The sequence below is a fragment of the Pseudopodoces humilis genome, chromosome 6 (genome assembly GCF_049639895.1).
Source record: "Pseudopodoces humilis isolate 2021_Gansu_Grassland_sample_001 chromosome 6, ASM4963989v1, whole genome shotgun sequence".
In the NCBI taxonomy this organism is placed as follows: Eukaryota; Metazoa; Chordata; class Aves; order Passeriformes; family Paridae; genus Pseudopodoces; species Pseudopodoces humilis.
In genome coordinates this window covers 47,507,546-47,625,211 of record NC_142205.1, presented here as the reverse complement: position 1 = coordinate 47,625,211, position 117,666 = coordinate 47,507,546, and the positions used below count along the sequence as shown (strand labels likewise).

The following is a 117,666-nucleotide window of genomic DNA, read 5'->3' as shown; positions in this document are numbered from 1 at the left end:
GGAGGATGCCAGGAGGATGGAGCAAGGCTCTTCTCGGTGATGCTAAGGACTAGGACTTGAGGGAGTGGGCAGAAACCGACACACGGGAAGTTCCACCTGAACATGAGGAAGAACTTGACTGAGCAGGTGGCCGAACACTGGAACAGATTGCCCAGAGAGGTGTGGAGTCTCTGTAAAAGGAGATACTCGAGAGCCATCTGGACACAATCGTGTGCCGTGTGCTCTAGGCTGAACCTGCTTGAGCAGGGTGGTTGAACCAGATGAGCTGCTGCATACCCTTCCAACCTGACCCATTCTGTGATTCTGTGAAAAGTGTGGATGCAAAATTAGGGGTGATGGTACCAAGGGTTGCCATCCTTCCCTGAGGCCCATGGCAGAATGAAGATCCTACCCTGCTACTCCCTAGGGAGGGAAATGTTAGTTTCTTGGTGCACATTTTTATGTCACCCAAGCCACTCTGTGTCTGCTCTGCTTATAGCTGGGCTATTTGCCTGGGTTCCCAATCAGAGATAAATTTATTATATTGAACCCTGCTGATATTTCAGGCAGATTCTGTATTCATCTTGTGTTGGTTTTAAAGCTTATTAGCTCTATGTATGATCTGATTCCTTTGAATTCTCTTTTCATTGATCCTCGCAGATGATTTCAAATTAATTTCCTCTGTCGATAAGGATGGAAGTTCTTGAAGCAGTGCTTCTCATTTGTGGATCTTTCAAAAATTCCTGAAAAGGGGCAAATACTGCTATTTGCATTTTATTGATGGAGAAACTGAGGCAGAATAACTTTGGTTGCATCATCGCTCTTAAATCCCAAGCCAATGACCTTGGGTATTCATCTTGAAAGGTGGTCAATATTAGCTTTAACTGTTAACTCTGATTTGAATTACCCTGAAAGATTTCTACAGGATAACTCCATGTTACCCTCATAATTTTATACATTATTTGGAATGTTATTGTGAATTATTTATTTGCAGCAGAAAGGTTAAGTCAGTATCTTCTTTCAGATTTTAACAGCTTATAACTACTTCTCGTTATTTGTCCCCTCTACTACTTTGGTAGATCAAGCTTCAAAAGAGTCAGGATTGTCTGCTCAGTGTGTGCAGCAAGGACACAGAATTACTTCACACTAGAGCAGGGGATTTTCATGATGACCACAACTGTTCCCCCATGTACTCCTCTGAAATGTGTCAGTTGGTGCTCTGGATCTTTGAAGGAGCTGCATTCTAGTGTGTGGATTCTCCATTACAAGAAGACTCGGGGGGAAAAAAACAAGCTATGGTCTCCTCTGATTTGTGTCACTGCTTGCTGTATTTGTGACAATAGACAGATCCAGGAAAACAGAGAGGCAATTTTGCAGGGCCATTGCCCACTTTTGCAGAAGCTACAAAATAATACTTCATAGTACAAAATAGTTCTTCGTATTTCATCAGAGGAGCTGGCATCTGAGTTCAACAAATGCAAGGTTTTTAGGATTAATCCCCTGAATTGAACATGTAGGGGTGAAATTCTTCATAGAATCATAAACCTGCAGGGAAGAGTCCTTAAAGATCTTGTAGTTACCCCCTGCCATGGACAGGAACACCTTTTACCAGACCAGGTTGCTCAGAACTCCATCCAGCCTGGCAATGAGCACTTCCAAGGGATGGGGCATACACAGCTTCTCTGGGCAACCTGTTCCAGTGTCTCACCACTCTCACAGTAAAGAATTTCTTTGTCATATCTAATCCTAGACATACTCTCAAGTCTGAAGCCATTCCCCCTTGTCTCACCACTACATACTCTTGTAAGAAGTGCCTCTCCATCTTTCTTCTAGGCTCCCCTCAGATACCAGCAGGTCTCTAGTTCTAAATTTTTTGAGTTTGTCTAGAGGGCAAACAATCTGTTTTTCATGTGGAGTAATTAAAAAAAGAAAAACCTATATAACTTCTTTTTCTATTATTATAAAATTATTATATGCTTTCTTTGAGTTGGCCTGCTGCTGAAACAGGCAAGGTTAAAAGGAAACACGTGCCATAGGCCTAGCATTCCGCCTCTGCTTAGTTCTGAGGAATCTGGATTTCATTTATGGAAGGTCAGACCCTTTGAAAATCACTTACTGAGAATACACACAGGATTTTTACACTTGCAAAGCTGACAGATGGGTGTAAGGTTATTCTAGTAGGAGTCCAATTCATATTTATTTCCCTGTACAAGCTGGAATGTGAAATACCTACTACTGGTCAGGAGTCCCAGTAAGATGCACAAAGTCTGAGCACAGAGTTCTCCATTGCCTTGTGTTGTGAGCATGGCCTTACCTAAAACTCTCTCATCTGTAATGGGAAATCAGCTGTGAAGGACTTAGAATTGATGAAATATGAACAGTTTCTGTGCAGGCACTGTTTAGATGCATAATTAAATGCCATCATGTTACCTAGCAAGGGTAGATGATACAGCAGAAAACCACCCTGAAACCCTGCTAATGCTACCACAGCAGAGAACATGATGTTTTAGTACTCCAAGGTATCCAAAATTATCCTAGTACTGCAGAAATATTAATGCTTTAAATAATCTTGATTGTATTTTTCAGTATTGTGCATTATATTACACAGAATATGGTTGAAGTATGCCCAGTGCTCCTCAAGTCATATTCAGGTAAGACCAGCTCCCTGGTTAGAATAAATTCACCTACCATCCTTGAATCTTTGAAACAAAGGAATGTTTTGGTTCCAGTATTTACCTTGAGGAAATTCTCCAGAATTACCAAGTATTTTACTGTCAAGGGATTTTTTCACATTCATTCCCAAGCATTTTGCATCTAGCTCCTTGTGTGTCATTCTAATTGGGCCAGCAAAAGGCACTTACATGACTGATCCCATTCGTCGACCTTGTAATAGCTCCCACAGAAAAACAATGAAATTATTGCTATTTATTTCAATGGAATTAGAGCCAGCTCCTTAAGACTTAAGTAGAACTTACATGGTGCTTAGGTTTTATGCTTGCCCTCTGCACAGGGGTGAATCTCATTCCAGCAAAATGCCACTGGAGTATAGCAAAAACTCAGCAGTAATATAACCATCTAAGCCTGAAGGACGTCCTTATTTTAAAAGTTTGTACTCTGCAGTGCACATTTACATTGATTTTAGGTAATTTTATACATACACACATAAATATTTAAAAATTAATGTTTTTCCCATTAAAATACTGCACAAATTAAATGCAGAAAATATTTTCTATATTAAAATTTAAGGAAACCCATCCTCCTGAATGAAAATAATTCTCATCTTTTTATCTAATAAAGCTTTGAAGAATTTCATTAGTACAACTATGTGCTATTTCAGTGTGTTTGCTCTTGACTGGTGATCACATCATTATCATTAAATTTTGCTGTAATAGAAGTTCTATCTCCGTGGCTTATAAGACAGTTAATCTAAAGGAATCAGTTCCTGGCAGCCTTCTGTTTTGCTGCTACCTGTGTGCAAAAGTCACAGCCAGGCTTCCTCCCTGCCCAACCACCTCAGTGGAACAGGTCCCTCCCTGGGCCTGCTGGCCAGTGCTTCCTCATTCAGCCAACACCATTTCCGCCACCTGACAATGGATCAGCTGAAACCAGCGCTCCCTAGGGCAGATCAAGCCAGGCAAGTTTAGCTGAGGCAGTTTAGAGACTTTGGGCTGAGTTATTCAGGCTGCTTTTCAGCTAAAGCAAGCTAATGAACAACTCCTGCAGATTTTTGCACTGAAAGTCCTCAGCAGGAGAAGGATGACGAATCATTGGAGTCAGTGACCTCTTTCATTGGCACAGCTGGATTTGGCAGAGGATGTCTAGAGAGGATGTCTACAAGCAGCCAACTCACATATGGATTTGTATATTGGTCGCTGATGGATTCCTGATGGCAACGAAAGACTACATCCTCTAACTGAAAGGAATCATTGTGTATTTCAGTAACTAGATTTAGGTTTATCAGGTTACATTACTATCCATCTCAGTGTGAATAAGAACAGAGGCTCCTATCCCAAGGTCACTAAGTACCTTGAATCAGACTGTGAACCCTTGTTTTGTAGCAGTGAACTCACTTCAGTAACCCAATTGCTTTGAGGAGACTGATCCTCTGTATTTATGCAAAATTTGGATTTAGTCATAATACTCATTACCATTAGGAAGATTTCAAGTTTACACCTTGTTTTTTCCTGAATAAATTTTTTATCTGAGCTGTTTTGTCTAAACTGTTTGTTTCTTTTTTAACCATGCTTTTTGTTAGGCTCCCCTTTAAAGTATGTTAGGATTTGCTTGCCAGACTTAACTTCTCTGGACCTCTGCCTAGAAAGTGATTTGCCTATCAAGAGGTCAGGACACCATGACTGAGTCTAGTTTTGTCAGTTACGTCCATTTCTTCCCTCCTAGGCATCTGTACTGAGTAAATTTTAAGCTCTGTGAACCAAGGATTTTCAGCCTACCCTAACTCCCATTAAACTTGTTTGGAGCTGAAGCTTAATTTTTTTTTAAGACTCTTATCTTTGTTACTCCAAGGCAACTTCTCTATCACAAAACAAAAATCACCAAATAGCATTCTCTCTGATTCATTCTTTCACTCATTTTTTCACAAATGTGCACAAACAGGAACATAGAGAAAAAGAAAAATTGCTTCAGTTCAGTTATAAAAATACTGACTGGAAATACGACATTTTAGTGTGAAGCTTCAAATCCATAATGATTCAAAATAGAGACCTATTTTGGTCTCTATTGGAAGGAAAATCTTTCCAGTTGCTTGTGACAGTCCATTTTTAGGTTCCATTCCTCTCTTGATTTATGAATTGCCAGACATCAGGTTCTCAAAGAAAATATTTCATCTTGGTAATTTCTATGCCCTCTTACTTTACATTGAAACACACCAATAATGAAGAATCATCTTCTTGTTCTTTTAGCTATGCCTCACTCTCTTGCTTATGTTTCCTCATTAGCTTTGATATCACAGTGCCATCTACTTGATCAGCAGAGTCAGGTTATTTTCCTTAGAAAATTACATGGCTGTAACACTGAAGAAATCAAAAGGCTGTTCGGTTTCCTGGCAAGTTCTCTTTCCTTCTCACCTCTCAGCCCTTTCAAAGCAGCACTGCCCTTAGATGTTCCCCTTTGGGAGCTGGCCCAGCTCCAAGCCTATCAGACCTACACAAAGCCCTGGCTGGATAGTGACAGATCTACAGCACTGCAAGGACAATTCAAGCCCTGCCGACCCTTTTCTCAGCATCCCTTCTCCTCTCTGGCAGGTGTTTCAATTTGAGAGATGGGTCCCCCTCTGTAGGCAGAAAACACATCAGCCTTTTGTGTGTGTAAACTGGAGCAGAGGCTTTGTTTGGAGTAAGAAAGCATCACAGCAGTCAGAGGAGATGGATTGCATGGCTTGAAAGGTTGAGCTATCCCTTCGTAGAAATATCCACAGCCTAGCCTGAGACCCAGCAGGCACGTACTTTATGAATTTTTCCTACAAATATTTAGACAAGAAACACTGTAGATAAGGCTAAAAGAAATTATTGCTGTGCACTTACTTCTAAAGACCTGTTTCTCTACAGGAATCACCAGTCTGGCAAGATCAACAGTAGGAATGAAGGTGAGACTGCCACACTAAATAACTTTTCACCTACAAGACAGGCTTTTTTCTCTTTTTGTACTATTGAAAGGTGTTTGAAGTTTTTTTCCTATGTATATTTCAAAGTAATTTTGATTCATTCATTGTGAAAAATCAGCGTGTAGACTCTCAATTTACCTGTCCCTAAGCTGTATCTTTTTATTGCTTTTTTCCTCACCTGTCACGCTGTTCTTATCTTACCAGTACTGTTGCAAACAGGTAGAGTGTACGTACCAGCAACTTTCCTGTGCTCAAAGTCCTCGATGGGCCTTACACAAGATTGTTCTTGTCAAAGCCTCCACGTTTTGTCCCTCAGAAGACATCTTTGCTATGACTCATGCATACAGGCTGAGTGACAAGGTATGGGCTTGCTTTTATATGCACTGAGGCTTCTCTGTATGGAGATGGGGAGCTACAGAGGCATCTGCGCTCGCTGGTGTCATGCTCCACCTGTGGGAAAGGTAGGACTGCTTTCAGCAGCAGTACCATGGTACCTACCTTTCTGCTTTTCCACTGCCTGTCAAACATGATCTCTTTACATAGGTGAAGCTGGTAAAGTCACTCTGCAGCTCCAGACTGAGACTTTCTTTTCCTTGGTGTCTGTGCTGGCCGTTGCAGTGAGCAAACTTGGAAATGCCAATCCCATGCCATTGCCTCAGGGCTCCAGAAGTGGTCTGTGCATCCACTCAAAGGGGGTAGTCAACCCACAGTGGTATTTTTCCTATAATTTCTGGAATCCTAAGTTAAAAAGAAATCTTCTGTAACAGCTGTGAGGTATGACAAGAAAACAAATAACTGTTTGCTTACTTAATGGCCATCAGTCTTTATGGTACTTCTGGTTCATTTATAGCTCAGGACTGAGATAAAGGTTGGCATTGACCATACAACAATCAGCTCTTGTATGTGGGCAGTAGAGTTGCTGGGGAACACAATGCCAATATTTTCTATGTTGACACCAGCACCTGTTCTGTTTCTTAAGCAGGGGTGGCTTCCGTGCAAATAACTCCTGTGAGTGTTTGCATCAGCTGGATTCCAGTTTGCTCTGTAAAACTGAGCATAACAGAGCAGTAAAAGAGATTTCCACATTCATTGTAAAAACATAATTTTGTCCACCTAGATACCAAATCTGACTTTGGTACTGCTTTCCCATCAGTTGCTAATGGGGCCAGAAGAGAGCAAGTTTCATCTTGGAGAAGATGAAACAGGGAAACCTTATGATCGTTTAGCAAAAGATTCTGAAAGTATGAAACCTATAGTCAAAATAGAAATGAAAACTAGCTTTGAGATATAGGATACTGAGTGTTAGTTACTATATAACCAAAGAACAATAGCCTAGCCAGCTGAAGGAGAATCCCTGTTGATTGAACAATTCCCTTCTGCTGACAGTGAATCCAAAGGTCAAAGCAGTAAGAGAAGAATTTGGAGAGTAGCTTTTAGAGTTTAAAATGTAACACTGTACGGTAATGTAGTAGTTCTTATAGGCTCTATGTAGATTCTGTAGAATGTGTGTCGTGTACTGGTTGGTTACTGGAAATAGAATACTCACCATAGAAAAAGATATAATGTACTGTAACAAGAACTTTGCTCTCTTTATTTCCCCCTTACCCCTCTCTCTCTACCCCCTAAACTGCCTACTGCTCTCATACTCTCAGCCCCCTCTTTCTACTCTCTCTCTCTCCCTCTGAGCACGTTTGCTCTGTGGCTGGCAGCGTAAATGGATCTCTTCCACCTTCTATTTAAAGAATAAACTGCTTATCCCAAGAGCAGCCTGGTTTAGAGAAGTCTCCACTGCAAGCCCATTTTACTCCTACAAGCAGGAATCATTTGAAATTGAGAGAGCATTGCTCCTACTATTGTGAGTGGCAGTGAGTATTTTACACACATTTTTGACCTGCACTTTCTGTGGCATTTTTTAATAGTAGGTGAAGACCAGCAAACAGTAATAAGAATTTATAGGGGTCTTGCTCAAATGCACATCTGATTGTTTTTATGTAATCCCCCTGCTGACTGCACAAGCATGGCCCAGTGTTGTAAATCCATGGTGGGATTTAATGTGATGATGGATAAACTTGGTTGTGTCTCAAATCTCCCTCCCTCCAAAGGGGATAGGGAAGCCACCAGTCCTGAACGTGTCCCACTCATTTGGAGTATCACAGAAGATTTCCTACATTGGGTGGCACAGAGGAGATATTTTAAGGTTGCAGTAAGTTCTCATCTACATTCTAAACTGTGATGCAGGCCTGCTTTGGGCTCCTGGCTGCCTCCAAAATAATGCTCCTGGCTGCCTCCAAAATAATGCTCCTGGTTAAAGCCAGGTAAACCATTCTAAGTACAGCAGCAGCAGCAACTAGAGCTGGTTTTTCCCATAACAATTTTGTTGCTGAATGAACACATACCTTTTTACCCCTGTGACTGAGTTAGAGGAAGAGGAAGACAATTTTTGCATGTGGGTAGATTGCTGTCGTAACAGACACCTGAGCAAACTTTACAATATCCTATCTTGGTTCTGCATGTGTCAGAACTTACAATGCCAAGAATTCTATTAAGTTTGTTCTTCTACCTTCACCCGGCCAAAATACATTCCCCAGTTCTCCTCCAAACCCTTGTAATTTAAATAAATATAATGAAATCTCATCTAAAATTATGGGATCTCTGTTTTCTGAGAAGCATAATACTAAAATCCTGGTGGGGATGAGATAGCTTCTGTGGGTAATTCTGACATAAGAACCCATCAGCCCTACCCACAACTGCTCATATGTGCCCTGCGTCATCCCCTGCTTCATGCTGCCACAACTGCTTCTGTAGCTGGTTGAGGAACAAATCACGAGCACAGATCCAGATGGAAAATAGCCTAGGGAGAAGGGCTGAGGGAAGGAGTTTTCTGCCAGATCAGTTCCTCCATCTCATCTCAAATTCGTGTGTTTGCACCCTGGAGCAATAATGGGAACAAATTCATCTGGGGAAGGGGGGCAGTCAGGGTGGTGACTGTTTAAACCAGTTTTACCACCCTTTTGAAGTAATACCAAGATATTACTTCAAAAAAAAACAACTCCTCCCGAAGTCCTCAGTGTAAGGAAATGGTTTGATTGATTTCCCCCAACTCCCACTTTAGTCTGTATACTACTTGTTGCTGGAGCTTTGATGCTTGTCACAAGTGTGTCATCAGTCTGTCCCTGCCTACGCCTCTCCCTGCTGTCACCACTGTTCTGCCTTTCAAGGAACTTTTGTGGTCTGACTTGCGGAATAAAGACTTTCTTGGGAAATATAAAGAGGAGGCAGGACGTAACACATGAATTGCCTATGTAATATGTGACTTCTCTGTGTGAGCACAAAGTCTTCCCAGTATTCCCCTCACCGCTTTATTCCTCTGCCAGACTGTGTTTGGGCTGGACACTTTGTGCAGCACTGGCATGGTGCTGCAATTTGACGTAGTTTATTGCTTAACAGTTTCATAACCTCTTCTTTTCACTACTGCGTAGAAATGAAGGGCTTTGATGAGGAGATTGCATTACAGGACCAGTTTTGTAAAGAAAAACAAAACTTGGAAATGAGGTTACACTACTATGTCTCATCCCAGCTTGTTTTTTACTATACAGTCCTTCAGGGACACAGCGTGGCAGTGCTCAAGCCAAACTCTCTGCCAGCGTCTGTCAGAGGGACATTAGCTGTGTCCCCTGGCAGATGCTGTGGCAATGATTGTGCGTGAGACTGACACCGATTAGGCTGCACCACGGGGCTCCCAACCAGGCATTTCCTACAGCAGCGAGGCCCAAAGGGTTGGGTATCACAGCAGTGGCAGTGATTGCTACTGATGGCTGTTGGGGCTCTTCCCAGGATAAGTCCAGTCCAAGCTTAGATGCCAGCAGCTCCTGCTGTTTTGACATGAGCTTGATTAGAGTGGCGCTGCAGAGGATCACTAGACAGTACATGTGTGCCAGAGGCCATTGCTAACAGACAGGATAATAAGACCTCTTCCAGGAGCTAATCCGGAGGTATTATGAGCAGGTGTTTTGGTGTCCGCTCCCCTGGCTATCCCAGCATGGTGGTTGGCTCTGGTATCCTCCACAGGTCCTTGGCAGGCTTTCACCTTGGCTTTAGCCTCTCTGTGCGTAGTGTAAAGCAAGACAGAGCCTGGCTTGAGACAAGCAGCTTCACACTGCTTCCTACCTCCTGGAAGGGCTTATACGTCCTTCTCAGCCCTTTTCTTTATTGTCCTGGTCACCTTTCAAACCTGTAGATCCGGAGTTTCCAGCCCAAAAGCTACACCTCCCAATGGGGTCAGAACGCTGGCGGATGCAACTTGATACGCAAGGAGCTGGGGTCCTGACCAGGCTGCGGGAGTGAGGGTCGAATGAGTGGCTGGCCTCCCCTTCCCATTTGCCTTGCCCTCTTGCTTCCAGCTGCCCGGCAGTGCAAAGAGGGAAGGGGTCTGCCATGCCACACTCGGGCATCTCCCTGCCGGAGCCGGGAGGAAGCAGCTCCCGCTCCTCTGTGCCGGCACCCGGCGCAGAGCTGGGAGCGTGCCCTGCAGCAGGAGAGGGCCCGGCCGTGGCTGCGGTTTGGGGCTGGCTCGGAAAGCGGCCCCGCCAGGCGCGCTTACACACAGGGCAGGTGAATGCAAACGCTGCCCGGGGCGGCAGCTTCCCGGGGGTGGAGCTGCTCCGGCACAGGTGGCAGGGCTGAGCCCAGGGCCCTGCGGAGAAACCCAAGACTAAAGCAACCAGCCTTCACCCGGCCAGGGAGGTCACCGCCCTGAAAATCAAGCTATTGCCCGCCGGCACCACCGCCACCACCAAGCAAGGCTATCCGTGGCGAGCATGGACTGTCCGGGGAAGGAAGGCACCGAGGGGAGGAAGAGGAATTTGACCCTGCTAAGGAACAAGCTGTACATGGGGCAGAGGAGGAGGACGGAGCCCGTGGTGGAGAGCACCAACACCGCCGGGGACCACGGCAACTTGAGGAGGAGTCAGTCCGACAGAACAGAGTACAGCCAGAAATTGCAAGGTACTGGGAAAGCTGGTTTGGTGCTCTGCTGCCAGGGATGCTCTGAGCTGGGGTGGTGTCTCCATGCCCTCCATGCTGCAGCCTTCAGATAAAGAAGGGAATGGCAGGCTCTGCCCGCCCCCCCCAGCTGGAATGAGCAATGGCCCTTCTGAGATGTTTCCCCTAATTTTTCTAAATAGTGTTTTGTAGATGGGATACAAAATACAACTGAAGGTTTTGTTGAGTTCCTGCGAAACTTGTATGCAACCAAAATCTTTCTCATTCACTGGACAAACAGAAATGTGAAAATAGGATGGCTCCATCCTGTCTGTCTTTGGCTGTCATATTAAGTGGGGTATGTGCCAAGTAATTAGAAGCATCAAGGACTTTTTTTCTTTTTCTCAGTTAAAAATATTGTGGTCTAGAAACTGTTGCATAGATTGTACCATCCTGAACTAAAGTATGTCCAAATACATGTTCAGATGGTTATGCTGATGCAAATTATACCATTCTGTGATTATGGAGAGAGTTACTTTTCAAATAATCAAATTGCATATGGACCACAAATTGTAGTAAAGTATGTTAGTGCTGGGCTTGTCAACCAAAAACTAAATGTGATGCCACAAATTGAGGAAAAGCATGAAGAATGTGAATGGCAGTTTCTGGGAGTGTTTTGGAACACCAACTGATGAATTTCTGTGTGCTTCCAGGGTCCTGAACAACAGGGTTTGAGTATTGTTATACTACAAGTGTATTAGTAATAGTGCTATAACTGCACTATTACTGCACAATAGTGACAGTCATTCGTGCAACCATAATCCTTTATGAGGAAATAAAATAGAAAAATACTTTGGATTGGTGTACTGTGGTTTTGATGCACTTAATTAGGAAGTAGCATTGCTTCAGAGAGACAATAAAAGTAGAAAATAAAATAGTAAGCCTGAAAATAATGGGTTTTCTATGGGGACGGCATATGCTGAGAACAGAGAGGTTCATTAATTGTGCTATACCCTCCTCATGATAGCAAATCAATGAGAAAGTGAAAAATACTCAGTTAAGTCAGGCCCCACGATTCAGGAACCTGGCAGGGGTGTTTCAGAGCACAAACATGGATCACTGTGGCAAGCTCCTGGCACATGTCCCATCAAAACAGCCGATTTTAACTCGTGAACGGGCTTGGCCAGGTGTGCTCAAGGTTATCAAAGAGGTGTCCAGCAAAAAGGTGTGAAATCTTTCTGTCCTGTGTCAGCTGTATTCCAACCATGAATGTCTCCTGTTTAAAATCTGAAGCAGAGGTGGTGGGGAAGCCCAGGAAGTCATGGCAGAGTGTGAGGTTATGTTTCTGGCAGCAGTCCAAGGAGACAGTAAATCCAGCTTTACAGCTCCTGCCACCTGCTGAGACTGCCGGGGGCCACGTATTGCAAAGCACGGCCTGGTATCAGCTCTCTCTGGTTGCTTGTGTTTGTTTGAGAACAACAGTGATGGGTTAGCAAGGTACCTGCAGGCTTTACATTGGATTAGAAGTTGCCTGTTTTCAGAGTGAAAATACAAAGGCGGTAGAAATTCCTATAAAGTATGTTTGCATTCGCCATGGAAATGCAGTTTTGTGCCAAGGCCTGACCTGGACCAAGTTTTCTAAGGTAGATGTGCCTAAATCTGATAACAATCACGGATCCCGGACCTAATGTTGGCTGCCTGCCAACACTGACGATGTGCTGTGGTTGCACACCTTTATGTTCTGCATTTTTCTCGTAGCACTTGGTTGCAAAGCAGACTTTTGCAAGGTGAGGGGAGTGGTCTCGTTGGCACAAAGCTTTTGAGCTTTCCATTCTTGTTAAGAAAACCCAGCAGCTCTGTTTGCGACAGCTAGTCTGTTGTTGTGTCCAGGTCAGGACTTTCTGATCGCCCTAGAGTGGTAAATGCTTTATAAAAAATTACAAATGGTAATTTGCACTTGCTTCCAATGGGAATTTTGTGAAAAGCTCTGTGTTTAGTTGAGTCTTTCTTCTATAGTGTCCTGTTAATATGTTCTCTAACATATAATCTGCAGACTTGGGGTAGGTATTAGCACAGACAAGGATGTATAAGATAGAGGCCACAGCAGCAAGCCCTGCAGGAGGAAATCTGTGTGTGGGGCAGGTTTCCACGAGTAAAAGTCAGGGCCTGCAGGACCCTGATATGTGCTAGTGGCGGGCAGCCTGGGCAGAGCACAGGGACCGAAGTGTCTTTACCCACCCCGGCGCCTACATCAGCATTGCAGTACATTTGTGCGAGGTGAAGCATGGGCGAGGCACCTCTCAATGGCCCTGCCAGCCCCCTGCACACAATGAGGGTTTCCCTGAGGAGGAACTGGGCTGTTGCCCTCCACAGCCATTTCCAGCAGCTCTGAAGTAAATGTTCAAAATGCGGCTCAGTGTGGTGGAAATAGAGGCCCCCAAATAAAAGCCTGTGAAGGAGAAAAAAAAAAAAAAAAAAGTCCAGGAGGCCAAGCAGTCAGTCATAAAAACTCCTAAGAATTCAATTTCTGCTCTTGGATTTCTTTTAAGTTTTGTTTTATACAGTAAGCCAATGTTTTCTATGAAGAGTGAGAAAGAGCCTTTCTCACTCTAGATCTCCAGGGTAATCGAGGTGGTTTGTTCTGACAGTCTACAAAACAGCAGTGCACAATAGCATTGCCAAAGGTGAAAATTACTGCAAGTGTTTTTCACTTTAAAATTAAGGATTCCTAAAGACACAAGAAAGCATTTTCATGGTTAATGACTATAGTAGATGCGTCTATTCAATAGCTTATCTGGTGTGAATGGCCATGCTACACTTCCTGACTTTACTCTTTTTAAAAAGGAAATAAGATGCAAAGTAACTATTATATTCTCAAGGAGCTTGGCAAGCATTCGTGCCTGTACTTCAACTCATCCTGTGAGATAACCAAATGCCTGCTGGCCTCATTTTAGATAGGGGAAAGTAAGGTGATTGCCATCAAATGCCAGGTTCATGATAAAACCCTGCAGTCATTTAGAACTCAGATTGTACTTGCATACTTGGAAGAGTCCCGGAATACCTTGATCTGGCCATATATATTTCTTCCATCAACTGGACATCACTTTTCTGAAGAGGGAAGAGTGGGGTTGAGGAAGATATATTCACTAGTGGTGGAGATGCAGAAATAATATGAAGGATCATTATAAGGCTTCTTGTAAGAGCTAAGGCAGAACTCCTGTGACATTTCTATGCATTGCTCTGCTCTACATTCACTAGAAAATTCTGCAAGTATGTTCTTTCAAGAGGAATGAAGAGGTTGCAAAACAAAAAGTGATATTTAGCATCTCTATTTTCAAACATATTATGTTTAGTTGGTAGGAGTTATCTTTTCTACAGTGAAAATCCATCAGTAGCGGCTTTAATAGTAACTATATTAATATTTATGTATTGTATGAAAGTTGTGATCAGTCTTTGAATTAACCCAAAGCTTCCATCTGTGAGCACCTGTGGATTTCAATATAAGGGGTTTGCTTGATGCAGTTATTGGCACATAAATGTTTGCAAGATCAGGGCAGATTAACATACAGCATGTCATGGGGATAGATGCTACTAACTAAAAAGGCATTTAAAGCATAGTTCACTGTCTGTTAGGTTTTGGGCAGGTTGCTGTTTTTTGTTAATAATTGTATGCCAGACTTGTGCTTGCTGTGAAAAATGAGCTATAGAAAGTGGTGGGTTTCCTGAAGGAATCAGAGATCACATTTGCACTGCTCAGCGAGACAATTCATGCCTCAAAAAAGCACTTTGTCTTAGAAATTATTACATATTAACTCCCTTACAACTTTGGCTGTGAATGGGTCAACTGCCCTGGTAAATGATTTGCACACACTTCAGTTTAAAATGCATCAGGGACGTACCTGTACTAGACAGTGATTCAAATCACACGGCTACCACAATACACTGCCTCAGAGCTCATGTCTGAACGCTGAATGCTGCGTGCTTTCTCTGTCTAATGTAGTTATGAGAAATAAGTAACACCAGAAATGATGCAGAAACCAGTAATATTATACAAATTCTTGGAAAACTACTATTCCGTGGTGTACAAAAGCCCAGTCAGAGGCAACTCATCCACCTTTGCTCCATCTCAAGCAGGGCACCTTTCTCCATCCCGTCCTCGTCCCTGCTTGCAGAGCACACCACTTCTTCCTGCATGGGCTGCCCATGCTCTCATGTTCTTGCACCTCCCATCTCTGTGCCACTCCCCAGTTCCTTATTTGCTTTGTGGTGTTCTGATTAACTTTCTATGGACTACAATGCAGATAGTATCTAATTTCACTGCAGAATGAATTGATCCGTGGAATGGCTGGTTTGCTAAAGTGCAGTAAGGAGTAAAATTTCAGATTATTTCCTTAAGTGCAGGAGATGGCTCAATGAAAATCCTCCCCCCTGTGCCCTGTGATGAGAAGCCAAGATCTAACAAATACTTCTATTTTCTCCCATGCAAATTTAGGCTCAAGGGATCTAATTCTCTTAACTTGCCCTGCAATAAGGCTGAAGTTATTCCTTGAACTTACTGTAGTGTCTGTCAGGCTGGGAAGCGAGCTCATCTTTTCAGGGTAGAATCCATTTTGTGCTGCAGTGTTTGCACAGCACTTAGCACAACCAAGCCCTGCTGTGGGGCTGAGGACTCTTAGGAGCTGCAGCACAGCAGAACTGGGACCTGCAGCCGAAGGGAAGACTGGGACACAAGAGGGTTATGGATCCTACTCTGAGCATATTAGCAAACATTTTATTAATTGAGATACTTTGGGTTGTGGGCCACACAGCCCACAGTTCATACAACTAATCTGTGCAAAATCTTGAGGTGCTTGTGTTCTGGAGGAAGTGGTTCAGGTACAGCCTTTCCTCAGTTCCTGCTTTATTAATTTATTGATATTAGCTGAGTGCCACAGGGGTGGTGTATTTATACTGGTATGTGACACCCTGGAAAGGTTTATTTGTAAGTATTGGTGCTAACAATAAGGGCATTCTTCTGTCACCTGATGATAAGCTTTCTTCTCTTCCACAGCGGTCACATGGGAGCTCTCTGTAGTCCTGTCAGCACACACATAATTAGAGCGGTCTGCTGTCAAGGAATTGAAGAAAGAACCTGCATGCTGAATGTAAATATTCTCTCTACCTTACAGAACAGAAAAATGATCAAAGATCAAATGACCTAATTGCACGGAAGTCTCTGATGCAGATTTTATGAGTAAACCTGTTGCCCAGGAATACGGGCACAAGGTCATTCTGGCCCTGCAGTGTTTTCCTCCCGGGTTCAGAAAAGGGGCTTTCCGCATGTGTTGCTCACAGCCTGTGCACGGCAAACCTGCTCCTGAACAATGCTGCTGTTATGAGCATCCCAGTAAAAAAAAAAAGGTTTTCCTGAAGCCCCTCCCAATACTTTTCTATGTCAATGCCCAACTTGGTCTTCAGCAGTCTTTTTCCCACCATGTTTGTACCATATTGTTGCACTGTAAAAACCCTGGTGGGGACTGTAAGGACACCCCATGTGGTCCCTCACAAAAGGAGGGGCACCTGGAGTAAAACTCTTGTGTGTTATCTAACGTGATGCACTTCACCAATGCATACAGTCACACTCCATCCTTCCCTACTGCTTGTCCTGTTTCAGGCTCCCTCACTTCCACCGATCCGGGCATCTCAGTGCCCTGCAGCCTTCCCAGCACCTGCAGTGGATGCAGGCGTGTAGAGAACAGAGCCGGAGTGACAGCGTGAGGAGGGAGAGGAAAGCTGCTACGGCAGCACTCTCTGGACTTGGCTGCCTGCATTTCATTCTCAAATCCAGCTGATAAAAGCTGGTGTACATTCCCGTGTGTAATAGCTAGGTTATCTGAGGGTACAGGCTATCTGAGGACTCGCTTTCACAGAGGAATAATTTATCCAGGGTGATACGAGACTCATGTTTCACACGTGAAAACACAGTAATTCTGTAATTTGTTTGTTATGCCTTGATAACTTATGTCTTCACCAGTCCCTTGTGCCAGGCAAAATCCTCGTATCTGCACAGTACAAGCACAGAACTCTTGTTCCTTTGGAATCTTGCAAAGGCTGTGCAGGTAACGAAAAGGTCTGTAACTCACTCCATGCACCAGCATCACTGTACTTGTTGCTGTATTCTGTGCCAGTACCTTTGGTTCCACATGGGAAGCACTGGATGGGGAGAGATCTGGGTCCCCACACAAGAGCAAATATAATATCCAATCAGAGCATCTTACCTGGGAGGAAGGATGGCTAGAACAGATCTTTTGGAGCTGCTCATTCTCTCGGCATGAAAACCAGGGAGATTTATGCACAGAGATGTTGCAGGCCTTCTATGGCTTCTCTGGTCACTTGCTGTGGGTCCCTGTAGTGAACGAGTAAAATGCAAGGAATGTTTCTCCATTTCCTCTTTGAACATTAAGGTTTGAAAATTAAAGTATTAAGTTATCTTTAACAAAAACTTTAGGAGATTTTTATTTTAGAAAATGAGGCATCCTGTTGAAAGTTGTTAATAGAGCTTGTAGTTGATACACTAAGCAAGCAGCCAACTTTGATACACCAGAGGACTGAGCCAAACTTTTGATACATTAAGTGAGCAAGCAGCAAACTTTTTGATACACCAGGGAGCCAGCCAATGAACTTTGTGAAGTGGGTATGACGATTGCTACCTTCAAACCCCTCTAAAGGCAAGTGTCTAAGCTATCACAGGGGGGCTGCGCTGCAAAAATCTACACAGTGCTGGAATCTTTGCTGTCTGTGCTGTCCTTTGCTGTCCTGGCTGCTCCAATGAGGCTGCCTGTGCTCCCTGTCCCGCTCTGGTCCTGCTGCTGTGGCCCTGCTCCCTCGCTGGGTCACTGGGCTGCTCTCAGAGATACTTCACCGGAGAAGGACCCATTGCACCCGCACGGATCTCCCCCATTGCACTCCATACACCAGCGCTGGAACCATGGTGGTGGTAACCCCTTTCCTGTGCTTCTTGTAATTATTCTGGCATTTTCCTACTTTTCTGATTTTCTCTCTTTCTTTCCTCTTCTATGAAAAATAAAGTTGCATTATCGCTTTGGATCCCAACATTTAACCTTGATTGTCTTTTAATCTCACTTTCAAGTGTGTTTAGAACCTGGTTCCTTTCTGCAGTTGCGGATCGAGGCAAACCTGCCTCTCCTCCCTTTAAGCAGATTGGAGCAGTTCCCCAGTACCTCCCCATAACCTAGAAGAGACCTGCTGTATTTGCAAATTGCAAGCTCTGTTCCTCCATGCTCTCACCACATGGTGGGATGTCTCCATCTGGGGGACATCTTTAGACTTCACACTTGCAAGAAACTTTTTGTAAGACATGTGGCTTCTTTGTCCTTGTCTTCACATAATGAACCTCTTGTTTCATGCAACTAGAGCCATGTATTTAAATACACAATTGAAAAACCCAAGTCATCTCCAAAGGAATTTCTTCCTGAAAGGCAACTCCTCCAGATAGCTGACGTGACAAAAGCATTAATTACAAACATTGCTTTCTGCTCTTTACTCTTACATCTAGTGGAAGTACCAGTTAGATTTTTGTAAACTGGACTTAAGATGCAATAGTTTAATAGACTACTTAACAGATTATTTTTTCATTTTTCTCTGCCTCATATCACTGAGGACGAATGAGTCATATTCCTACTGTAGCAGTTAATCCTCAGTGATGTCTTTTCCTGCTAATCCTCTCTTCAACTGTTCCAGGGCTGGTACACATTACCAGGTAGAAGTGAGTCTGATTATATTCCAGATATGCACTCACTGTTTGTGCATTCATTAAACTTGCACTTATTCCACAAGGATTTCAGCAAACTGCTAATATTCTCAAACTGGTCAAAAGCAGTCAGCTGAACATGAAATCATACATTTTGGCTGTAATCATCACTTAAAGATCTTGCTGTTGCATTCTATAGAGACAGATATGCCTGAAATGAAAAAGTGAACATATTGAGTGGAAATGGAAAATTATGTTACACTTAACAAAAGGAAACATTTATTAAAAAACATACTTTCTATGAGGAAACAGCATCTAACTGATATTTCTCTTGATTATTTCTTCCTGTCAAGAATAGTTTTTCTTTCCTGGCATTATTATCTATCATGCAATAATGATAATAGATGAACCCTGACATAAATCAAGAATCAAATTTGATCAGAGCTATCTAATGACACGAACTGAAAGAACAGCTTCTCAAGGGATTATGACTTCCAGCCTGAAGTGAAATGCAGTGGCTTTGTTTCACTTATTTTATTATTCATATTTTTATTCACTTATTTTTATTTTTCATATTATTTTTATTTTTTATTATTTTATTTATTTTATTATTTTCACAATATTTTTATTAACTTATTTTACTTATTTTATATATGGCTCATATAATGGCCTCCCCTGCCACCAGTATAAAAAATTAGAAAATTCTTTTGTACAGTATCTTGTGTTTACCTTAAAATTCCACCTGATATCATAACATCTGTGTCTGAGACAAAACTACACTTCTGAGATCTTCCTCTCTGTGCTTTCTCAGAAGCCGCCTTGAACCCTTCACACAGAGTTACATGCATGCAAACATTTTCACACCCAGTCTCAAGAAAAATCCTGATGTTTGTACAAAACTGGAATAGAAATGGATTGTTCATGTGGTTCCTTGTGAATTTATAAATGTGGTTACATACTGTAAGCTTTTAGAAGAAGAAGTACCTGCTGGTTTAGCATGTTAGCAGTGGGCAAGGTGGTCCCATTCTGCAACCCTAGCAGGAAATTTCTCTGAGGGAGCTGTGAAGTGATACTGGTACCAGTTTTGTTCTCCTCCTTGCTAAAGAGCAGAGTCTGTAATATCCAGGACGCAACACCTTTGGTGGATAATATCTGCAGCAGTGCAAGCTCTTGTGCGGTTCATGCACTCCAGCACAAACTTACCAGGGCAAGGTTAAGCCTAAAATTCTTTAGATAGCCACAGCCTTGCAGAGGGTTTTCACATCCTCTTTATGTTCCCCTTTTATTGTCTCTGTACAAACCTGAGGACAAAATGTTCATGCCTGTGTTATACACAGAGTTTAAGGCTAAAATGTATCCAACTTGAAGCTGAAAAGTGTATCTAAATACAAAAAAGTTTGAGAAAACAGCTCCCCTACTCCTCTGCCTTCCATCCCCTCACTCAGGTCTGTTTATGTTCTTTGTCCTCACTGTTTAAAACTAGTGGTGTAGGGACAGAGGTGCGGTCCCAAAAGCAGCTATTTAAAACTATCTGTGGCCACATCAGTCTCACTTGTAAACCTGGTTGGAGAATCATTAATAACAAACCTGTCCTTTCTGAATATCAGTGGTGAGCATAATTGTAGAAGAGGTGTGCGAAGATGAAACATTGGATTTATTGTATTTTACACTTGTTGAAAGATGGCTCAAAGCCCTCTCTCCTGAATGCTGCTTGGCTCCCACAAGTCCTGCTGTGGGTTATCCACTACAGCCTTGGCTGGTATTGTACGGGTGAGTTTTGCTGTTCGATGCTCACTGGAGTGCTTGTCACTTTACCCTTAACAATCTATTCAAATAACTGCAATGTAATTTGTGAGAAAAGCACCTGATACTGCCTGTTATTACCTCCTTCAGTACAGTCCCTACAAGAAGCTGCAGCAGTGACATGAAGGTGCAGCAGTCTGATCGTCAGCAGAGGTTCCCATCCTTTGCTGCTGAGCAATAAAAGCCGGTGCTGTCAAAGTTCAGCCTGAATGATGCAGACTTGAGCATGCTAATGATATGTCCATCTTTGTTGGTACTCTGCACCATCTTGTGGCTAGCAGAAAAATACCAGAATAGCCTCTGAAATCTTTGACTTGTTTTTTGGTTTTTTTGTTGGGTTGGTTTGTTTGTTTATTTTTTGGTTTTTGTTTTTAGGTTTTGTGTGTGTGTTTCTTAATGAAAAATACAAATTGTCAGTGTACACAGATAAAATTCAGTGTCCTTTCTACAGCTGACATGGATCTCTGCAGGCTGGCTTACAGATCATTTAAGTAAGTGGAAAGACCATCATTACAGATCAGTAGGTTATGTGCAGGTCCTGTGATGTACATGAATTACCCACCTGTAGAAGACTCACTTGCATTTTCATATATTTGAAACAAATCAGATATCCTAGGTGTTAAGTACTGAAAAACAGTGAAGAATATCCTAATCCAAATGATCTCTGTTCTTCCAAGAAACAGTTATTGATCATTAAAGGTTTTCCCATATTGCCCTTGAATTCCTTTGTCTCTTTCAAAAAAATTATTTTTAAACAGAGCTGGAGGATTCATCATCATTATTAGTAACATTGTCTTCACTTGGAAGTTTGTCATGCAGTACTTGCAGTCCTCTATTTCCCATGAATAACTCAACGTTCCATTGTACAGAACAAAGGTTATAATTGTGAAGCTTTTTTTATGGTAAACAGCCTTCTTCTTTCACAGGAGCATATTTTTTTCCATCCTCCAAATAATAATAGATGTCAGACCACGACTGTGTTTTCAAAGGAGTGGAAAGGCATCAGCTATCCTTGAATTTCAGTGTGTCAAGAATCAGACTCTCCTGTGCTCCATAGAAAATTTCTGCCTGATGCATAACATCTAAGCCAGGGGAGCCAGTGATGAGTTATCCCCTTAATGCCAAATGGATGAGTTGTTTTGGCATACCCATATTCACTTTTAGAAGAAGGAGATGGGATGACACTCAGTCTGATTCGGGTTTGCCATTTCTTATGCTTTTTTTCATTCTTGCCATGGCCATTTGTCCACCACCCACGGTAATGCAGGGCAAACTGGGTGAGTATGTGGTATTATGATGCTCCTCACCAATCTCTCTTTCTTTTAAACAGAAAAAATGGCTCCACAGGTGGTGTCCTTAACCCCTGCCACCCAGCTGCAGGAGGATGAAGAAGTCAGCAGACGCATGATGGCCAGGAGGGTGAAAATCATTGCAGAACTGTTGCAGACGGAGAAAGACTATATCAGCGACCTAGATCTCTGCATCAAGGAAGTGATTCAGCCCCTGAGAAACATGCAGGTGAGTGCCAGGGGCAGAGGATGTGATGGTGATGCCAAGGTCTCAGCTCAGCCACATTCTGCTTGTGGACAATCTCCATGCAAGCACAAATGTCAGCACAAGAATAACGTGGTGCTGGGAGCAGGTCTGGAGCCAGCGCTCTGGGGGGTGATGTGTCAGAACTCTGGTGAAGAGAGGGGAAGGTCAGATATGCTCTGACCACTTGTGCTGCATCAAGTACTTGTCCAGAGGTCAGCTTGGATATTACATCCCTGCCTCTGGGCTGCTGTAGAAGCTTCCAGTTCCCTTCTGCTCTGTAGTTATAACCCTTGTTAAGTGCCATGGCAGATATTTACCGGTACCTCCAAAATGAGGTTTTTTCCCACAGTAGAGACTGGAATGGCATGAACCTCTGCATCAAGGATAAATTCAATTGTTAACTTTATCCATCCTTCCAGACAGCTGTGGTGGATAAATACCATTCTTGACAGGCCAGTGAGGACTTGGGAAATTTGTATTCCACACAAAAGAGGTACATTTAAGAAAGAAGGCTCATAAACTACCTTTCATGGGAAAGATCTTGTTAGGCCAATGATACCTGTTTTCTTTTTCAGCTGAGACTTCAAAGAGCACCTTTTCCTCAACAGTATTTCATTTTGTAGAAAAATGGTGCTGGGAATAGAGGAGATTGTCCAGAGAAAGATTTGTGTTTCTGGGGCCTGAAACATAGCATTCACAGAGGCTGCACAAATGACATCTGCTGCAAAAAATAGAATAAAAGTAATCTTAAACAGACCTTAACCCACATATTCCTTATGTAGGGCTTTTTATCAAACTGGTGCCAAAACATAGGTGCAGAGGCCAAAGTGTCTTTAGGAGACATTGACAGTGCCTCTTAACTCCTGCTGTTAAAACTCCCGCAGAACCTTTTTGCTTTCCTAAAACTCTGTCAGAGTTAGTTAAAACCCATTTTCAGAAGAGCTGGCATCTGCTGATATAACTTTAAGGAGTTCTTGACTTCTTCTTCCTCCCTCATTTGCTCATCCACTTAGAAGTAGTCTCCACTTGACTTTCTCCCCAGCCTGGCCAGCACTGAGCAAGAGTATTCCCTGGTTGAACTCGCTGAGATTTTTTGACAAATGTGCCATATTCTGTCACTCTTTTTCACACAACTGAAAACTCTTTTTGATTCTATCCTTTGTCACTGTGTTAATGAGTGGAAGCGTCCATGCACAATGTAGTTCCAAATACAATGTAGAGATGCTGAGGAGGAGGTCAGAAGTCCTGTGCTAGATGTATTCAGGAAAAGTAATTTAGAGATGATAACCGTTTTAATTTAATAACCTCTGCATTTTTGAAAGGCTTGCAGGAATGTTATATGTTTTTAATGCTAGCTTTCCAATAAACTACCATATTGAAAGTTTGTAATGTGTTTAGAAAATTGGCCTAGCAATGAATCTGTTTCATATTTCCAAAGGGATAGAACATGTTTTAGCCCCTATAATGCTTATAAAGAAATTAACTGCATCAGTACTGAAAGCATATTTCTGATTTTGTTACAATAGCATGCAATATGATCCTCCTGGCATCTGGTAAGCTGCTATGTAAATCAGCAATTCTCTTCCAAATGGAGAGGTAGGTTCAGAGAGCATCAATATGGGGGACGAAATTGGTCTTATCTTTATTCTCAGTATGAGAACTGGTTATGTCCAGTGGTCCCCAAATAGTAACTACTGCCCTGCTGTGCAGTGAAAAGTATGTGTCCTGGAAATCTTTTACTTCCTCTAAAATGAGTAGGCACACAGAACCAAATTTTCTGTTGGCAGAGATTGATACAATTCACTGAAATCCATGTTGTGTGCCCAGGCTCTGTAAGTTCTTTAGGTTGTATAAATATCCAGAACTGTAAATGTGTTTGTTTTAGTGGAAGTTATATGATCTTGACTTTGGATTTATAGGACAACTAACTAAAAATGGCACCAGCTATCTAGAAGTCTTTGTACCTGGTAGCTGACACCACAGTGCTGAGCTCTCACTTTTTGTAGTGGCCTCTGATAGTGAGTGGTAATCAGGGAATCAAACTCACTGTCAACTATTGTTTTCTCCAATGAGAAGGTAAACAAACGTTTTAAAGCCAGCTAAGGATCTTTTCTTTCTTCAGATGATAATATTTATTTCCTTCCTAAGTAAACAGTTTCAGATTAGGGATAGTTCAAAATAAGGTTAAAAACACTTGATAACATACCCTTTGTTAACTGCATTTGCCATATTCTACTAATGTGAAAATGGTGTATGTGTCCTTGAAGTCACAAGGAGGATGTTTATATGAGGTTTTGCAGAAGTGGTGCTTCCTGGAGTGTTGAACACTCAGGGCACAGCAAGAGAAGCTGTGTAATACACAACGTCCTTCTTTATCTTTTGTCAGTAGCTGCTTAATATTTGTATTCCATTAGATTGCTCGCTTTGACGTGGATGGCTTGTTTAGCAACATTGAATTGGTCCATCAGCTATCAGCCAAACTGCTGTCATTGTTGGAAGAAGCCACAACAGATGTGGAACCACCCATGCAAATAATCGGTATGTTTACTGTCCTCTTGAGTTCTACAAAGCTACGTGAAAGAATAAACATAACACTCTCCTGTCCTCTACTCTCATCAGAATTAACTAGTACCCCTTTCAGGGGCTGGCATGCTAGAAGCTGTCCAAAATGACACAGGAAAAATGACATGTGAAACCTGTCCAGTTGCTGTACTGTACCTGTATGATTATGATACTTATTTTTCCTCATCCATCTGGATGCTGAGGGGGAAGAAGGAAGGAGAAAATGGGTTTAGAATGAGTAAAACCTGTTGCACTGAGTTATGCAACTTACTGCTAAAATCTGTTTCCTCTAGTTTGATATCGCCTACCTAAATCCACTTATGCTGACTCTAGCTCTTATTTTGCATACTCAGAGCTGTGCCATTCAGGAAAAGCATTAAAAATGTTTGGAATAACAAGCATGTCAAACCCCAACCCACCCCAAACACTCTAAACATATATCTACTGGTGATACAGTTCATGTAAGAGGTGGTTAAATGTGCTTGACAGGGACATGGACAGTAGAGAAAGATGTAATGAATCTGATGTTTATGGGAAAGTCTGTAGGGATCACAGGTATTCTCAGCAAACAGGTTGCCCCTGGGTATGTCACAACAGTCACAAGTTCTGCAGGTCAGGTCATGAACATTAAGGCTGACTTAATGTCATAGAGTCCCATGACATTCTGGCACAGCTGGAGAGATTTAAGAAGTTACCAGCACACATCAGCTCTCCCATGACTGCTTTGTCAGTGCAGAGGCACCTTAGGGTGAGCCACCTTAATGGATCAGGTGAGAATTCTGAATTTGCTTCAGTGCAAAGTCAGACAGTTTAGTTTAAAAAATTAAACAGTTCAGTTTAAAAAACTTCCAGCTGTGATTCAGAGGTCAAGAGATGTTCTTTCTTTCCTAGCCTGACCACATACCACAGACTTATAAAAAGTCCCCCTCTTCTCTCAAATAATTGGGTAAAAAATATCAGTTGCCACTTTACTAAGAAACAGGATATTAAAGCATAAGAGGCTTGGGAAAAGTATTAATCCTAGCACGTCTCAATCTGGTTTGCCAAGGCAACAGCTTAACGTAGTTTGATACGTCTGTGTTGTTTGGCGGTATTTCAGTAAAAGTGCATCATGATGAGTCATACTCTTAATAAGCAATGTTCTATTCTAGCAGGAAGTGCCTTTCTCACAGCCAAGAGAATAATTCTATTAGTTCCCTGCCACATTCAGAAGTAAAGACAAACAATTTCATCCACCTATTAGTGTGTATTTCCTCAGAATCAGACAAAGAACCATGAAAATGCATAGGATCATTGATCACAGAGTTGGCTAACTTAAGACAGGAAAAAGGTTGTCAATAATGTGTCAGACATTCTTCCAAAGGCTGAGACAAAAAAAGGGAGAATAATTGCATCACTATAAGCAGTAAGTTAGTAGGTTTATTGTCCTCTGAAAGTACATCAAAGTAAAAATTTTGTTTTCAGGATCTTCAGTGTAAAAGTTGTTGAAGCCAGTCAATACAAAAAGCATGCCCATCATATTCTGTCATGTTTAATATATTTAAAAATCTTGCATTGAAGTATCTTATTTTGGAAGGTAACCCAGTCATGGTGAGGTTCAAAAGAACTGAGAATTCACTGTTTTGAAACCAAAACAATGTGGTTGCTCGTATTCATGTCTTATTTTAGCCTATGTTCTCCACCCTCTGTGCTATGTCCACATTGACAAGTGGTAATGTCCAATAGGAGCAGACTTGCAGAGTGAGAGTTTCTGCTAAGGAAATGGTATCCACTGTACACACTTAAAGACATCTTAGTTCAGCTTAGTTGTAGCCTGTGCCTGTGGATTGAGATGTCCCTTATGTTTGGACCGCATAAGATGTGCTCTTGGAGTGTGTCTTCTGGTAATTATCATCCTCAACAGGATCCAGTTTGTGTCACTTTGAGTGCTCCACCACACAGCCAAGGCATGGGAGATGAGGACTAATGAGTGATTGGTTTCAAAACCTATTTCATAATTTGAACTAAAATAGTTTAAATAACTTTTGTAGTTGTTTCCTGATTGTTTTTCTCCTCTCTGTTCTGGATACATATTCTTCACATTCCTCTGTATATGGAGGAATATGAAGACTTAGCTTTAGCTATTAGACTCCTTCCTCCCTCTCCTACTGCTGTCCGCACTGGAAGCAGCACTGAGAGCAACAGGGAGAAACTGTTTTGCTACTCAAGCCTTCCTCCTAGGAATTTCTCTTTGAGACTGATGACCACCATATTCCATATGATTTGCATCTCGGAGTATTTTTAAAGCTGTGCCAAATACAATGTGGTTTTGGTCCATAGAGCAAACTCCCACGGTGATATGCCCTAAACTCATCTAATTTGGTCCATACAGCTCAGAACCAAGAAGGGCTTCAGGTTTTAGAAATCCATCTGCTGTTAAAAGGCCCTGTTCATGAAATCAGCACATAATTTTTCTCATCATTGAGCGTCAAGGGAAGTATCTGTCACTGTGGCACAATACTTCAGTGAACAGAACTTGCTCTACTCTTTCCTCCTGGAAAAGATAATTTTCAGCCTGTAGTAAACGCTGAAACAAGCTGTAAGGCTACATTGCATTTTTCCTACTGAAAATGTGATCTCACTTGAGGGCTTAGCATAATACAGATCATACTAAGCACTTGGAGCTGTGCTTAATGTTAGTGAAAATTGTGAGAGGTCATGATCTCTGGAATCGGGTGCCAAGCATGCAGGATCAAGGTTCAGGCTTGTTAAGGTTTCCCCTTACGTTGCTGGCTAATAAAGACTTGTATTGAGTTCATGGGAAAGCCAGGATGTAATGTGCATTGTTAGCAAGCAGCATCAGCAGTAAGCACAAGGCAGAGAAGACAGCTAAAGAGCATTTAACCATAGGATGTTGGTGCTTTTCTGACTGCACCCTTACAGTAACTAAAATGTACTGTGGTGGTCCTTGCTCCTCATTGTTTTTTCCCTTATTTGCACCCTGAAACCAACATGCATAAGACAGCCCAGTTAACCTTCACTGCTAGGGGAGAAAACCCAGGGCTGTGTTACTGTGGTAACTGAATCATTTTTCACTTTAAGATGGAGCAGTTCAATGCAATGTATTATGGAACAGCACACTCCGGTCAGGATGAAACATGCAGGATGCCTGACAGCTCAGCGCTTGCTCTGTGAATGAATAGAGAGCTCCCAATTAATGCAGTGTTCAGCTTTTAACTTTAATAATTATTGCTATAACTCAACAGGAATGTTTATAAACATCTCTTTGGACTGGTTGCCACATAGGTATAATTTTCAGTAAATGCCCGACAGGAGTTTTCAGCATTGCTGTTGTTTATTATATGCATTTCCAAAGATGCTGATCAGGGGGCTGCTGCATAAGGGTGTAAGAACTGAACTAATATCTCAGCAGAAGGGATGAAGTGTGCCTTCCCTGCTCAGATTTCTCACATGCACAGAAACAGACAAAAGAGTTTTAGGCTGAGAGAATTATGCTCCAGAAGTAAATGGGAAATGAGTGTAGGACTACTTTAGTGCCTCTAAAATTTCCAACTGTTCTTTATGGGAAAATGGTGGTGTGGAGGACTGGAAATGGAAGTGTTCTCCCTCTTCAGTTGTATATAAACCTAGATATTATATAGAAATGTCTGTAATCCATGGTGGTTTTATTTAATTAGGGGAGGGGTGGAGATTTTTCTTCTGTTGTGTGGAGAAAATTCTCTATTCTAGGTCATAACAATTGCCATTTCAGGGTTTTGCAAAACATAAAATTGAAATGGCTAATGGAAGATAGAGTCATTATTCTTGTTATTACCCATTTAAGTTCATATTCATGATAAAAAGTCAAAAGGAAAACTAACAGGCTTACATTCATCCCTCCTGCCAGCCCATGACACAAAAATGGTCTCCCTTTATTAGTAAAGCTCTCCTGTGTGTTTTCCAGTGAAGGGGCATTAAGCTGGGGCAGTGAATTAGAAGGTTGTGTTTGAAGGGGTGTGAGGTATAGAGATTTCATGCTTTTCCCCTGAGGGAATTTTTGTGCATTAACACTGATATAATGGTGCCTGGCTATGACAAAGATGAGCAGCTGAGAAATATATGTAATAAATAATGCACATAAACACGCAAGATCATTTCTAAGGGAAGTAAAGTGGAAGCCAGCCTTTTTAGCTCACGGCTAATGTGGTGGAATAATAAAACTCCTTCTGAGATGCTGTTGTCTGACTTGACACGCTTTGTTTTTCTCCTTAACAGGGGAAGTGTTCTTGCAGATTAAAGGCCCACTAGAAGACACATATAAAATCTATTGCTATCACCATGATGATGCACACACCATGCTGGAATACTATGAAAAGGATGAAGAACTGAAGAAGCATTTAAGAGACTGTGTACAGTCCTTAAAGTAAGATCTTTTCAAATGATGATTTCCATCCATAGTCAGTTGCCTGGCAGGGAACATTTTAAATGGATGTAGATGAAAGGTCCCCTGTAAATCCAGAGTTTTATACGGCTTGCTGGGAGCTCTGGCTTATGCTGCTTTCATGAAAAGATGACAAACCAGGGGCCATGATTAGATTTCTTTCTCTCTAAGATGGCCAAAAATAGCACAAGAAAAGTTGCTCTTTCCTTAGTTTCAGTGCCCCATACTGGCAAAAAAAAAAAAAAAAAAAAAGTGCTGCATCATATCATGGGCTATTGGGAACACCTTTTCCAGCTCCCAGGAAACTTGCTGCCCCCTGTCTTCAGCAAATCTGCTCCTTGAATTGGAGTAGTCTGCTATGGAACTACTTGAGTGCATGGGCAGTTCCGGGCTGCTGCAACAAGGCCCCAGGATCTGGAGCTGCTGTGTAGTTCCCAACTCCTCATGATGGGGGAATTTGAGAGGAAACAGTGGTAGAGCAAGCTGCCAGTTCCCACCAGAGGGAGGTGCTTTGTGCCATTGGTTCCAATGCCAGCCACTCAGGAAAATGTGTAAAGAACTGGGGATGTTGCCAAATAACTGATCCATCTGTCTTCCAACACAGTTTCCTCCTGCAGCTAGTGGCAGGGACCAGCTCATCCACTCCATGGAGAGTGCTTCTCTTCCCACCATAAATCCCCTTGCCTCTCATTTTCCCAAAAGCATCACACAGAGCTGTCAGGAGGGAATATGCCACAGATTCAGACCAGAGGTGTGACTCCAGCTCCAGGAAAGGCCCATGCTACACACTTGTAGGAGAGATGACAAATTATCCCAAATAAAGGAGTGTACATAAGCAACAGATATTTCAACCACACCCTAATTTGTGATTGATCTGCAGAGATCTGTTAAGACTGTTAAGGGAAGTATGTCCAAGTGAAATCTGGAAAGAGTGGTGGAGGAAAATATTAATAGCATTAAAAGAGAAATGTTTGCTTTGAAGACAGGTTATGTTGAAAATTAAGCTTATCTTGTGCAACATGTCTGGCTATGAAATACATAACAAAGTATATATGCAAGGTTCTCAGGTTTTAGCTACCCTGGAAGTTGAAAGAAATAAATTTTCATATAAACTCAGGCCTTCAGGCTAATGGATGGTCAGGTATTTCCTCTAAGTGGGTGTTTTAGTGCTGATGCCTACAATAATGTTTCCTGACTAATCAAGAGAAGCCACTACTGTCGTTCATTTATCCGTGCTGCTGAGGCAAGGGAACGTGGAAGGAAATAAAGATTAAAAATTAAGTCCATGTATATTCTAGGGTGGATGTTGCCACTTGAATTCCAGAGCCAGCAAGAGGTGCTCCTGTTCCAAAATTACAGCTGGGCTTTGTGAAGAGAAAGGATATTTTGTGCTGAGCCACTGTAGCCTTTGCTAGCAGGAAGTGACAAGGATTTCCTTACAATGAAGCCTTGTTTTGTCTTATTCTTTCCTGATTAGTCTTTAAACAGGAACCAATGATAAAAGCACTGGTGTGTATATATTATGTTGTGATTTTTCCCAGTGCCTAAAGATTGCAGTGAATTCAACTATTAAGACCTGAAAGTGCATGCTGAGATTCAGAACTGTGGTCACCTAAAATTGTTGCTGCCCATTGGAGAATATTTGCCTTAGGAAGAAAACTACGCAGGATTGTTATCAAATAAGTTATAGGCTGTTTTCCATTGTGAGACATAACAAATGTGGGGGCTGGTGCTTGACTTGAAAAATGTTTACTTGTTAAATGTTTTTCTTTTCCCTTGGAAAGAATATTGTTCCATTTTAAAAAATCTTAAATGAGCTGACATTAGTAGGGGCTTCTGTTCCTCCACTGAGTAATATCTGACATGTGAAAAACAAGTTCTATATCAGGAGCAATTTGAGAGTGGCACTCTGCACATCTGTACAGACAAATCAGATTTAATTAGCTATGTTGAGATTCCTATTCCTTTTGACTGAAGAGGAAAATATCCATCCCAAAATGTAGGTATCTGCATTGGAGACATGTGCAAATCCAATTTCTGTAGAGTCCCATGTTTCAGCAGTGATTATGCAAACTGGGGATGTTGTTTGCTAGCCTAGCCAAAGAAATGCAGCTGGTAAAAATGAAAGGATGCTGGCAACTACCTGCTCAGCTTTCAGCCTGAAGTAGCTTGGTCAACTATTACAGGGGCAGAGGGACGTCCTAAGCACACAAAATGCTGACAGTTCAGAAGCAATGAAAGCAGCAGCTTCCAGATGCTCAGCTAGGCACTGGTGGGCCAGGAGATAAGAGTGCAGGCAGTCAAAAAAGTGGGGCTGAGGATGTGATGCCAGGAAAGCCTGATGCAGAGATTGAAATGTTTGGTTCTCTTGCATTTGAATGAATTCATGCCATAAGGAAAGTATTTACTCCAGAGAGATTTCAGTTGTGTAATCTACAAAAAACTTAACAGCTTTATTGGCTCTACACTCTAAAAGGCTGAAATGTATTCTTTTTCTTTTAAAAATACATTTCTATTTAAAGAGAGTAGACAGAAATGTATGTAAAGTTTAAGAATGATGTTTGATTTTACTTTTTGTATTAGTTGCTTGACATTACTTAGAACTGTTATCAGAGTGATCCAAATTTCCTCCTCTAACAGTGTGAGGACAAGGCTGGGTCTCACAGCCAGAGACAGGTTTCTGACAATCCTTTCTCATTTGGGGCTGTCCATTCAACAAGTTATAGGGTGAGACTCACCAGTACCCTCGGGCTGTTTTGTGCAGTTCTGCTGACACATCGCAGCCATAAACCTAAATTAACTGGCCAGTTACGGCTACTCTGTGTCATTGGAGTGTTTCTGAGAATCTTCTGATCTGTATAAATCCTTTCAGGAGGAATCTAATGCATGTTTTGTTTTCTTCTCTTTTGCAGAAAGATATATGAAGAAGAGTAAGTACAATGCCTTTTTTTACATGTAAAGTGATCTTTAAAATATTTTTAATTTATCTTTAGTATGTTTAAAACTGTACAGGTAGAAATTTTAAGAACACAAGCCTTTTGTGTCAGGATAACCTGGAGGATTTTCTAGGTCATATGCAGAATGCTCTGAGGTTTGCAAGAGTGTTTGTCAACATCATAGTATCAGTCTTTGAAATCAAATTTCCTGCTACAATTAGGCAGGCTTTCAGGTAAAGCTATTTCTATTTTTATAAGCTCACAACCCTTTCAGTAGCCCTACATGAGAAGCCCACCTTAGGATCTTCCCCAGAGAGTGGCTGGAAGAACATCAGAAAAGAGCAAGCTCATTGCAACTTAGCCAGAAAACTCCCCCAGCCACTGATGAGTTGTGTTTAAGGGACTTCAGTGCCAAATGTGACATCTTTGAAAAGCTGTAAAGGAGAATTTACCACAGCTGCAGTTTCTGGACATCCAGCAGATTGGGTTCATTGAAATGTAGTACTGCCTGTAGTTACCTGCAGTGAGAGGTCAGAGGAGGGGTTGTCTGAACTCAAGAGAAAGATTACAACCTCAGACAAAATGTTAGAAGAAAGGAGGAGGAGGAAGTGTGGTCTATACTGGCAGGAGAGGAACAGACCTGTAAAGTCAGAGAATTTGTTAATCAGTCAGTCAATTACATGTTTTAACTATATACTTTGAAATACTTGCATGTTGAAACTCTACTTTTGGGGTTTCAAGCTTTTATCTTTGACAGGAAATAGTTTTTCTCCGTTTTATTTTGATAAGGGACATCCTTGTGTACTCCTGTCCCATAAGGAGTGGGACTCGAAGAGATACAAAATATCCAGAGGGTCACAGTATGATCATGTGAGACAACAGCACGTATAGGAATCACACAAGTCTGACTGTTCTGTCTTGTGTAACCCTAATAGATATGAATGTCTGGTTTTCTCCTTCAAAGAGTTTCCAGTGGAGTGTAGGAGACAACTCACTTTATGAGTTTAAAAGGACTCTTACAAAGCTGTGCAGAGTGCAATGAGCAGGTTAGCTGTGGGACCCTCCCTGAGCTTGGCTACCTCACTGGCAGGGCACACAAGAAGTCCTATCACTTGCAAATCAGAGGTTGCAGCAAATCAAAGGCAACAGCCCCTGGGCAGCACTTCACCCAAAAATCTGATTAGTGGCATAAATATATATACAGCATAACTCTCCCCAAATGGTCTGTGATGTTGCTGCTCCCAGACTGCTCTTCATTCAAGCACGATCAAGAAAACAATTACATAAACACCAGACAGTGTTGCCCTTTGCTAGCGCCTCAATAGGTTAAATTCTGCTTGGCTTAACAACTGTGCAGCCTCAGTGAATTCCCTGGGTTTGCTTGAGAGACTTATGGCACAGTGAATGAATTATTTTCCCTACAGGTCTTTTACTAAAATAAAGCCATGCATAGGAGACTATGAAGCCCGAGATTCTGAGTCCTGCACACCATTTCAGAACTGGCAGTTGAGTATCACACCAGCCTCAGCTTGGCTGTACCATACTGGCTGTCCTGTTTGCCACCGGACCAAGCTGCCTTGTAGCGGGAGCAAATGAAACTAAATCCTGCCTCACCTGCCTCTGTGTAGCTCACCACCATGGGCTTTTAAAACAAGTATGAATGTGTCTGTATCAGTGACTTTGTTTTGTCAGGAGGCTGCGCCGTGAAGCTCACTGCAGTTTGCCAGCTGTATTTACTGCAGCGCTACGGTAATAATTTGCTGTGAGATTAGTATAGTTACATGTGACTTGGAATACTTGCTAAATTCAAAATAGCATAAGGGGAAGACTGAAGCAGCATCAAAAATTAATTATCAGCTTAATTTTCTGCACAATAGATGTCACAAAGAGTTACTCTCTTGCTTGAGCCGTGTGGCAAGGCCATGTCCTGGCCAGCGGCTGGTGGGTCCTAACAGGGTGCATTGCAAACTGGACCCATCCAGGGAGAGTGGTTATCTCAGCTAATCTTGCTGGGGAGAATTAGATGAGTCAAACTTTGTGGCATTTAGTGCCCCAGGGAGTCATTATCTTATAACAAACCTGCTATCTCTCACACCATATTGCAAGACTGTGTCATGCAGATACTGAACAGAGGGCTGTTTATCACTTGGGCAGCTGTCCAAAGTGCAAGTATATAAAGAGAATACACTTGAAGATTTTTCCATTCATGAGACAGCTTTTATAGATTTGCATTCATAGGGCTTTTCAGAGAAAACAATAACAATTTAAGTTGTTTTTTTTTATTATTGCTGCCAGAAGCTGAAAGAAGGAAAAACAACTCTCTATTTAATGTAAGATACAGGGGAAATGAGAGGGATTGAAATGATGAGAAGGTTTCAGGACATGAAGAAGCCTTAAAAGGCATCTACTGTTAATTTTTTTTCATGCAGAACTTTTTTACAGATAATGCCTGTTTGAGAGAGATGGTTTAAATATGCAGATGTCTCTTCTCAAAGGCATTCAAATTGTTAGTTAATTAGTCAGCAAGTAAGGATTGGCTCTTGTACTTTTTACACATCTAAAAGTAGGAATGAAGGGGTTTTTTTCTTTTATGCTTTCTGTTGCACAAAACAATAGATGTCAGCCTGCAAAACCATGTGGCTGTTCCCTATTTTTTGTACTTTCCTTCTACATTGTGTTATTTCGTCTTTCCATATGCAGAAATCCTTCTTTGTCTACCCTTAACTCTTGCATAGTTAATGTGTAAAACCTTTCCTGCTCCAAAAGAGCCTTTTTGGGCATGCAAATGGAAAGCTTGCTCTGCTTTATTGCCTTCCCCACTCTTATCAGCAGCTCATGTTAAGTTTCAATGGGGAAGTGCCAGGTAGCTGTTGCTGGAGCTGTGCCTGGTTTGCTGAGGAATGTGCTGTCATGAGGGGAGGTTGTGGACATGTCTGTTCTGCTGCTGGAACGTCAGCAGTTGCTGGCCCTGGTCTTGGCCACCTGGTGTTACCTGTCCTGGGGAGACCTCATGTTTCTACCAGCCACATGGAAGGTAATGAAAGCACACATGTGGTTCACTCCTTTCCTGTTCCCTTCGAGGCTGTTGTGACAGCCCACAAACTGCACAGCCTCTCCCATTCCAACCTGGAGAGTGTAAGTGAAGGCTTTTGTCTGGAGCAGGGCTGGAGAGTGAGTTCAGCTGGCTGGGGCCCAAGAGCTCAGGGGGACCTTCATGGCCTCAGCCACTTGAATGCCTGGGATGATGCTCTGCTGCCCCTGCCCAGCCAGCAGGGATTGAGCCTAGAGCCACAGAGCATCCCTGTGCCCATGCTGGAAGCTGGGACTGTCCTTCTCTCATCCTTCTGCCATCCTGGCCAGTCACCTGCTTTCCCTTTATGTAAAGGAGTCTTCCAGCAGCTTGGATCAAGCCTGTGTGAATATCCTGTGTGTTCAGCATTTCCCCAGGACAGATTTGGTACCCTTTGGAAACTGAGGCATCATTAGAAATAACTGACTGGCAGCCAGCAGAGAAAAGCCACCGGTGAAAGGCTGTAAAGCCTAAGGGTCACTGTGCCAAGTCAGGGGTGTTGTGAGAAGGGATGCACTGTGAACAGGCATCCCAGTTACTCACAGCGTGGAGATGTTGCAATTTTAAGCCCGAGGGCCCAGAGCAGGATGTAACAGCCCTGCTCACATGCATTTCTCAAACTTCCTGTTATTTTTTCTTCCACCTACATGTCCCTTCCTGGGTTCTGTGATGTGTGAGTTATGCCACACGCACCTTTAGACTGAGTGGGACAGTTTCAGAGGTAATGTCTAAGCAATAGTCTGTGAAGTCTGAAGAACAGAAGAACAGAAAATTCAGAGACCTGGGGTGTATTTCTCATTGAGGGGGTGACAGGAGGGTTTCGTTTACAACACCCCTGTTCCCTCACAGATGTATCTTATTTTTTGACTGGAGTGGTAATTGCAATTCAAGGAATTTCTCATGTTGTGACAATTATTTTGGTCTAAATTACAGAGGAAAGCCAAATCTAATGGACCTGGGATCCCTATTGATCAAACCAGTGCAACGGCTGATGAAATATCCTTTGTTACTCCATGAGCTCTTGAATTCAACTCCTGCTTCTCACCCTGACCACGAGGGCCTACAAGAGGCCCTTTTAACTATGAAAAACATTAATGTGAACATCAATGAACTTAAAAGGAGGAAAGATTTAGGTAAGAAAAGAGCCCAGTAAGTTATTTCTTTGTAGGTTTGAGCTGGCCATTACAAGACATGTTTCAGCTCCAGATATTTCACTACATCAGTTTTGGCTGCTGCCACCCAAGTTGTGTAATACATTGAGTTTCAAGAGGGTAACAATGCCTTAATGTCCCTTGTCCTCAGCCAGCTATCTTACCTGACTGGTAACTCCAGTATGAAAAAAGGGAAAGAATTCATGTTAGAGTGTCTGTAATGCAGTTGCAAACACTGCTAATAATTAAGATATATTAATAGCATTTTTTTTTTTAGATTTGCCAGGTTGAAGCCCTAACTTCATTCTTCCCAAAGTTAGTGTTGATAATGGGGTTTTTATCCTCTTGAGCATTTTCACACAAGATTACTCCAAATGACATCAAAGTGTCTGCTCTCAAATTGTTTCATATTTGTGTGCCTGTCCCTGTGAAAAGTCCTGTGAATACAGACTACTAATGTAATGAAAGTCTCTGTCTGCAGTGCTGAAATATAGGAAGAATGATGATGATGAAACCCTTAAAGAAAAGTTTTCCCGACTGAATATTCACTCCATTAGCAAGAAATCCAAGAGGGTCACCAGCCATCTGAAAATACTGACGAGGGGAGAACCTCAGGTACTTACCCATCCAACTGCAGATTTGCACTGATACCTTCAGTTCTGCTTTTGCACATTTGCATTTTTCAAAATGTGATGGAAATGGAGTTTGTGGTGCTGCTTTTTTTCCTGCCTAATGTATAAAGTCATTTTCTGACTGTCACAGAAGACAGGAAAGAGCTTTGTGATTGAAAAAGAAAATAATGTAATGTGTTCTCCACCTTTTCCTTTTTTAAACAAGAGTTTCTCAAACTTCTTTAGCAGAGAGGAAGTCAGCAGTAGTTTTGTGAAACTCAGCCTGAGGTCAGCATTTTGCGGATACCCTGGCAACAATTATTGTCGGGGCCAAGAATGTGTTCAGTCCATCTTGGTCATGTTATAGCATAAAGGTTTGGAATCCACCAAGGAAGATGAGCAATACCTCTAATAAGGAAAGACCACAGGGTTTGCCTCTATTTGTGCAAAGACCTGGAACCATCAAAACTATGAAGACAAAGAACTCTGTGATGAGTCTGATGGGTGTTGGGCGGCCAAAAGTAAAATGCTCCTTCATAATTTCAAAGTTGTAATTCAAAACCTAGCAGGATAAACATTTTCAGGAAAGCTTAAATCGAAATCTCAAAGAAAATCAATTACAAATGACCTTGAAAGTGATATCGAGTGTACCTCACTGCATGAGATGGCTGATTATACAAGGTCACTTGCCTTTCTAGATGTGACTTTACAAGATACATGCCATTTTTTCCTGGTTTGTTTTTTATCAGTATTTCCCTTCTTTCTCTGATCCAAACCACCCACATATAATTTTTTTTTCTGTTCGTTTATTTATACAGTGGAAATTTTTGTATTCAGAATGTGACAGACAACAGAAAGGCTATAAAGTCAGAGAAAAAGAGAACTAAATTTGATTAGGAGGATATGTGATTTTTTTCTCTTTTTCTTTTTTTTTTTTTTTCATTTAAAAACTTCTGGTTTACGGTGGGTTTTTTTGTTTTGTTTTGTTTCTAATTAAGCTTAAGACATTTGAGGATCATTTTAGCATCAGAGTGCATCTGTTAGAGATTCAGCCGTCTCTCCTGCTTAATTAGACTGAGAAAGTTCCCAACTCACGTCTTGAAACGCCCTGAGACCCTCACGGCAAAACCATTAAGACGTGACTTGAGATTTCTGAAGGCCCTGCAGGAAAAGACGGGCAGAAATGACCGCGTTTTCAGGGTGTTCCCGCCGGGCATCAAGAAGTTTTCCCGAGGCCATTCCCGGCTGCCGGCGTTTCCAGAGGAAAGGCTCTGGGATAAGAGCTCCATCTACAGCCGGCCTGCGGGAGAGCGCCCCGGCACCGCGGGTGCGGCCACGACTCCGAAATAAATTTTTTTTACTTTTCTCTTTTCCTCCGAAATATTTTTTTTCTTTTTCTTTTCCTCCGAAATACTTTTTTTTTTTTTTTCTTCCTTTTTCTTTTCCTCCATCCTTTCCTCAGGCGGGGCAAAAGCACACAGGAAAAAGAAGCGTTTTGTCAGCACACAGCAGTGGGCTTGAAGTAAAGGAACTCCCTGTTTCCACAAGGATTAAAAATGAATTTCTCTGCCGTGTTGCCCAGTGGTTTTGACTTTTCTTGAATTACAGCTGGAGCCTGGGAGAATTAGGGGTTGATCTGTTTTCAAAGGGAGGAGTTCAGGGATTTTTCTAGCAGTGCTCTGGATGTTTCTTTCATTACCCAGGCTCTTTTGGGCTGCCAAAATAACAGTGCAAATGTCTATTTTAGGTGAAAGATGGAACTTTTAATAAGGAAGAAAAGTTGTTTCAAAGTCTAGAGAAGACTGTGAAATTGTGTGTGAAGAACATTTCGCTGTGTTCGCAACATCTCCAGGTGGGTATGGGCCTTTTTGCAATCTGTGGTCACAAACTCTGTCCATAACCAGTTTGACACACTTTTCTGCCACTGGATGGGCAACACCAAATTATTTATAAGCAGGGTTGTCTACATCAGAATATTAAATAAATAAGCTGTGCCCATGGCAAAGAAGTTTTGAAGCCCGCTCTTTTGCATTTTTCCCCTGACAGAAGCAGGTTCTGTGGAGACCCACAGGTGCAGTGCAGAGAAGAAGGTGCTGTCTGGTGGCTCAGTCAGGACTTTCAATCTCTGTGTGAAGCCATCACCCCATCTGCTGCAGTGGAGCACCAGCTGCTTCTCATTAAAGATTGAAGAACTGAGCTGCAGCCACATGAATTAAAATGTCCTGAACTACATATTCTGGATGGAAGGACTCCTTCCTTTTTCCCAAGTTTAGGTTGTGTTGAGGGCTAGCATTAGATGTACAGAGTGCTTGAGTTCTCTAAAATGTCTTTGCTTCAGCCCTGCTCTCCAAAGATGAGGGTTGGCTCATGATTCGTCAGCCTGCCCCCTCCCACAGACTACTCCCCAGCTTTGTAGTTGGCACGAGGCCTGTCACAGTGTAAGTGTGCCCTAGCCAGGCAGGAGGTTGTTTGAGAGACAGGCAAGATCAATAACCAGCTGGCAGGGGCTTATCACAAACGCACCTTGTTTGGTTCTGCAAACAGGAAAGGCCAGGGAGCTCAGCCAACCAGGGTTGGTGCCTGGAATGGCGCTGACAGCTCCTTATGCGAATCGATCCACACATCATCGAGATTTAAATTCTGAGTAATTGAAATACACCACTGTAGTCCTACTTAGTCCCCCAGAAGAGACTTTTGAGGATGCATGGTAAGCTGGCTTCTCACTGAGGAGTAGCTGACTTCCAGTGGGATATTCATTAGTTTAGGGTATAGTTCTTTCAGTTGAACATCAACAACTTGATTCTTAAGTAGTTTGCATTGAAAATAGACAAAGCACAGGAAAATATTATCACAGTAAACAACCTCACAATGACTGGAAACTGCACAGCAGCTGCACAGGTGCCAGAGATGGAAAATACTTCCAATTTCATCAGTATTATTGCAGTAGCTGCATGAATGAATGCAGCATATTAAAATGGATTGTAATAGTTTCATCTTCCTACCATCTTTTAATTTAGGATTCTATACATCTGGCTGCCCAGAATATAACTGAGCTTCAGGAAATCCTGCAAGATAAAGACGACAAAGTCAATAACTGTTCAGAAAACCAAACCAACACTGCAAATTTGTGTGAAGACTTTGTAAGTTAATGCAATGTCCAGTGTTACACGACTATCTGTATGTCTGGGGAAACAGCTGTATGTGAGGAAGACTAGGATGGAAAGGAGAAAAAAAAAACAACAGTTTAGGAATCTCCTGGGAAAGATAAGTGGGGGTTTTGGTTGAATTTCCGTAAGAACTAAGATAAAATACAATATAAATGCATTGTGTTTTCCTTAGAAGAACTAAAGAAAACTTGTCGAGCTAAATTCCTGAGCTTATACTAAAACCTTTGAATTTGTATGTGTTAAATTTGCATCACCTGAACAATCCTGTATTTGTTTCACCTGACCTTCAGAAAAGAGCAGGAGATTGTTGGCTTGCTACTTTTGTTACCAGCACTTGCAGTTTGAGTGACTTTTGTGATTGATATCGTGCTTGTGTACTGTTAGCTCCTGGCATCACAGATCTGTAAAATCTCAGATTTATTAACTGGAAAAAGGCCTCTCAGATCATCAAGTCCAGATATTAACAAAGTGCTGTCAAATCCTTCATATAGAGAAAGCATGAAAAATCCAAATATAGCCAATAGTAATTAATAAAGCAATTTAAAAAATAGTAATAGTCTTTCAAATAGTCTTCTGTTTTCAGAATTAAAATGAACACTAATGCCTGGCACTCATAAGATACTTAAATGTCTCTTCAAAATGGGACAGGCTGCTTCTTCAAACAGCTGCTCAAGCTGGAAAAATTCAGAAGTGGAAGTTTTCTTATACTTTCCTAGTTTAGTGCTGACTCAAATACAGCCATTCAGTCCTTTCCGAAACACTGAAAACAGAGTCTGCCAAGAAACAGAAGGCTCTTTGACAGACTACAACCTCCAGGAAAATGAAAGGGAAGTAGGGTGATGTATTTCCTTTCCTTTGAGATTCCCACACGTGAAAAGTATCTCAAAAATTAATCTCAGTAATCAGAACGATATTTTCGATGTCTTTACAGTGAATGATTGCTTAAAGTGTGAAATAACACCTCTCTATCATTGCTGTGGTGAGTGTGTCCAATATGGAAGCTGCCCCCATATTCAGAAACATAAAAGAAAAGTAGAAGTAATTGCACAATAGATGAAACAGAAAACTTCTTTTCAGAAAAGAAATTTTAACATCTATTGTTTCATGATCTAGCTACGCTAAAGGTCTATGTAATTAAAAAAAACTAAACAAAACCCTAACAACTTAATTTTATTTATTTTAACTGTGGACATTTTTATTAACAATTGCTAATTTATACTTAATATCTGTTTATTTCTGTGACTTGGATGCACAAGATGACAAGGATTCCCTTTCCTCTCCACATGGGTTTTTTAAAACACCCTTGGCTTGACATTACACAATGAGTAGCTGTTTTCACTGAACAACCCACAGTGTTCCTCAAATGTTTTCCTGAAAGGTTATTATAAAGGGAAATCTCAGCAATGGGCTCAGGTTAATTGTTTGGTATTTTTTACCTTTGTGCATTTGTCATTAATGTATACCTTCCTCTCTCATTAGATTTTTTGGAAAATTTTCAGGGCAGAAACTCCCAGTAGCCTCTTTTTCAGAGGTCAGGTCCAGCAGTTTGGAAGAATTGTTTTCTTTAATGCATCAAAAGTTGGTTCACTAAACACAGCCCAGTTTTTCAGGTGGAAATAAAATAGGAGCTATTTAGCCAGTGTAGATCATCTTGGCCTTGGACAGCAAGTCTGGGGCTAAAATGGATCTGTCCTCAACTCTGGTATGTTTTTGAGAATGCAGAGGCAGCTGCTTTTTTATTCTCACATCCAACCCAACAACTTAATTCACACAGAATGTCCAAGAGCTTTTAATATGATGATGAATTTCGCTCACTACAAGCCTGTGCTGTATTTGAACAAATGACTTACAAAAAATTAATTTTATTTCATGCAATATTAATCCCTTGAGACAATTAGAGACTAATGGAAAAGTCTGAGGAAGACTGTTTTTTTACCAGGTGTCTAATTTTGTTGATTACTAGATATAAAACCAACAAGCATAACCTAATTTAATCAAATCAAGTGATTGTTTGTGTTTGCTTAAACAGGAATTGAGTTACAGCTGTTTGCAGGAGAGAAAAAAAAAATAAAAAAAAAATAAAAAAAAAGAAAAGCAGTTCTGAGAGAATTCAAGGCTGCCACTTAATAAGACCTCATTAGCTTTAGGCTGTATATTGGTGTGGGCCTTCCTGCTAAGGGAATCCCAGTTTTATTTGAGCACTTGACCAATCCTTGCTGTTTTCCCCCAGTGTCAGCTCCCCAGGGGCAGTACCTGAGGCTGCATGCTCCAAGGGACCACTGCCATTAGCAGACACTGTAAGCTGAAAAACTTCTAAGAATCTAAGCCATGCTGGACCCTGCTTGAAACTGCCTCTGGCAGCAATGCTTTGAAGAATGATTAACAGATTGCTTGATGGGCTGCCATCAGGCTCAACCCCTTATGGCATCTGAAGGACTGTATGAATAAGGCAATGAGTAGGTCTGGTTTATATTTTCCAGATGGCTCAGCTGGACAAGCTTGTCTTGACTCCTCTCTCAGCACTGCAAGCCCTGTTTCCAGGCCCTCAGAAGCTCATCCAGAAGCGCTATGACAAGTTGTTGGACTACAACAGCTACCTTCAGAGGTCAGGTGGAGAAGAGCTGGACCTGGCAAAGAAAGACTATGAGGCTCTAAATGCACAGCTAGTGGAAGAACTTCAGGTATTCAACAGAACAGCCAACAAGATTGTGTTGAACTGTCTACATTGCTTCATCACCCTCCTCAGGAATATTATGTTTGCAGCTCTTCAATCAAACTCTGCTGTCATGGTGCCTGTTCCGGTAAGTACATTAGAAACAGGTGTAGCTTAATTTGTCTTTTTTTTCTTTCTGTATGCTTTGGCTAAACTTATGTAGGACACATATCCACAAAGCTACACTGATTTACTGATTTTGTGATTTTGCTTGAACTGCTGAGCACAGTCAGATTTGGGTTTTTTTTCCCTTTGCAAGCTCAGTAACGATTAAGTTCACAGAACTAAAACAGTTTGGTTGGAAGGGACCTTAAAGGCCATCTAGTTCCAGTTCCCCTGCCATTAACAGGGACACCTTCCATAGACCAGGTTGCTTAAAGCCCCATCCAACCCAACCTTTAAAGCTTCCAGGGGTAAGGAACTCACAGCTTCCTTGCAGAAGCCATTTCAGAACCTCACCAGGGTCACAGTAAAGTAATGTAAATCTGCCCTCTTTCAGTTTAAAGCCATTCCCCCTTGTCCTGTCACTACCTGCCCTTGTAAAATGTCCCTCTCCAGCTTTCCTGTAGGCACCCTTTATGTACTGAAGGCCACAGTAAGGTCACTCCAGAGTGAGTTTTGAGAAACTTAAGTTCTGAACTTTTCTCAGACCTGGGCTTTTCATCGAGAATGATCCTAATGGAGCTGTTCCCGCTGCTGCAGTGATGGTAATGGCAAGAATATTACAGGAAGGCAAAAAGAAGACAGCTGCTAGCATTTCTTAGCATGTACCCCGACTAGCCCAGAAAACACAGGAAATTATAAGAAAGTACATAAACACCTCCTTTGCTGCTAGACCTGCAGATTCACAGATGACTACGAAAGAGAAACAAGTTAGGAGATCTCATGAAATAATTTTTACAAAGATCGAGTTGCTTTAAAACCCAAATATGATGCAGAGACTCCTGTAGATATCTCTCGGCAGTAAGGAATAGCCTTGCTTGGAGGACTTGAACCCCCTGGGAAACACAGCTGCAGCAATGCCTTCCACACATACAAATCCACTCACCTGAACTGAAGCAAGGCTGCTTGGGAAACACACTCTAGTAAGGCAATTCTCGAGTATTCCTTTCCATCAAGGCTGGAACAGAGCACATCATAGTAAAGAGCAGCTGAAAAATTAAGCACACAAAGTCAGGATCAAAACATAGAGCTGTAGTATTTAATGGGAAAATGAAGGCTTTTTCTGTATGAAGAAATTTCATCCCTGTAATTTGATGTTTTCGTGTCTTGAAAGCTGTTGTATTGGGCATTGTTTTCTGTGAGGCTCTGGCTACAAAAATTACCTTATTTTTCTTTTTTTTTTCCTGTATACATCAGCAAATGCATTTGGTATTAGGCATAGATGAAAAGCACTTATCCAGTGCCACAGACAGAGACTCAGTTACCCAACAATTTTTAACCTGTTGGCAGCTCTCAGTTACACAAACACACAGCTGTGGGGTAAACTACTCCAAGCCTTGTAGCACATTGGCCACTCTGATAGCTGCTGAGATACCCATTTGCATCTGAAAGCAGGTGGCTCAGTAGCATAAATGCAAGGCTCTTCATTTTCATCACCATTTAGAATATTTTTAATGATTTAACTTCAATTGCTATGTCTTTTAAGTGTAATAGCATCTACTAGAAACTTTCTTTAAGCAAAGACCTTTCTTCTCTTTACATCTCATATGTAGAGAGTGTACTGCTTATGGGCTCTGCAGAAAATAGGCATAACTTGTCAGATTTCCTGACTCCTAGCATTCAGCCAATTAAATTAAATCTGCTCTCTCCAATCTCCCTACCATTTTGTACATGAGATCTAACCCACATTTGTGTTTGCAGCTGTCCTCCTCAAGCATCTGTGAAGTGCAGAATCAATTGATAGAGGAGGCTCACAAGCTGAATTTTGTAAAAGAAAACAGCAGTGCAACCTTTATTGAGAGAAAATTGAGCTTGGAAAGAAAGAAACCTGTTCCTTCTCCGGTGAGTACCATACATCCAAACTGTGTATGAAGCATCCTCTTTTGATCACTTTTGAAACAAATCCATTTTTATGCTGCCTAAATGTTTGGGCTTTGTCTCATCACTGTGATTCTGAATCAGGTTGTTGGAGTGAAGTTTTCATTGAACAGTAATTTCTGAAGATTTTTCACTTTTTTGCATGTTACTATCTTGAAAATCCACTTGAAATTACCTCTGATTGCCCATAGGCCTTTAAGCACATGGTAAGGCTAAGGTATATGTAAACTTGGGTAACTTCTTTTGTTAAATACTCTTATAGTGCATCTTAGTCTTCTAATTCAGAAGATTTTTTTTTCTTGTGCTCAGCTGTGGTTATGTGTACTGGTGTTTACACATACGTGCACAAACATACACACCCACAGCAGAAGATTCAGAAAATCCACCAGGAAATATGTGTTCCTAATCTTATCAGATGTTCCTGGAGGTTTTAGGAGTAGGAGTTTACAGTAAAACAAGGACTTGGGTGCAGGTTTACAGGAGAGGCTGGGGCAGTTGTGGAATTCCTTTCAGCATCAGTGAAGGCAAAGTGAAGCTCTTGCTTCTGTGGTATGTTAAGATCCCATTGACGTGCAGCACCCCCATCCCTGCCCTCTAACCAAACCCTGAAATGAATATGCTTCCAGCAGTTAATGGCATCTTGCCCTCATTTAGAGAGGTAATTTAACACAAAAAATAGATAGTTTGGGTACCACTGATTTTTTTTTTTTTTCCTAATGCCTTGTCATGCAACTTGTTATGTGGTCTTAGCACACCTCAGCCCATTTTTGGATTATGCTTTTTTTGTGATATTACATAGGAACACAAAGGTCATGGCTATGGAAAAGCAATTAAGCAGGAGACAGTTCACATACAGAACACCACCTCTCTGAGAGCAGAGGACAGACTAAGAGGTCTTTAATTAGTGAAATTCCTATGTTTCTTTAAAATCTGCCCTTTATTGCTCACCTGTTAATATAGCAGTGGGACAGGTTCTTCCTGCATTTGCAGAGGAGATTTGGTGCCCGTGTAAGTAACTCCTTGGTCTGTGTGTAAAAACGCTGGGTCAGTTGCCACATGCAGAATACACAGATTTTTATCTGGAAATGGCCCTGGCAGTACTGAGGATGAATTTTATTTATTTGTTTTCAGCTGGAGTCCCCACGCCAAACAGAGGACCACAGGTCCAAGCTGCTGTCCACATACAGCACCGAGTTGCTGTACCAGGCTAAGCGCAAGTGCAATGCCGCACAGGAATTTGATATTGACTTGCATGAAGGAGAGCTGGTGGCTGTTGTTGAGCAAAAGGACCCCTTTGGAAGCACAAGCAGATGGCTTGTTGACACAGGAAGTAAGTTCTCTGCACAAATATCCCAATAACAGCTTCCCTTTGGGATATTGATTTCTTTACATTCTGGCCCCATCTGTTTGCCTCTGTCATACTGGCAGCTGCATAAAACGGCTGGTTTTGAAATTATTTTAGCAGTGTTCTGCTGTTTATTTATTTTCTGTCTCTTTATTCTGGTTTCTAGTCCTCACAGGGTACGTGTATTCCTCCTTCCTGAGGCCTTACAATCCAGCCAAAGCGCAGAAGGATGTTGCAGAAAATGGCTTTGGTGGTGATGATTTTGATGACATCAGCCTCTTTGTCTCTTCACGGCCCCCTACTGACAGCAGCACAAGAAGTCCAGGATACAAGAAGAGTGACAGCAGCTCACCTTTTTACTTCTGTGAAAATCCCACAATTAATGGCACAGGGACTGGTGCTCTTCAGGGTGTGGATGATCAGCATGTAAGTATGATACACACTGTGCCTGTCTTCTTGTTGTTCCTATTTAAAATCTAAAATTATACTGTTACTAATTTAAATGGTTTCCTGTCACATCAGAAAAGAGTGAGACCAATCTGTCAGTGTGACATAGGAATTCATTATTCTCTGCTCTTAAATAGCTGTGAGGTAGGAAAGACAATCAGTTAACTGCGAATTTTAGTCCTGTGTCACAGAAGACACACTTGCATTATCCCATCCCACATATGCCTCAAGGTTCTCATATGGAGCAGGAACTTTGGGGGATTTTTCAACTTACTGTTGACAAAAAAGCTGATCAGCAAGGCACAGAAATGACCGATGTGCCACATTTGAGTACAGGAGCTTTAGGAAAGGTGATTCTCCATGAGGAAACCTTGCTGAAAAATTCTTCATCCAATCCATGGACACTTGGTGTGAGCTGAAAACCTTATCAGTGTAAGGTGATGAGGTCTTGGAGCTTGGTTTGTACGTCATGTGGAACTCCCCAGATGCTTCCATTTTACTTTTTATTTTGGCCCTGTCTATAAATTGCAGGCCATGTAGTTGAAGGCTGGTTGGTACATGTTACAACATGTTTTCTGTATACAGAACTTCTACTGATTCACAGCTGCACAGTAACATGTGGCTACACTTTTCAGTTCTGATTTTTGTTTATGTGGCTTTCCTTTTTCAGGTCTTCTATGCTGTTTATGCATTTCAAGCTAGAAGTGATGAAGAACTCAGCCTTCAGGAGTATCAGAGGGTGAGGATACTTCGCTTTTCCGACCTGAGTGGCAATAAGGAATGGTGGCTAGCTGAAGCAAAAGGTCAGAAGGGATATGTACCATCTAATTATCTTGGGAAGATGACATATGCTTAGGAGGGGAAGGGCCTGTTGAACCAGACTCTGAAGCAGACAGAATAATCATCTGTTAGGTTTGCTGAAAGCAAAGCAAGCTCAAAAGCGATTGACAGAAGCCACGGTATCCAGCACACAGATGATACTGAGAACCTTCATTCCCCAAAAGCCATCACCTTGTCAAGACCTGAGGGAGGAAACATTTAACAGGAAGACTGATTCTGATTAACATGGTGAAGAGCCTGCTTTTCTATTACCCCATAATTTTCTCTTTTGTCAAAGCGTCACACATCAAGACTCAGCCTACAAGTACAAATCACAGATGAAATTACATTTTTCTTCCATGATATTTAGCAAATAATATTCAAGATGAAGGGAATTAGCCTTGAAAAAGGACAAATTCAGTCATCAGGGATACTGTAGGCTGGGTTGTTCCTGAACTGTTATCTCAGTGAACACAGACACCTCTTAAAACTTGAGCTTTTTTGATTGTCTGTTTTTATCCACAGCCTCTTTTGTGAAAAACCTTTTTTCTCATTGGAGATTATTGGATTGGGAAAAGAAAAAGGGCTTAATTTTTAAGGAAACATTTCAACTTAAAACATACCACGTGTGGTGGTACCAGTGACTGGTCCCAGGGAAGAAGGTATGTTTAGATAAATATGGAAATGCAGGAAGGAAAAGAGGAGACACTAGAAACAGGTACTGTGACATAAAGAAGTTATAATTTTCAAATGAATTACACAAATGCTTCATATGGTAGAAACAGTTTGTAGCAATATGGAAGTGCCCCAGGTTTGAAATCCACATATGTCTCCTCACTAACTGCTTTAGTGCAGTGAAATGAAACCTGTGTTGTTAGCCTTGGGAAATTTACTGGTTTAAAAAAAAACAGAAAAAAAAAAAGAAGAAAAGTCAAGTGGTGCCTTTCAATGAATATTTAGTGCCTCTCTGATTCCTTAAGTCAGATGCAGGGATCATTCATAGTATCTAGTGAATAAGTTTCTTTAGGTTCATTGACTGCAGTGATTCCTAGGTCAGGCTGGTGCCCGACACTTAAGATAGACTGAATGGTGACAGCGAACAGAAAACATCTCCTTGTGACTCTCATTGATATCTGAGTGCTCCTCACAAGGTACTTCACTACAGCAATGCTGAGGTCCTCTAATAGACAGTAAAGACCTGGTGCAAAGCACTGCAAGAAGGAAACTAAAAGGCGATTATGCTTGCTGCAAACAGTGTCATTGACAGTAAACTCCTGTCAGGTATTTTCTGTATTGCGTAATTGCTTGCACTGATGACTAAAATGACAACACTGTTAAAATCAAGGGCTGCAGGCAGGCAGTGTTGGTGATCGAGGGTATACAGAAATTGTTCTAAAGCTTTTGTGTACTTCCCATAGTTTGAAGAATGGGGTTTGAAGATGAAATTATTCAAAATGCTTAGTGACATGTAATAGAAAATAACATGTCAGCAAAGAAAGGATGAGAAAAGTTTGGGCAGTTGCTACACACAGTAGTTTCTGCTATGTTAATGAACCCGTTTTCATTTTCTTTAATGTCCTCAATTTTCAGATTCTTTTCATAAAAGGGTAGAAAAAGTTGTATGTCTTACTCAGAGACTGAATGCAAGGGATCACAGAGATTAAACCTGAGATTTGTGCTGGATTAAATCATATGATAGAGAAACTTTTAGAGTTCTCAGAGATAGCTACCCAGAATCTGGTGTGGGAATCTCTGTGAACTCCTGCTATCCAGTGAGCATTATTTTGTCTTATTGTACATCACCTCAGGCACTTAAATCTTGCTGTCCCCATAGCAAGCAAAAAGGGTTCTCAATAATTTTATGAATGGATTTAGCAGCTTTTACGGAAAGCTTCACATTTAGTTAAATGAAGAAAATAAAGTGCAGAGGGGAGTATCAGCTTGGGAGAACAGACTGAAAGACTCACCCTTACCCTTTTACTGCTTTGGCTTTTATATTTTGAGATTATGAGGAAGATACACACAAGAAGGTTTTCAGTTCTGTTTTATAATTTAGAATATTTTATTTGGAGATTATCTATATTTTGCAATAGTTGAAACAATTTTAGAAATGACTGAATTGTACTTAATAGGCTTAATGCAGTCATGTAAGCACAATGATGAAGTTTTGTATTTCAGACAGTGAAATTAATCAAGGGAAAGAGGCAGGAAAAAAAGATTTCTTAAGTCTTAGCACTGAGAACTCAGCTCGAGTCAAGGGAGAGCTCTGATTTTGAGTGTTAGATACATTCCCCATGAAAAATCAGACTCTGTGAAGGTGTCTCAAAGCATACTCAAATGCTGCTCTCCAAAATATTCGCTAGGTATCCTGATCCTGATGTAACAAGGAATGAAGGATGAATATACTGGAGCTGCGACCTAAATTTCATTGAATTTCTGGGGGACCTGGGAACTCCTAGTAGGCCAAATGAAATCCTAGTGTAGGATTAGGACCCATAATAATTTTTATATTGTGGGGTAATTATATGGCTATTACAGCCTCATAACTTGGGATCCAGTAGAAGTACGTAATTAGGTACCCCAGTGGGTTGGCTTACTCCATTTCAGAAATTCAAATTGTTAGCCTTTATCATTTGATATTAGGAATGTATTGCCAACTTTAATTTTTGTTTAAAATAGATGAATGCAAACAGCAATTGCAGAAAATTAAGAGATGATCCTTGAATCTAAAGCCTTCCAAATTAAGGAGATTTACAACAATTCATATTAGACTTGCTTAGTCACATTTTTGTAAAGACGGTGCTTTAAATACTAGAAACTGAATTGTGTTAGGGCTCAAGAAATTTGTAAGAATATGCAATGGTTTTGCCACTGGATTTTTTTTAATGTAGGGAAGGTTACAGTATTCCAAGAGCTTTCTTACTCTCATTAATGACAAAACTAATTTATTTTGATTGAAGCAGGGACAGGCTGCAGTTTGCTGGATTGATCTTGCATTTGTTCAAATGTGCGTCATACTTGAGCTGTTGTGACAATAAATACGTACAAGTACTTCCAAGATTGGGTCCACTCAATCTGAAGTGCTTCTCCATTCAGGGAGTATTTTTATGTGTTGCCACTGATAACCTGGAACTCAGAAAATGTCCAAGCCAGTACACAGCAGAGTCCTCCTAGGCTCTGACCTCTGGCACCTCTGTGCTTCACCATCTTCCCTTTGGCTGGATGGTGCTTGTGATCTTTGAGCAGCGGTTCAGCTTTCCAGTGCAAACACAGATTGAAGAATTATTCCTCCTCGCTTTTCATCTTTGAAAGCTTCACTGAGTAATTACCTCCCTCAAACACTAGAGTATACTTTTCCTGTCATTTTAAGATAGCTTTTAAAAATGAAGATAGATGAAGTGGACCTACCACCTGTACTAGGAAACACAGCCATGATAATCCTCCTTCCCATAGATCTGTTACTGATAATTCCTATTACAATATTGTTTGATGAGAAATAGTAAAAAAAAAATTAAAAAATCTTCTTTTAAATTATTGTAATAATAAAAATCTATTTTTGTAAAGATGCTTGTTCTTATTTATTTTTCAAACATGTTTCCCAGAAGCAAAGGCCTTTATATGCTATCCAAGATCTGCCTGCAAAGTTAGCAGAATAGTTAGTTGCCTCAGATAAAATGTTGCATTTCTAGGATGCATCCCAGCTTATTGATCACTACATTAGAACTTTTCAAGCACTATCAAAAATAATGAGTTTAAAAATATGTCAAGGTTCCAGATGTCAGTACAGCTCTGTTCTTTTCCAGCTGCTCCTGAGATTGTGACCACTATGAACTGTAGTAGGATAAAAGTCTGTAAATCACAGAGCCTTGTGTTAGACCTTTCTTTTTAGATGCAGGTATCACCAGCATCCCGTAGCCCAGCCAGAAGGAGCACTCATGGAACCAGAGTGACCTATCATTTCACATTACTGAGGGTATCAGAAGTTTGGCATCTATGAAAAAAACATCAACTGCCAATAAGTGGAAGTAAAATACTACTACACCAATTTCTAAAACATTTAAGTCAGGTAGCTATTTTTATAGTAAATCACAGAGCAATTTGGTCTGGGGACAGAAAAATCACAGGACTCTTCTCCAGTTATTTTACTAAATAAGAGGCATGCTTCTCAAAATTCAGACGGGCATTCCTTCTTCCTGCCCTACACTATGTTCTTCAACCTGACACACGACTTCAGTCAAACAAGCCTGTAGAACAGACTTCTTTCCTGAAAATACAGTTGTTAATTTCATCCTAACTATAACATCAAAGCAGAAAGCAACTGTTCCCTTCAATCTTCTCTATTTTTCAGCAATGCCTATCTAACATACTCAAGCTAAACACTTAATTTAAAAGTCCTGGTCTGCGCTATAAATCCTTTCTGATATAATACTTCAGAGTCACAATCCTAACTGACATTTTTATACCAATGGAAGAAGACTTTGTATTTCATTTAGGAAGCTGGGAAAGTTACAGTGGAAGAAAGTCTTTTGCTGATGCAAACTGTACCTGTATTGCACATTTTGTTAATGCAGTGCTATCAACAAGTGCGGCCAGACTTGGCCTTATCAGAGGGAAAAGTGTGGCGCGCACAAAAAGCACACAGTATCACTTATTTCATTTTGAATGGAGGGACCCTACAGTGAATCCATGCCAGAGTTATAGATGCAAAGACACATCAGGGCACACTTGAATCAGGTCTCAGGAGTATTCTAAATGGCATCAGCTACCACAGTTTAAAAACAAGGATCATTCTTTTTCTGCCCGTGTTCACCCCATTGGTGGTACCTAAAGTAATCGGCACAGTTGAGATGTAAGCTCCTGCACTCTCACAAACAAAGCTTTATGGATGTTCAGAGGTAAGACAGAGGCAGCTAGCACCTTGAACACTCCTCTGGGAGCAGGTTTTACTACTGGAATGAACACTTCACATAGGAGCACTTGGCCATTTAGAGAGTCTATCTTCACACTATTTCTCCGTGTAGGCAACAGTCTTCTGAAAAACACTTAGGAAGAAATTATGCCTTCTGTTTGCTAATGGAAACTGCATCACTGTCTTTTCCTACTGTGCTACCATTAAAACCCTCTGTGCTGGAAAGGAAGAAGGATGGGCTGATCAAAAAGCAGTAAAAGTTCTGGATTCCTCCTCCTCATGCTGTTATTTTTACACAGCCCTGGAAGCTGCAGGCACTACAAAGATAAAACCTGTCTTTTTTTTCCCTCCACAGGAAATAATAGCTGAAAAAATATGCAAATTCTCCAGGCAGCTGAGGCAATCCTGAGTAAACGAAACAATTCCTTTGGCTGTTTAAGGAACTTTAGCCTAAATCTTAATTGTGGAGAAAGGAAATGAGGTATGGGAAATGGCTGCCATGTATCAAGCTTTACACACACTTAAAATGCAGGATGGCAAAGAAAAGCAGCAGCTTTCACCTACCTATGCCAGTCTGTGTGGTGGGTTGACCATGGACAGATGTCAGGTGCCCACCCCAGCTGCTCTGTCATGCACTCCCCTCCTCAGCTGGGTGGGGGGCACAGAAAATAAAAGATGGAAGAGTCAAAGGTCAAGATAAGTGGAGTGAGAAATCACTCACCAATTACCATCACGGGCAAGACTCAGCTTTGGGAAGATTAATGTGACTTATTACCCATCAAATCAGAGTATGATAAGAGAAAATAATACTGGCCATGCCAACCCAATAAAGTCCAAGATGTTTTCATGTTTAGAGATGCTCCTCTCATCACAGAAGGAATGGAGGGAAATTGCCACATTCTGGTCACAGAGAGAAAGACTCGAGGTCATTTTCCACTGCCCACCTCGAGCTAATTCTGGGGTGAAGAGAGGGAGCACAAATTGAGAAGAACAGCTCAGGGGTAAGAATGGAGAGCTGGAGAACCTGATGCTCCTCAAATACACGATGGTACTCTACATTTTAAGAAAACTTGAAGACAGTTTTGACTCTCTTCTGTTCTTTTTAGTTGAAGTTTCTCACTGTATTAAACCAAAATAGGCCAATTTAGCAAACTGCCAAACCAAAAATCTCAATTTAAATACACTGTTGTTGAACAGTGAAATTTTGAAATTAAAAGAAAATATTTTTTCCCCTAACAAGCTTTATAATTTAAGGTAATAAACTCTGCACAATATAGACAGCTTTGAACATCTAAAGCATTTTAAGTATTGGGATATGGGTCAAAAGAAAAGTGGCAGGGACTTCCCCGATTAATAATCTTTTTATTATTAACATTTAAGAACGATGGTTTCAGCAAGTTCAATTTATTAAGTATCTACACAAATGTGGGGGTTTTAATATTAAAAAATACCCAGTTTTTACAATTTCAAGTTTCAGTGCTTTGAGCTACAAAACCAGGAGCACGTAATAATGAATTCCTCTAATGTGTTCAATTCACAGACTTGCAAAGGCAGAAGGAATATTACAATTATTAAAGTCTGACCTTCTGTATAGCATAGTGTTTGGGCTTCCCTGATTTAACCTCTTTCACTCCAGCACCTGGGGGATTTTAAGAAAAACACTGACGGCACTGTCTCACAGAAACGCAGCCAACAAACATCAGCAAGCAGCCAGACTACTTCTTGAGCTTCTTCTGAGCAGCTTTCTTCTTGACCATTTGTAGCCTTTTCATGGCGTTGAGCTGGGACTCCTGCGAGGTCGGGCCCTTCAGGGATGCCGGCTGGTTGCCGGTGTCAGCCGCGGCTTTGCCGGTGCCACCCGCGCTGTTCCCCGCGGAGCCGCCGCTGCCGTTGCCGCCGCTGGCCTGGCTGCTGCTGCCGGGGGCGGCGCTGCCGGGGCTGGGCAGCCCGGCCTTGCTCACGTTGTCGCTGCTCACCGAGCGGCTCAGCGTCGTCTTCCCCAGGGTCAGCGGCGGGGGAGGCTTCAGCTGAACGGGGTTTGCGCTGTTGTTGGCAGAAGCTATTTTGGCCCCCAATCCTGTTTTTGAAGTTGCCAGCCCTGACAAACCCACGGGTTTCTGGTTATTTGAAGAAGCTGCAGGTTTCCCGCTGGCACTCTGTGCTGTCGATCCCAGTTTGGCAGTTGATGGGTTGGCAGAGGAGGTTTTGGCTGCAAAAGCTGCCCATCCTGTAAGGCCACTCGTTGCTGAAGAGGAAACGCTTGTACTGGCAGAGTTCCCCGAAACTGCCGCTGAGGTCTAAAATAAATAAGCATTCTTATTATAGCAGCATCTATTTGTGTAACACATCACAGCAGGAGCACACTGAGCCTCTGTTTCAGTTCTTTTCCCATGAACACCCAGTGGACAATATTTCATCACTGGTCACCAGTTGAAAAGTACTAAGAAGAACAGGAAACGATGCCAGGTGCAGCCAACTTCTAATCTCCCAGGCACACAGAACATAATAGCTTTTCTCCCCTTTCTTCTGTACACTTAGCAGACTACCACACAGCCCTGTGATCCCTCCATAAACAACAGAAGCGCAAATTTGTGAATTATATTTAAGGTGGTGGCTTGCCTTCTATTTTATTTGTTTACTGTTGTTACCAGGTGTCACTTTTTAACAAGCTGACAGATGCTCAGACAAAAATCAGACACTGAGCAATTAAGTATTACATTTATTACAGTTTTACTGTCAAAGTAGAAGTATCTAAACTGTTTAATTTCTTCCTGGTTCTTAGCAGCTTGTACCACAGATAGAATAATAAAAAAAAAAGAGTACTACCCCCATAGTCTCTTCCCATTAAGGCACTGTGAAAGACAAACTTTCTCCAAACATGGGCTGCTTTGCCTGTGAAGCACTGTGCTGCTATCCACACTGAGTTCCCACACCTTAAATCCTAAAATCCCCAGGCTTCAGATGAGGATGATATGTTGATTTAAATCAAGAGTTAGACCAAATGGCAGAGTCAAAACAAAAAGTATACCTCTCTATTCAAGTAATACTCCTTTTATAGAATACCCAGAAAACTTCTAAACAGTAAAGTTGATGGAAGAAATCAGGCCCTAGGTCTTACAACCTTTTTAGGCACATAAATAACTCTGCTGAGGTGAAGAAAGTAATTCACAAGCATAAGTGTTAGAGCAATACGCATCCTAGTGTTCATGATGGCTTGCATCCAGGCAGAGCAACGGCAAACGTAACTTTGAGCAAATGAATAATTCCTTTGATTTTGAGCTAAAGCTGTGTTTTCCTAAGAAAGGGTCATGCTTTTTTAGACTACTCTGTTATCTATCACACTGCTTCTGGTTTACCACCTTTGACCAATTTTTGACAATACTTTAACTTGGAAAAACAGAAACATGGGGCAACACAGAATCACAGAAGAGAATCACAGAAGGGTTTGGGCAGGAAGGGACCTTAAAGATCATCTTATTCCAACCCTCCTACCATGGGCAGGGATGCCACCCACTTGATCAGATTATATTTAAGAAGCTCCTAAATTAAATCTCAGAGTCAGCAACACTTTCCTTGCAATGGAATCACAGAACCATCTAGGCTAGAAAAGACCTTCAAGATCATCAAATCCAAGTGTAAACTCAGCACTGTCAAGGCCACTGTTGCCATGAGAAAAAACCTTTCAAATGCCAAATTACAGAGAAGTTACTTGACTAGAGAGAGCAAATAATGCATTTTATACAGCTCATAGACTCATAGAATGGTTCAAGTTGTGGAAAGGACTGTAAAGATCATCTAATTCCAACCCCCCTGGCACAGGCAGGGACACCTTCCATGAGACCAGGTTGCTCAGAGCCTCACCCAGCCTGGTCTTGAACACTTCCAGGGATGGAGCATCCACATGTGAAGTGAGATTTTTTTCCCCGTTCTTTCAGCGTTCATGCAAACCCACTATGCTGTGGTACTACTTAGTCCACATGGTGTAGGAAACTATTTTCAATTATAGTTCTTATGTGGAAAGACTGGTCTAATGGTAAAAAAACCCTATTATCTGTACAGTGAAACAAACTCTTCCTCTGGTAAATTTAAACTACATTACCTTGACTTCTGTTCTTTTGAATGCCAGAAAAGCTGGTGGGGTCTCAGGTTTTAACTTGATTTCTGGTTTCTTGACCAATGGATCCTTCAAAGCTGGTGCAACTGAAACCACTGCAGGAGCTGGTTTTTGAGGTGGTTTTTGTGTCTTCTGAGCCTGTGTAAGTGGTAGGAAAAAGCACCCTGAATTAGTTACAGACTACAAAAGATGGACTGTTTTGACTGTTAACAAAAAGGATGAACATTTTAAGACTGCAATCTAGCCTTTAAAATTTCAGCTTTAATGGTCCCTGAGAAATGAGGCAATAGGGCATGTGGAGATGTCCTGGGTATGGTACTGGGGACAGAGTCCAGCCAAAAAGCATCCTGAACAGAACTTGCTATTTCAGCATGGAAAGAGTGGCAGTGTTGACATTTGGAGAGCAGGAAAGCACTGGGCCTTTAGAGAAATAAGGCAAAGACAGGTGAACTTGCAAAAGACAAGGACATAGTCCAGCAGTACTAGGATGTAGGCTGCAAAAGCCTGCTAAGAAGTGGCAGGCAAAACGGCAGAATTCATGCCAAAACAAAAAAAAGGAAAGGTCATACTGAAGGCAACTGCTCAATGGCTAAATTGGCTACCCTGTGCACTGTGCAGGAACTGACCCCAAGCAAACACTCCTCTGAGTTCAAGGCTTGATGATCATCAGAATAATCATGTATTTCAATCAATGTTAGTACATCCTAGGCCAGGATCTTACTTTGCCTTCTTTCCTTGTTTCTTAGTGGAGCCATTTCAACAGATAACACTTGCTAAGTTATTGCAGAATAGTTTCAAAACACATTTTCTGCTGTATTTTTCTTTATTCTGGGTGTGATTTTAAAACGTCAGAACTGAAGTCACTAATGTTGTATGCACCCAAAGGTGTTGTCTTTTGTTATTTCTCATAATGAAATGAGTAGGATTCTGGTAGGATACTGTTCAGTCATGCATATAAATCAAAATAAATGCAGGGGTTTTTTTTAACTGGAATGTGCTATCCTGAGTTTATCTGTGACCCTGAGAACATTCAACGTGTCAGACTGAAATTTGCAGTCTTGTCCTACAAGAAAAGAACCACTCATATCCAAAGCTGAGAAGAAAACTTAAAATGCAGGGCTATTACTAAAAGCTGTTTTCTCCTTGCCAAGCAGGAAACAATCCTATTTCACTCTTCTTCACTCACCTTCTGATTTTTAAAAAGCTTTGTTTAAGAAGTGCATTACGGAAATACTCTTTGAGATGCCACATTAAAAACCACAGCTGCAGCACGGGAAGCACTGCTGAGAAAAATGATTCTCCAATGTGCTTCCTAAAACTTGTCTAACCCAGGAAATATTTTCACACAGTAGAAATAGCCTGCTGTATTCAAATAGTGCTCACACGAGACAAAAAACTGACTCCTACCATTCTCTTCATCTGCCTGGTACAGCGGGCACAATACCAGACAAGTCGAGGATCATTCACTTCCTTGTCTGTCACCTGAGGTTTATGGCAATCCTGGTGGTAGAGATTATGGCACTCCTGACACTCCACTAGCTGATTCACAAAAGTAACTGTCATTTGCCTGCAGAGCAAATAGTTAAGAACAGATTATGGGAGAAAGCACTTAGAGGATTATCCAATTGTTGAAAATTTTGCAAGGCTTAAGATAAAAAATAAAAATATTTTTCCTTTCACATATATCTTCTACCTGTGGCAAATAGAATGTATTCCTTTTCTTCCTGTATCAGTTCTTCCTAACTAATATTTCAGAAAATTGGTATTTTTTAAAGGTAATTTCTTTCAAGAAATATGAAGACTTCCATTCCATTAAACATGTTTATACGACAGTCTTGATTTCCCTGTTCGATTTTTAGGTTAGAAATGTAAGTCTTGCTCGCTTTGGTTCACCTGGGCATTTTATGGATACATCACAGTATGCCAATTACAACTTCCTCATTATAACAGAATATGAGGGCCTAGTCTCCATTTGGGTAACTTTGCTGACAGCTGCAGAGCAATACAGTTCAAGAACAAATAATTTCGCAATGACAAGCATGTAGGAGTACTTTCTGCTGCAGGATTTAAAAGCATCATCATCCAAGCTCTATGCTACTTTGAAGATGTTTTATTAGCCATGCCTCTGGTCCCGACCACATAAACAGACACGTGGAATTTGAGATAATACCAGAATCACGGAGAGATGGAATAGAAAGGATTAATTGTGCAGTCCTGCCTTGAAGCAAACATGCAAGCTGGTGATGAGGGCTTCATTTTGCGTGGGTCTTGCTGAAAGTAATCATGCTGTATAAATGACACATTAGTGACATATATATATATGGCTGGGAGTCTGCCTGTGAATTACCCAAATACCATTTTCCTAATGATTCCTTCTTTCAGATGACAAATCAAGCTATTTAATTGCTAAGCTGCTTTTGCTCATATCCCTGAGGAGCAGGTACCCAGGTAACCATGGAAACTCTATTTGTAGATACATGGGGAAAGGTAATCCCTTATTTTTTTATATAACAGAAAAACAAAGTCTGAAGGTATTGTCCATATAAGTACTGGAACATTTTCTAAGAAAGATTTCTCTTTTAAACAGGCTAGCTAAAAACAGAAGGGGAAACCTTTCTGAAGTTCTAGGGTCCATTATTTTACATTCAGGATACTCAAAAGATGTTTTGCTTGTTTTTTATTCCTAAACAAACTGGATCAGAGCAAATAGTCTCAAGGAAGGAGATTCACCCTATTTTAAAATTACAGAAACCAATGCTCGATTGATTGAAAACCCATAAACTCTTTTGCTCGGAAACAAGTTAAACCACTTACTTTTAAATTATAAGATAACTATGAAACAAACCTAATGATTTTTTACCTTCAAAAACCAACCAAACAAGTATTAATAGAAAACTAGGTTGTAATTTCCAAACCAGTCTTTTAAAAATATTTTTTTGGGGAGGAAAGCTTCGCTATCATCTACAAACTGCATGTATTATTTCCTCTTTGTACAACTGAGAAGCCAGTGAGGAGCCTCCATAACTGGTGAGTTGTCCTGTTTTTCCAAGGCCTACAGGTACTGGAGAGGATGAAGTTGTTTTTAAGCATACTCCTTATGCCTAACTTAGTGAAAAAGAACAACTAACTTGATATAAAAGAACAAGAAGGAAAACACCAAGGTATCAACATTAATTACTCCTAATCACTGAAAATATATTTGACACTTTGAAAATCTTGGAGAAACATTTCATGCCTCTGTTTTAGTTTTCACACGTATAAAAAGGATTAGTTAATATCCAAAAGCACTTTTTTGCATTTGTGAACCCAGAGCTGGGTTCTTGCTAGCTTGTCTTCTTAAGCAATATAAGTATAAACTCTTGTGCTATGAACTCCACCTGCTCTACAATTTGACATGTTTTCATTCACAACTGTTTGAATAATTGAGTCATTAAAAGATGTAATTTTAAAAACATACAGGATGTTATTATTTTGGCTCACCCAAAGAGGGTGCACATTTTGAAAGAAAGCAATAAATAGAGGAATACTGTCTGACCATGAGCTGGATTCAGAACATTAAAGCACAAATCCTCTGAAAAACATCCAGTCCAGCGTGAGCTGGAGACAGACAACTATGTGACATCAGTTTCAGAAGATTCCATACAAAATGGAAACAATCCAGAGTGTTGGGGTCACTGTTGCCACTCCCTCTCTAATGAGTTCTTCCTTCCCGGCAGTGCTTCTCCCTCTGTCTGGCATCAGAGATATTTTGGTTAACCAGGGTAGATACATCTTTTGCAAGAACACTGGAGTTGGTGACCATAAAATGGTAGAAGCAAAGCCTTCAGCAGCCAGGTTAAACAGGGATTGTGGATCAGCTAATGGAAACATGTATCTGGCCCGTGCTTTTCAAAGTCTCGACTACAGTGGGCACAGGAGCTGAATTTTCTGCCTTCAGCTTCTTTACTTTGCAGGCACTTCTCATTATGTCTGCAAGTGTTTCTCTTTGCCAGGGAAGACACAGAATTAATCATCCACAGCAGGTCAAGACTGTCATAACAAAACTTCATTACCCCCTCCTGCTAAATAAGGTAATACCTTACTATTTTTAGTAGCATTTTAACATAGCACTGAATGGGCTATGATAGGGGCTACAAAAGGGGTGTTGCCTCTTTTAAGAGACAGCAAAAATGGCATTTGGGGGAAAAAAGGTAACATTCATGTATTTATATACTTCTTCCTTTGTCAATGTCTACAATAAGAAAGTAAGTATTTGAACTAACACTGAATATGAAATCCCATCAGTCCCCAACTGGTCACCAGCATAATCAGCTGTAACTACAGAAATTTATCCTCTGTGCACTGACAACACTTCTGTATCTTCACAACAGGAATGACCACAGAAATGATGAAAGAATTATAAGGCAGTGTTTCCCAACTGACTCAAGCTGAGCTAAATTGCATACTGCTGCCAAAAGGCCTGTCCCTCTTCTCTGTCCTGCCTCTACACTCCTGCATCCACACATGCGCCAGCATAAGCATTTACTCTTACTGAGCTGACTGAAATCCAAACCTACTGAAAAACCCATGTGGAGAGCTGATCCAGGGGCTGATTCAGTTGATCACAAACTGTACTGGCAATATATCCCCCTAAATAGTCCAGGGAAGGAGGCACAACTGGAAGAGCCAAACTGTTCCTTTTGGCAGCAGTGGGAACCTAACAAGGATATAAATGATCTGTGAAACAAAATCCTGATGCGACTGATTTGATCCTAGGGTGCTTATTCAAAAGTATTTTATACATCTGTTAACACTAAATGTAATGCTAGTACCATGTTAATGAAGTCCAGTTTTAGAGCCCTTACTGGAACGTAAAAACAACCTGTCTTCACTGCAAGATACATATGCTGATAAAACATGGCTATGTATAAACTAATGTCAAATGATTAGGCAAAGAAGAGCAACACATACAGATCTCATATTAATACCACCTAAAAGTGCTTTCAGATGAGAAATGATTTTTAAAAAATGCTTATCACTAGCCATCAGTATTTTGTTTTCCAGTAATTGAAAACTGTGTTTGTCATGATGGGTTTTGCATCATATCTAGTTTTATTTTTCACTTATGCTTTCCTGCAGAAGAAAAGCTGTTTCACTCTCTAAAGGTTCCATTTTCAAGAAACCATTCTTATTCATGAAGGAGCCTTAAATGTATTATCAATTTTGGATACTAAGTGATTAAATGATTTCTGGAATAAAAACTATGAGAAGCATTAACTCAATGGTACACAATTTAAAAAAAGGTAACTACACCTAGCTGGAATGAAGCAACGTTGACTTACCTGCAAACAACACAGGCTAATCCCATTTCCATGGCAAAGTCATCAGCACTGGTTTCCTCAAAGCTAGATAAATCAGGCATGGATAAATCTTTGCTCGTCTGAACTGTAATAGGAGAAGAACGAGCCTCTTGTTTCTCTACTCTGGGCTTCTTTGGTGCATCAGCTCCTTCAGCAGGATCCCCTTTTGTCTATTAAACACACACAGAGAATATGAAATGCAACAAACTAACTGATCATTAAAATGAGTTAAAATGGAACAGTTAGATTAGTGGTATAAGAAGGTGTATTTTACACAGCATACACACTAATGTATTTTCTTTAATTACATATTTTCTTCAAAATATTTGTGAACTAGCAGCTCAAGTCTCCTTTTCGTACTTCACCTCAAAATCCGTGAGAAAGCTTCAGGAATATCACATTTCAACTTGCTACATTTAAGTAATCTCTTATGAGATCATCTCTTAGGTTTTAAAACACAGAATGGTTTGGAAGGCACCCCTTAAGTCCAACCTCCCCATGTTGGGAGGGAATGGGCAGGGAAAATAATCACAGCATAATTTCAAGAAGACATTTATTAGACTGCCTAAATGGCAACATGACTGGCTAATGCAGCTCACAGGCTGCACCATGAGTTGAAAAGGGGAGCTTTTGTCTAAAACATCTTAAAGTTTATTAACCAAGTTATTTCACTAGAGAACAAAAACAACTTACTTTATCTGCAGATCTCTTTTCTGTTTCTTTTTTCACCTTTTCTGATGCAGTGGGCTTGCCATTATTGTTGCCAGAAGGCAAACTGGATGAAGCTTTAGGCTCTTGCTTAATGGGTTTGGTGACAGATACTTTTGGTTGCTCTACTTCCTGGAAACAGAAAAAAAATTGAAGCTAAATTCTGCAACTGAGTTCCTACCTAATTTGCAATTAGTAAGATAACAGGACAGGCAAACAATATACCATACAACACTGATCATCTACATATACACTTTAAAAAAAAAAACATTTCTTGAAATATTATCATATCACATCAACAAATTAGTGCGTAAATCGCAGAGATTTAATAAAATCTTCCCTTACCACTCACCTTTCTGAGGAGAAGGTGCTCCTTTTCCAAACACAGATCCTCTTTGGAACATTAATTAAAAAGGAGACATTTGTGCTCTTAAAATTCAAAGAGGTAATGAACACAAATTTTTAGATAGTTCTGAGGACAAAATTCAGTATAAGCTAAAAACATAAGCTGACAACCAATGTAACCAGACATCAGTACTTCACTCCTTCATGGAGAGAAATATTGACCTCCTCTTAATCTCAGTCCACATTCATCTACCAGATTAATACATTTATATCCCAATAGAAATCAATGGTTCTCATTAATGACACTTTAGTGCCAGCAAATGGAAAACCAGGAGAGCCTGCAAATGATGGGCATGAGTAAGGTACCCTCTCCCAGATGGTAAGATGGGAGCAATTCTGTACTGTATACTTGGACAGGTCCTAAGGCCTGAGCTTCAGCCCTCCAAAGTTCATTGACTTGGCTGTGGTTATCCTGTGCTCCCTCACTCTCTTCTTGGATTTCATGATCAACCACAAATTAGCCCTGCAGCCTGCAAATGCAAGGAAAGGAATTCTTGTACTTTTTTTCATTTCTGACCATTGCAGTCCTGCTGATATTGGAGACAGACTGAAAAGAAGAGAACGAAAAATTTCTTCCTCTGGCCTGAGCCTCAGTTTCACCTGAGGGCAGGTGACTGCCAGCCAAGCTGTTATTAGAATTGGCTTCCCAAACCTCTTTGCACTGTTATTCTGCTCCCTGCTTCCTCTTTAAATCACACATTGCTTCTTTGAGCTCTGACACCAAGGGCATCTGAGAGCTTTGAGACCCGTGCTAGGTTTCAGGGAGTTAACAAGATGAACAGAAAGAATTTAAACCACACAGTAAAGCATGATGTATGCTGAGCAGTACTAGCGCCTTTTAGTTATTTGGAACCATGTAGAAATGAAATATTGCAAATGTATCAGCATAGAGACCATCATTAGAACACAACAGGCTGACTTGCAGGCATCCTAGGGGAGAACAAGACCTCATTAACCATATGGCAATACACAGCAGCATGAGGATGTCCCCTTTTGGCTATTTCCATACGCTCATCTCAGAGTCAAATATTCTCTCTAGCAGGTGTTCAGTGATTTTCAGTAGATGAAAAGTAACGTTTGTCATTGGACAGCAATGGTTTCAGCCAGCAAATAATTTCTGCTTTGAACCATTTGGTGTTTTTTTCATATGACTTCATCAACAGAATTTCATGGAAAGAGATACAGCTTTATTGGTAAATAGCTTATTTTGCTTCTTATTTATCTGTGGCAAAGCTAATCTATATTTTAAAGGCCTTTTAGCTCTGAAATGTAACTGCAGAAATACCTAAGTTTGGGTGCACCTTCCACAGCATGTCTGATAAAATGCTGAATACCTCTTTTAAGTCTTGGTACATCAACATGGTAGAGATTTTTTTTCCCATTAACTTCTATTAATTGAATGGATTATGTTGTAAGGAAAGGGGAATGATGAATATGAACATCCCATAATTACTTCATCTTTTTCGTCAACTTCTGATTCTCTTTTAACTTTTCAGCTGTAAAAGAGGAACCAGGAATAGCAGGAGCTATATTAAGGCACACAAAAAGGAGTCATGCTCCCTGACACCAGTACCTTCTGAGAGGGACGGTAACTTGAATCAGTTCCTCTGGCCAACGACTCGTCAAGAAGTGCTTTCAGCTTTTCAGCAGAGTCCTTACTCTTTGAGTGCAAAAAGCCCAGGGCTTTCAGAAAAATGGGATCCAGCTCCAAGTTCACTGTAGCAGCCATAGTTGTATCTTCAACAGGAGTTAAAAGAAAAGAAAAACAATGACAACTTTATTTACATGCAGCATAATTCAAACAGCATGTGACAAATAGAAGATTTCTTTTCTTTTTAAAATGAAATTATATTAAACCACAGCAAGGATTATATGTGAATTAATTATCATTAGAAGATGACTGTGAACTTCAGTGCTGCAGAACTTAGAATACACCTGGACATCTGAAATGCCAAATTCATTCTTTGGCATATATGATATTCAGAAATTAAACTAATCATACTTATGTAAATTAAAAAAAATCATATTCTTGGTATTTAATATATAAAAATATTGAAAAGTATGCAAAATAAATATTAACTTCAAGAAAAGAAATTAACACTCTTCTCCTTAACATGTTTTGCACATACAGTGATTTCGAACTCATTGATCATTTAAGAGCAACCAGGAAAAATCTTACTTGTAGAAAAATTAACTTTTGAGACTTCTGAAAAGAACAGCTCAAGATATACAGATAGTATATTTTTTATATATATAAAATAGCTGAAAAATACATTTTTAAATTTAGCTGAAGCCGTGAAAAATTTTAAAATTCAGATTGCGTGTTATCCACATACTCATGTGACAGTCTAAGTGTAATGTCAGATAATGACTATCCAGAGCTGCCAGATGCCACAGTGTCCATGGAAATGGAATAAACTGAGAAAGAGGTTACAAAGACTTTAAAAAGTTGTTTGCCTCATAGCAATACATTCCTGCACTCTGGAGCATTCTGTGTTAATTTCCTTAAAAAACTCTAAGGAATAGCATTTACACCAGAAATTGTTCCTACAAAGATAGATACCTAACTTAAATCAGTAAATGACAATTAATAATTTAAGAAATAACATGGGAACTTTCCTGAACTTTTCTAAAAATGTATGAGAAGTGTTATTTTTAATAATCCCTTTAAATCTCATTTTAAACACATCAGGATGTTTGTGGGTTTGGGTTTTTACCCAATAATCTAGAAGACATTCTTGAAAAGCCTTTCATCAGTTCTTTCATCAAAAGCACTGTATGGACAGCTTTTTCAGCTAAAGCTTCCAAGGTTTTGTCTGATGAATTCCTTTTGATATTCATGGCAGTGAACTTTTACGTCTCTGGCCAAAACACCAGCACTGGCAGGCTGCTCCCTCAACGCTTGCCTACAAGCCCCCAGGAACCTTTATCTCATGCTGAGCTTTCACGAGACACCAGAGAATCGCTTGACTGAGATCATCAAGGAGTTCAACCTACAGAACTTCATAGGGATTTTATCAATGGACCCAGCAGAGAGTTAAGAAACCTCTTCAATAGCCTCTTCTCTCTTCCTTAATCTTTGCTACTTGACAAATCATTTTCTGGTGGCCACAGAACTTCTGCCAGGAAGTGCTACACACCATCTACTCAGCTCTGTCAATGATCAAGCACAGACTGCAGTGCAAGCCCTGTCCCAGCAATTCAGTTTCTCTCTGATGACTACAGAAAGTGAATTCACAGAGCACAGAAAGCACATGCCCTCTTTTCTTTATGTATCTACCTCTGATAAATGTTCAGGCCGCTCTTGAGATCTGTGGATAGATTATGTTCCACATTCCTTTGTTCTGTGAACATGTCAGTACCCCATACTCTTAAACCAGGACTCTGCTAAAACCTCTGTTTAAAAATTGTAGAATCTAAACACTAATTTCAGAAATTTTGTAGAACTCCCTATTAAAAAAAAAAACCCTTTAACTTCTTCTCTGAGGGAGAGAGGAATTCTACTAGGAATATACCTGTGTATGTGAAAAACAGGCAGCCTCAACAGTCATTCACAGCCATTCTCTAATATTTAGAGAACAAATGTAATGCTAATTCAATTTTCATCTCTCTGAAGGTAACACTTCCCAGATTTGTTTCTAGCTCTAGCTTTTTATAGACATATATTGAAAGGAACTATTAAACCCCAAATTTCAAAAGGGTTCTCCATATTTATTCTTTTATTTGCTATGTAATTGCAGCAATTCTTTCTCTGTTCTTGAGGACAATTATAATGTCCTAGGCTACTACAGTTATGACTAACATATCATAAGAAATTTCTCACGCAAAGAGAGGAAACTGGTCTTAGTAAGCAGCTCAAGTATGCTCAGTTTAGGCATGTATTTTCAAATAAAAAAAATATCTATTAGTGAGTTAGAGAAGGGAAGTATATTCACTGGAATGATGAACACATCAATAACTGTCCTAAAAATAGCCTCATCTGAAAAAAGCAAATTGATAATTATGCTCTCCTTATGGGACCATAATAACACTGCTGCCAACCAGGCTACTAACAATGTCTGTTCTGGTCCAAAAGGTAAATGATTGCTTTTGGTAGTGGCCCTTTCCAGATGTTTGCAGATCAAACCATTTTTAAGCATCAAACAGTGGTTTGACACATACAAACCTAAGATCCAATTCCATTCATTCATGTGTTAATCCACAAACTGCTTCTCTGGCAGTCAAGTCAGCATACAGCAACATGACAGTCTTGAGACAAGGACAGCAGATTGTTTCAGTGATGATGCCATAGTCTATTCTGCAAGACAGACCTCCTTGACTTTCTTCTTGAAGCAGAATCTTTGTACAGGAACTAATTCAAATGCTGTTTGGAAAAGAGTGAGTGTGACACTGCCTTTTCTGTATTAGACTGATAATGCAGCTGTGAGATCAGAGGGCTGTGTTGAAACCCTTGAACCCTGAGCAGAACAGGTTTTGCACCAAGCAAGCACACCCTCTTGCAACCCAGCGTTCACCCATCAGCCTAACCCTAAAAGCACCTTTCTCAGCTTGGGTCTCTGTTACCTCCTAAGTTGGACTGTTCTAAGTGGTTTAAATCCATGGGGAAACATAGATGTTAATCAGCGAGTTGTTATTCTTAAAACATCCAAGAAGTTTTGGATTCTTTCATTTCTTGAATATAGTATTGTCTTCTGCCAAATACAATCAACTGTGCATTCTACAGAGTATGTGGTCTTCCAATTTAAGATTTGTAAGATTTATAGTGTGTAGGAGTCCTCTTCTTTCTTCATTTATTTGCCATCTACTATTTTGCATTCCAGCCTATGTATTATCTTATTCATCATACCTTGCAGCTAAACGAATCTACTTCCATTACATTTTAAGATATGGTCATCTTTTCAACCATCTGTTTCTGAGCTCCTATTCCTATTATTTTCTGATGCAGGTGTACTACTAAAGATGTTTTTCCAAAACAGTACACATCTTCTATTTATTATTTATTATGCAATGCTATTATAGACTTCTGCTATTATGTCATCCTTTTATAGACTCATCAATATTTTTACCTTTTACTGCCCCTGATAATTAAAAGGCCTTTCACTCACATATCCTTTTCAGTTATCTTCACAATCTGTAGCAGCTACCTTAAAACACAGTCACATGAATCAACAGCTTATAATTCCTTCCAACACACTCACTGCACGGTTTTTCACTTGCCACCATAAAATCAATTCACTTGTTCCTGTCCCTTTGGATCCTTTTATTCCTCAGAATTTACCCTTTTCCTGACTATATCTACTAACAGTGACAGAGGCAGATTTTTCTTATTTACCAATAATGCCTCTTCCAGGTCACTTTCAGATCTGATGAGTCTTAAGAAAGTAGATCAAGGAAAATCTTAACAGCAGGAAAAAATGAACTTCTATTTTCAGTTTTTGCTACAGTATCTTAATCAGCACTTGATTTATGACAGCATAATTTCTCAGTTACTTTCCACAAGGGACATTTCAAAACTCATGCACTTCAATAGTCTGGATAACTGTATTAATGAGAACAATTGTATTAATCAGTTCTAATTTCCTTGTCATCTTCTTCAAAGAATCTTTTAAGACACGAATAAGATCCCCTGCTATGGAGTTACTAGTAGTGGCATCCTTAATTTTACGTTCTATTCTACAACATATTTTATAATGTACTTTTAAATTAGTATTCCAATCAATATCACTGTAACCAGTTTATCCAATATTTTAAAAATTACACCAATGCCCTATATTTGCTGTTTTCTCCACAGAAACAGTGAATTATTTAAGAATAACAGAATCATTCCCTGTGGAAGGGACCTCACGTGGTCACCCTATACAACCTCCTGTTCAATGCAAAGTCAACACTGAATTCAGACCAGCTTGCTCAGGACTTTTCCAGTTGCATGCTAAAAATCTCGAAAAACAGGAAGGCAAAAATCTTTCTGGGCAAGCTGTCCCAATACCTCAGTCCTCATTTCCTTGTTTTGAATTGGAGGTTTTAACTTGTGCTGTCTCTCATTTTCCCATTGTGCATGTGAGTACAAAGACCGGCTCTATCTTTCCAATAATGTCCTCAGGTGAATTAAAGCTTCCATTATATCCCCCTAAACCCACAGCAGATGGTATCCAACACTCCCTCCATCTTCAGATCTAGCTGTTTAGTCACAGAAGGCAAGCCAAATGATCAGACATGATTTATCCTTGGTAGATCTGGCTCTTCCCAGTTTCTACCTGTTCCTTCTTATGCCACAAATGGCTTCCTCCATGATCCTTACACAGGAGGAAGGAATGAGGCTGACCAGTCTGTAGTTCTCTTGCTTGTCCTTCTTGCCCTTCATGAAGATAAGCATAAGGTTTGCCTTTCTCCAGTCTTTGGGATCTCCCCCGATGTCATGGCCTTTTAAAGATGACAGAAAGCAGCTTTGTGAAGACCTTGTCAGTTGTTGGCACCCTTTAATGTAGTATACCTGGGCCCATGGACTTATCAGGGAAACAATCCTGCTTCAATCCTCTTTCACAACTTGTAGTTCCTCCTCTCCTTACGCTCTGCCTTGTGGCAAAAGGCCTTGTGAGACCTTACAGGTCAAATCTGTGGCAAAGAAGACATCAACTATTTGACCTTTATCTGTGTCTGCTGTCACTAACATGTTTGTTCCATGCAGCACTGGTGACATATTATTCCTTGTGAATCTTTTACCTGATAAATGGCACAATGATCCTTGTGACTCTCTTTCAATTCAGGCCATTCTGTGATAATTGTACCTGCACAACTGAGATTTGCTAAGCCCTGATACCACTGAGCTTCAATATTCTGCAGAAAATGGACCTGAAGATGTTTCAACACGTCACTGCTCATTGGCTTATGCCACTGGTAAATGGAGTACACCTCCACTACTGCTTTCACCTTTGCCTTATTCAATGTCTACACTGAAACTTAGTAAGTGTACAAATTCCTGGGTATCATCCTCCTGGTAATTTCTCGAAGACAGAAGCAATCTTCTAGTTAAAAACTAATTTCAAACAGTTACGCCAAAGCCACAACGTGACCCTCTGCAACCTACTTGCCGCAAACTTCTCCCTGGGACTTCTTTTTAGGAATGAAGAACAGGCCTCCCAACTAAAAGTAACACTTTAGAATGCTCAAGAGAGTAAAATACCACCCTCCTACAGCCATTACTGCCCCGCACAGACTTCCTCAGGGCCGCGGCTGCGGGCGTGCCCGTGTGCCCAGGCCGGGCTGTTCCTTGGCACCATCGCATCCCACAGGGACAGCGCGGCCGCCGCTCCCTCCGGGCCCTGCCGGCACCGCAGGACACCCAAAGCTCACCCGGCTCCGAGGGAAAGGGCCGCCAAGTGTGCCTGAGGGCTCCCGTCTTCCTCCCTCCTGCCAAACACCTTGTTTCTCCCACCCAAACTTACCCTTACTGTCCTCTCCCAACCTCTTTTTTCTCGCCCCAAATCCGCTCTTCCTCCCCCCTCTCAGATTATTTTTGTCTTCCCCAGACCCCTCTGCCCTCTTCCAATTTCCCTTTTCCTCTCCCCTCACAAACCCCCTTTGCCTCCTCCCAAACCCCTCTTCCCCTCCCAACCCCGAAATTCCCTCTTCCTGTTCCAAACCCCCTCTTCCCTTTCCTCAGCTCCCTCTTCCTTCATCCTCCCAATCGCTCTGTCTCCTCCCAATCCCCCTCTTCCTTCCCCCTTCCTACCCCAAATTTCCTCTTCCCGATCCTCTCTCCCTCCTCCCAAGCCCCCCCTTCTAGGCCCCGCAGAACCACCCGCTGGTGTCTTACCGGAGCGGAGGAGGAGGAGGAGGAGGAGGAGGAGGAGGAGGAGGAGGAGGAGGAGGAGGAAGGCGCCCGGAGGGTGCACCACCACCGCAGTTCCCCCGCGCAGCGCGGGCCGCGGGCGGCAGTTCCGGGCGGCGTGCGCGGGCCGGGGCGGTGCAGGAAGGGGCGGAGCCGGGGCGGAAGCGGCCGGGCCGGGGTAAGGAAAAGGAGCAGGAGGAAGGGCGGGATAAAGGGAAGGCGGTGGTGGCGACAAAGTCCTGGGGCTGGTTTGGCAGCGCTTCCTGGGCGCCGGGAGCAGCTGGGAGCAGAGGCTTTAGGGAGCGGGTCTGCGAGGGAGTTGTGGTTCGGTGCTGTCGCTCTCTGCAGTAGCCGGGCTCAGGCGTGTGCTGCCTTCCTGAGTCTGGCCCGGCTCTGTCCCTCACGGCCCGCCCGCGTCTGGCTCCAGAACCGTCCACACCTTTGACTTTATTCGTAGACCGGCCTGAAGCTCGGCTTCGAAGCTCTTCTGTGCTTCCCTCAGGGCTCCCTGAGGGTGCAGGGGTGGCCCTGAACGCATCCTGTAAATGGATCGTCTTGGATAGAAATATAACTCCTGGCTCTCGAGTTATGTGCCTTAACGCACAAATAATACTTTGCACTATGTTAAGTATTTGCCACGTTTTTAAATGGCATTATATGAAACATTTCTCAGATGCTAACGCGCCTGCTTAACAAAAGTGACGTTTTAGTAATCAACAAATGAATGGGATCTTTTTCAGGGACTAGTTTATGTACTTATTTATTTGTCTTTAGTTTTTATGGGAAACAGTTGTTTTTAGAGCAGCGATTTTCTTTACTACGTTGTTAACAGGGCAGCTGAGTGAAACTAATTTAAGTGTTTAGTGCATGTCGAAAGGGAAGAGCGAATGTACCAGTACAGTTGGTGAAAGTTACACTAACGTAATAGTTATAACTTTTAAGTAGGTGTCTTTTATACCAAAGGTAGGCAACATTATTTATCTTTATCTTTGTCTTTTGAGTTATGGTGCAAATCCTGTATTGATCATCACTTTTGATTTTCACTCTTTCAAACAGTGGCTACTGTAAATATGGCAAATAGAATAAAAATCCATCTCTTCCCACAGAATTTATGGTCTTATTAGAGAAAAAACGTGCTGGGAAAAAAATACTGTGAGCATATAGTGCAATGTCTTATTAGGTTTGGTTAATTCTGTGTTGCACATTTCATTTTACTGTGGATGTCTGCGTCTGCTTTTGTCTCAGTGAGCTGCCAAGGGATTAATAAACACATTTAATGGATAGGTAGTAGTTATGTGAAAATACTTAAGTAAGAATGGGAAACCCGGTAGCCTGTTATGTCTTTGAATTGAAAATCTGTGCATAAATCTGCAAGGAATATAGACTGTACAGAGCCAAAACAGTGTGGAAAAGCACCTGTATTGGAAACAAAAAATATAGGAAGTGGCTTTATAATGTCGATGCTTAGAGACAAAATGTTGGGAGGAATTCTTGGAAGTAAAATACGGGAGAGGGGTAGGGTGTGGCAGTGTAATTGTGTACAGCTCAGTTGACGTGATGATTTAAGAAGGCCTTTCTTCTCACAGGAAGCAATGAGGAAACAGAGGTAAAGTCACTTATAGACAGAACTCCTGGACAGATCATTTTGGTTTCTCTACTGTGAGATCTGAGAATAAGTTTAGCCTGACTGTAGTTTCTGTTGTCACAGACTGACCTTAAAAAAACCCAAAATCTCACAACCAACCAAACAACAAAGACCTTAAGGAAAAATGTCCAAATTTCTGGCTTGCCCTAGGACAGACTTCCAGTGTGACGCTGAACTAAAAATTCTCTTTGTGCTTTTGGTTTTTCACATGTGTAACAGCAACACAGGAAACTTCTACCTTGCAAGGCTCTTTGAGAGGGAAGTCTGTGAGATGTTACTGGTGTGGTGCGGGGACATAGAGATTTTTTGCAATAATTAACAATTCAAATAAAAACAGACTGAATGCTTTGATATTCTAGTGACCCATGTAACAAGTTGCAGTCATTAGGGAAGCCCATTTTATTAAAATTACTTGTAAGAAATTTTTAAAAGTAAATTGTAGGAACGGGTGATTAACAGATGGAAACTATAGAATAATATACTTTGGAAATAGAAACCTTGTCACAGTTAACCAGAATATTTAGCAGTTTTGCACAGTGTGAAAGTGACCAAAATAGCTGAGTCCAGAAATGTCAGCTAGAAGAAAAAACTGAGTGATGAGATGAATGTGTATGTCTGAGTGGTTTGCATGCCCAGCGAAAGATGGACTGTGAGCTCTTTGAGTTCCCATGAAAAACAAAAATAATAACCTAAATGCATTGAAGAGTACTTTTTAATATTGGAAGAGGTACTGTAGTCGAGAATTGGAGACTAAAGGCTGGAAGCTATGGATGTGACCATGGTAGCAGTAACTCTTTTTGATTTACCTCTCTGACAGTGCCTTCACTGTATGATTTCTACCACAGAGCTGTACTTAGGATGTAGAGTCTGTCTCGACTTCCATGCTGTCAAGATTTACCCAAATAAAATATCTTGTGGCAAAGTAGGTATTGCATTGTGTACTGTCCTGTTCTTTGTGTGGCAGTGTATTCATTAAAGAAAAGCAATAGTACTCGTAGTAGAGCCACTGTTCTTGTCATTTAATGGTTTAAAAATGTTTCACTGTAACAGACATTAGTATGCTCTTAATCTCAGGTGGACTTGATTTTATTCTTCCACCCCCTCTTTTTGGGCAATTAATTTGGCCCTGTGGTAGGTAATATAAAGTAGCAAGTGTGATGTACATGTTTACATGGAAAAAAATAAATTGAATAATCAAGATGTATCAAATGAAACCTTTTTTTTAAGAAATACATCATATTTGTGTAATTGTGCAAAGACTATTAATCTAGACAGATTAATCTAGACAGAAAGACTGATGCTGTTCCAGTGAAACTTGTGCTTTATATACATGTATATAAAACCCTATTCTGGCCTTTCTTAGCAACATTTAAATTTCTTTAGCTCACTGTGCCCGAGCTGTGGTGTGTGACTCTCGTTGTAGGAGGGCCATCTAGTGTCTAAGGCTTTCCAATGCCACCGTCGTCTGTAAGGTTGCTTTGGGCAATGCTGATGAGTGATGGAGCAGAAAAATTACTGCATCAGTGCCTTATGTTAAACTCCTATGGAATATTGTAGTAGGAAAAATGTAGCTTTCAACCCACTGTAAGGAAAATTACTTTGAGCTTCTAATATACTGAGAAGATATTACAGCTCTGCTACTGTTGAATTTGACTGCTTTAAAGTAGTTGTGTGTTTGAGGTGTTCACGTAGTATCATGAGGTGAATGTTTATTTGCTTATTTTATTCTCTCACCCAACTCTAGATTAATTTTTAATACAGAAGCCAATATTACTTCCCATGGCTTAAATACCTCCTATAAATTTAATTAATAATTTATTATTTTATAAATATAATTTATATAAATTTTATAACTTGATTTATTAATTTATAAATACCTGCCTTTTAGCAGTTACAGAAAGACAGATGTTTGTATTTGGGAACTGATTGTTGTAGATACGTGCTCAGGTACTTGGTTTTTTTTTAATAATGCATGGTTAATATTGTAGAAGATTTTAATGTAAAAAAAAAACAAAAAACCTTGCTCTAAAATGCTTATGCACTTAAAAATTAAAAATGAAACATTTTCCTTAAGTTTTGTTTGATGTCAGAAATATGCTAAAATGTTAAAAAAAAATTTACAGAGATCATTTTCTTATCCATGGTCTTGTATGGAAAGAGACAGTCTAGATGTGAAACCATTTTTTTCTCTCAAAAAAGGGCCTGCCAATTATTCAGGCAGGAGGTCTTCAGTAGTATCTTATGTTCGAATCAGTTGTAGCAGATAGTGGAAGAACCAGTGATTTAATTTTTTTTTTTTTTTTTTTAAATTCTGTATTCTTTTATGAATGTCATACTCTGATTTCTATTTCAGGAACTTCATCTCAGGAAGAAGATGAAAGATAATGTTGCTGAAGAACATTTATATTTGGCTTTTTCTCATCAGTACAGAGATAGTATCTTTCCTCTTCATACATCTATCTCACTGTTTTTGCTATCCTACTGTGACTGCAAATTATTTAAAGTTTTTTTAGTGCCAACTGGCGAAGATGTGGGTGATCAGTGTGTGACAAAAAACCTCGCTGGTGATCTTGAGGTCCATTTAATCTCCAGATGTCAGCTTCCAGTGGTTGTGCAGAGCTGCAGTTTACCTGCTGTTGTCATGAAAGATGACAAATTCTGCCGAGCTGGGCTTTCTGTGGTCTTAAGACATATAATACAGAAAACGTTTGAGGCAGATCCATCTAAAAAGGATCTTTTGGAACTCTTGGGCTTTAAGAAGACCTGCTTAAAAGCCTGTGCTGAAGTGAGTGTGTCTCTCTCTCTCTTGGATACGTTGATTGGTTTTTTAATAAGTATTAAATGCTCTGAAGTAGGCTGTTAATATTGATGTCAAGTAAGTTCTTTTAGTAAAAAACTTAATTTGCTTAGAAAATGCTATTTTCTCTATACAGAAATACCTGTATTTTGGCACAAGGATGAAAAATAATTATTTTTGAAGATACTACTTTTTAGCAGCACAAAAAGAACCTTAATGTTAAAAAGTAGGTCAGATCTTTGTTTCATGTCTAGCAGTATAAATGCGTTAAAAAGTTTGAAGTAAACTAAGAAATACCTAATTTCTTGCTGATTTTGATTTGAAAAGCACTATGTATTTTTAGCCTGCACTGTCAAGGTGGCTTTTGTTTAGCTTATTCTCACCAGGTTGTCCTTTTAGCAGAGTGGATACCTGGCCAGGTGGTCAGTCCCTAACCTGTACCGTTCTGGCTGATAATTCCCTCCTAGGTGTGGATTATTCTGAGTTTCACATCAGTTCTCTCAGTTCATTCTCTAGTCTGTGCAGGCTCATGTGAATGGCAACTCTACCTTGGAGTTTGTTGGGAATTTGTTGTCTGCTCTTCTCAATTCCCTGTCATCCTTGATGGGAGTGTATTCCATCTCCCCCCTCCAGGTAAAGATGATGAAATGGAATAGGTCTCAGCATAGACCCTTAAAGATTTCCACTCCTAACTGGCTTCAGGTAGAGTGAACTATTAACCAACACTACCCTTTGAGTTGAGATGTCAGCCCATTTGTAGCAGTGTGATCCATCTAGACTTGCCTTCCTCAAGCCTCTCAGGAGGCTGAACTCCACCCTGGCATGATTGCTATTTCCATGCTTGCCACTGATTGCTGTGCCTTCAACTCAGATCACAGCTTTGTTTCTTAGGAGTTACATAGCCACCCTAATTTTATGTCAATAGTAAGGAAATAAAAACATGCTGTACTGGACAACTGTTCTGTTATATATACAATTTAGCTTTCTAGCTCTGCTGTTGTAAAGGCAATCCAGACATATTTGACTTCTAAGGTTAACAAAGAATGTATTTAAAGCTGGAATTCCTTTGCTTGAAGTGATTGAGTAACCAAAAGTAACTAAAAGTTATTCTGGATTTTGTTTTTATGTCTGTAGAGACACTAATTACGTAAATTTATTGTGCAGGTTAGCCAGTGGACCAGGCTCTGTGAGATCAGCATACCTCTGGCTGTTGAAAGATTTTTGACAGCCTCTCCTGAGAACTGCCAGGCTATTCCTCCTGACATTTTGCTGTTGGAAAGGAAGCTTGGAGAGCCTGTCCGAGTACATAACGATGACAAAATTCGAAGGCAGAAACTTCAACAACAGAAGGCAGGTAGCAAGGCTGCAGTGCCTGTGCTTGGTGAAGAAGCAACAGAGGAATTAAAACCAGGTGGAGTCCATGAGCATCCACCCCCAAGTTTGGAACTGAGCGTTGCTTTCTCTAAACTACTTGCCCAGGAAGCACCAGATGCCATCAGCAGGGAGGCCCCTCACATCAGGAGAACAAAAACCTCTGACCTTCCACTCTTGGACCATGTTTTTGCAGAAGGACTGTATTTTACTGTGGCAGACCTAGTGCTTTTGCCATGCATCCATCAGTTCTTGGTAAGCTGACAGATTCTGCAAATATTAACTAGTGTTATGTGTATGTTTTTTCAGAGCCTAAAAGTTGTCAATTATGTTTATCTTAAACAAATTTATGTTAAATATGTTAATTTGAAACATATTGTAGTGTTTACAACGTGACCTTAACCCAAAATCAGAGATTTGTCTTGTTTTTGTACAAACACAAAAAACAGGGATTGGTGAGGTCACTAAAATTATTTGTAGATACAGAGCATATCAATGGTTAGTAAACACTGTTAACTGTTAAAATACTATACTGAAATATTTTGGCACCAATTTGCCCACAAAATAATAATTTAAAAATACTGGTACAGATGACTTGAGCTCAACTTAAAGACTAATTCTACAGTGGGAAAAACTTCTGTGGCAAGACCATGCAAGAGTCTTGCTCAACTATCTGTGTACTTGGTTTTATGAGGATAGATACACAGGGGAGATTTAAGGAAATGACAGCGCTGTCTTTATTTCCCATCAGAATAAAATTATACAAAATAATATGATATAAATATATACATATACATATATAAATGATACAAAATATAACAAAAATGATACAATGGTACAATTGCTTCCTTCCAGTATTCCTGCAGTTATTCCATGAGATTTATGGCTTAGCTGGTGTCTCTTCAAGGAGCATTTGCATTTTGATTTTGCAAGTTGGTTTGCCAAATTTCTCTTATGGTGCTTGAAAACAAATGGAATTCCTGGTGAAGATGCTGTTAGTCCCATTGAGAATAACAATCTCGAAAATCAAGATAATGACTATCAAATATTCATAATGTGACAAATGTCCGCATTATAACTTCTTTAAGCAGTATCATCATCCTCAGTGGATTTCTGTATGATGATAGCAATATGCTGCCTTTGAATTGAGATGAGTAGTTTTACAGAAATGCTTCTTAATTCACATCTGCTTTGTTTGTTTTGCAAATCACATAATTGGAGGTGAACAGCGACTTCTGTATGGATGATACTAAAGTATTAAGACAAAATGCTTTCTTACTACTTAAAAAACTTTAATGTATTTCAGCTTTTATTTTTCCAAGAGCTTTTTAATATAAGAGCACTACTTCTTAGAGTAATATTTACTGGTACTAGGCATGAGATTTTTGCATCAGATGCTTAATTGATTTCAGCAATGTAGTTGGAATCACTCTGTGGATGTACTGTGAGCAGCTGAGAATTTTTGTGTTTGTTGACTTTTTGTATGTTACCCTAAAGCCCTGGTGTTCTGCAGCTCAAGAACTAGGTATTTTACAGTACACTTGTGTTAGCACACCAAGGATGGCCCTGAAAACCTGGCTTTCAGTTTCATTATTACCTACTTTACAAGAGATCTGGGATAATATTTGTTTATTTCTGTTCTCTGGTGAATGATAATTTTCTAAGCAATTATACCTTGATGCCTACAGTCCTCATCAAAATTGAAAAAGTTGCATCTGAAAGCTTCTTGTAGGTAGTGAGTTGAAACTGCTCTTGTTGATGGAAGTCCCAGAGTTTAATTCTGTATTAATGTGTTATTTGTCACTTGTGTAACTGGACTCCCTGGATTGTGTTTAAAAAAATCACTGCAGTTGCAGTTCCAGTTCTGCTTTGAATTAAGGATGTGAATAATAATGAAGTCTTAAGTGAGTATGTGTCTGGAAAATATCATCCTATAAATATGAGGAGACCTGACTAGTTGATTGTAATTATAATTACCAAAAGTAAGATAATGAAGCTGAAGGGCTGTTTTTCATTACCTCATTTCTCTGCTGTTATCATTCTGAGGTTACCTTTGTTGTGCTTTCTATTAGTTGTAACTGTTGAAAATTAATAGAAGTATAACAAAAGCTCAGTTCCTCATCTGAGAAAAAAACACTATTCACATTTTAAAATACAATTTAGAACACTTGATAACAAATGTAACAGTGGCTCTTAGAATTGCTTTCCAAAAGACTTCTTCCTTAACTGAATTAATGTGTTTTTGCCTGTGTTACTATTAGGATATTAAATTAGATAGTAAAGTTACACAGTTCATCCTTCTTTTGCTCCTTTAGCTATTGTTAATTACTTGTGATTACCCGAAGCATATTATAAACACAGCATGCAGGAGAGCTGGTGGAAATTTTGTGTCGAAAGTGTTCTTTACCAACTTCTATTTCTGTACTGTGGACAGATCTGGGGAAGAATGTTGGTTTTGCATGGCTTTTTCTGCCTATTCCTGTAATCACGATTTTTAATTTTCTATTTAAAGCAGGCACAGCATTCACAGGATATTCACAACTGCTCACAGAATAGTTGCAGTTGGAATAATTGAGGTTGGAAGTCACATCTGGAGCTCATCTTATCTAACCACCCTGCTCAGAGCAGGGTCAGCTAGTGCCAGTTGCCCAGGACTGTGTCCAGTCATATTTTGAGTGTCTTTAAGGATATTTCACAACCTCTCCTGCAAGAGGACTATCTCCATTGTCTTAGAACATTTGGAAATCTAAACAAAAGTTATTTAATTTAATCAAATGCATCCTTTTAAAAAGTAGCTAGGCTTCATCTTAAAAAGTGATTTGGGTATATTTTTTTTTATATGTGCAGCATATTCTTACTTAATAAATGTTTTCATTTAATTTTTTATACTTAAAATACTAGTTTCTATTGGAGGCCACCTTAATTCATAATCACATACACTTACTTCAGAGTAGAAATATACTAGTTACCGTTATTGTATAAAAATATGAACTTAAGATTCTAAAAAGTAATACACGATTAAAAAAAAATATTCAGTACTAATTAAAAAAAAAAAAAGCCACAGATGTATTGCAAAGACTAGAGTAAAGACCAGGGGTAATGTATGCCTTTTACCACATAGTCTAAGGTATTTCATTCTTGTAGTTCCCAGGAAAACAGCTGTTGGTGGATGAGCTTTTAAGGGGTACTTGTGGGGAAGACCATTCAGGTACCATAATATCATGCTTAGAGTTCAGTATTCATTGCAAATTACTGCATTGGGTTTACTTTTTTTGTCTAACAACCAACCAAACTATTCATTCCTGTGTTAGGAAATAGCAAATATTTGTTAGGAAATCGGAAACATTTAAGAGTATTATTTATATGGAGTTTTCCTGTTACTGACTGAAATTATGATTAAAATTGCTCATGTAAACCTTTTCATCCTATTTAGCAAATGGGAATTTCAGATAAAGTCTAAATGGCCAACTGCCAATTCCACCTGGAGCTCTGAACCAGCTGATTTTTGTATTGCCATCATGCTGTGAGTGCATGTGCTCAGCATAGAGCTGAGCTCACTCCTGTAGTTCATACCTTTTGGTGGCTTGTAGCAAGAAATTTACAGTAGCCTCTAACCTTCTTATTTTATTATTACAGGTTTCCAGCAAGAAACAAGGCAAAAATCTGGTAAACTTGCCACTGATATCCAGTTGGTATAGAAGAGTTCAAGAGGTACCTGGAGTAAAGAAAGCTGCTGGCAAATGCAACATGGAGCTTCTCCAGCTTCCAGAGCTGATGTCTGCTCCTGGAGAACAGCTACAGGATTCTCTTTCAGTTCCTGATGAGTTGGAAGAGGATAATGAAGAAAGTCATTTTATAGGTGGTCCAAGGCCAACCATGACTAAGTTAATGGTGATTAATGGGTTATTTTTATAGATGTATTTGCTTGATTTTGAGTAGGTAGAATTTATTAGAATTGTACAACCTAATTCTGACAGCCTTGAACAGTTTCATACCTTTTGTTTGTCTTAAATCTGATATGCATTGACTTAGAAGTTATTCTGTTTTTTTCTTCTCTTCTGATATTTGATTGATTCAGGAATTGCGTGAAGATAGGACTGTTGGAGCCCTATCAATAATTCTGAATAATCAAAGTAACTTTTTGTTTGAATTGCAATATTGTATTTCTCTTTAAAAGACATTTATATAAAGAATGACAAAAAACTGTTGCTTTTATGTTTGGCTTCATTATCCAACCTTTTCATTCGGGTTTTTGTTTTGTTTTTTTTTTTTTTTCTGTTTGATTAAAGCTTTGAATATCGGGGAACCCTAATGAGTTTTGTTAAAGAAAACTGTCCATCATGTACCATAATCCAATATTTTTTGCATAGAAGCTGACAGCATTTCCTAAAAAAATTAGCAGGGCTTTTTTGTGAGAATGAGAGAAATATACATAATTTGAATGTTGTATAGTGTAGTCATCTGCCTGTTCAGTTTTGCTTGGACTGTGTTGCAGTTTGATCTGATGCCATTAAATTTAGTGAGAATTTTAATACCATCTTAGGTAGGTAAAGGGTCTTAATTTATTTTTTCCCTCCTTTCATGTAGGAAAATGGAATTGAAGCAAAGTTTTCTCCTCATCCGTGCCCCAGCTGGACCCTAGACTGGACCAGTCTTCCATCTGCAGTCAGTCCTGGGGAAGGTGAGGACTTGTATGTCTGTGTGTATTTAACAGGATCTTCTTCTGGTGAAGCTACTTAACTATTTCATAAGAAAATATGCCAGTTTGCAATATGCTTCAGAGCTGAGACAGGTAAACAATTAAAAATCTGTAGTAAAATCCAGTCTGTTTGTGACACATAATGATGTAACTTCCCTCAGGTCATCAACAGCTGATGGGCAAATTGGGGGCAAAAGATTGGCCTTCATTTCAGTCAGCAGTTGACATAATCCAAAAATCCTAACCAAGCTCAGGTTTCGTTGAGTTTTCCATAGAAGTAAAGGCATCCATAGATACCTTGCATAGGAATAAAGTTACTGTGGTTGTTAGTATGTACAGATAGTAAAAAGAGAATGGCAGGTCAGAATATGAAAGTGTAGGTGGTCACAATGTGAGACAGAAAAAAAATGAAATACATCATGTGATTATTTCCCTGCGCTGATGTATGTCATCATAGGAAATGTTTTCATTTTTTCCCTAGCAAGGCAGAGGCTGAAAATGTTGGAAAGAGGAGTGTTACCGCTGAAGATCAGTAGATCATGCGGACACAGGTTGAGGTGTGGTAAAGAAAGAAGAGCAGAGTTTATTTTTCCTCCCAGGATTTATAGGCTTCCTACCACGGCCAGGGTTTGGATGGTCAGGATAACACTTTCTCACTGCACTGGCCATGAGAGGTGCCCATTACAAGACGTGTAACAGAAAGAATGTACACATATCTATGTTTATAGTTACTGTCCTGGGAAAGTCCTTAGAAAACTATGTTAGCAAGCTCAGAAGCTGAGTTTTCAGGGCGACAGAAGAGCTTGTTGAAATAAGACTGTTGAATGGAAGTACTGTGCTGCTGCTGATTATATGTGAGGTTTGGAAAAGAGGAGATTATATTTCGTTTGTGACCAGCAAAGAAATGCAACATCTACTTTGGTTTTATTAGGTGGTTTTATTAGGCACCATTAGAAAAGGGATTTTATTCCTTTTTGGAACTTCAGTCAATCATGGAGTCTTTGCTTGTGTTCCTGGTCCTGTATGTGAATGGATTCATAGTCTTCAGGTTCATTTCCTACTTGCTGCAACGGCTTTGTGGATATCAAGACCAGTTTGGCTGGATTTGATTAGAGGTGCTTCCTTTAGGTTCTTCCAAAGCACATTAAAGGGAGGGGAAAAGTGTGTGAATGTGGGGTTGGATGGTGATAACCCTTATTGCTGCTTTATTACTCTGAGGATATATGGAGATAGAAGGCTTTGGTACTGTCACATTTTTTTCATCAGACATTGTTTTCACTGTGAAACAGAAAAATAGATTTTTTAAAAAAAGGATTTTTTTTTTTCCTTTAAAACAGCTTTTTAACTTACTAACTTTCTAAATTCAACGGTGAAATTCAAGAATGAGAGGTAACTGACCTACAGTCTTGCAAATGCTTACTACTTTTCTTGCGAGTTGAAATTCTTGTTAAGCAGGAAGTAAAAGAACTTAAAAGAAGTGCTTTATTTGTGGTGTTTCATCTGAAATGAAACATCATTTCAGTATGATGTCAGTATGCATGAGACAGTATTTACTTACAGAGTAAAACAATGTTTACATTTGTAATTTAGAAATATCTTTGAAACTTAAGTACCTTTGAATAACACGTGCTAGAGCAATAATATAGAGCATAGTTTTCCAGTTCTGTGGAATTAACTGATGTTTTGGTTAAAGTCTTGGTGGCTACCAAACAACAGTCCTGAAGGATCAGTGTTAGCTTCAGCTTCCAGAACTGTTATTAAATAAAAGATACTTTAATGTAGTGTGGCCTCTCAACAGAGAAAGAAGAAAATTTTGAAAATTCTAACCCTCATCATAAACAAAATTAGTTTTAATGAAAGGAACAGCACTTAATGATGCAATTATCTTCTAACCAGTATAAGAGTTTGTGACTTTGTGTCCATGTTAAAGTTGTTTGTAATTGCTCATAGAACTGAATAATATTATAATTGTGGAATAAATGGTGTATTAGATGCAGAGTTATTTGATTTGAAATTGTCAGACTTTAGTCAATATATCCAGGTTGTTTCTGGAATTTTTTTGTGAGGCCAGGTCACTCTTATTTTGTTCTGCTTTTTATATTGGTATTACCTTTTGAATATTTTGATTTGAAAAAAGCTTTTCGAGTTAAGAATACATTATGTTTAAAAATCAAAGATGGTTTAGGGAATCTGACATTTGATGAAAACTTTTGCTAATCAAAAGATGCAAAATTGTGTATTTTACTTTAAAAGTTAAAAGCAACTGTATTTTTAAAATTAAATCCAGACAGTCATTTATTCTGTAAAACAAAAAGAGTTGAAAGAAACACTTTTAAGTTCTCTATTTCCCTTTCAAGCCTGTCAGAACTTTTTGAAGGACTTTGAAGATTCTTTTTAGTAGTGTTTTAGCCTATTTCAGTGTCTCAGGCATCTTGAAGCAGGAACTCATCTTTCTTCCTCAGCTGATTTTTCCGTATCAGAGAGCTCTTTGCCTGCAAGCCACATGGGTGTAACAGTCCAAGGGAAACTCAACTGAAGCTGCTTCTCATTAATTTCTCCTTAAAGTTACAGTTTTGCTGTAGTCATTTAAATAAGTTTAAACCACATTTATGTGCGCATTATATTTTGCAGTTCAATATCTGGAAAACCTGTGATGGCAATACAACCAGGTTGCCTCCTGTTCTTGATACATGCTTGGGAAGTAAATAATTTTCAGTAACAAAGAGCAAAAATGCTCATTTTTGTAATATAGGCAACATTGGTATATATTCTTTTACTGGCTTACCTTAAAAAGGGCATTCTTCCAAAACTTTGTATTTCATATGTGACTTCTTAGGATCTTTTGACTGTTCAGGGATATAACATTGCATAGTTGGCCCGAGGACAATTTTCAGGGAAGTTTGAAAGCAATCACTAATTTTTAGACAAAGAAAATTCTTCAGGTTTAACTGGAAATAACAACATAGGCATGTCACCGAACCAGGTAACTCATGGATGACAATGTACGCTGTTCCCACTGTTATTATGCTCTCCCTTCCTTCCTTCCTTTTTATTTTGTGTTTGTCTTGGGTTACCAAGCAAAACCAGGGAAGGGAATTAATTATTTTATGTTTTTATAATGCCTATTTGGAGACAGGAGGCAAAGCTATTATATGTTAAAGTTAAATCAGTTTGTAGTAATGATTTTTAGGCACAATGATTTGCTAAAATGAATACTCTTTGTAAACATAGCTGGTTTCCATGCCTCATGAAATCAATGCATATGCATTACAAGGAATACAAGTTCAGTATATTTATGTTTGCTTGGAGTCTGTCGCATTTTCTTAAGTGATGTTTTGATCTAAATGACATGCCTACAGCCTCTGAAATATTCAAAATCTGCAGAGAAAAAACAAGAGTTGCTAGTGTGTCTTATTAAAAATCATACTAGAGAAAATGGTACGAAGTTCTGACAGCTGCATTTTGATTCAGTGAGGACACATTCTCCTTGGTGTTTGGCCTGCTCTGAAAAATCCTGTTGTGATGGGTGTGATTGATGGACTTTCATATGGCTGATAGTGATACTGGAAAGTGTCATCTTTGTTTCAGTGCCCTGCTTTGTGGAGTAAGTGTAAGCCTTCAGAGAATTACTGATGCCTTAATGGTCCATACTGAATATCCCCTACAACAAAATTTTGATGAGGTCTAATTCCTGGAGGTATGATTTTTACAGTTCACATGTCCTTGTTAATGGAGAGTTTATTAGGGTTTGGAGAGATTTGCTTTGTAGAGTACTGTACATAAAGTTCAGTGCACACTTTTTTTAGTCCTGTTGTGGTTTGTGTTTGTTTACTGAATATACTAAAGAATTAAAATTAAATACCACAGTATACCAGTTGAAATGTTTTACAAATTTATGGCTCGAGCACTGAAGGCAATTCATAATGATTTGTTTTTGTAAATTCACAGTTGTCTTGGTTCTGTTGGTCGAAGCATGTTCTTGATTAATCCACAATGAACTTTGACAAAATGTCTGCACTTGACAGTCAGTGGCCTCAACTGACTTCACTTGTGTAGAATTTGAGTGTGATTTGCCCTAGATAGAAAAAGTAGTTCTATTCATTAGACTGTGAGTTGTTTTTTCTCTTTTTTCTCTGAAGTGCTTAGACATGTGAAAGGGCATAAACCCCAAAAACATTAAGTCATAGGTGCCCAGCAGATATTCTTTAACAAGGTTGTTAAACAAATTTTTCATCTCTTAATCAGAAATCTTTAATAAATGTTAAGTAACCTTCTAAGTAACTCTGCCCTTTGTTTAATTTAAACTATTTGGTCTTTCTTTTACTCTTCATATCATTGTAGTAGAGTTTACTAGTTTCCTTTTCCCTTTTATATTTCTATGTTCTTTATTCATGGGATAGAGAGCCCCAAAGTTACATATTCATCTCTTAAACCAGAGGTTTAGAGGTTATGTTTGTACTAAGTACTCCACAGCATTGAAATGCAGGTCATTTTTTGTGGAAGATTACTATTGAGGAGTGAAGGAATTAATTCTAGCAGTTATGGTTTGGAACAATGTCCAGCAAATATCCAGATGATTAATATGATTCAAAAAGACATTTTATTTTGAATATGGCTCAAAATCATTATCAGAGGTATTTTTGGGGAATAGAAATATAGAAATGAATATCCTTTAATGATCAATAAGGTGTATTTAGGAGTGATGCTGTGCTACAGTGTGTCACTTCATAGAGAAGGCAGTGATGACATATTTATCGTATTTGTATTAATTAGAAAGATTTAGGAGGAAGAGGAGGAGTTAACACTTTTCTATCTCCAAATAGTCTAGATATACTGTTGGATAAAATGTTAAATTGTTGTTAACATTTCTCTTCATAAACTTTTTTCACAATATACTAATGTCTTAGTATTTCTAGTTACTGTAAAATTTAAATTTATTTTCTGTAGCACCAGTCTTGACTTTAAAAGGGATATTTGATCTGCTTCAGTATTCTGATACTCCTTGCTGTAAAATGTCTTCACTGCTTATTTGAAGATTGTTCTGTAAGTTTTGTTATTAGACTTATATCCCAGTTACATCAATGATAGGGTGTACAGCTTTGTGTCCTTTAGCTCTTCTGTGTCACCCATTTGTCATGTCCCGGAATGTGGGGATCCATAATTCACTTACCCGTGTAAGGTAATAATCAACAGAAGGATTTAAACTTACAGGTTTTTACCTGTCTTTGCAGTATTTTTGCAAACTGTGGCATGTTGCAGTTTTCTACACATTGTGACTGAGAGACAGCTGAGTTTTAACGTGGTTGTCCTGTGTTTCCTCTACAAAACCTGAGCAGTCCTTTCAGGCAGGGGCATCAGGAGACCTTTGATACCCCTGCAACAGCACTTCAGCTTTTTTACTTTCTTCGAAGTATAACGTGTAGCTATGCAATCTGTCTTTGAAGAGCAGAATCAGAGTTTTTCTCGGCTCTGTGTGTGACTTCTGGGGCTTAAAATCTTCACGGACCACAGGAGGGCAGCACAATCTCTTTGGATGTGGAGCTGTACCTGGATGGATGGAGCTGTGCCCTGGACTAGGGTGTCATCCTAGAGAAAGATGCTTTTTATGGGGCAGTTTTCAACTCAGTAATCTCTAGTCCCAAAATTTGGGACCACCTGTTGTAAAAAGTGATTTAAAACATTTTTTCCCCCCTCTTTGAATTAGAGTTGGTAATTTAACAGTTGACACATTCATTGTGTTGGAGTACACCTGAAAGCAATTATTGCTGAGGCTGTATAAACATATAGCAGATTCACTAAGTATGAGAAGGAATGTATAGTCTGTGCTTATGCACAGAGAGGACTACAACCTAGAAAGCAAATGAAACTGAGCCCAAGTGAGTCTCCTTCTCTTTCTTAGTAACAACATAGTGCAAACACATCAAAATAATTTTTATGATGTTCTCACTCAAGTTTATTGACACTCATATTTTGTTCTGGGGCTAAGTCCTTTAAAAACATTATTTGTTGTTTCTTTGGGGGGAAAGTAGGGCTTGCTGGAAGTTGAAATACTTCATAGATTATTTAATTTTTCTTTTTTTTTGTAATGATCTTTGGAGAACCCATTAGATTATTTGTAGATTATTTGTGAATAAATAACTCAAGCTGTGTTCTTAATTTGCAGTTTTGATTTTACCTGATTACTGAAACTCTATTAATCTCTTCTACTTAGTATTTAATATCCTTGAGTAGTTATTTCTAAGGCTACTGGTAGCTTCCAGTCTGTGACAGCCCAGATTTTATGTGCATTCACAAATTATCATAATAAATAAAATGGAGGTTTATTTTGTGGTTATTAAACTAAACAGTTTCCAAAACGTAGGCAAACATGTTTTGAACAACTTATTTTCCGGTGTCAGGATTTTATACATTGCAAGTATAGAGCTGCCTCATTGTAACATCAGAATCATTACCAAGGTATTGTCAAGTTTTGTGCAGCATAAGTGAATTTCTGGGAGCTCCTCACTGACATTTTTTAAGGAGTTGATGAGTCACAGGAGTACAGTATACAGTCACAGCAGTACAATGGGCTCATGCACATAAGACGTACCTTGAACATAATGTTTGTGCTCAAAGGTGAGCAGTGTGCGAGGGGCTGCAGATACCTTCTTCTCTCCCCTAGTCTTGATATGTTGCAGAGTTGAGGTACAGAATTTGTACCTCATAACCATAAACCATAAATCAGCTATGACAATGTGTGAGTTAAGGAGGAGTTTTTCTGTCTGTTGGACTTTCTTATGGCTTTCATCTGCACTTTCATTGGTTTTGGATATTTGTGTAAAGAACCATGAATGCATTACTTGATTTGGATACAGTTTTACATTGATTTTGGCTTTTCCTGAAGGTGAGTTTGTATGCACAGTTGTTCATTTAAAGTTCTAATCAGCAATTTCAAGGAATCAGTACTGCTGTGTTTAAGTAAAAAAACCCCAAACCTAATAGTGTTTAAAAAAAAAGGTAAAATTATTTTGAATGATTCATAATCTGTTCTGAGTAGTTTGAGGCTTTCAAAACTTTTAATTACACAAAGGAAAGGCCAGGCTACTGCATGTTTAGTGTTTTATTGAAGGTGGTATTAATTATTTTGCTTCTTCTCCAGATGGTTTGGAAATGCTTCTGAAAAGTTAATTTTTGGCTCATGTCTCATGTCAAATTTCTGGCATCTTACCATTGCAGTATCAAAAGGAGTTCGTATCCTTTAGAAGCTTTTAAAGTATCAAAGAGCAAAGGCAAGTAGGAAGTTCATCTGTTTGTAGAATAATTTTCTAAGTGTAGAAGAGTTGGAGAATAATCTCAATATTAAAATGAGTCAAACCTAATCTGAAGCAATAAAATTTGTACCCTCCTAGTGTGGAATATTGATCTAAGCATCCAGAGATAATGGAGAGAGATATGGTGCTTGTATTTCAGCTTGTGCTTTAAAAGTTTTGCAGGTCTGTCATGGAGTTGTTGGTCTTAGTGCTGGTGTTTAAATGGCTCATGTAAGTAGTGTGAGTAGACCAGTTGAGGTATCATTCATGCAGTGATTCCATCAGAAAACTTTCCCTGGAATTTTCTGATGTACCTGATTGGTGAAGGGCTCTTAAATCTGCTTAAATGCTCTTGAATGTCCTGGTTGCAGATCTTCCATGTGTTCTTGTGTTTTTAGTGACAAGAAATAAGAAATAAAAGAACATCCTCCCCACCTCAAAGTCTAAGATACTTCTTAGCAGTATAAGCTGTTCTGAGTGCTTTCATGAAGCTCAACTGGACAAAGTTTTTACCTTGGCTCTTGGTTGCATTGCATATTTTCTGCAAAATTTTGTTTGTTAGGTACCAGCATATGCTGGACAAAAGTAGAAATGGACTCTTAAATTTTGTTGTTTTATACAAGCACTCCTTGCTGTCCTAAACTTTGTACCTGATACCTTTAAGGCTGCACTGAACGTAGGCTCAGGTTGTAAATGGTTCTAGGCTGGATACATAATGTTCAAGGCTGCATATGGAAACTACTTTTCTTTCCCTGTCCTTCATCACTTGAGACAGGGAGAAATATTGGTGCATTTCACTGCATAAGGACTGCCATAAGCTAGAATTTGATGTTGGATCCTGGATGGGGTCATGCATTTTGGTACAAGTTCAGGGAGATTTAATTAACCAGTGTCTTTCGCAAACCACACAGTGCTTTTACTTGCACAATATTTGCTAGTTTTCTGCAAGAAATAAGTCAATTTATAAATATAATATCTTGAATCATGCCTCATATTTCTATTGTGTCTTATGATAGTAATGGGTATATTTTGCTTGAGATTTGATGTATCTATCTATATAAATCTTATGTTTCTTTATTGTCAACAGAAGCTAGGTGTATATATGTTGCCTGATCTCAAAATGCATGTTTCAACAATGTAACTAGGGGTTTGATGTTTGTAGCTCATTTTTCCTCTCGTATGGGGAAAAGGATGTAGTTTAATCTTTGTTTAGAAGTAGTAACTAATTTTGAAAAAATGAGGCAGGTTATCAGATTTTCTGCACAAGGTAAATTTTGTGGACTTTAATGACAAATTCAACATTAATGTGGATACATTTCTAGTATTTGTAGTATTTTAATTTGATGATTTGGGCTTTTTTTACTTATTTACTTTTTATTTATTTACTTATATTCTTTAAACCTTTTCAACAGTAACAGGCAGAATTACTGTCATATGACTGCTACAAATCTAAGTTTGAGCTTTCTTATTGTAGTAGTCATCTATTGGTCTGGAGAGTTCAAAGACCAGGGATTTTCCTGTTGTTTGTATTCCTGTAGCCCCTCAGATTCACAAGAAGCAATGGTCTCACCATCAGGTTTCTTTGCAATAGAAGTCTGATCTGGATTGGACATTGGCATGCGGCTGTAACTGTGATAAATTAGTACACAGTTTGGAACTTGTACCTGGATGACGCTGTGCTAGTCCTGAAAGGACACCTGAAACCTGGCTTGGCTTAACAACAGTGCAGTAAGAGACCATGGTGGCTAAATAAAAGCTGTCTCAGAGCAAGTTAAATGTTTCTTAAAAAAAGTTTGGCCTAGGGAGGTGGAATTAGAAGTGTTATTTGAGTTCCCAGAGTGATGTTGAATCATTGCTTTGTCATGGGAGGAACCTTCATTTTTGTTTCAGTACTAGTAGGACACAAGTATATTATAAAATTTTATTGTAGGATATTTATGACATCCTTTAAAATATTTAGGTTTATGGATGTGCTTCATTTTCCTTGTAATGGAAATACAAAACTGTAAGCAAGTAATGTGAAAAGTCTTGTAACCAGGAGGGTTTTTTTTTTTTCTATGTAACTTTTAAAATCAAGGTTTAAGAAAGAATGTTACTCTTGAACAGTTTTTGAATTTATTCTTGTAGCTAATTTGTTTTTTTACCCATAAAGTATAGCTTTTCTATGTGTGCTAATGCTGGATGTTGAGGAATATGATTATGAAAGTCAACATAAAAGGATATGTAGCCATCTTTCAAAATCATTAGTGTCCCTGTGTTCTATAATGTATTTTTTTTGAGCACAGTCTGCTACTGTACACTTTTTCTGAAGCATTATTTCTTCAGTATGCTCTCATCATTTTTGAAAGACTGGAAATGATTTCTTCATTAAAATAATCTGCTTTTCTGAAAACAAAACAAACCTCCAAAAAACCCAACCTGAACTGAGACAGAACACTTTTTAATCCTCTGTTCTATGCTACTCAAAAACGTCTGCCAAATGGATTATTTTCCATCTTATCTGCAGCACGTATTTGCCATTCCTCTGCCTGTGCGTGTTACCGGATGCTTTGGCCCACTTGTGATCTCCCTTGATGTATATTGGCATTATAAGCTCTCTGTAACTTATTTGGATGATGTTAGGTAAGACATAATACAGAGAATAAATCATACCTTCAGTCAAGCTTTCTTGACTTTTTGGATCTTAGTTGTTTTGTGAACAAAGGTTAGTTTGTTCTTTCTGTGTTTGTGTCCCCCAGTTCCCCAGCTTTTAATTTTTTTTTGTGGTTAGTACATGCATTTTGCACCTCTGTATGTTTTTAACTGTAGCATGAAGATCATAGTCACAGCTGATTTTCACTTGTAGGGAGCAAGTAGAACATATGGCAGAGATTATCAATGTTGAACTCCTTTTTGAGCCCCAAGGTCAGAAATTTTATATAAAGATAAGGTTGATAAGGTTGTTGCAATGACAAACAGTGGGACTGGAAATGACAGGAGTAACTTTCTGCAAAACATTGCAGTTGCTTGTAGATTGTACTTTGCCTGTGTTTGTGTCACATTCAAAGCCTGTAGGTTTAGGTGGACGTGCTTGTTCGTGATTGTGCTGTGGGAAATGTGAGCAGATTTTGTGGTACGTTTTCCTGAAAGTCCTGCAAGGATAAATGAATCTTGAATAACAGGTAGTATCTCATAATCTAGTTCAAGACTCTTTATGAATGTAGAGCTTTTTTTGAATAAGCTGTTGATAATTTTAATAAATCTGGAAATAGTTGCTTAAAAACTACCTGTTTCTTAAGCTAGCTAAACAGATATCGGGAAACTTCCTTTTGACTTTGTTTTTATTTAGTAAATTTAACTTTTGCAGTGGCTAGTAGAGCTTACTCTTCCTCACTGTGACCATATGTGTACTTTGTTTCAGTGTTGAAATAGCCCTGCTGAGGTCATACAAAAACTGAGCAATAAGGGCTTCAGTAGAATCACAGCTTTTTAATTTTATGTTGTTCATTAAGGTGACTCAGGTTTGCTGCTGTGCAGTATACACAGTGCTGAAGAAATAAGCATTAAGAATAGTTATTTCTTTCAGTTTTGTATCACAAATATGGTACATAGGTGAGTGCTCCCTACTGCATGAATTTTATATTTCACTTAATTTTGTTGTGTGTCAGAGAGGGACAGAGCACAGTGCTCAACTAATTTTTCTGAAGTATTTTCAGTAATAATTAATTAAAGAAAACCCATAGCAATATGATATTTTAGTTATTAACTCAGAACAGCTTTATGGAGAAATCAAATCTGATAGAATATGGTCTGTTGTCCATTTGTAAGACATCTAGTGGCTGCTGCATGAGTAAAATTAAAAGCATATTTTGTTATTATATTTTTGTATAAAGCTGCAGTACAAGAGAAGAAATGGGCTTTACAGACTTTGATTTATCAAAGGGTCTTGAATTCCTTTGTACTTAAGGGGGGAATTGGATGGAAAACCATTGAATCTCTTCCATCCTCAAATTTCAGTGCCTGTAGACTATCTTGCATTTTTCTGCCAATATTTCCCATCATGCAGGTACACAATGGAGGTTGTGATTACTATTTTGCAGCTCAGGTTTTCATGTTTTTTTGAATGAAAAGTACCTTTTAAAATTACTGAATACTCAGTTAAGGATACTTCTGTAGTCCCATATAGTCTTTTTTTCTCCCATTGTAATAAACACTTTTCCATGTAATTGCAATATAATTTTTAGTATAGATATGCTTGTTCTGGCTTTGGGTCTTCTCAACTTGGTTTACACCAGAAGCGGTTTAATCTAAGTAAAATAATCTCAGCAAATTGCCTCAAAATAATCCCACTCTTAAAGCAGAAATACCCATTTTAAGGATTTTATTTGTATAACGCTACTGGTTTGACTGATGACCCTGTTCACTGTGGGTTAGGCTTTGTGCTGTGCTGTGTTATTTACTGTCAGAATGGTTTTGTGCCTTTGGCTTGAGGAGAATTTGCATGCAACATCCATACCCCATTACCTTACTCTTCTCCAAATGCTTCCTTTGCTCTCTGGGTAAATAAGAGCTCGAGCATCTGCATAACATCTGTCTCAGAGCTCCCAACAGGAGTGTGGATGTGCCCTGCTCTCAAACGGAGGTGAAGGATCCCTCTGTTTTCTCAGTTCCTTTCACCTACTTAGGGGAGCTTTGATTTCCTTGAGACCAGTGTTACTGGGATTTTTCCTTCCAATTCTGTGCGCAGTTCTAAGTCCAGAGGAAGAATGTTGGCTGTCAGCATGTACACTGTACGTAGAATGGGATGAAGTAGGAATCTTGTAGATTCTTCCATGTAGAGTTTGTTAATAGGAAGACTTAGGACAGTAGGGTAACAGAACATGCAAGCTATTAACCCTACTCTGAAGAAGGCGACTCTGTTGCTGTCTGAGCTTTGTATGCATTTGCTTAAGCCCAGTTTGTGTGTGTACATGTGACAGGCCAAATTTATTCAAATATACCAGACAATCCTTGCAGTACAGAGGTTTTATTTTCATCCTTATGTAGTAATTTTAGCATGTCCTCATTTATAAATGATGTGAAGCATTCCTATAGCCATTTATCAGAAATGTGTGCTTATATATTTTAGAACAGATTTTATAAGAGCTGCTAGCTGAGGCACTGCCTAGCAGATGCACTACTGAGGCATTTTTTTGACGGGTACTGCTGTAAAGTCTACAAACTATTCGTTTCAGTGCTAGACATCCCCCCTTGCAATTTATTAGGTGATGGCAGGGTCTGTAGCAGCAGATACTCGGTGACCTATTAGATCAATTTCTGCATCAGCATTAAAAGATGATGACAGAGTAAATGTGTCTGTATGACCTCCAGTACCACAACTCTTTATCCACATTTGATGATGGTGAAGGAAAGAGTTCTGAGATTTGCACTAGAAGGGCAGTAGGGCCTCCAGAGGTCTTATGCAAAAAAACATAGCTGTAATGACTTTTTGTGCTGGGTTTTTTTTTTTTGTTTGTTTTCCAGCTTTTGGCTCCTTTGACATTATACTGGCACATAAACTTTGTGTCAAAGCCCATTTGCTGCACAACATGCTACAAATCATTGTTTGAATATCTTAGGTTTATAAGTCCATGTTTAATTGTGTATTTTTTCATTAAGGCAGATGTTTCATGAACATGCCTTCTGGCAGTTAGTGGGAGATATATTTTCCTTTTTAAGTTTCTGAAGGCGGATATTTCTTTAGTCTGAGTCTTTGTTTAGTTGACAGAGCTGATTAATTTCTCTTGGAAAAGAGTTCATAATTTTTCATTTCTGTTGGCTTCAATTTACAGAAATTCAGCAAGCTGTTTTAATTGACTTTGTTTCATGCTGCACAGTTTTCTGTCTCTCTCCATCCCCTCAAAACTGTCTAATTTTGTTCACATATCATAAAGTAACAAAATGAGTACATGAAGAGGAAGAGGATACCGTTGCACATTTTCTCGTCTAAACTAATTAGTATAGAATTTTTGTGCGGGAGATAAGTTTATGGATGACCTTTCTGTTTAGTTAGGTGGCCTTAAGTATGCTGGTAGTGTGTAGAGTAAGCAGAAGTGATGTGTAATGCAGAAAGTGCTGCTCCTTGTCTGCAGCTGGCTGCTGCGAGTCGCTCGCCGTGGAAGGGCCAAATGAAGTCATGACTTTGTGTCCTAATGCTCCGACTTGCAAAGCCTGGGGAACTGGAGTGCAGTACTGGGCTGGTGCCCGCAGTTTCATTAACTTTTTTTTCCCATTTAAATCCAGGTCTCTGTTTCAAAGATCGTTGAAGGGATTTATGGGTTTTCTTGATTATTTGCTTTCATAAACTATGTAAGAATAATACAAAAGGCCACCTGGCACAAAGCTGCTTAAGACACAAGAAAAAGGAGCCTTTTATTATTAGAACAATTGATTGGTCAACAAGTGCCAATTTCATGTATTTGTTGTCTTGGAAACCCACTTTTGCCTCTGCTTTGGATTTCAGGAAAATGTGTTAACCTGTGACAGTATTTTCAAGCTTGGGTACTTTTATTCCTTATAGTAACAGAACACCCTCTTCTGTTCTTTTGTCAAGCATGCATGTGAGTAGTGGAGAATTGTGTACACAACTGGCTTTTTATCAGTGTTTCTGAGGTTACCTTACATTGGATTATCCAGAATTAAAAAAAAAATAAATTCCATCATAGGGAGCTTTTGAATTGATATAATCAACTTGTCTCTTAACTGGTATTTTATAATACATGCTCTGAAAACCTTCTGGGAATGTATTTGTGATGTGTTATGTAGCATAAGCTGATAGTTCTGTGTTATTTGAAAGTCATTTGCCCTTTTTTTTTAGTGTGTAGTACTTCAGAAATGCATTAAAACACTTTGAAATTTTATTTAATTTTCATCTTCTAAACTTGATGTAAAATGTTACTGTCCTCACGTTGCATGTTTTTGACTTGTGAAGAATTCCTGTTCATGGCAGGATTCTTTAATTTCACAATCTTTTCTGACGTAAAGTGTGCAATAAAGTAGTATTAGTTGGTAATGGGTGATTATTGCATGTAATGTGATCCAGATGACCACACCCATATTTTTATATATTAAAAGGAAAGGAGTGGATATTTATTCTGTTTATTTAATTGGTTTGTCTTCCACTGCACCATAATTTGTTTGTGCTGATTATAGTAAATTTGTGCTTTACCTAACTTGGCAGGATTTGAGTGGGTGGTTTGGATTACTGACAACAATGAAAAGGAGCACTTGGAACAGAAGCATTCTGCAAAATGCCCTGATTCTGTTAGTGTGGATAAATATCTGTTACAACTTTAAAGGTGGTGGGAGTACCAATGGACTGCTTGTCTTTATGATAACATTTGTTACAAAGTCTGGGTTTTTTTCTCTAATAGTGAGAAAATGCCAGTCTTGATTAACAAGTCGTCTGGTTCTTTCTAGGTAGTTACAGAGCTTCTCCAAGCGAGAATGCTGAGATACATGTTGGTTTCAACCCAAACTGGTTACTAAGAGCACCACAGACATGTTAAAGACAATCTAGTAACTGTAGTTGGCTGTGGTGTGCTACCTACAGAGCCGCACAGCAGGGATTCTGTAACAGGCTCTTAAATATGGCTGAGGGACTGCCATCTCAGCAACTCGTGGCTTACTCATTGTGCCTTCATAGCCCGAGAAAGCACTGGAGGGAAAAGACTGTGGAAAGAGAAGTGCTGATTGAAATGTTTTGTTAGTGGTGGTTTTGTTTGTTTGCTTTGCTAAAATCTGTCATATGAACTACTAATGGCAAAAGTTTATCTATTCCAATGCAACTATGGAGGTTAAACAAACTTTAATGTTGATCATCAACATTTACATTGGTAAACTGGTAACCTGGCACAAGCAGATACTGATGTTCAGAGATTAAAAGAGCACTTATCCAAAGCTGGTGACTCACTTAAATTCTATAGAAAACATCCTACTGAGCTATGTATTCAAAGAAAATAATTGTTTGCTATCTAAACTGCAGTTCATTTTGATTCCCCTCTGCCCCAACTTTGCTTCAAAAGTTAATTAGAGAAAAAAGAAATGAAAGGAAAAAGTTGAGTGGTCAAGCAGTTACTATTACTGAATTAAAACCTTATGATGGAGTTCTGTAAGTCCTATATTTCCTCTGAACTCTTGAATGTTTTTTTAGCCCTTTTAGCTAACATAAACCACATGAATACCAAAGACACTCATTTCATATGGCAAATTTGATTGAATTTCTTAAAATTTTCATAAACTACAGATTTATACAGGATCAAGCTGTAAGTGCTATGGTAATTGCAGTGTTTGGAGCAGATGGAATTTAGAGCATGGATAAATGTGTAACCTTGGTCTTTCTATGTGCAACTCAGATGCCTTTGGAAGTTAGATACAACCATTGTGAAATGATGTTATTTGCATATTGAAATGTCAGTCATCAAATCTTTGCAGCGTGGGATTTAATTTTGATAATGACTGAAATTCAAGGTGAAATTTCAAGGATGAAATTCCTTTTCTTCAGGATGTTCTGGAGGAATTCCTTCAGCCATTCATCTTTGTAAAGTAAACAGGCATAATGTGTAAAGTTAACCTGAAAGTCCTGCTGTTTGTTCTGCAGCCAGTTGTCCAATTGCTTGACACATAAGGGCCAAATGAAGCATTTCTTCCAAGCAGCTTTTTTGGGTTTTGGTTTATTATTTCAGGCTCTCTCACTCTTATTGATAAGCAAATCAAAGACAGGAACCATCCAAATTATTAATATAGCTAATATGTAATTTTTTTTCGTAATTAGGAGTGGTGATGGGAATCAATGAGTTGGTGTGTATATAATATATCAGAAGGGGTCTTTCGGACTTTGCTTTAATTCTTTGCAATTCACAACTTCCTGTACAGAGGTAATTCAGTCCTTACTTTTTCCTTAACAATCAGTTATAAACAATTCAGCAAAAGGAGCTCAGAAAGGGAAATCTCTGTTCCTACTGCCTCTTAACTGCTGAGAGCTGGTCCCCTGCAAGCGAGCTGCTGCTGGCCAGCTGTGAGTGTGAATGGCAGGGGCTTCTGGCCCTTGCTCTGACCTCAGCAGCAGCTGCCTCTGGTTCCTGCTGGGGAAGGAGCCTCTCCTGTTTTTACAAGGACAAGCACTCTTAGTCCCCGGTGAGAACTGACTTCAATCCCCCTTTCTCAGCAAGGCAGTAGCTGTTAATCAGTACATGAGGCTTGTGAGAAGTAAACAAAACATTTGATTCTGGTTTCCTTGTCAGGCAGTGACATCTTCATGTGAAGATATTTTGCAGACAGTGAGCTACCCCTGCCTCCCAAACCCGGACGTTGCTGACATGTGGTGTAATATTATGTGTAGGTAGAACAGCACTCCTTTTGGGGTTAGAGACTTTTTCCTACATTTAGTGCAGCAGAGGCTGCTTTTCCCTTTCCTTTATTCTTCTCCAAATGTTTTATCATCTTTCACTTTTTAAATTTTGTATTGCTGTGGTTTCTTCCTCACATCTTAAACATTTTGCCGTAAGTGATAGGTGGGTTTGGGCACCTAAGGAGCATAAGATACAGGCAAAATAGCTGACTTGGTGGAGTCTTGACCCTAAAAGGAGTGAAGGTAATGCAGAAAGGTGAAGAAAGAAGAATGTAAGTGAGGCAGTGTATGAATACATGTGCAAATAAGTGAAACAAGGGTGATTTCAGGATCTTTTTTTTTCTGCCCATAATTCTGTCATGACATTTTAAAACAAAACAATTTCCTAATCTTTGGGATTCTAGAAAAATAGCTCGAAAGTATGAATCTCAAAGGCTTCAGAATGAGAAGAAGGGTGAACAGACATTGTTAATTAGATCAAATGTGTAGGAGCTGAGAACTTGGGAACTAATCTAATGTTTTGGGAAAGGTGCTGACACATGATTTTTCTGAAGATTGCTGTTGGCAATATTATAATGTGAAAAACTTGGAAGAGCATGGCTAGCAAATACATAATAGTGTGGATAGCACTCATTAATCTAAGTACATATAGAAGTTTCATAATCTAGTACAAAATATTTTAAAAATAGTATAAATAGTAGATTCATGTGTTAACATTGTGTTAGGTATTTGTTTTCTAATTTGTTTTTTGCTGAATATTTAGAAGAAATGTTTTGAAGATAAGCAATTGGGAAAAACCAAACAACAAATCTTTTTGAAGTAAAACATAGTTACATTCTGGAGGACCTCAGCATTAATTTTGATTTCTTTTTACTAGTATCTGTATGTCTTTATGGTTTTTAAAGGTGCCTTACTCTTTTCTTGCTTAAAATACTTTCATGCAAAAAACAAAAAAAAAAAGAAAGCAGGCCAAGTTCCTGCTTTGGTTGTCAAGGGTCAGTTTTCATAGCTGTCTGACCTTTTTAGACTACACCAAGATAGTGTATGTGAGATGCAGGAGGGTTTTGTGCCTGAAGTGATAAAACTATTTTGCACAGCCTGCCTTAATAAAGAGCAGGTTGGCTAGTAACATCAGGACGGACTCCTATTTAAAAAAAATCCCTATGAAATGCTCTTGTGGAGTGCAGTTGTCTTTCCTGTCCTTTTGATTATTGCCCAATATATTTCAAATCACGCATTGTAGCATTCTCTTCTCCTACTCCCTTGACTGTAGCTAAAACATCATCACATTTCATCATAAAAAACTTTATATAATATGGCCTCTGGGATTTTCTTTTCTGTCCTTACCTTTTGATTCAAAGTGTATGCTGTACATTCTCCACAGCAGTAGTTTATAGGTTTCATTTGTAATGTTTAGGAGGTTTTGTTTGTTTGTTTGTTTTCCCCCAACCCAGTGAATGCTAAGGCCATTTTTACAATATGTGCAAATGAGTAACTTTAGGAACGCTGCTCATTCTCTGAGGCTTCTCAGGAAAATGCAAGTGTTCGAAATCTGGTCTTTGCAGATGGAGACTGATGCCTTCTGAGCTGCCAAGTGCAGAGTAGCCATGTGTTCTCAGCTGTAAGGAGGCTCCAGGCAAAAAATGTTGGCTTTTATTAAGCCATTTGTTAGTACCAAGCTTCTCAGAGGTTATTTTAAAAACAAACTTTCCTGAAAATCTAATTGTTGGGATGAACTAAATTAATGCAGTGCTCTGGTAGGAAATAGTAAATAGACATTCCAACTATGCCCAGATAACTTAATAGCAATTTTCTTCATTTAATAGAGATTGCTGATTTTGGAAATGTGTGAAGTTGCAGTTGGTGTATGTGCCTGTTACCTCTTAAAAAAGTAAACATTACATGCCCTTTTACCAACTAGTAATGGCATGTGGGGTGTTTCCAAACCTCAGAGTTCCAGAATATGTTTTGATAAACATCCGGTCAGGGTAGAAAAAAGAACAACAAAAAAAACCCCAACCTACGTATGAACTGTGTGGATAAATGTGACTGCTGATTGCATTTATTCATAAAAATACACTCTGGCCTTCAGGATATGTTTGCTTCTGCTTCAAACAGGCATATTATAAAACAAACTATTCCATAAAAAGTAAGTATTAAAAAGAAAGGAAAATTAGGTTTTCTGCATTGCAACCTCATCTATAAAACGATGTTTTCACTCAATCTCTAGCTCATATTTTAATTCTCCAAGAGTGAATGGAGAGAGAATGTAAAAATGGGAGGAGGTGAGGTCTGGAGGACACTAATAAAAGCACAGCCCTTTGGTTAGTGTTGCTGGGTGTTTTTGCAGAGTGTGTGATAAAGTGGTATATTTCGTGATAGGACTAATGGATTAAAACTCTGATGCAAAAGTAAGGAAATACTTACACAATTGGAACTAGGTGGTTCGGGTTCTTTAAAATTTGGCCCAATTACTTCCATTACTTCTGAAATTAAATCAAAAAAATGTTTTAAGAGGAAATTGACATTTTCATATCCACTGTGTTATAAGAGAGATCAGAACAGCAATTTTCAAATGTAAAGAAAGAGCAAATGAGTCAATAATAACCCTAAGCTATCTGATCTTGTATCTGATTGAATAAATGTTTTAGCCTTTGTAAACAAATGTGTCAGTTCAGTTGTGTTATAATAGACTTCTATTTCATTGAGAACTTAAATAAAGATAGGTAGTTGTGAGTCATCTGTGTTAATGGAGTCAGGAAGCAGGCAATTACCATAGATGCTATTCTGCTTTACACTAAGTTTTCTCTTGAGATTGTTTGGTGAGCAAGCTTCCTTTAGTACCTTGTGATTCTTTTAATATTATAATATAAATTTGGGGAAAGATAAAAGGTTGGTAAATGTTGTCTCTTGGTGACACATATAATAAAGCATATCTTATAGTTTTTGCAAAGGAATTTATACTGGTTAGAGGGAAGAAGTGAGTTGCACTCTGAGGGCTCCACTCATGACCATGTGCATTAAAAAACCTACAAGAATTATTACAATCTCTCTTTGTAAGTACAAAATAATTCTGTTTGGTGCTAAAAGCACTGTTTGGCTTTTTTGTTTTCATCACAGAACCTGGAGAAGGCTTGTGAGGAAGCTGAACTGTACGTAAGCTGTGTATATGTGGAGTGCAGCACTGGGACTTAGCTCAACAAGCAGTGAAAAACCCCCACCCACACCAACCACTAGTTGTTGTGGATGTGCCTTTTTAAAAGGTGTGAGCATTTAGTTCTCCTGGTGGTATTCACAGGTCTCGTAGCACATTGTAACTCTGTGAGATTCTCTGCAGAGCCAGAAAGCATATACCTTTCCTCCTACAAGTTCCTTTTGGCTATACCTTGGGACTGAAGTCTTGGTAAAGCAACAAGATCAAGAGAATGAAAAATAAAAAAATTAAGGTTTGCTGTAGTTTTCTCTAAATAAATAAGAAGTCCAGCATAGAGCTTTGGCTGCTAGGATAGTTGATACTTTGTGATGCTTCAAAGTGGTTTGTTTTTTTTTCTTTCTGATGATTCTTTTCCCTGGCCTTTCCAAATGTGAATTAGACTTTTACACTGCTGAAGGTAGGGACACAGAAATATCTCAACGTAATGAAAAATCTGATTAAATACCTACTTTAAAATTTAATGAAGCTGTTAAGAGTTAAATGTTTCCATTTACTTTTCAATGAGAGTGATTTCTGAAAGGTCACCTATTGTCTAAGTCAGTTGCATTTGATTTTAAAGGGTTCTGATGGAGCAGAAAATGTAAAAGCAGTGAAACTTTTTTGATAATTTGATGATGTTTTCTTTGTGAATTCCAGCAGATTTGGTATCCCACGCTATAAGAAATACTTTAATGATCAAATTCAACAGGTTCTTTAAAATGGCTCTGTTACAGGCCAGCCTTTGAATTCTGTGTTCACGTCAGAGCTCAAAGTCTGACCTTTAGGCTTAACACACATAGTAAAGAAGTATATTCGTTGTAACTAAGAGGCAGACTTCCTGCAACAGATACTTTTTAGCCCAGTATCACTCAAACAGCCAGACTGAGTTATTTCACAACTATGAGGGAGTTGAACGTAAGGAAAACAATTTATACTGAGCCTGACAAATCGAGAGCCGAGGTCAGTGTCATTCTACAATCTACATTGCATTGAGGAATTCATTGGGGACATTCTGTGGTGGCAATTGTTTTATAGCTACTCTGGAGTGAAAGTCTGCTTTATTCCCAAAGCTGAAACCATAGGAATGTAACTTTTTGCTTTTAAATGGACAGATTTATATCAATGAGGAGGTATTCAGGTCCCAATACAGGATGTGGTCTGACTTCTCTCTCAACAGCCTCACTTGCTGGGTCCCCTACTTTGACTTATGCCCAAATGAACAAGCCGTAGACACGCTATTTGCTGTATTGAATTCAAGTAGTGCTCAAAAAAATAGAATCATCCTTTTTGCCCACTCAAAGTTGCCTCCCTCCACTATTATAAAAGATAGAGGAGAAAATGAGACACATTTGCCTCTTGCAAATGCCTCTTTGCTTTTTGATGTGGTGTGTATTTCAAACTGTGATTCCACTGTGTCTTTGCCAAGGCATACTTGGAGATGATGCTGAGACTGGCTGGCCCATCTCCTGATACATCCACTCTCTCCTTTGGTGTGGTGATGCAACAAGTAGGAAACAGATGTTGCTGAAAGCAAAAGCTGCTCTGGAGGGGAGGGGAAGGGAGAAAGGGCAGTGCAGTGAAAGGGGACAGCTGGAAGGTGGTCCCAGGCTGGAGAAACAGAGGGCAGATCTTCAGCTTTCAGCACTGGCCCACACAGATTTAATAAAAGCAGCTGAAGTTGGAGAAGAGCATTGTTCAAGTACCAAGGTGACCAATGGACCTCAGCAAAGTTACTGTCTTTCCAAATTGTATTTATTGCAAGATTTGGCAGAGTTAGTTGGAAGAAGGTGGTATTATTTTTGGCTGTTGAGAGTATTTCTTAATTAAGTATGTGTCAGCTGAGCTGGATTCCTTACATCTTTTTGAATTCTGCTTTTCCTAGTACTTGCACAGGAACCACTGTACTGTTGGATTAATGTAACTAATACGCTCTGTAAATGTAAAAAACCAGTCCATAACACAAAAGTAGAACAACTCACACAACAAAGAAGCAAATATCACCCTCTACCTGCCAACAGGTGTCAAAAAGAATTTAGCAGAAGATATTATGGGTGTTAGAAAATAATTAGAATGTCCTGAATTATCATAAGGTACTACCATTAAAAAAACCCGTTGGTTTCAGAAAAACCTGTTCAGCTTAGTATGAAACAGTAAAACTGTATCTGTTGTTTTGTAGTTAGTGAGCCTTTTTTGCTGTACTTGATATAGCAATGAATACATTTCCCCTGAATTTCCATGGAAAGTAGAATCATGTTACAATTTGAATTAGTTAACTGTAGCTTATGGAAAATAGAAAAGATACTTGTGCTAAAACAATAGAAGTATGCAGTTCTACTCTATGTAACAGGAGAGTGCATGTACTGTGTGTTAGATGTACGTGTTGGTGGCTGCGTGTTCAGATGTACTGTGATAGGACTTGAAAGTTGAATAGTGTTAAATTCTTAGAGGTGATACATGGGATTTGGGTTTTTAAAGTGTGCTTTAGTGACTTTTCAAGTTTAACTTGAGAAATATGGAAGGATTATTTGGGGACTAAAGGATTATATGAACTTGAATGCTGACCAAGGTAATACAAAAATAAAAGGGGCTTTGCCTTCTGAAAAGTTAATATTTATTTGTGCCAAAGTGCAAGACCTCTGGATGCCACAGAAACTTTAAAGTTCTGCTTGATATGGGCTGTATTAACAGTAATATTGGATGTGTGAAGCCAAATAAAATATTTTTGTTGTTTCAATTTGTTGAGAACTAATTTTTCTGGGACTGTATGACAATCTGTTAGTTGGGTTCTCATGAAGAGAGGAAATCATTTTATGAGGGTCTTTCAGTGTATTGTATAAAAATGTCAAGTTCTTCAAGGTTTTGCCTTGCAGGGCTAAATTTCAACCTACTTTTTTTCTTACTGTTCTTGAAGACAGCAATCAACATTGTTTTCTATCACAGAGCTTGTGAGCTGTAGTATTTTTAGATGCAGAAGTTTTAGTTTAATTTACTGCCTGTTTACTGTAATGAAGGACTAGTTAGCCGTGCTAACTAACATTCTCTGTAGGCCATATCACAGCTTGCTGTGTTTCTCTAATTCTGGCTACCAAGCTCAAAATACGGAGGTAGAGCAGGCAAAAGACCTATTGATTCAACTTTGATTTTATCCATCTTTCAAGGTAGTATTTGCTATGTATTGCCTTCACGGTAAAGGAGGATGAACCTTGTTGGCTGGTGACCATGAACAGTTAATTGCTAGAGTTTTTGAAGACTGCAGACTAATTCTTAAAAAATTGTATTTCTTATTAATTTAATGCTCACGAGGTTGACTAACTGAGTACTAAGTAGTGGATCTGTTTTTGCTGATGAAACTTGTTACTATATTACTGTTTGATTTTTAGGGATACTAAAATCTATTTGCTAATTTCGTGCAAATTGATGGTATTTTCAGGAGTTGTACTTAATACTAAAGAGTTGTTTCCGTACTTTTTCTTACTGTGAAGATGAGCTGCCAGTATCTATGTAAAACTCTGCTTTCTGAACAAGCAAAAGGAGTATTTAATAGGTCTGTCAGCACTCAGCCCCACTGAGACAAAACACAGCCTTACAAATACGTAAGTGCTGACTCAACAAATTCATGATATCTGAAGCTACTCCGTGTTGGACTTTACCAAGCACATTTGAAAGAAATTAACAGTTTTTCAAGTTCTAGTTGTTACAGATATGATTGAAAGCCAGTCTTTGCTATGTAGAAATAGTCACTTTGAGAAGTACCTCCTTGCACTAGCAGTCATTTGAATAAATAGGGGCGGATTAGTATGAAAACTAAAAATCAACAGTAGAAAGGGTACAAGTTTTAAAACAAAAATGCTTAAGGATAGTGTATATAGATACAGTAAATGAGGATTTATTTTGGCAACCTTACTGTGAATGTGTTTGGATTCTCTCTGGGAATGAATGAATGACAGCACTGGAGGAGAATTAGGCCAGAGTTTACATGAGTATGATTGCTTTACATTAAGTTTATATGAGTTTGTTCCTAAGGATACATTAACAGCAACAACTAGAAAGTTATTTTTGGAGAAGGTTCTACCAAATATTTAATATGTTAAATATGAATTTAGCTTGAAGTGGATTAAGATGCCCAAGTGTTCCAGTAATTTCTAATCTCAGCTATAAATTGCATTTGCAGTGCTTTGCAGTTACCCATATAAAATTGTCAGGGTTGATAACTGCTGATCACTACTTAGGCATTTTCTCTGTCATCCCCAGGAACGATGTCTAGAGACCGGGCTCTCAGGAAGCAGCAGCAGCTGAATAATTTGGTAGCAGCAGTGACAAAGCTCGCGAAACCTGGAGATTTGATTGTGGATTTTTGCAGTGGAGGGGTAATGTATATTTTTGTTTGTGGTTCAATTTCTTTCAGCTTTCATCTTCACAGTTCTAGGTGGTTGTTGCCACAAAGCAAAGCAGAAGTGCAAATGCTGAAATTTCAGCTGCTTCCAAAGGTTCTTTGATATGAGGATGCCCATCAACATAATGAGTGAAAAACAGGGAACACTGAAAAGTGACTCAGATTTTGCTTTTTGTTTTCACAGGGCCATGTTGGAATTGTTCTTGCTTACATGATGCCATCATGTCAGGTAAATTCTCAATAAAAAGATGTCTGGTAATCGTCTTAAAAAGATGTGTATGTAGGGAAGACACACAGAAGTCGCAGGTGTCTCAGCAGAGGATTTAGGTTTAAAACATGCAAAATTTTTAGCATAATCCCCAAATGTGTGTGGTGCTTTCCAGAAAAGACAAAAGTTGTATGAAAATATAAAATATTTTCAAGCTGATTAATAGTGGCAGGTATTAAATGCCTTCGATTGTTCCTGGGTGTCCAGCTAACCATTTTGTACATCTCAGACTCTGCCACTAGTGATTCAGAGGTTTTCTCAACAAACTACAAAGTTTTCTGCTTGGTAATGTTGTACTTTGATTTCTCAGTATTATTTTGCCTTACTTTGTCTTATGTGTAAAATCTAGGTGGTACTTATAGAAAATAAGGAGTTGTCTCTGATCCGTGCTAAAGACAGAAGTGATGAACTAGGTTTAAACAACATTTGGTTCATTCAAGCAAATTTGGACTATTTTAATGGGACTTTTAACATTGGGGTAAGTGATTATAACTTTTCCACTTCAAAACTTCAGTGTCTGATTAGTTATTCTTAAAGCAACTGATGCATGTAAGAGGATAAAATCCTGTATGTCTTTACAGACTCTGAAAGTAAATGAGATTAATGTCCTGTCTAGAATTTTTCAGCCCTAGTGAAGAATAGGGCATAAATACTATTTTGTAGCTCTGTAAATATTCCTGTCATCTAGTTTTTTATGCTGTTAATAGAATATGAACCTCTGTGGCAAGGTACGAGCTCTCCATGCAAGATTGACTCTTCTTTAAATCATCTATCTAAAAGCCTGTTTTGACTGTAGCTGAGAGTGGGTCATGCTGAAGGTTTTTGGTACATGAGCGGTACTGTTTAACTGGTTGGTTGGTTTATTTAAGAAAGGAAAAGAAATTTAGTGCAGGAGAAAGAGGAGAGAATAAATGTTTTTAGCCCAGTCCTTCCAAGTGTAAATTTCCAGTTCTCAAGCTTTTTCTGTGTTACATTGTCATATAAATCTCAGTGGGTGAACTAGAGAGCTATTTCAAAATATCAGGATCTCATGAATAATACTCTGAATTGTGTGTGTGAAATGTTTAATAGTTGTTTTATGAAATGAGTCTCCAATTTTGAGGTCATTAGAATTCCTGTCTTAATTTCTGTATTAAGGATTAATACGATGTTAACCCTGTGGAGTTTTTATTTAACAAAAAAAGCATTCTCTTTTCAAGTTCTGTTACAAGGGAGATCTCAAAGTATATGCCAGAAGAGTTTACTTGGAAATTCTTCTTTTCCAGACATTCATTTCCAAATATCTGAATTACTCTTCACATTTTATTTTGTTTCAGACAGTGAATTCAATATATAGGGTACCCTGAGGAAGCTTTGTTTGTAATTTTATTTGGGTTTTTTTTCTTAACTAAGTGGGTTCTCAGAAAGCCAAAGAAGAAATCAGTTGGTGTAACAGGTCATACAGGCTCAGCAAAGTTACTGGTTTATCTGCTGCTGTTTTAAGGCTTCTTTTTCTGCAAGCAAAGCAGAGAGCTGTTTTCTACTTGGATAGATGAGGAAGTAACTATAATGACATTCCATGATAATCTGATAGCTGTGATATTAAGAATCTATTTCTGATGTTAAACTAATTTTATTTTTTTAATTTTAATTTTTGCTGTAAAATTTATATGAGCAGAAAAATTTGTTGTGAAATTACTTTCTTGTTAATTTTTTTAATGTTGTGCCTGAGACTAGAATATTTGTTTCCAGCTGTATGCAATTACAGTTCAGTTGATGATTAATGGTCTCCTTGACTGAGCTTACAGCAAGCAGACTGGAAACAAAAAAGACTTTGTTTTAATCTGTATCTGAGAGCAAAGTTTTTATCTTCCAGTTGCTCTACCTTGACAAACAGCTTTGAACCCTGAAATCTGAGCTAAACCCCTTCTCTAAATGTACGGTGAACACAAAGCAAAGCAAACAATGTAGTTTTATAAACCCACATGGCTGCATAAAATCAAAAATGTGCCTCAAAAATGTCCTTGTTTGAGTATGCACCAGGCGTACTCTTTGAGGCACTCTTTGAGGTGCTGGGAGGAGGCAGAGAAGGTAATACCCTATTTCAGTGGTGCATTTGGCATCCCAGGTATAGACAGGAGAGAGCTGCCTGCATTCCCTTGCAACATATTGAGTACTTCAGTAACTTGCTTTTCTGTAGGAGAGCAGGAAGAATTTGGGTGCAACCTGTGTGTTGCCCAAACACATCAGTGTTCATAGGTAGTTGTGATCAAATGTTATTTTAGTTTTAGTTGAAGAGCTTCTCACTAAGAAAAAATATACAAGAATAAGGAGAGGAAAAAAAAATTAAAGGAGGGCAAGTTGTATTAGATGCCTTCCCCAGCTCCAGTGTTTGTTTCCTATAGGTTTTACTAAATATTTGAAAATCAAATTACCTAAGTGTGTGCATAATTTTTTCCTTTAAATGTGACCTTCAGGTAAATCTGTTTCTTCTCCTACTGCTTAGTTAAAATCCAGTTTTGACATAGTTCTTTGTATTTCTAAGTCCTTTTTGCTTGACAAAAACTTTTGACAAATCACTGCATAGTTTTTCTGTTACTATGTATTCCAGTACTATTTTTCTGGAGATTTGTATTAAATTTATTTGATGTCACAATTAAGTGCACCTATCTTTTGAGTGTTTTTGGTGAGTGACCCTTCTTCAGTGTTGATTCTTTGTTAAATTAATAAACCCTAAATTTTCCTTAACATAGATATGAAGGAGAGGAATGAAAAACTGTAGAATTAAGGACCAGGCCTTTGGTATAACAGTGTTAGTTGCAAAATCTTCCTCATGCATTAATTAGGTCAGTAAACCAAAGAAATGCTGGATTGTATTTAGAATGTTCCAATGATGAATTTTCATGCTTCCTTGGTTGTTTTTCCTGCTGTAGGTGGCCCTGCACGCCTGCGGGGTGGCCACAGACATGGTGATTGAGCACTGCCTCAGGGCACGGGCAGCCTTTGTCGTCTCCCCATGCTGCTATGGCTTCATTCAAAATACAGTCAAGTTCAAATATCCACGAAGGTAAACTAAAGCTTGCAAGATAAGCCCTAAAATACCAATTTAAGTGAGGGAATAAAATCCTAAAAGAGTATAGAATTAATCGTTTGAGGGTCATTGTGAGTGACTAGGCTAAGCTGATTCACACTGACAATGAAACTGTTTCCTTCTGTTTGTCAGCCTATCCTCACAGGCAGATTGGTAATTTCTGGATTATTTTTTTCTGGATTTATCTTTACATGGTTCAGAAGGCTTTATACAATGAACATAGTAGATACAGTATCTAATATGCAGACCTTCTACCTTAAAATCACAAAGTTAATAGCAAATTTGTGAAATTTACTCGATGAAGGGGAATTGACATTTTACTGTTGGAGGAAGATGTAAGCAGTCAGTGTAAAGAAATGGGTCTGCTTTATACCGCAGTTAACTGCTTGTAGAACTCCTTTGATTTATTCCCAAGCAGATAAGCTCTCCTGTATTTCAGTTCATATTTTTAATACTTTTTCAGTGGATTGTGTACATATTTTGTCTTTAGATCTGCCTTGTGGGAGATACTAATATATCTTATGCTTAAGAATTTTAATGCCTTTGATATAAATAAAATGTAAAAGATATGTGTAAAGTGGCAGAAGATAAGAGGTTAAACCTCCTTCTGGGTCGGAACTAGGTGGAGGAAAAAGGTTGTGTTTTGGTTGGCTTTTTGTTTTTGTTCATAAAACTGAGCTTTGCATTTTGGATGTCCAAGGTGACTTAGATTTAATTCTATTAGGAATTGCATCAATAACTTAAGTATATATTTGCTAAAATAAGAAACTGAAACATGCAGTCTTAAAAGGAATCAACAAATCTAAAAAGATATTATGCATTAATATGAAATATTTTTCATACTTTTCTATAATATAAAATTATTTATAATTTGTCAGTTTGATAACCTTTGCATTTAATTATTTTTTCTTACTCAATTTGATATTTCCATCTGTTCATGTGTGTCCTTTTTGTTTTCTCTTGTGACACAATAAAACAAGTCTTACGAAGAGACAATAAAATTCCAAGCCTTCTAAGTTTAACAAGCATGTAATTTTTCTCAATAGATTTGCTTTAAAATTGGCTGTTTAATGTTTAACTTGTGGCCAGCTACATTTTTAGACCACAAAGACTGGAAATTATCTCTTAGAAAACTTTTGTTGCTGTAGATGCTGCAACAATGTTTGTGTTTGCTAAAATTTCGAATCTCATAAGTCTGCAAAAAAGCTGTCAACCTGAACTTGAGCTACATTTTAGGGTTTGCTTTTTCTTTTTTTTCTTATGTTATATGATTATAAAACATGATAGCCTGGCCATATCACCATAGTGGCTGTGTTCTATACTCAGCTTCATTGAGACTCTAGCTTTGTGATACAAACAAAATATATGTGTGTATTATTAAATATATATAAAGTGTTTGTATGATGGTGAGAAAACCAGTAAGTATGTCTTAGCATTTCTAATGATTGAAAGAGAGAATTTCTATTAATACTAGGAAAAAACCCGTCACTAAATACACTTTTCTAGTGAACTGTTTTCTAGTGGGACTGTAATGGATTTTGATATTTTTTAATGCCTTTCTGTAAGATGCAGATATTGCTGTTTTCTTTAAAATGTGTTCAAGTATGTAATGATTCCTTCTGTTTTCCACCATTGCTGTTTTTAGATGTTAATTGAATTATCTATTTTTTTTTCAGTCATCAGTTCAAAGAAATTTTGTCCTACAAGGTATGTAAAAGGACAGAGGGAAGGTGTTTATGTGCAGTTTCCTGCATTTCACTGTGTCTTCTTATCAAATGAAATATAGGTGGTTATCTTCAAATTGTGAGAGGGGCATGTTTTATGTGAAATGTTCATTATTGGTGCAGGTGTCATTGTGTTTTCTCTCCACTATCCATTTTAAGGGCTTTTTTCTTCAATAAAATTAAATTGTTTCTCTGCAAAAAAAAGCCAGCATTTTTTGTCATAATGTCATAAGTGAGCCATTCCTCAGGTACCTCAACATGAATCAGTTAAAAATTACAGGAAACCAATTTGTTTAGCTGTGAAATACAACTGTTGTAATAAACATTAGATTCCTCCTTCTAATTTATGTCTAAAACATTGGACATACCAAGTAGGAAGAGCTTAAACAGATCAGCAAGATTTTGATACAGTATTTATATTTTATACAGTTTTAAAAATGTTGTTCAAAATTATTTTTAAAATATTCAAGTGTGTTTTGACCCTGAGCAGCTGGGGTCTGTGGAGATAATCTGAGAGTAATGTGGGAGAAATTATCACTGAAACATACAGATCTGACAGAGTGAAGGGTAACAGGAGTGTGGGAAAGGACAAGAGCAGAGAGGTGGACAGCAGAAAACTGGTACTGATGTGTTAAGTTTTGTCCTGTGAGTTTAAATTAGTTAGTGGTGAGCAACCCAAAATTTGAAGGTCAGAGGCACTTAATGTGGCATGGAAAGAACATGTTTCCTTTTGAGAGAAGCAGGGTTATATAGACACTTTACTAAATTTACAGCTCAAATCCTGGACAGGACTCTTGGCTTTTACAACATAGAAGTGATTTTTGGAGGTGCAGAAAAATTCTTTGTAACAAAAGTATGGAAATGAAGGAGAGTATTTCTAATATCCAAATGCTTTTGGGGACAGTGGGCAATGCAAAGATAATGTATGTGGCAGGAAAATAGAGATTATCCTTTTTAATGCCTAAATTAGAGGGAGTTTTAAAAATTCAGAAAATCTCCAGCCATCTTATAAGGGAAGTTCACTTATCAGGTAATAAATGCCCAATGATTGAGATGCCAAAAGCCACATGATTGATTTGGAGCTGCTATTATTTTTTCTCACTATTAATGTTCCTTTCAATGTCTCTAAGACATAATCTCAAAGAACTCAGGTTTCAGTTCAGGAAGAATTTATTTACTAGCATTATTAAACCTGCTGACAGTACAGAGAGATGGTGTCAATTATAAAGTCAAGGATGCCTAGTTTAGGATACCGTATAATCTCATTGCAGCTCAGTGAATTTTTTCTTACTCTGTTAATCCATGGAGATTCAAATCACAGGGTTTGTCAATACTATAGAAGCTCCAGAATTTTATCATTTGAGTTGCAGAAGGGCACAGGAGTCAAAGACAGGGCTAAAAAATACTTCTCTCTTAGAAACGTAAGAGTCTATACAATTGGTCTAGGCTGGTTGGTGCCTCAGATAATCCTAGTTATAAATAACTTCTGTTATGCAGCTAGCTGTATGTGTTTTTATATTTCATATTAATAAATTCTTACAGGTTATTGGCCAGCAGCCAAAGTTGCCATGTGTTAGCCAGACATTGTCTGTGTCACCCACTCCAGTTCCCATTTTAAATTAATTTCTCTTATCTTTCATTTTAGTGAGATCTAAAAAGACATCCAGAAGTCTGGCATTTCCAAAACTTTTTTGATGAGAACATTATGCTGTAATTCAGTAGTTTATAGTTGCAAGGAATAAGGTTATGATAGATGTAGATTTCTACTATGATACATTTTGAGACTCTGTCAAGACACAAGGAGAATTGGAGAGTAGAACTGTATAAATTTGCAAATACAGCTTTGGAAATTTAATGGGAATTGAGCATGTGGGTGTTCTAGTAAACAAGTTAACTGTTTATGCACCCTTTGGGAAGTTTATAATCATTATTTTAGAAATGCTTTTCTTATTTCAGCCAACAGGGAATATGACAGTTTAATCACTGTGTCAAGGGGAAACAATGTAGTCATAACAGGCTCTAGTTTATATTTTTGGATCACTCTGTAAGAAGCTAAGGACTGGAGTCAGTCCAGATTTTCAGGTTAACTTTGGCTCTGGTCTGGTCCAAAGAGCTGGGAATTTACTGTTGCAAAGAGCCAAGTTGTATTGGTGCCTGAAGGCTAATGAAGAGTTGTGTGCTAACCTGAATCTTCTCCCTCTCCACTAAATCCCTCTTTTTCTTCTCAAGCTGCCTGTCACTGCTGCTTCTCTCCTAGCAGTGGCCACGTTGTCCATGGCACCCCTTTTCCCTCTTCAGTAGTCATGTCTGGGTTTAATACTTTCAACTCTTTTGTGCTACAAGAATAGCCACATTTGAACTGAACTGACTGGGTGTAACATGTTTAAGGCCTAAATGTGTTATGACAAGTTCTTTACTTCTGTATTTTTTATGAAGCTGTGAGCTGGAAACCTTCATATAGATGAGCTATACTAGGGGACAAATATCCTTGCATCAAGGTATTATAAATATATTTAAATGAATAATATTTGTGTATCAAGCAGTGATAATATTTTATTTTATAATACATGGGAAATTTTTTGCAGTCAGGTGTCTATTTATGAATTGGATGGTGTGTACTGGAGGAATTACCATCTTGATTTAATATGAATTTTTTTGTGGAGTGAAGACTTGGATGTTTATGGCCCTCTAAAAAAAGCTGGAGTAAGTATCCTTACTTCAGAATACTGAAAGAACCTGAAGTATCCTTTGGTGAAGTTGCTCTCTCCACCTGTTACAAGAATCAAATCTTTAAAATCATAATTTTATATCAGGCAAGAATAATAAAAAAAATCTTTTTGATGCATGGCACATGTCCTTGTTTCAGAACTATAGCTCTGGAAGCTTTGCTTAGGAGAGCACTTTGTGTTGTTCCCCCTTTCTGTTTTCTCCCCATGACACTGTGGGAGACTTGGAATGTTATGTGATTCTAAGATGGTTCTGATTTACTCTGCCCTGTACTGAGTATTGCAGCTGTCACACAAAGCACAGCTGTCATCAGAGCAGTAATTCTACTGCCACACCTGCAAGGCTCCTGCTCTCACCACCTGGCTAACCTGCTTTCCTTGGCTTGGCTGGTCTTTGAGGAGCCATTGTGCTGGCAAGGGTGGTGGGCATTGAAGGCAAGTGAGGATGCAGCTCTGCTGCTCCTCTAAACAGCACCTTTTCCTCCACCATCCCCCTGGGTAGGGAGAAATTCTTCTGTAGAAGTCTCTGCAGAAAATTTTAATGGAAAAGGGGTAGTTTGAAAGTAAATTGTGCTCCTTTTGATGGAGGAAACTTTCCTATTCACAACCAGGTACTTTTTGCCTTCCAAATGGATCTAAATGGATTTGGTAGGGCAGAGGAAGTTTCACCCACAAGCCTATCCTGGGATTCAAAATCACTTCTTGGGAGAAATGTTCAAATCAACTGTTAAAAGAATTTTGTCTTGGCTGGTTATTGATGCAGGGAAGCTGCCCTATTACGACTGTGCTAAAAGATGGCTGTGTTGCTCATCAGTTATTGAAGAAGAAATTAGTCTGCAGAATGTCTTTGAAGAACGCTGTCTTGTATACATTGCATCCCATTCTGCTGCAAAGAATTAGGAAGTCCAGCAAGAAACAAATACACATGAGGAGAAATGAGGCAGTGATTACAAGCACTTGACTTACACATATATTTGCAGTGTAAAGCTCGGATTTCCACACAGGTGGATTTTTTTAGAAATACTGTCTTCAATGTGATAGCATTTCTGATACTTTTAAGCATTTAATCAGATTTTTCTTGATTAATTTTTTTGGTCTTTTTTATAGGAGCACATGATTCTTTGCAGATTTGCAGATCAGACAGCTGTTCAGCTTCCACCTGAACGCAGGCTAATCGGTACGAATTTCTGCAGCTCTTGTTTAAACCATCCCTGTAATGGTTTTACCTTGATCCATGAATGGGCCATTAAGTAGATGTCTTCAGATAACAGTTGAAAAATTTAAGTTTTGTCACATTTCACTTCTTGCTGTTCTCTTCTTGCTGTAGAAATGTTTTTATTCTCCCAAAACCATCAATATTAAAGAGAGAGTTTGCATTTTACTGTCTGGTATTACTGTTCTGATGGAAGCTGTAAACTAGCTTCCAGGTCAGAAAAGACAGAAGGGGCTAGGAGTTCTAAGGACATAACTCTGCTTTTCTGGCTTAGAAGAAACATTTATGAAGTATATTAAAGCAGCACTAGCTAATAAGCATGATGTTTTTAAAAAGCTTAATTTGAAGAATTGAAAGTGTTTCTTATACTTGCTGCACAAAAAGAAAATAATAGAGATCCTGTATAAAGGCTGACAATAAATTTGTCAGTTTCTTTTGTCATCATCACAATATTTGAAAAAAAAGTATTTAAAAAGTCAGTATTCACTCACTAGTGTTGGACCCAATGCTGTGGACTGAAAATTGAAATAGGACCCCAAATTTTTTTTTGTTCTCATTGTCTGAAACTGCAGGGATTTATTTCCAAAAATGTAACTTTTAAGTGTTTTGCCCTGAGAGCGTGTACACCTGTAATAATATTGGAGAGAGTGGCCATTTTGTTCAACCAGGCACAGAAGGTGATTTTCTGTGAAACCACAAATATGGGAGGATAGGGCTACAAAAGGTAATTTGCAGAGTTCTGTCCTGGTTGGTTATATAAACTGATAATTTCTCCCTGCAACATACAGATCATACAGGACTGAGTTGGAAAGATCTTTTCAGGTCCTCCCTTATTATCATATCTTTAAATTGTCTTCAACCCAATTACTACCCATCTCAAATCTCAAGCCACCAACATAACTGAGTCCAAATGTCATAATGTTGGTGAATTCAAAGTAGTGAAATACTTTTTTTACTAAGGAATCCAGTTGAGGAGAAGATCGTTCTGGCTGTGGGCTCACTGTGGGCAGACAGAGTAGATAGGACTGAACCTTGCATTAAATTGTGATGTGCATCATCTGCTCTGAAATACAAGGATGCTGCAGGGTGTGTTGATGCCACCTGCCCAAAACTTCTACAGGCACCTGACCAGGGTGCATAACAGGGCTGGTAATGATACAGGCACAAAAGCTCTTTGTATGTTCAGGGAAGAGATTTAAGCTGTTCCAGAGGGTAGTTTGGAATATCAGACTCCAATTCCAAAGGTAAACAGAATGTGCTCCTGTCTCTTCATCTCACACCCCAAACACATTTAACTATACAATTATGTCAAGGAACAAAGGAAGAGGTAGGATCATTGTGTTTGAGCATTGTGCCCTGTTGACTTGGGACTGTAACTGTTAGTGACAAAACATTTCAAAGTAGCATTAGATTTTTGTTGCAACAGAGTTTCAAGCTGCCAAAAATACAATCTGACAAGTCAATTTGGTATTTCAGAGCATAATAATCAATTATAATGAGTAAATAAGTAAAGACAAATGGTCCCATCATCTTGTCATGGCTGTGTCATCATAAAAATCTTCTAAGCAGAAAAAAACCTTCTATCCTTCCTGTTTTTTTTTCAGCAGGCAAATCTGAAATAAGCTTATTTTGCATTATCAATTTAGTATGTTTGTTTATAAATAGTTAAAATATGTCTCAAATCAGTTGCGCTGGATCACTTTTTTGGTATTTTAGTCTATTATTTATGTTCAATAATCAGAGATTTTCAGATTTTAGGTGAAAGTACCGGAGGAAAACAGTTATGATTATAAAGGGAGTGAGATTTCAGAGAGCTAAGGGGTAAACCAGGCATATTTCTTCTTCCCATTTACATTAAAGCATGTTTTTTTCTGGAAGTTTTGAGAATACTTTTAAATAGTTGTGCCTTTCTCCATATACAAAGAGTTAATAACCTCCTCAAGGTCTTTGCTAAATGAGGGTTACAAGTCACAGATGTGATTTGGAACGTAAACCAGATTAGAATGTTTTTTAAAATAGGTTTGGAACTTATTTTTCAGATGGCTTACTGATGTGTTTTCTTAACATTGATTATTTGCATGCACATTTCTGATAAAGTTTCTACATATTGAGTTTCTGTGCTCTCCCTTGCTCTAATTTTAGGAAAGCAGTGTATGGGACTTGTGGATCTGGATCGGGCATGGGCTGCAGAAGAGCATAACTACTCTGTCCAAGTTATATCTATGGAGCCAGAGAGTTGTTCTCCAAAGAACAATATGTTTGTTGGCATCCCTGCTTAGAGTGTGAAACTTGCACTTGATTTGAAGCTGAACATAAATCTTCAGTGCATAATGACATCCAGCAGATAGAGGCAGCACTGGAACCAGACATCCTGCATCTTGAACGCATTGCCTTTAGAAGGGGAAGCAGCCCCCAAAGTCCTAAAAAGCAAACTGCATGCAAAGCATCACAAATCAACTTGTAATGTGTCGTTAAGCAACTTTTGGTTCTCATACTGAGAAGTTTCTGGATCGAATGACTGTGCATGGAATTATATCCATCTGTAAAAGTTCAGAAAAAGCTGGCTTTGTTCAAGGAAAGGTGATTTCCTTTTCAGTAAAGCTGTGTCTTGGCTGCTTGGAAATTGCATTCGTGGTCAAAACAGCATTTGTGTTCATAAGCAGAGCAGTTATCAGCCACCAGTGCTGATCACCAGAGGAACAGAGAAGATCAAATTCACTATGTTACTGAAGATGGCTGTGCAACAGGAGTTGGCCTGACTTTGCCAAAGAATTGCATACTACTGTAGGAAGATTATTTTTAATAAAAGTTCATCAGAATACTTTGGGCCTCAATCTGCTTATTAAAAATGTATTCTAACCTGCTGATCATTTTTTAAAAAGACTTTAGAATTACCTTTAAATATTATGCAAGGATTCTGTAACCAGGCATTTGACATTGGGTTTAAAGAAACCCAACTGCTCATTATGCGTTGACCAGAAAGTGGGAGGTAGACATGATGTTAGTGAATGGATACTTCACTGTTGCATTGATAATAGAAGTGTGTTGATTGCCATTCATAAGAAACTTGCTGTCAGAAGAAATACTTAAGAACAGTTCATGTGTCTACATACGACATCTTCATTGACTTTATATTCAGTTTAAAATTTCCCCAAAGTTGCAGTGTGGAACCATTTGAAAATAGAATCGTGGTTATGCCACTTTAAAATGAAAATAAGCATTCTCCTGTGCTCCATTTCCCCTCTAATTTTAAATCACCTGTTCACACAAACACAATGGAAGATAGCTCCTAATGAGATATTTACTGCATCTTTAGGAGTTATACACATATGTGAATTCTGCCATGTTTCTGTTTAAATAATCTGAAGTTTGAAAACTTGTGAACATAGCTTCAGGACATGGCAAACTGGATTGCAAACAATAGGTATTGGAGCAAAAAAAGGATCCAAAAATATTTTATTATTCATGAAACTTAGCTATCTAAAATATCTAAATACTTGAGGCTTTTTTCATGTGAACACATGGAACACTACCCACTTACTTAAAATGCACAAAAATGAGCAAGTAAGAGTGAATTCTTACCTTTAGCCTGAGTTTTCCCACAGATAATGATGGAATACTTTTTCTGCAACTATTTGTGTTTACAGGAGTAATTGGAG

The 117,666-nt window shown here is 39.2% G+C and overlaps 3 protein-coding genes across 10 annotated transcripts; 2 read left to right on the top strand and 1 right to left on the bottom strand.

Annotated features, from left to right (window-relative positions):
* Positions 1 to 9,581: 9,581 nt before the first annotated feature.
* ARHGEF38 (Rho guanine nucleotide exchange factor 38) lies at positions 9,582 to 50,563 on the top strand. The gene is made up of 14 exons (XM_005517974.3): positions 9,582 to 10,603; positions 21,463 to 21,650; positions 24,083 to 24,206; positions 28,485 to 28,632; positions 31,563 to 31,580; positions 35,590 to 35,789; positions 36,289 to 36,422; positions 38,166 to 38,270; positions 39,436 to 39,558; positions 42,066 to 42,386; positions 44,162 to 44,302; positions 45,470 to 45,668; positions 45,850 to 46,109; positions 46,801 to 50,563. The coding sequence occupies exons 1-14, from the start codon at positions 10,417 to 10,419 to the stop codon at positions 46,984 to 46,986; spliced, it is 2,334 nt and encodes a 777-aa protein (XP_005518031.3). The 5' UTR covers positions 9,582 to 10,416; the 3' UTR covers positions 46,987 to 50,563.
* A 2,641-nt stretch (positions 50,564 to 53,204) lies between these two features.
* On the bottom strand, positions 53,205 to 70,359 carry INTS12 (integrator complex subunit 12). Of its 5 annotated transcripts, none has more exons than XM_014259516.2 (7): positions 70,238 to 70,359; positions 63,998 to 64,161; positions 62,005 to 62,151; positions 61,294 to 61,481; positions 57,380 to 57,539; positions 55,958 to 56,110; positions 53,205 to 54,155 (listed from the first exon to the last, which is right to left on the bottom strand). In XM_014259516.2, the coding sequence occupies exons 2-7, from the start codon at positions 64,151 to 64,153 to the stop codon at positions 53,574 to 53,576; spliced, it is 1,386 nt and encodes a 461-aa protein (XP_014114991.1). In that variant the 5' UTR covers positions 64,154 to 64,161; positions 70,238 to 70,359; the 3' UTR covers positions 53,205 to 53,573. The 5 variants fall into 5 exon arrangements, with proteins under 5 accessions (XP_014114991.1, XP_087912464.1, XP_087912463.1 ...); XM_088056338.1 differs by lacking the exon at positions 70,238 to 70,359 and adding an exon at positions 69,775 to 69,793; XM_088056337.1 differs by lacking the exon at positions 70,238 to 70,359 and adding an exon at positions 68,723 to 69,068.
* Positions 70,360 to 70,416: 57 nt separating this feature from the next.
* On the top strand, positions 70,417 to 116,866 carry GSTCD (glutathione S-transferase C-terminal domain containing). Of its 4 annotated transcripts, XR_015772657.1 has the most exons (14): positions 70,460 to 72,819; positions 74,251 to 74,682; positions 75,859 to 76,320; positions 79,702 to 79,956; positions 80,653 to 80,746; positions 104,865 to 104,980; positions 105,191 to 105,235; positions 105,624 to 105,752; positions 108,187 to 108,320; positions 110,021 to 110,051; positions 112,654 to 112,771; positions 113,558 to 113,798; positions 113,902 to 113,971; positions 116,150 to 116,212. XR_015772657.1 is itself a non-coding variant. In XM_014263246.2 (13 exons), exons 2-13 carry the CDS (start codon positions 72,727 to 72,729, stop codon positions 116,284 to 116,286), a joined length of 1,998 nt encoding a protein of 665 aa, XP_014118721.2. In that variant the 5' UTR covers positions 70,460 to 71,215; positions 72,715 to 72,726; the 3' UTR covers positions 116,287 to 116,866. The 4 variants fall into 4 exon arrangements, 2 of the variants coding, with proteins under 2 accessions (XP_005517554.2, XP_014118721.2); XR_015772658.1 differs by lacking the exon at positions 113,558 to 113,798 and having other exon boundaries at positions 116,150 to 116,169; XM_014263246.2 differs by lacking the exons at positions 112,654 to 112,771; positions 113,558 to 113,798 and having other exon boundaries at positions 70,460 to 71,215; positions 72,715 to 72,819; positions 116,150 to 116,866.
* The last annotated feature ends 800 nt before the right edge of the window (positions 116,867 to 117,666 follow it).

What these genes read in the sequence shown, in the direction of transcription:
- GSTCD (XM_014263246.2), top strand. Translation starts at nt 72,727, where the DNA reads ATGATTTCTACCACAGAGCTGTACTTAGGATGTAGAGTCTGTCTCGAC. An exon ending in CAACCATGACTAAGTTAATG is followed by an intron (nt 79,957 to 80,652) that starts GTGATTAATGGG and finishes CCTTTCATGTAG; the next exon opens with GAAAATGGAATTGAAGCAAA. An exon ending in AAGAAATTTTGTCCTACAAG is followed by an intron (nt 110,052 to 113,901) that starts GTATGTAAAAGG and finishes TCTTTTTTATAG; the next exon opens with GAGCACATGATTCTTTGCAG.
- ARHGEF38 (XM_005517974.3), top strand. Translation starts at nt 10,417, where the DNA reads ATGGACTGTCCGGGGAAGGAAGGCACCGAGGGGAGGAAGAGGAATTTG. An exon ending in ACCACCCATGCAAATAATCG is followed by an intron (nt 24,207 to 28,484) that starts GTATGTTTACTG and finishes TCTCCTTAACAG; the next exon opens with GGGAAGTGTTCTTGCAGATT. An exon ending in CAAATTTGTGTGAAGACTTT is followed by an intron (nt 39,559 to 42,065) that starts GTAAGTTAATGC and finishes TATATTTTCCAG; the next exon opens with ATGGCTCAGCTGGACAAGCT.
- INTS12 (XM_014259508.2), bottom strand. Translation starts at nt 66,614, where the DNA reads ATGAATGAATGGAATTGGATCTTAG. An exon ending in TGAATGGAATTGGATCTTAG is followed by an intron (nt 64,162 to 66,589) that starts GTTTGTATGTGT and finishes CTCCTGTTGAAG; the next exon opens with ATACAACTATGGCTGCTACA. An exon ending in CCAGGCAGATGAAGAGAATG is followed by an intron (nt 56,111 to 57,379) that starts GTAGGAGTCAGT and finishes CCACTTACACAG; the next exon opens with GCTCAGAAGACACAAAAACC.